Source organism: Fistularia commersonii, chromosome 10, assembly GCF_037954325.1.
Source record: "Fistularia commersonii isolate RoL2024-O1a breed Wild chromosome 10, RoL_Fcom_v1.0, whole genome shotgun sequence".
Classification (NCBI taxonomy): Eukaryota; Metazoa; Chordata; class Actinopteri; order Syngnathiformes; family Fistulariidae; genus Fistularia; species Fistularia commersonii.
In genome coordinates, this window is record NC_141293.1 from 7,535,272 (window position 1) to 7,678,796 (window position 143,525).

The following is a 143,525-nucleotide window of genomic DNA, read 5'->3' on the forward strand; positions in this document are numbered from 1 at the left end:
TTTTCGATAGACAAAAAAACTCTCGACGCTCCGATCCAGAAAGATGTTTATTCTTAATTTATCCTCGTCCTGGGTTTCACAACCGAAGACAAAACCCGACTCGTGATTTTTGCGGATGGGAATCACCTATCAATTAAGACGATGTTAATATAAGTTGTTGTTTCATTTGCACGAACCCTAAATCAGCGCCATGAGCGAGCAATGACAGCGGTGAGGAAACGCTGGCGTTTACCTGAGCAGGAGCCTCGAACAGAACGGAGCCTTCTGCCTCGACCAGAAGGCGAGAGAACGAGGGGTGGGGGGGCCGAGCAGGAGAAAAAGAGTATGATAGAGAAAGACGGGATGTGAGGGTTGTTATCGTCGAGGGCCACGTGACGACGTATTCGTCCGCCCGCCAACTAGTTCCCCCAAGAAATTCATTTTGACGTCGCAATTGGAATCACGTTGCGAGACTTTCCGCTTAAATTTCTGGTGGAAAACATTGTACTTAGCGGTAACAGCTACACGCTTATAGCCAAACATGATACGTCCGTAGCTTCTTCATCCACAGATGAAGGGACGTGAGTGCAGAGCGGCGAGGAGGGAGAGGTGCATCATGGGACATCCAGCAGCAGTCGGGGCTAGCCTAGCGCTGACGCCCCGCCGTTATCTTTTGAATTCAGCTCCCCTTTTTTACCAGGAAGCTGCAGGTTCCTTTCATTTTTATTTTTTATTTTTGTTTTTGCACTCAGCACACACACACACACACACACACACACACACACAGAGTGATCACGGCGGCTGAGTGTGCTGTGTGCTCCCCAGGCCGGAACGTGGGTGAAGGCCCGAACCTACCAGGGGATCTACGCCTCCTGGGCCGTGCTGCTGCTCCTGGTCCTGGTCACACTGGCCCGGGCCTTCTACTGGGCCTGCATGAGGGTCAGCCAGCCCCTCCCGAACTTCACATAGAGAGGCTTCAGACCCGCCGCACCCCCCTCTCCCTCCCCCCGCCCCCGAACCTCTTCCCCCCTCCTTGCCTGGCAGGAGCAAAGGCGGCTTTAAAAAAAAAACAGAAAGAAAAAGAAGAAACACTGTATTTATTTCCCTGCAGCTGCAGAACAAGAAGAGAAGCTCCTCCTGTTCCTCCTTTGTTATTTTCGCTTTTTTTTTGTTTTATTTTTTTTTTTTTAAGTTCCGGGTGTTCCCCCTCTGAGGGGGCGACCGCCCTGGATCCCTGCTGCCCAACATGTGCCGTCTGTCTGTTCTAATCTCGTGGCCGGTGTGGGTTACAGGTAACATTTTTAACCCCCCCATCTGCCATCCGCGCTGCTTTTTTTTTTTTTTTTTTTTTTTTTCCCCTCGGGGTCCGTCTGCTCCCCCCACGCTCCAGAGTGCAGATCCCCATATCTCAATCCCGACACCGGGTTTTGTTTTTTTTTTTTTTTTTTTATAATCCAGGAAGTGCTCGAGCGAGAGGAGCTGCGGGTAGATGATTGACAGCCGGAGCGTCACGCCTCCCCCTTTTTTGTGGATCGGCAGGTGGAGAAACTTCATTCAGCCGCCTGTGAAGGTGGACAGGGATATCTCTGAACTCACCGAACACACACTAGCGCGCACACACACGCACACACACATACACACACACACACTCACACACACACCTCGGGACCGACTTTGATCCAAAGCCTTAAAAGAAGTTGTGGATCCGACACACACACACACACACACACACACACACACACACACACACACACACATACACCGAAGCAGCCATATTAATGCCTAGCAGCTCGCCGTAAAGAGCGGGGAGTCATCTGACCCCAAAACATCACTCATTCATCGGCAGGTTGTTTTGGTGTGTGTATGTGTGTATGTGTGTGTGCACGTTCACACTCGCGAGGAGAGGAAACATGTTAGGTAACCCCCGGCGATGTCAGGTGACTGCAGGCTACACCCACTTGTTTCGCCGAGGTAAAAACCCTCCAGGCCTTAAGGAGTGACACACACACACACACACACACACACATACAACATGGAGGCTGCAGGAAGACAACACACACACACACACATACTCGGCTTGGCGTTCCGCTCTGACTTGATTCCTGAATCTTCTGGTGTCGCTTTTATGAATGACTTTTGTTCATTTTTTGTAAATATATTTGTTGTTTGTGTTTAAAAAAAAAAAAAACAGACAAAAAAAAAACAAAAACGGATGTGACCAAGCCAATCACGTCGTAGAGCATTTAGTCCGCGTTTCCTCAAGAAGGTTATTTTTTTGCGACCCCCTCCCCCATCCTTAATGTGTGTGTGTGTGTGTGTGTGTGTGTGTTTGTATACATATATATATAGAGAGAGATATCTCTATATATCTCTCTCTATATATAAAATGGTTTGGAGTAGTACCCCCACGGCAGCACGCGCACACTCACACACACAAACACTCCCCAGGTAGAGACACACGCTGCACACACCAGGCAGGACGAGAAGCTGATGGAAGTGTTGTTTTAATATTTATTCAACGTGAAAACAAGACAAAAGGCCCCTTTTAACAAATCAGCGTCGTCCTTAAATGTGCTTATTCCCCCCCCTCCCCAGGATTTCCAGGACTCGATTCAAGGGCATTTTTCTTTTTCCTTTTTTTTTTTTCCATCGAGTCAAGACGTGAGAAAGGGGCCAGTGTGCATCCAAACACATAGGAAACCAGTGCAACTGGAGCTTTTATGACAGAATTGAATGATTTGTTGAAGAGGGACCCCCCGCCCCGCTTCCCCCAAACCCTCTGACCAGTGCGATGTTTTATCTTTGCAAAGAAAAACTCTAATCATGTTAACGCCAATAATGACGGTTCGGCTGACTTTCTCTCTCTCCCTCTCTTTTTTTCTTTCTCTCTGGAGTTTGTTTACACACACAAATAAAGACATGATGAATTAAAAACATATAGTCGGACTGTTTTTCCCGTGTCTACAGGATCAGAGCCACTTGTTTTTTTTTCTCGTTCATAGATTGATTCAGTTTCTACAGCTTACTCTAGTTCACCCTCATTCACACGTCACCTGGAGACATACAACCGTTCACATGACAGAGTCAACCATTCGCCCGCTTATTTGCACATTCACGTCAGACTTGCATTAATTCATTCACTCCTTAACATGTAATAAGCAATGCAAAGCCACTCACTTTTTCATTCACATGTATTGAGACGTACAACAGTTCACCCATTCACATGTCCGAGACAACGTTCACCCTCTCATTCACATGCCACATAGAGACATACAGCCATTCCGTCATTCACACATGATACAGAGACATACAACCATTCACTTGTTCATTTTTCACATGTAGACATGATTCACCCTTTTATTCACTAGGTGAGATGTACAACCATTCACTCTCTCATTCCCATGTTCTCATAGAGGCACAACTATTCAATCTCCCTGTCACATCAGATGGAGACATACAATCTCATTCATATTTGGACAATGTAGCGTCTCCAGTGAACGTCCTGTGTGAAGAACCCTGAGGAACCCTCGTTTCCTTGTCGGCCGTGTCTGGAATAAAACAATCCACCAAGATCTAGCGCCTTGGACTGGCCACCGAAGAAAATCAAGCAAGCGCCGTCTCTTAACAACATACATTAGACATAAAGCACGGCGTGACCTTTGACCTTTTCAAACCAAAACATCAGACATAATTGGTCCCCCGAAGTCCATTTCCTCTTTCTGGGAAAAAAAACACAAACGTAAAGCCAGAAACCCGAGAGTGATATTTGACAGTGACCTTTCATTTGATGAACAAATTACGACTGTTCAGTCATGCTGTCACCAATTAATGCAGACACTGAAAGGTCAGGCGTCTCTTCCCCTGGCCTGACTCTGAAAAGTCACCCGTGACTGGATTTTCTGGTTCCAGATGTGTTTTTCATCTACAAAAAGTTCATTCATTCATTCAGTCATTCACAGTTGCAGTGGTAGGGTGGGTCCAGGTTGTCCTCAGGCTGACCTTTGAACCCTCCTGAGACCTTTGCTGCTGATTCACAATGCCAAAGAGGATTGTACCATCTGCTCGCGGAGGAGGGGGGGGCTTTCATGCCAGAACTTTAACACCGAGCACTGCAGTCAAGCTATGGTAGCACCAGCATGTAATTTGACGGGGCCGGGCTCCGTCTATGACCTGAATAAAGCCTCTTTTAATTGCATGTGTAGAGAAAACCAGGGAAGTGAAATGCCACATGATTGGTCCAAACAAACTCGAGTCGCCTGAACACAGCACGAGATCAACCATGTCTACGAGTGCCACAGTTTAGAGCACGGGTGTCAAACATACGGCCCGCGGGCCGGAACCGGCCCGCAAGGGCATTCAACCAGGCCCGCAGGATAATTTGAAAGTGAAAAAATGCTTAAAAGACAAGGATTTATTTTTTCGAATTAAGTGCAATTTGAAAATTTTCCGTTAGGAGGCGCACTCTTTTGGTCAGAGTAGACGACAATCTGCATCACTGAGACGGACCAATCAGCAGACGTTATCAATGCACCACCTGTTGCTTGTTATAACGTTGTTTCTACCCTGTTCTCTACCTTCCCGCTACACCCTCATTAGCCGAAATGTCGTCATCAAAATAGAGAAAAGTAGTTAAAGAGTGTAGAGTTTTCAAAGAAAAATTGTCTACGTCCTATTTATTTATGGAGACGCACAGGAAACCTTTGTGCTTAGCGTGTTTGCAACAAGTTTCGGTATTTAAGGAATATAATATACAGCGCCGCTACGAGACTCATCAGAGCGAAAAATGTGACGGCTTGTAAAGACAACTGAGAAGAGATAAGATCAACGAATTGCTGGCCGGTCTGAGGAAACAGCGTCCACTTTCACCCATAGCCGAGAAATCAGTGAAGCAGTGGTAAAAGCCAGCTAGCTAATTGCTAGCGAATATGTGCAATTTAAAGTTAAGTCACCAGCTTCACTACAAACTAGTATGATGGAATTCTACTGTTCATGCAACCCCATACGTTTTCAGTATGTATTGTATGAGTATGCATGTTTCATGGATGAAGTTTACACATTTACAGGACAGGTGAATACTCCAATCCTTACACATTTAATAGCACCCTTTTTAGTTTGTAGGGTGTAGGCAGGGATTCAATTTAGATTTTATATGCACATGTGTAAATGGTTTAAAAATCCCTTTCTTTGTAAGTGTCATTTAATCTTAAAGTGCATTACTATATTTTTCAATACCAATTACTTGTTAAAGTTTTGTGCCTTTGTGCGATCAGTGGGATCTCATGATCACATGATTGCAATGCAAACATGTGAATGATAGAAGTAAATTGCACTCATGTCTAAGGAAATATGAGGTGTTTCATGAAATGTTTTGTAAAGGGATTGGTCATTAAATTCCAAGATTTTCTAATGTCCTTCGGGACATTCGGGACTGCAATTTCCTTCGGGATTAATAAAGTTGTTCTTATTCTTATTCTTATTCTTATTCTTGTACTTCTTTACACCAAAAAAGAGGAAAGACATGATATTTTGGTTATTTATTGTTGAATATGCTATTATTTTAATGGTCCGGCCCACTTGACATCTACCTAGGCCGTATGTGGCCCGCGATGAGAAATGAGTTTGACACCCCTGGTTTAGAGTCTAAACTGTGGCTATCATAGACATGGTTCGTAAACAAACATGGACTACAAACATGGCTGTCATTGTTAGTGTAGCTATCTGGTCTGTCCTCCATTACTGTAGTCCGGTTTGACTTCGCCGCTTGCCATCTTTGTTCGTATATTTCTGCTACTTTTCCAACTAGCCACATTCACTGCACAACCACCCATACCAACTGTTTTCAACTAGCTGTCCCACTGTCTCTAACAAACCGTGACCACTTCCTGAACTTGCCACACCCAGTGCCTCAAACTAGCCATTCCCACTGTCCACAACTAGCCATGATGACTGTCCCCTACTAGCCATGCCCACTTATTGTCCTCTAGTAGTCAAGCCAGTACTCCCAACTACCACCCCAAATATTCCCAACTAGCCAAACCCCTGTCCCCAACTGGTCACGCCCCCTTGCCCCAACTAGTCACAACCACTGTCCCTAACTTGCCATGTCCACTGTTCCAACTAGCAATGCCAACTGTGCCCATCCAGCAATGCGCTTTGTCATCCAACTAGCCACACCCAATGCCTCAACTAACAATCCCCAACTGGCCACGCCCACTGTCAACAACTAGCCGCGCCCACTGCCTTAAACTAGCCACACCCACTACTCCAACTAACAATGCACAGCCCCTAACTAGCCACCCTCACCATGATCAACTACCCATGCCCACTGCCTGCACGCACGCATGCACACCGGGCAGGGCTTTGTTTACGGAGACAATGTTGTCGTGTTTTCTCTTTACGTTTGCGGAAAATGTCTGAATGAAGGAGGTTTTCTCATGAGAAAGCCGGAATGCTCCGAGGCGCCGGTACTTAATTGCACTTTTCCTTTTTTTACCGCGAGGAAATATTTTCTTCAAAGATGCATTAAGCGCCGTGTTGATGTTCGGGGACGAGCCGGCGTCAGAGCTGGGGACGTTTTTTGTTCCGGACTCAATGCACTGCAGTCATTAGAGCCTGAGCCGGGATTGATTTGTTTGGTAAAACCAGTCGCTTGTTTTTATCTGGTCTTCTATATTTTAATTTGAGGATAATCTGGAAGGCGAAGTAGAGCCTGGGGTTTGATCGCGTTAGTGTACGAAACCCACGGCGTCCGCTAACGCCTTTAAGTCACGGCAAAAATCTTCAAATGTATTTATTGTTATTGTATCGCTTATCCTGCACTCATGGTCGCAAGGAGGCGGAGCCTATCTTAGCTGTCATTGGGCGAGAGGCAGAACTTCACCTGGATTGATAGCAGGGCCACATATAGACAAAAAAACATTCACTCATTCATTCAGAAGTGATATAAAAACATACATTCACACTCTCTTTCCGAAGTCTGGACAATGTAGTGTTTCCAATCATGTGTTTGGACTGTGGGAGGAGCCTGGAGAACCTGGAGGCTCCACACGTTAGCGCTCCTAGCTCCTAGCTTTAGCCGAGTTTTCCCCCCTTAGTTTTTTTTCAAAAATCTTATTTCCCATTTAATTAGTTGGTTCACGTTTCCTGAATTTTCAGCTCTCCGGCTTCGTCCCTTCGACTCAACATCCCATTGGTTGCTAGGCCATGCATCCACCAGAGTTCATTTCCGAGTTCGGGTTCAGACCATAACAAAGATGGCGACTCGTGGATAATTTTACCTTCTAAGAAAGAGGCGGCGCCGTGGACGGAGGATTCTTCTCCCGGGTTCCATGGCGTCTTCTTCTTCTCTGCTCTTTTTGTATGTTTGCACTTGAGCATACTACGCAACACTGCCCCCCATGGCCCACGGCAGTACTGCACCATTTGTTTGTTTTTTCGCATCTGAGAATGTCGCGCTCACGTCTCCATGGAGACGAGATGAAAACAAGGCTGATCTTCCTGTCTTTTGCTTGGTTTTGGAGGAGACCACTTGGCGGTGGAGTTTTTGGTGAGGGTGGAACAGAGCCCTCACCGGCCAGCAGAGGGCGCTGCAGGCTGTGCATCATTCAGTGTGTGTGTGTGTGTGTGTTTGTGTGTATGAATCTCCAGACAAGGAGGAGCACCACAGGAGGCAAACAAACTCTTCACACACACACACACACACACACACACACACACACGCAAAAGTGAAAATTAGATTCTCGAATTTTCTTTTAGCATCTCAAAAGCAGTGAGGGTGTGAAGAAGCCGCTTTTGAAAGACTTGCACATCACTTATTGGTGAGAATGCAACAGTAAGGCAGCCTCGATTGGACGAGAGGCAGATCACTCTGGACCAATCACAGGCCTACATATAGAGACATATATCCATTCACCCCCTCATTTACAAGTCATATAAAGACATACAACTAATCACTCTCTCATTCACACCTCATTCCAGCATACAATCATTCACCCTGTCATTCACATCATTCAGAGACATGCAATAAGTCACGCACTCATTCAGAATTTACAGAAAAAGATACCATTTGTCAGTCACTCATTGACGTGTCGTTATGAAAATACACAACAATTCACATTCTCACTCACAATTCATAAAGATATTCAACCAATAACTCACTTATTCAAACATAATACCGGCATACGTCATATAGAGGAAAACAACAATTCACTCTGTCATTCACGTTCACTCTCATTCACATCATCTGAAAATTTTCAACTATTCACCCACTCATTCGTGTTAAATAAAGACATACAAGCGTTCACCTTGTCATGTCACAGGCGTCCCCTCACTCATTCACTCCCCCTCAGAGTGAACCTCGGGCTGCACTTTCCGTCTGAAGAAGACCATTTCAACCCCTGCCGTGGACGACTTTGTTTATGTTAGCTTTTTAAACCCCGTATTCCCCATTTCGATCCCGGGGCGTCTCTGTGCTGCCGTTAATCACTTGAAAATGCTCTTGAACCGGGGCCCCCGGCCCCCGGCCCCCGGCCCCCGGCCCCCGGCCCCCGGCCCCCGGCCCCCGGCCCCCGGCCCCTGGCCCCCCTGGCTGCCAGAAGATGGCGGCCGTCATCAAAACTGTAATTTGCAGCCTACAATTTGAGTCTCCATCCCCGCTCTTAATTCCCATAATTTGATTTATTTCTTCCAGAAATGAAAGGCTTCGCAGTTTTAGAAACCGGCAATTTAGAGCTTTGCTGAAGAAATCAACAACGTTTTTAAATAATGATTAAAAAAAAGGAATAAAAAGCTTATTTATTTTCCTGTAGAGCTTGGAAGGGGCTCATCTTTTTTTTTCGTACGCCGGTTAGCCCCCAGTTTGGCGGGGCGGTGGGGGGGATTATGAGAAACGGGGGAACCTTGAGACCCCGAAGCTCCCTGGAGAGCCTGCGGAACCAGAGGTTCCTCATCCTGGAGGTTCTCGGGGAGCCAGCAGAGGGAGCAGTACCACCTCCTGTCCTGTAGGGGGCAGTGTTGCGTGCCCAATCAAAAAAGAGCACAGAAGAAGAAGAAGACTTTTACGTCTGCGCAAACTTCAGTCGCCTTCCCCTTGCAGGTTTTTTTTTTTTTTTAATCTTTTATTTAATTATTTTCATTTACTTTCTTTTTCGTCTAGCATTAAACATTTCTCACAAACCTTTAATAATGTTAACTTCTGATTACATACAAAACGAATGTCCTCGTGTCCTTTGCTTCCTCATCCTCAGTTGTTTCATTGACATTTGATTCTACTTTGCCATGTTTATTTGTACATATGTATATTTATTTATGCTATTTGTGTTCAATAAAAAAAAAAGAAAAAAAAAACTGTCGCCACCATTTTGTTTGAACCCTGCACTGCCCTCTGGTGGATGTGGGTGTTGCCATGGCAACGTAAGGCACTGGCGGCGACGCCTGACGATTTAGACGGACGTAGCGTTAGCTGAACAACAAGGTCGTTGCCATGACCTTCTGGTGTTAGCAAGGGGGCGTGGCAGCGTAGCATTGTAGCAACTGCCAAACACCTGCTTAGCCATAATCCGGACGGATTTAAAGTCATTTTATCGTTCACATTAATCATCTATCTATCCTGCGGAATTGTAGTTGACCAAATCTTGCACACACACCTCACCCTCCTTGATTAACCTTTAAACTTCTAAATTAGCCTTTAAACTTCTAATACTAAATTCTTTGTATCCAATTCAAATTGCTAAATGCTAATGCTAATGGGCTTTTCCATCCAACTTCCTGTTTTCTCTGGGCGCCTGGGCCATTTCCTGCATGGCGCTCCCGTAATTGGTTCATTTACAGCCCCGCTACACACACACCTGAGGAGGAGGTGGTGTTTGAAGACCGGCCCCCTCCTCCCACACCGTGCACGAGGCGGGTATGTTTTGTTTGAGGTTCGGAGGGACGGGTGGTCAGAGCAGCGCCTAACCGCGGTGACCGACGGAGGTCGCAAAGGAGAGGGGATGACTCTCCGCTGCCGCCGCCGGCACCGTTTCCCGTGAGGGGGGAAAAAACACCACGGAAAAACAAGAGCGGCGCTCTTATCTCCTCGCCAGCTTGACTTGACATTTTCCTCTCCTCTTCTGCGACTGAGCCGTCGCCCCGTTCGGTCGGCGTTGTTGTGAAATGAAGATGTTATAAGCCGCTCGTCTCTGATGTCTGCACACACACACACACACACACACACAAACACACACACATGCATGGCGGCGGCGGCGGCGGCGAGGAGGGTGGGGGGGCTCAGTAGTTTTACTAAAACCCTGATCCCTCTTACTTCTAACAGGATTTGACCCTTAAGACCCGGAGCATGACCCTCATCTGCTGCAATACCATCATCCTGTTTAACATACACTCCCGCCATTGTCCTCCTGTCTTACACACACACACACACACACACACACTCACACACACACACAGCGCTGCAATCCAGCACCAAAGTAGAACACACACACACACACACATGCGCCTCTTCCCCGTCCTCCCACGCACGCGCGCCCACTTTATGATGCAACGGCGCCTCGGCCGGAGGCAAAAACACACACACACACACACACAACCTGATGTTGTCGGTTTGACGGACGGGGAAGGGGGGTTGCGGCGGGAGGGGGGGGTTTAACCTGCTGTGAGGCGATGATACGATTGAGCGAGAGGGGAAGGAGTGGATGAAGGGGGGGGGCGAGGAGGGCGGCTAAGCGCCAGATTAAACCGCGCCGTCGTCAGCTGTAAAACAAACAGTCCTTTTAGCCGGGGATCAAATCCCAACTTAACCCCCCCAACCCGCTCCTCATCCTCCAGCTGCACACAAACACACAGTTTGTCACAGAGGAGATAATGCCGCTGCGAGGAAGAGGAGGAGGAGGAGGAGGAGGAGGGGGGGGGGGGGGGGGGACAATCACGAGAAAGCAAATTCTCAGGCCTCCGTGTGTGCGTGCGTGTGTGTGTGTGCGTGTGTGTGTCGCCTAAATCGTCCCCGGGGGGGACGTGCAGTCCCGTAACACCCCGGCAGAATTCCTTCATTATATTTGTTTTCTGTCCCTGTCAGCCGGCACCGTGACAGACTGGGCTAATATCCGCCGCCGATTGGGTTTCCTTCTTACTCCTCCTGTCTTTATATTACTTCTCGCCCCCCTCCGGCAGCGCCGTCCCCGTCCCCCCCTCCACCCCAATATTCACCCAATTTGCTTCCCCCACCCCTCCGTCTTCCCCCCTTCCATCAATTCCAGAGCTCCAATTACCAGCCCGTCGTGTTTTATACTCTTTACTGTTTTGTTTTCCCGCGTAAATCCCGGTGTTTTGGGTTTTTTAATTAAGCTCGCTCAGCCGCCGCTCGCCTCCCCGGGGAGAGGAAGGCGGGAGAAGGCGGGGGGAGGAGGAGGAGAACCCCCGGGGGGTTCTCACGGCCGGAAGGTCCGAGGCTGGATTCCACCAGGTGTGTCTGCGTTGGGTTCCTCAGGGTTCTCCGGGTTCCTCACACAGTCCAAACACATGCAGGAGCTTCAATAGCGACACCACATTGTAAAGATGTGCAGATATGAGAGCCGATGTCTCTGTATGACCAGTAAATGAAAGGGTGAATGCTTGTTTGTCTCTATATGACATATGAATGACTGAATGAATGGTTGCATGTGTCTATGATGTTACTTATCGAAATGAATGAAAGGATGAATAGTGTCTCTATATGATATGTGAATGAAAGGGTGAATGTTATTTATCTATATGACTTATGAATGGGAATTGCTTGACATCTTTATCTGACAAGTGAATGAGTGCGTGAACGATTGGTAGATGATGCATGAATGAGAGGGTGAGCGGTTGTTATCGATCTGTATGACGAGTGAATGAAAGGGTGAATAGTGCGGGAATGAGTGAGTGAATGGTCACGTGTCTCAATATGATATATGAATGGATGCTTTTTGTCTCTTTATGATCTATGAATGAATGAATGAGTGGTTTTATTTCTGTAGATGATGCATGAATGAGAGGGTTAACGGTTGTTAGCTATCTATATGACTCGTGAATGAAAGGGTGAATCGTGTAGGAATGAAAGGATGAACGTTGTTTGTCTCTATATGATCTATGAATAAGTGAGTGAATGGTTGTATGTCTCTAGATCAGGGGGGTCAAACTCAAATGCACAATAGGCTAAAATTCAAAACTGTGACAAAGTCGCGGGCCAACATTGATATCTATTGAAAAAAATCTCGCTCCAGATATAACAATGAACCTTTTCATATGAACCCAAACAATTTACGCTTAAAAACTAAAAATGGAACAAGCATAGCTTAACACAATTCAATATGTAACTTAATATTCCACACATGCAAAGTAGCAGGGTGCAAGTATTAGCATATAGTTGCTATGACTACTGTACACAGAGGAGAGGGCGTTTATGGGTCCTGTTGTGATTTTCGTGCCAAAACACCTGCAGAAAATTCTGAGATTTGTAGAATTAGCGATACATGCACTGTAGACTATCCCAGCAGGTCAGCGCTAATAGTCATTTGGTATGAGTCTGCGGGCCAAATATAATTACAGTGCGGGCAAAATTTGGCCCGCGGGCCAGAGTTTGACACCTATGACCTACATGATGCATTAATGGGAGGGTGAATAGTTGTATGTCTCTATATTTGTCCCTGTGATTGACAGGTCCAGGGTGAACGCCGCCTCTCGGCCAATGACAGGTCCAGGATGGATTCTGCAGGATGGGTGGTGTAGATGATGAATGCGTGAATGAATGAATGAAGGGAGGGAGGAGGGACGTGGAGGCCTTTTTGCGATCATCTCCCTCCATAGGCTCCGTAATGCAGATGTTTCAATGCCGGCGAGGAACCCCAGAGACGACCCGTCTCAGAATGTCCAAATGGAGCTGGTCTCCAGGCGCCGAACTTCTAGAAACTCTCAATTCATCCCTTTTCCAAAGACGCGTTCATTTTCTCTTTAATCCCCCCCGTCCGCCGGACGCCTTCACCGTCCGATCTTGTCCTTGAATCAAGCGAATGAGAAGCACGTTGAAAGTAATATCAGCGTTGAGGAGCTCGACGTCTGCCAGATTGAAATTAGTTTAATTAAAAGAAGCTCGCCAGCTTCCTCCGCTGCTCATTACCGAGCTGGCTGTCCGGCCAGCGGAGGGAAGCGTTTTTTTTTTTTTTTTTCGAGCGACCCAATTTTAAAGGATGGCCGTCTCCTCTCCATTTTAATAACGGCCGGCCGAGCACTGTTCCGGCTGTTATTCCCTCCGTTCTTGGAGAGCGGCAGCCGCCGCCGCCGCCGCCGCCGCCGCCGCCGCCGCCGCTATCGGGGGCATCAGGGAAATCCTGCCGTCACGCGCTTAATCCGGTTTGCCTCAATATCAAATAACTACAGGACCCGTGTGAAATTAATAAAAAGCGTGTGTATGTAAAAAAGTAGGGTTGACTAATCACTTTTATTGCAACATTGGGGTTCCTCAAGGTTCCATTTCGGGACATGAGTGTTTTAATTTTTTTTTTTTTTTTTTTTTGTCGCCTATATATGGATCCGTGGGGATTCTGCATGTCGACATCGGCATCTCATAGACGACGCACTGGCCGAGACGTTTATCTTCGAATGATAATATCTTTGATCGAACGATTTTCGCAGTTGTAGTCTGAAAGCTGGAGCTCAAAACGTCATATTGGAGTCGCAGCGCACGCCTGCCGTGAAGTAGAAGGTCTGAGACCAGGTTAGGAAAATGTAAACTGTAAAAATTAGTCTTTAGATGTGAGCAGGTGTGAGATGATCCAAATCTTGTCCCTTTTCACACTGTTGGAACGCCTTTTTGCTGTTCCAAGGACCTTTTCAGGAAGTCAAATGCATTGGGACCTTCTGCTCCGAGAACACATGCTAGCTCCTAGCGTGTTTTTACCGTTCCATAGAAACTCATAGCTGCTTGACGATTGGTGGAACTCATAAGTCGCGCCCATTACCAGGTCTTTCAGACTGCGAAGCGGCGTTTTTAAAAACTATCCTGGTCACGGGCCAGATGTTTTCTTGGTCCAAAATGGACAGAAGCAGCAAGAGGCGGGTCCAAGCTCTTCTTGGCTGCTACATCTCGGAGAATTTCCAGGTCTCACAGAGGAACGTCAGCATTTTGGACCAAAATGAGTCCAGCGTTAGCTAATGGCTAACGGGATTCAGTTATTATTCCATAAAGTTCGAACCGGACGCTTCCCAGAACTTCGGTCGGAACGAAACTGTGGATCTCAGCTAAAACATTTACATGTGTTAGCGCTCCGCCTCTTGGTCGCCGTCGTGCACGGCAGCCACGATAGCGACGCGACCAATTTGTATCACAAGCCCTGAAAGCGGCAGTTTGAAGAGACACACAAACAAGTAATCTCATGGCAACAATCCCATCTTATTAAAAAAATACAACTCGCCGGGCTTTGAAAAAAAAAAAAAAAAAACCCAAAAAAACAAAACAACAAAACCGTTTAATGACCGGCGTTTGTTTATTTCACGAGAAACCGAGCGGTTTCGCTCCCCTGCCTCTTTAACAATTCATCCCGGCGGCTCGTGGGGAAATAGGACAAACAAGATCTGCGACGACGGGGGGTCCGATGAGTAAAACAACAAAATACCGAAACCTCGTGCCTTCAGATATCGTGGAGTGTGTGCTTTTCACTCACTTTGTAGTGTAATGTTAAAAGACGGTGGACAGACGGACAGCTGTGTTGTTATTACAGCGTTACATCTCATTTATTAACACGGCAGTCTGCCTTGGGCGAACTTCCTGCGCCTCGCTGGGTTTTAATCATCATTTTAGCACGTGTTTGTATTTCTGTGACGTCAAATCCCGATCCAGTCGAGACATTCAACGTCGAGCAGGTCTGGACCGCCACGCTTTTAGATGATCGAGAGCAGGAGTGTCAAAATCATGACATATTAAGTACTATTAATGTACCCATTGTTCAATTTACCCCTGAATCTGGTATCTTTTAGCTTTGCGAGCTAAAAGATAAGACACTTTATTGATCCCCAGTGGGGTAATTCATCATCTCAGCAGCGCAACAATAACCATATCAATAAATATGAAACTAAATATAAAATAGAAGAGACATATAAATGGAAGAATTACGTGACGACAGCAACGGAGAGGATAAAAATCTAGTCGACGGCAGCCTCACGGTTCATCCATGATGGGTTAATTGCAGACAACGGATTAATAAAGGATGAATTATTATTATTATTATCTCGAGGAACCCAATGTTCCTCCATGAGCAAGCAGGAACGTCGGATAGATCTCAGCTGGACGCCGGAGGCCTTCTGCCTCGACCGGTTTGGGGTAGAAAGAGCGAGATGCAAGTGGTCAACGGATGTTGTACCCGTATAAATTAGAGGAATCTTATTTTCGCAAATCCGTCCATCAGGATTTGGAAACCGTCGAGGCCTCTGAGAGACAGTCGAATCCCAGTGCGCCGCTGGGAAACAAACTAGGCTGCAGAGCGGTAAATGAGACCGAAGCATTAATTAGATGATGGAGACAGTGGCAGGGGCGGAAGGGAACCGCAAGGAAAAAGCCAGGATTTCAAGTTTAACGTGAAGGTAACGCGACCTCTGTCTGAAAGATGCTAAAAGTTCGATCTGAATTTGTCGCCCCCTCGGGAGAAGCGAGGAACAGGTAAATGTCCTTGGGTCCGAGATCCTTGCAGAGAATCGTAAAGAGTCGGCCTGCGGGTTACAACCGCATTCGCCGTGAATCCATGTTTCCATTTTTACATCTTTCCCAGACAGGAAGTTTGTAACGACACTCGGAGCGGACCGAGTGTTGGTCCTGTTCCGTTCAAGGGCAATCCAGACAAAAAAAGAGAACGGCAATGTTCCTTACAGGAGAGCTGAAAACGAAACAAGCCACATAAAGTGGCTCCATGATTGCTTCATTTGTTGTGGAGGTGTGTGTTGAAGGACTACACACACCTGGAGTTCAGAGGTCCCGTCTGGATTTGTTGTTAAATATATTAGCGCGTTGTCGGCATAGCGGTAAATAATTACGCAGCGTTCCCTTCTTTTTTTTTTTTTTTGTTGTTTCATATTCCCAGCGGAGCGCGCGTCTGGTGAACCGTATCGTTCCAATTACAGGACCTTTTAAAATGCGGGTTTAACCATCGCGACCTGATTATTGCTTCGTTTTGTTCCATTAGCGGTTTCTAAAAGGACCGTACCATTAACAATCAGTCACGGGGAGGTCGGGACAATCCAGCAATCCGCTGATTAATTGGCGAATTACCTAATCACGGCGCGCATTGCCTTGAGACGTCGGTGCGAGTCAGACCGCGATTGCCAATCAAGAGGTCATTGTGAAAACAGCGGTTGAAGGAGTGGGCGGAGCTACATCTGACTGGGAAGTACGTCGCGGCGGTTGGAAAGAGGAGCTAGCGCGCACGTGTTTGGGCGCGGGTGTGTTTGGTTTTTGAATGTGACCCCCCCCGGGGGGGTCCACGGGGCTGCTAAAAGCACAACATTCAACTCAATTAGCGCCATGCATAATTGATAGCTGTCTGGGAGGGTATTTGTATTTACACTGGAATTAAAAGCCTCCGGCGTCGACTCACGGGATGACGTGCGCGTAGAGTGCTCAGGAGCGTGCGCGTGTCAGGGAAGGGGGAAAGGCGATGCATGCAAACGCATGTATATCATATCGTCTACAGGGAGATTCTTCTGTCTCCTTTAACACCTTGGAAAAATGTAAATCACAGCCTATCCTGCTACAGCGGCGGTGGCGACGGCGGCGGCAGCACGCCGCTTCTTTTGATTTAGGCACTTACCAAGTCTCGCTCCTCGAAGACACCACTTCATAAAACATAATTCGACACCATTTTGCAATTTTTTTCTCATCCATACCGGTTCTGTTTCGATTACTGCTGCTTTAAATGTGCCGGCTAGTGATTCGATTAGCGCGCTAGCTCATGGATCATGCCCCGTTTAAGAGTGAGTGGCACGTCGTAAGCCGAGTCTTTCGGGCGAAAACAGTGACGATAAGCAAACGCACAAGGAAGAAAATAACATTTCATGTAGATTTCTGCACTTTGGGTATGATTTTGCTGTTAGCTTAGCAAAGCATAGCGTGATAGAAAACCAATACTTTACATTTTCACACTTGGCTGACATATGTTTGATAATACAAGTGTGGAAGCACTATCTGAATTTTCTTCATGCTACGCTAAGCTGTGCTAACCGGCTACACGGTAGCCTTATTGGCTAGGACAGGTGTCGGCAACCCGCGGCCCCGGAGCCGCTTGCGGCTCTTCCATCTTTACACTGCGGTTCCGAGTGGCTTGGGAAAATAAATTATAAATATTTGATTGAAGTGTATTCCATTTGTGTTAATTCCTTTTTTAACTTTTCGTTCTAAGTTGGAAGATTATTGTGATCTTGAAATATAAATAAAAGTATGTTCATTATTTTTCGCCGCTCAAAATAACGTCACACTCGCGGAAGCCGGTATACCCGCCAGCCGGTAAAGTCCCGATTTGCAGATGCTGTGCGCAGAAGTTCAGGAGCAGAAGTCCCATAAACCAGGTAAAATAGATATTTATGAAGATGTTTTGCAAATATTTATTTTTTATTGTTTACTGACATAGTGATTTTTTTCCCGATTTATTTTTAAAATTCAGGTCAAGGCTCCGCTACACGCTCTGAAAGCCCAAAGCTCAAAATGAGTTCATTACATGAGTAAAATTTATTTTCTCTGTAATACTTTGTGAATTTCAGAAGCAACACACTACACACTTATTTATACAAAGTGTAAAGGTAATAAAAAGTAACATATACAGTGGTACCTTTTTTTTAAATTTTAGACGTCAAAAAGTAATTGCGGCTCCCAGTGTTTTCTTTTCCGAGGAAACCGGGTCCAAATGGCTCTTTGGGTGTTACGGGTTGCCGACCCCCGGGCTAGGAGAACTATCAGGCTTGTCGACTCACTTTTGTTCAGCTGCAAAACACGAGAAAGTTTTATTTATCAATACCTACGCCGCAATCGTAAGAGTCCCATGACCCTCTCTGGGGGCGATGCAATTGGCCGGGCGTGGCTCGGGTTAAACGGCCATGGCGGGCGTGTTGTCGCGCCCCGTCGCCGTGACGTCCCACCGCAGAATCGAGTATTAAGCGGCCGGCCGACCTTCGTCAAGGTCACCGCCGTCAAGTGGAAAGCAGCCAGCTGGAGTAAAGCGGGTCGCCGGTATTGAGTTCATCGCCTGCTGCATTCAGCCAAGACAACTCTCCTCCTCCTCCTCCTCTTCCTCCCGAGTCACCTTCACTCCTCCATCCCCCTCCAGCTCCCGCTAATACGCTCCAATCCTGACGTGGAGGGAAAGTGCTCTCGTCTATTTCTTCCTATCAAATTACTTTTTTTTTTTTTTTGCCTCCCGTGTTTCCGACCGGCGCCACTTCACCGGTCTGAGCTTCTGTGATGCGCGCCGGACGACACCACTTCATTCTGAGAGTGGAGAAGGAAAAGGACGGGAGCCGGAGGCTACGGAGGCTCCGGAGGGCCGAGGTTCCTTGGCGTTTAACTGTCAATGCTCTCCTGGCCGGGGCTCTTATTCCCAGCTCACACACAGTTTAATAAAAGAACGTCCATGAAGGAGGTCTATTAACGGCTTTGTGTGTTTTTTTTAGATGTTTTTGTCATTCATATTGAAAAGATGGACGGAAATCAGATATATTTATTTATTCTGAAGAAAAACTCACAGCGTGGTAGGGCTTATTATCATTATTATTATCGTTATTATTATTATTGTTATTGTTGTTGGTTTCACTATTTCTATCATTATTGTTGTTGTTATAATATAATAATTAATGAATGATTAATCAGGTGACCAAATTATCATGACAAACACTTGTTTTGTGTCTTTTGTGTTTTATATGTTTTGAACTGTGTGTTAAATATGCGTAATTTACTTTGTCTTTCTGTATCACACTGTGTTTTATGTGTATCCATCTGAGTTTTCCATATGTTGCACTGTGCTAATATGTATTATACTTTTTTAATTTGTATAATACTTTGATTTTGTGTATAATACTGTGTTTTATGCATACCCTACTTTTTAAAATTTGTATTATTTTTTGTTTTTGTATTGTTTTTTTTTTAACACTGTGGTTATGTGCGCTATACTGCAGAGGTCCCAATCCCCCGGTTCCGGCCCGTGGATCATTTGGTACAGGTCCGCAAAGAAAATCCTTCTTGGTACAAATAATAGTTTTTTCATTAGACCTTCCGGATCTTATTTTGAAAAATGACTCTTTCCACCTTCACCTTACTGCTGCAATTATCATTGTAATTGCCTAATATGAAGTATAATCATTTTATTCTGATTAAATGCTGCAAACTGATGAATGTTTTCATAATTTAAACCCCCACGCTTCCTCACCGGTGTGTGGAAACATTTTCATGCATAAAACTGGTCTCTGGTACAAAAAAAGGTTGGGGATCCCTGCTATACTGTGGTTTTTGAGGATTATACTGTGTCTTATGTGCTTTACATTGTGCTTTTGCAGATCTTTTTTTTCTTTTTTGCATATAATACTACGTTTTTGTTCTTTTTACTGTTTTTTTCTGAAGACACCATGGCGCTGAAGTGGTGTGTGGAGTTTTTTTTCGCAGAACGCCATTAATTGTGTTAGCTGTGTAAATGCAGTGTGTTTTTTGCATATTATACTGTGTTTTTACATGTTATACTATGTTTTATCTTCATAAAACCCATGATGCTGAAGTGATGCATGGAGTTTTTTTGCAGAACAACATTAATTGTGGCAGTTGTGTAAATGCACCCCTCCCGACACGGCTCCAAACAAGCAGCATTAGCTGTACTAATACTCTTCCTCACTCTGGGAGAGGGGTGTGTGAAGGCGAGGGGAGGAGGGGGGTCAGGGGAGTCGAGAGGAGACAGAGGGTTTAAGATTCGGTCCATCCATCCTTCAGTTCAGCCGGACCTCAAGTGTGTGGGCTTATCGTTGTTATTCATCTGAGGGATCCCCCCGCCGCCGCCGCCGTCGCCTCCCCCTCCTCCGGTCAAGGTAACGGGACCAAAGATGATTATTGCACCTTTACGAGCTTCTGTAATTACCATCCAGATGTTTGTGAATTCCTCCGGTCACTCCATTTCTGAAAAACCCCACTTCCCCTGCTGGCGCGCTGGGGTTCATTTTTTTTTCACCGCTATTTTCCAACCGCGTGTTGCCCCAAGGCTCTTACCTGATTTCTTATTTATTCAGATGATTTATTTATTCCCCCGGCCGCCGGGGACGGGACGAGCCGGGGAAAAACAACCGTCAGAAATGAGGAAATTACAAATGGCGGCGGCGGAGGGGTGGGTGGCGTTTAAAGCGATTTTTTTCTTCTTTTTCCGGTGTTCCCGCGGTTTGCTTTTGCGGGCCACGTTGCCCCCGTGTCCCCGTGACCCCGCCAGGCAGCGGGGCAGCGCTCGGAAAGGGCGAGGGGTAAAATTAAAGGTAACAGGAGACATCTTTTTTTTTTGTTGTTGTTGTTGCTCTGAGATAAGAGGATATAACAGCTTGTGGAAGAAGAGGGCTTATAGGAAAGGGGACATCATTCAGTGTGTGTGGGTGTGTGTGCGTGTGTGTGTGTGTGTCTGAGTGTGCGGTTATGTGATGTACTTCTCCAAGAGATGAGTTTTCAGCCTTCCGGGAGGAGACGCTGGTCGTCTCCGCTGCTTCAAATTGCCCGGGAAGGTCATTTTGACTCCGTCTGTGTGTCTGCGTGTCTGCGTGTGCATGTGTGTGTGCGTGTGTGTGTGTGTGTGAATTTATCGGATAAAATCACAGGCGAAAACGGAAAATAAAAACGACACCTGCAGGAAAAACAAAACAAACAAAAAAAAAAACCACAAAACAAAATGCGGAAGGAACCCAATTGGAGTTTGAGTTTATTGGCAATTATATTGATGGAATAACCAAGCTGGAGTGTGTGTTTGTGTGTATGTGTGTGTGTGTGTGTGTGTATGTGTGTGTGTGCGCGTGTGTGTGTGTGTGTGTGTGTGTGTGTGTGTGTGTGTGTGTGTTCATCAGTTTCGTCTGGGCTCTGCAGCGATGGCTAACATAGCACCAATCTTGCTAATTGATAAATGGCTTAAGTGGCTCTCCGAGACCTCAGTTGTGATGAAGATGTCTTCTCTGTCCCCCTGACACACACAAACACACACACACACACACACACACAGATGCAGTGCAGCTGCGGCCCTTCGGTCGGACGCCTCCCGTTGCCGTACTGGAGCCGAGGTAAGTGTGTAATAATCCGTTGTTTCAAATCGCGACACGTGGACGCGGGAAGGGGAAAAAACAAAAATGGCCGCCAACCAGCATTCCCGGTTGTAACCTGTGTTTTATAATGAATTTATTTAGTTGTTTGTTTGTTTTTTAGCACGGCCAGCCGCTTTAACACACAGAGCACCTGTCGGAATGCATTTCTCTCCCGTTCTCCGAGTTTAGCGGGAAACACATCCCCGGCTCGCTGGAGCGGTGCGGAGCTAATTACCGTGGCAGAGTACATCGCCTCGCTACCAGCTCCTTCAAATTAGCGCCTGTTAAGGAAGGTAATACAGGCGGTGCCGTTGCGCATGCCGAAAACAAAGAGAGCTGGGCGGGTGTGAGCTGAAAAACCTTAGATGACACAGGCGGAGGCACCTCGGTACGTCTAGGTTCAGGGTAGCAATTTCCTGGCGAGTTTGGTGTCCTGCCCCAGACCAGTAGCTTCACTGGTGTGAAGGTGACGTCTCCAAACCTGGCCACGTTAGCTTAGCTGGATAGCTTGCTACCGTCAAAAGTAGCCGCGAACATTAGCTGCCAAGGAGCCAAATGACGTCCATGTACTGTCGCCATCTCGGTTTATGTAACAAACTAGCTCTCGGTTAGTGTTTGAAATATGTTGGCTCATGTTAGTTACAGAAGTCAAAGGTTGCGTTTGAATGTTCTGGGAGAAATGGAAATGACAGAAGTCACCTTTCCCCAAGCCCCCTTTAGCTACTGATGTGAAGTCCAAGCTATCAGGATTAGCATGATGCTCTCACTGCCTGCCACAGAAATAATAGATTGTGTATTGTTGAACAGTTAGAAAAAAATAACACAGCATTAGATTAGCTGGCTAGCTTTCTACTGTCATGGAGCCAAAAGACAGCCCGGGCTAGGTAGCGAACACCTGCTAACAACAGTTTCACATCACTTTACGGTTAAAGTCCTCGCTTTCCTCTGAGCTAACAAAGCTGAGCTTCTGGGTCTTCTAAGGTTTCAACACGTGAGAGGATAAGTGAGCTTGCGTTGCCCCCGTCAATACTGCTACCCTTGCTACTGTCACAAATAGCCACTAATGTTAGCAGCCACGGAGCACAAACAACAGCTAACACCTGCTAAAAGCAGCAACACATTAAATTGTGGTTAAAGTTCTAGCTTTTCTTGGAGCGGACAAGGCTGGGCTTCTGGATCTTCTAAGTGTCCAGCAGGAGTGAGGACCGCGAACTGTCACCAGCTCCACTTGCGTGACAAACTACATAGCTGTATCCTTTGAAATATGTCAGCTAATGTTAAGAAAAGGTTTCTAAGTGGTGTCAGAGGTCAAAGGTTGTTTTCGAAGGTTCTGGAACAAGTGAAATGATGGACTTCACCTTTCGCTAAGCCTCAACCCCCCCCCCCCCCCCTTAGCTACTGTTGTGAAGTCTGAGCTGTCAGGGTTAGCATGGCATTCTCACTGTCTGTCACGGAAATTGTAGAAATATTCCTCAATGTTTTGAATTCTTGTCGAAATCTTCTTGACATGGCAACTGGACTTGAATTTCTTCACTTGAAGATGTTTCACCCCTCATCCGAGAGGCTTCTTCAGTTCTGAACTGAAGAAAAGTTCTGAACTGAAGAACAGATCTGAACATAAATGTCTTCAAGTTAAGAAATTCAACACCAGTTGCCAAGACGAGAACATTTCGACAAGAATTCACCATGACCCGGATGACTTGGAACCTCCACAGACATCTTAATATTTTGAAAAAATCAACAGTGTTGATTACCCTGGCCACGTTAGCTTAGCTGACTTGCTTGCTATCACCACAAATAGCTGCTATCATTAGCAGCCACGGAGCCAAACAACAGCTAACATGTGCTAAAAGCAGCGTCACATTACCTCATGGTTAAAGTCCTGGCTTCTCTCGGAGCAGACAAAGCTCAGCGTCTGGATCTTCTGGGATTCCAGCAAGTGTGAGGACGTTCCCGTCGAGCTGGCTCGCGTTCATCGTCGAAAGGCATGGCCTTGTCGCCCCCGGTAACCACCTCTTCACCTCTCCCCCTGCAGCCGTGCTGTTCCCGGACTGGGCCTACAAGCCGGCCTGGTCTCCGGGCTCCAGGCAGGTCCAGCTCTGGCACTTCCTGCTGGAGCTGCTGGGCCGTGGAGAGGGCGGCGCCATCGGCTGGGGCGGCGAGTGGGGCGAGTTCGTGATCCGGGATCCCGAGAGGCTGGCCAGGCTGTGGGGGGAGAGGAAGGGCAAACCCCACATGAACTACGACAAGCTCAGCCGGGCGCTCAGGTGGGTGAACGGGTCTTTCGGTTACTTGGATTTAAAGGGAGATAATTCCAAGATGGAACTTTCGCCATTATGGATTCATTAATTTCCTTTTCTCACTTTTATTACGGGATGTCCATTTCCTGTCAAATTAAAAGGGTGTATTTTTTTACTTCCTTTTTGGGCGTTTTGTTTTCGCCGATTATCAGGTCTTTTGCCAGCAAAATGACACATTGGTATATTATTACAACCTGAAAGGATTATTTTTTTCTGTCACTTTCAAAGAACCTTTAGTTTCTTACTTTCTTTCTATTAAAAAAAAAAAAAATCAACATCTTTCCCAATTTTTATAGTGTTTTTTTCTGGCGGCTATTATTCCTGCAAACATATGCCAAATGAGATAATAAAATAAAATAAAATAAAATAAAATAAAATAAAATAAAATAAAATAAAATAAAATTAAATTAAATTAAATTAAATTAAATTAAATTACTCCACCATCTATCTTCCACCACTTATCCTGAGTCGGGTCAGCAGCCAGAGCAGTGAGGCCCAGACCTTCCTCTCCCCAGCCACATGGTCCAGGTCTTCTTGGGGAACCCCAATTAAATTAAATTAAATTAAATTAAATTAAATTAAATTAAATTAAATTAAATTAAAAACATGATGCGGAAAAGCATCAATGTGTGATTGAGAGGCAATCAGTCTGGATTAACCCCGCCTCTCATCCATTCTCAGAGGGATTGACCCCAGCACCTTGTAACCCTGAGTGCAGGATTAACAGAGTAGATAAAAGATGCATAGATTAATAAAATAAAATAAAATAAAATAAAATAAAATAAAATTGAGTGAAGTAAAATAAAATAAAATGAAAAGACATTTAAATAAAATAAAGCAAAATAAAATTCGAAAAATGAAACATAGAAGCACGCATGTGTGATTGACAGGCTATCAGTCCAGGCTAGATCTTGCCTCTCACACATTTTCAGCTGGGATTGACCCTCCCCACTGTGTAGAATAAGCGATACAGACAGATAATTAAAATTATATCTAAACATGAAGAAATTGCACCCTGATACCCCCAGAATCCCTGTGTCAAGTGATTTGGATTTAACGTTCCTCTGGAAAATGAAGAAATCTCCACCCGCCGAAGCTCAGCCTTAACAAGCCGGCTCTGCGAGCATTGCGGGTGCTTTGAAGCGGATCCTGGTCCATTATTGATTGGCGGGGGTTCACTGTGGAAAACCCCAAGCCACGCCACGAGACGCCGCGTTTAACCCAAGAAGAGAAACGCCATTTTCACATTCCTTCTGTTCTTGGATTCGGAGTGAGTGAGAAGGAGTGGGAGGAATCTTTTTACAATTCAGCAAGTGATGATTATTTACACACTCACACACACACACACGCACACACACACACACACAATGCAAGAATAATAATTTTGCGTAGCTAAGCAACGGGTGAGATTCAAGCTTTACTTAATAATGAGTTTGTTCAAGTCACTAGCTAGACCTCCTGCTCAGAGCGAGCAAAGGCAGGAGATCAATCATTCAGCTGGGCGGTCGATCACTTAGTCAGACATTCAGTTCGTCAGTCAATCAATCAAACAAACCGATTGGTAATAATTCAGTCAATCAGTTTGTAGTTCAGTCCAACAAAGTGCAAGTTAGTTAGTCAGTCAATCAATCAATTAATAAATCATTCAATCAATGATTCAGTTTGTCAGTTGATCAATCTGTCAGTCCGTCTGTTGGTCAATCAGTTGATCAGTCAGTCAATCATTCAACCAATTGAGAAATCAATCAAATAATTCATCTGTCAACAGTTTAGTCAACCAATCGATATATCACTAGTCAATCATCTGACCGATTAAAAAAATCAATCAATTGCCACTCAATCAGTCAATCAATCAATTTGAGACAAATCAATAAATTTGATGAATAATTGGAAAGGTGAGTCAAAGAAAGCAGTTCAGTGGCCAATGGCCGACCCAGGTGAGCAATCCCGTCCCTGCCGCTCAAAAACAGAAAACGCTAGTGAACGCACACGCAGCCGGGCCGTGGCAACCGGCCGGACGATGGCGCCGGCGTGCTGCTCTGACTTGGCCGCCCCTCTCCTTGCAGATATTACTACAACAAACACATCCTGCACAAGACCAAAGGGAAACGCTTCACCTACAAGTTCAACTTTAGCAAGCTCATCCTGGTCAACTACCCAGGATACCTGCCGCCGCCGCCGCCGCCGCCGCCTCCATCCAGCCATCAGGTCATTACATCCCCTCCGCATCCCCCTCACCTCAGCCTGGAAGACGACAAGGAGGGCAAACTGGCTCCGTGTTCATTTTCAATGCCAGTTTCCGCGCCGGCTGGTCTCGCAGGCTGTTTTGTTGTTTTGGAGCATAAATAATAACCCGGATTGTGTAATTTAATACCTCAAAACAGCTAAGAGGGATGTAATTATGATTCTGATTTATTTATTTTTCTTTTCCTTCTTTTCATGGCTGAATGAGGCCCAGTATTATCGCGTCATGCAGCCTTTGGACAGTCGCCTAATGAGGCTAATTACATTAATGATTTGGATATTTGACGTCGGGAATTAGACTCAGTATCGCTGCGCGCAAAATACCGGGACGCACCTGCCGGCGGGGGCGCGGGAGGCGTGATGCGTGTCATTTTCTTTGCCATTTCATGCCGCCCCACGCTTGCCGTTGTTCTCGTGTCTCAGGAACATTGGGAAGCAGGTGTTTCCATTTCACTCATCCTCCGCCTCGTCTTTCCATCTGTCCTCCAGCTTGTCCAGGGCTGCCCGCTCACCTTCCCGCTCCTCCCAACCGAGAGCGGCTCCCCTCTGCGCGGCCGGTCGGGGTCGGTGATGGAGAGAGGTGAGAAAAAACAGCCGCCGGTGGTTGTCGGTCGGAGGAGCTTGTTGGACGTTCTACTCTGCTCGCCAATGCCACACGTTTCCGTTGAGTGTGTGTGTTCGTGTGTGTTTGTGTGTATACGTCCGAGAATGCCAGCATTGCCTCATCCGCTCATGAGCCCTCTCATCGACGTGCTTGCATCCCATAATCTCAACATCCCTCAGGGTTTCCCCTGGAGCCCTCTTCATTTCCCAGATTTGATCTCACTGTATTCCAGGTGAGACGCTGCTGTATTATATGAATACAGAGAGACAGAGGAGGCACCTAACACCTTTATTACATTATTATTACTGCTGTTACTGGCATTAACAGAGAGGGAATGTCTCCGTATGACATGTGACGGCAAGGGTGAATGATTTTATGTCTTCCTATGAAATGTAAATGAAAGGGTGAACGGTTGCACATCTCTATCTGACGTTTTAATGCGAGGTCGAATGGCTGTATGTCTATATCGTGTTTTAATGAAAGTGAATGGTTGAATGTCTCTTTCTGAATGTCTCCGGAAGATATACGAATGAAAGGATGAATGGTTGCATGTCTCCATATGCAATGTAAATGACAGGGTGAATGGTCAGTTGTCCTTATATGACACGGAAATGAGTGAGTGAATGGTTGAATGGCTACAAGAAATTTGAATGTGAATGAAAGGCTGTGTGTCCCTGTATGATATGTGAATGAGAGGGTGATTGGTTAAATATCTCTCTATGAAATGTAAATGAAAGGATGAATGGTTGAATGTCTCTGTCCAATGTTCTGATGAGAGGATAAATGGTTGTTTGACCTAAAAATCATATGTCTCCATATGATGTTTAGGTGGTTTAGAGCGGTGAGGAATGGGGGTTGGTGTTCCCGTTGAAGACCACCGGGTATACAGATGTTCCCTTTTTGATGGATTTATTGCTGCGGTCTGACATAGCGGTACAACTGAACCGTCGGTATAATCCAATACACTCTACACAAAGAGAGGATAATAAAGGACGGTATTTTACTAAACAATGACATTATATGAATCATATGACAAACAAATCCTTCACAAGGGGCTCATAGACAGCATGCGGTCTGCTGGTTAGCTTAACACAACAGTGTAACTAGTATCAGCCCATGCACGGATACGAGTTAACATAATGTTGGCTTTCAACTTAGACATTAAGCATAATTAAACTCACCTTCTGTCATTCACATGGAAATAAACTAAAGAAACCAGGTGAGCATGAAGAAAGGTGAAAAACCCAATTAGCCTCTGCTGCACTAAAAGGGAAAAAATAGCTTGGAATGACCGCTGTGCATTCAGGAGTGTAGTATCTATGAGAACCCGCCGACGAACACGGACTGAAGGGTATCATTTCAACGACAGTTAAATACACAGAAACAAATTGGGCTTTCTAACAGAATGGTTGATTGCCTCCTTAAGACGTGTGATTAACTGAGTGAAGGGTGGCATGTCTCTAAATGGCATGTGAATGAGAGGGTGAATGGTCATCAATACAGGGTGAACCCCGTTTCTCGCCCAATGACAGCTCCAGCTCCCCACAAAAGCACAACATAATCATCATATTTAATGAATGAATGAATGAATGAATGAATCCGTGTATATGTTCTTTTGCGAAGGTGCAACCCTCTAGAGTTTGACACATTTCGCAGCATTTCACAAGGCTTTGGGGTATTTCTTGCTATCGCTCCATAAAACCAACAAAATCAATCTATTTTCTCTGAGTTCCTGGAAAATAAAATTTCCCATAAATCAGGTTATAGCAGATGTACGGGCAGAAGTCTGGTGTGGAAAAAAGCCCCCGCGAGGAATGAGAGAAAATGATTTCTACCTCGTAGAACATTAAAGAGATACCTGACCACTGGATGAATCGATAGTTTCAGTTTTAAAACCGAAAAACGGCTGATTCTTCATCCATTCCGTTACTTTTTCGGAGTTCAAGGAGTTCTTTTTGTGTCCTGACGGCGCCAAACAATCGGAGCGGGTTTTGGCGCGAACAAATTGTCCCGCGAGTGGAGCGCGTCGTTGTGTTGCGCCCGATCTCACGCAGATGTGATGTTTTTAAGCATCGAACAGAGTGACAGCTGGGAGGCGGCGGCTTTTGTACCCCCCCCCCACTCACTCCGCTCAGAAAATTTATTATGATTAATCGTGCCGTGATGATGCAAAATCAACTCCATATTAATGAAAAAAATGTATAATATGGCTCTCTTCCTCTGCCTCCGCAGTGATCCAGCCTCTGCCTCACCCTCTCCTGCTCCCGTGCTGCCTCCCAAAGCCGATCCAGGCGCCTCGCGTTCTCCAGGGTGCCGCGCCGCTCATCCCCGCCGCCCCCACATTTCCAGGGACCGGCCTTGCCGAGCAGCACCGCGGCCTCCAGACCCTCGCTTCTGCGCGACCTCACAAGGGTCACGGCGAGTGGGACCAGAACCAGATCGGTCGGAGTCTGTTTGGCGGACTGAAGCAGGCGGAAATTCGGGGAGGGGAGCGGAGGGAGGGGACTAATGGACAGATGGAGAAGAGACAGTAGAGAGGAAACGCAACATAACAGATGGGCTGCTTATCCCTTCCGAATCTTTTTTAGATCTTTGTACAGTAGTTTATTATTCACATGCGATACAAACAGACTTTGTATTTATTGAGTTGGACCATGTTGGGTTTTTTTTATTTTTGAATAAAAATATTGAGGCGGCCAATTTTTCTCCTGTCACAGCAGCGAGGGAATTGCAATTGTAAACAAATAACAACATGGCACTTGTATTTGAGTAAATAAAGCACTGCATTCTAGTTGCATTAACCGGCTGTTTATCTTGCGTCGCTCGACACACACGCAAACACAGCCCTTTGCTTTCATGGAAACAATAAAAGCCGCATAAATGATGCATCCAAGCAGCCGCTGTGAAATTTGCATGAAAGGAGCCTTCATGTCTGTGCAGCATCAGGACCAGCCGACGGCCCGTGCAGTTACTCCTCCTGTCCAGCAGGGGGCGCTGTGAAAAACTCGCAGCGCAGCTTCTCCCGGGAGAAGTTCCGAGCTGATACAGTCAAGACGGCTCACTCTGTTAGATTTATCTGGAACCGCTATCCCACGCTTGAATAAACGTGCGATTTACCTTCAGTTTTACTTCACTTTGCTTTATTTGTATTTTACCCTAACCCAGAATCAAAAATGTTCCTTTTAATCCAGCTATCTTATTTGAAACAGGATTAAGGGACACATTTGTACCAAGGAAACTGATTCCCATCTTGTCGAGCAGTGGGGCCTCTGTCTTCTCGACGATCTTCGAAAGCGATGTCATTTTTCGCGCCGAATATTCCAAGTGTTTTGTCAGCCTTCGGCGCGGGAGTCAGTGCAATTTTCGTTTGAGTGGTCGGACTTTTATTGTCGCGAAAGAAGTTTGAAACCTTTCACATTTAATTGCCAAGTGACAAAAGGGACGGCAACATGCAGCGTAGCATTGCGTAAGTATAGAAAGGTTGGCGAGGTTTGGGTCGGACGCTAGCTTGTTGCGGGGAATAGCATTAGCTTGGCGATGCTCATATCTAACTTTCACGCTGGTAAACAAACACTATAAATGGTCTTCTAACTTTATTTCGGGGTTCTCATAGGCGCTTCCTGGGTTATTTCACTCCTTGTGGTGCATTTCACATTTCTACATATATTTTCAACCTCGTACGAGGAATTTGTTCACTTTGCCCAATCGACTAAAGGCAGAGTAAAAGTTTACGTAGTACTAATGTTCCTTGCTAACATGTGAGACGTTTACGGACCCTTAACGTCAGTCGGACGTTTCAAATGTGCTTTGAGCAAAAGTCCGCAACGTTCAACCATGCCACATTAGTCTTAGCTTCCTGTCTCACCTTTAAATTCTGACCTCCATGTTTCTTCTCGTCCTGGACTTCAAATCTGCAGAACGACAGCTAAGCTAATTAGCTTTGCGGTCCTTAGTCTGACCCATCTCAGGGTGCTGCAAGGCCTACGGACAATATCTGCACATGCATTAAGAGTTAGAAGCTAAATAACCAGGTTAATCTCCGTGTTATCTGGAAAAACAAAATATAATCTTGATGTTCTCATAACAGAGGCATGTGGATGTAAGGGCATTGTCTTATTTTTAAACACTTTAATTGTCAAATTTGACAATTATTGAATATTGGCAGCAACAATATGCTTATTATTTCTTGCTACCTACCTGGTTTCACTGTGGGCAGCAAAATGAGAATTTCATTGCACAGTGAAACATGTTTCCAGACTGCACATATAACAGTAATCTCTTTGAATTTCTAACATTCATTGATGACGTAAAAAAATAACATGAGAAAAATATGGTACGCGTTATTTCTTCCTCATTGTATGTTTAGTTGCACTGGAATCAGAATCAGAATCAAAATTCTCTATTGATCCCCCAGGGAGAATTTGCTTTTTGATGAAGCAGCTCCTGCTACAGTCATGTGGGGAGAATCAAAGGATAATTAAAATAGAACTCTGTATAAAAATTATAAAAATAAAAATAAAATAGTGAATAATAAAAAATATATAAGAAGAACAGTAAAGATTGAAAGAAATAGAATGAACTTTAAAGTTATGTTATAACATATAAAAATATATATAACATATATGCTTGTGTATTTACAAGTATATGTTTATGATAACATGTAGTATAGTAGGGGTTGTTGCACAGTAAAACATTTATCAGACAGAAGACAATGGAAGTATCGCACATACACAGAATTATTGCATAGTAATTATGGAATATAGAATGGCAAATGTAATCATGGCTCGGTGATCCCAGCACCCCAGCTGAGAGCAGCAAACCTGGATTTTATGATTCTAAGATGATTTAAATGCACCTGGTTAGCAGGTATCTTCTGTTAATAGTGACCGCTTTCCTCCTCTCCCCTCAGATCCTTCTTTCAGCCAAAGACCAAGGAGAAGGACACCCCGAAGAAAGCCAGCGAGGAGCCGGTGAAGAAGTAAGAGCTTCATTTCACACGCCGGGTTTTTTGCTGGCGGGCTGGGGCTATGTTTCAGTGTAATTCTACGACTGCTATAATTACCCCTGTGCACCGACATAACCTTAATCACCGCACAAAGCCTTTTGCGGTGAGTCTTGACGGAGCGAGCGGGTGAACGCTGTCCCTGCCGGCGCATCAAAGTCGAAACATTTTGATTGAAGCGGGTGGTATTTCCCGTCTTAAGCGCACTTGTTTGAAGCTTTAAGGGATCTAGGGATGATATCACTTTACCACCATTAAAACACTCTGAGAGATTTTTTTTTAAACACACCTCTTAATGGACAGAGGTTGGGGGGGGACTGAAAATCTGAATTTAAGCATTGTCAAGAGTATTTTTGCAGCGCCGGCCACAAGCTGAGTGCAAATGAGATGACAGTCTTAAGTGTTTGTTTAGTAAAATGTGTTTTAGTCGCATTGAAAGGAAAAGTCATCGATGCGCCTGTGGAGTTCTCTCAAAACCGTTGTTTGAGAGAGGACTTTCTTTGACAATGCAGTAATACCTTGGCTTATTAGTGGAACTGGTTCCCTGAGCGAGCTTGTAACTCAATTTGCTCGTATATCAGATTACATTTTCCTATCAAAATGAGTTAAAACGGCATTTGTCCGTTCTGTTGTGTTTTAAAAGAAGAAAAGTCCAAGTTATAAATAACAAATACTGTATGAAAAATGTTTTTTTAAGTGAATTAAGGTCGTACGAAGATCCGGCTGCTGTAGAGGAGATGGGCGGAGGAGGTTGGGAGTGGTTTTTGTTTGGTGCACTATCCTTACTGTCTACACACATAATGCTACAATGCATTGCTAAATGTAAGGTGCTAGACTTTGTTTAAACTTGTCAGTGTCAAACCTCATCCCGCTTGCTCCCAAACCCAGATCTGGGCTTCTATTACTAAGCAAAAAATCCAAGTTTTCACAGGAAATTTGGGAAATCGAATGGTAGTCACGTGAGTATTGGCTCCTGGATAAATATCAGGTGTGTTAGCTTGTGTTTAGCTCCAGTAAAGAACATTTCCATGTTTGTCTGACACTGGCAAGCCTACACGCGGATTATATTGATAAATCCATGGCCTCAATCTGATTGATTGCCATTTCCCCTCCCTGTCTTAGGTTTCTTCAGTTCATAAATTTCCTTTTTTTTCCTTCTCTGTACTTTGTGGTGTCCTCTCGGCCCGATTGCAATTGTCTGAAAGCCTTATTGGCTGCAACAGCCCGGATAAAAGCCTCGGATGTACGAGGAACGCCAACGGATCTTCTGGCTCGTTTTTTTTTTTTTTTAAATTTAATATTCGTTCTCGTCCCTTGCCGGGAGCACGCTGTCAGTAAATGGATATTAATATTTAAAAAGTGGCAACCATTTTCCCCGCTGATACTCAACCTTTTTTTTTTTCTTTTGCAATTAAGAAAATCTTTGGAGTTGATTTATTATTTTTAATTCTTTTACTGACACTTCTAGCTGGCGTGATGAATGAGCGACCGCTCGCTCTGATAACAGAGGATGAAGGTTAGTCAATGACAGCGATGGGGGGACGACCAAGCACGCCATCAATGAACTGTTTGATAGTTAATGGAGAAATGAACTCTCACTCTCAACTTTATACATACATATTTAAATATATTTTCCAAAATATGATTTGGGTTCTGACATGATTTTGCAGATGCAAAATAAACTCCTTGACGTTTTAAAAAGTGCAGGACGGAGCTGAGTCATCGTCTTCCTTGCATCACTTCCTCCTCTTGTCACTCTGACAAAATAGTTTGTGTCTGCAGTGTGTCTTAAAGTTGGCCGCTGTGTTTGTGTGTGTGTGTGTGTGTTCTAAAAGAAACACACTCTAAATAATGAAAATTAATTTATTTAGTCATTCATTAAGCTCATATAAACGTCTTTGTGGTATGCTCCGAGGAAGCAGCACTTTTCATTTGACTTAAAAGCTTGCAGTGAGCTTGCCAAGCTGCCTGCGCTTTCTGAAGCAACCCCCCCCTCCCGTCTGTGCAGCTCTTAATGCGTTTTGTCATCAATTATTTTCCTTAATATTTGTGCCACGCTGACGGCGACCTTTCACGCTCTCCTACCTGGAACACACCGGTCACCTCAGGTGTGTGTGTGTGTGTGTGTGTGTGTGTGTGTGTGTGTGTGTGTGTGTGTGTGTGTGTGTGTGTGTGTGTGTGTGTGTGTGTGTGTGTGTGTGTGTGTGTGTGAGATGCTGATAAGCTCCCCCCCCCTTGTGTCGCTCAAAAGTCCCGGCGTGCTCGCCGTGAAACGTTTAAACACTTTGCGACCTGTCAATCAGTGGCCCTTTCTGAGACAAACTGTAATGTAATATAGAACCGGAGAACCGGGCCGGTCCAGATGAAATGACTCAGCTGCTTGTCGGTCGGGGGGGGGGGGGAGTATTTTACAGATGGGTTTAACCGGCACCATGTTTTTAACTTTAAGATGTTCTCTTTTTATATTTATATAACTGTCTATCATTGCCATTTGCGTGCCAAAGTCCTGCAAGCAATGCAGTTTGAAGTGTGTGTGTGTGTGTGTGTGTGTGTGTGTGTGTGTGTGTGTGTGTGTGTGTGTGTGTGTGTGTGTGTGTGTGTGTGTGTGTGTGTGTGTGTGTGTGTGTGTGTGTGTGTGTGTGTGTGTGTGTGACTATTCCTAACAACATTAAATGCTAGATATTAGCAGAGTTCAGCAAAGTCTAGTCAGATATGGTCTTCAGCACCTCAGGGTTTTTCTGCTACTGTTGTCTTTAGCTGCTTTGGAACAGAAAGCTGGAATTTTGTTTCAGGAATATTCTCCAGGAGAACTTGTTAGCCTTGCATTCCCACAGGCAGCGAGGGACCACGGTCAAAAACAAATAACAGAAGAAGAAGACATCACGGTCAACATGGAGGTGGAACCTGCTTCAATGTTCAGGGAATGATAACCATGGACAATCAGATGGGCTGGAGTGTTTTATCTTCTCTCTGTACTGCTTCGCCGTGTGAAGAACCCTGTTAGCCATTAGCTAGCTGCAGACTCCTCTGGCCAAAATGTTGATGTTCCTCTGCAAGCCCTGGAAACCTCTTTGAAGCATGGCAGCCCGGAAGAGCTTGGACCTCTTTGTTGCTCCATTTCTCACTGCTTCTGTCCAGTTTGTCCCAAGAAAACACCTGACCAGTGACTGGGATAGGTTTTAAAAATGGGGTTCCACAATTGGCAAGACGTATCCGCTAATGGGGGAGCCTTATGAGTTCTTCCAAACATAATGAGTTCCTATGGAACTGTAAAAAGACCTTGCAATGGGGAAGGAGCTAAAACTTGGAGCTGAAGGTCCACGGTCCCTGGTTCCTCTGCTTTCCCAATGCACTAAGGAGTGATAAGGAGTGGTCTAGTTCTTGGAAACGAAAGAAGCGACCACGGCGTGCTCAAAGTGACCTCACTCCCTGGTTTGATCACATGCCTCCATGCTTTGGAGGCTGCTGTGTGATTGGCTGATTAGCCATTTCTGGATACCTACTGGTTTATCTACTACAGTGGCCACACACATGCGATAGTGATGGTCAGGATGGAAAGTTCTCATTGCTTTCAATCGGCTTCCCTGATGTCCTGACATTAAGAAGAAGAAGAAGAAAAGAAGTCACAGGAGCGGAGCTATAAATCAAATGACCTAAAAGAAGAATGACTTGAGAGGAAGTTTATTAAATTAATTTTATCCCGCAGTGGAATTCAGTTTCAGGGATTCAGAACCTCATCAGCGGTGCATGATGGTAGCCTCATCTTCTCCAGAGTCCCTGGGCTCTCATTGTCAGCTATGAACATGAAACTGTTAGCGCTGCTATACTTATTATTAGCAAGGTCATTGGTGCCTGTCCTCCCACTCTGTCTTCTCTTGCTCTCTCTGTCTCCTTCTGCCCCATCTGGTCGAGGCAGAAGGCCGCCCAAGTTGTTTTCCTCCTGGGGAGGAATGTTGGGTTTCTGTTCTTCTCCTTTCGGCTTTTCCCTTCATGGGTCGCCACAGCGAATCAACCTTCTCCGTCTAACCCTATTCTCTGAATCATTCTCTCTCATTATGTCCATAAATCTTCTCTTTGGTCTTCCTCAAGACCTCCTGCTTGGCAGCTCCAATTCCAGCATCCGTCTACCAATATATTCACTATTCCTCCTCTGTACATGACCGATCCACCTCAGTCTGGCTTCTGTGACCTTCTCTCCAAAACATCTAACATGTGATGTTCCTCTGATAGACTCATGCCTGATCCTATCCATCCTGGTCACTCCCAAAGAGAACCTTAGCAACAGTTTCTAGACCATATAGCATCGCTGGTCTCACCACTGTCTTGTACACCTTTCCTTTCATTCTGGCTGATCGCACTTCTATCAGAGTAGCCTTGACACTTTTCTCCACCCATTCCAACCTGCTTGAACCTGTCTTTTCCCCTTGTTTCCACACTCTCTGTTGCAATGGACTGTTGACCCCAAGTACCTGAAATCCTCCAACGTCTTGATCTCCACTCCCTGTAGCCTCACTGTTCCACCTAAGTTCTTCTCATTCACACACATATAGTCTGTCTTGCTGCGACTAGCATTCATTCCTCTCCTTTCCAGGTCATACCTCCACCTCTCAAGATTTTCCTCAACCTGTTCCCTGCTCTCACTACAGATCACAATGTCATTTGCAAACATCATGGTTCATGGAGATCCCTGTCTAACTTCATCTGTCAGCCTGTCCATCACCACTGCAAACAAGAACGGGGTCAGAGCTGATCCCTGATGGAGTCCCGCCTCCACCTTGAACCTCTCTGTTACCCCCACAGCACACCACACCACTGTCTCACAGCTAGCATACATGTCCTGCACCAGTCTAACATACTTCTCTGCCACTCCAGAGTTCCTCATACAATAGCAGAATTCCTCTCTTGGCACCCTGTGATATGCTTTTTCTAGGTCTACAAAAAAACAATGCAGCTCCCTTTGGCCTTCTGTACTTCTCTGTAAGCATTCTCAAAGCAAATACTGCATCTGTAGTATTTTTTTTTAAGCATGAAGCCATACTGCTGTTCACAAATGCTGACTTCTGCTCTCAGTCTAGTTTCTACTACTCTTTCCCATAACTTCATTGTATGGCTCATCAATTTTATCCCTCTATGGTTGCCGCAATTCTGCACATTCCCCTTATTCTTAAAAATGGGCACCATCACACTTGCCTCCATTCTTCAGGCATCTTCTCACTCTCTAAGATCCTGTTGAATAATTGAGTCACAAACTCTACTGCTGCCTCTCCTAGACACCTCCACAAGTATATCATCAGGACCAACTGCCTTTCCACTCTTCATCCTCTTCAATGCCTTCCTCACTTCACTCTTACTAATCTCTGCTACTTTGTGGTCTACAATACTCCTCTACCCTTGCCTCTCTTTCATTTTCCACATTCATCAGCTCTTCAAAGCACTCTTTCCATCTTCCCATCCCTCCTCTAGCATCTGTCAATACATTTCCCTCTCTATCCTTAATCACCCAGGCCTGTTGCACAGGTACATCCTTTCCGTCTCAATCTCTGTTTCACCAGCCTGTATAGATCATTCTCTTGCTCCTTACTGACCAGCCGAGCATACGAGTCATCATAAGCCCTTTGTTTTGCCCTTGCTTCCTCTATCTTTACATTACGCTGTATCTCCCTGTACTCCTGTCTGTTCTGTTCAGTCCTCTCAGTATCCCACTTCTTCTTTGCTAACCGCTTTCTCTGTGTATTCTCCTGCACTTCCTCATTCCACCACCAAGTCTCCTTATCTACTTTTCTTCCAGGTGACACACCAAGTACTCTCCTACCTGTCTCCCCGATAACACTAGCTGTAGTTGCCCAATCATCTGGAAGCTCTCCCAGACCACCCAGACCCTTTCTCAAGTCCTCCCTGGGTTTCTGTATATCATCTTAGAATGTCGGCCCAGAATTGTTCTGCATGGAAAGGGTCATCTCTTATACTGTGTCTCACTGCTCCCACCTTTCTGTTTTAATTTTTTAACCCACCTTTGTCTTCAGCCCTTTATTAAAGACCAAGTCTTCTTGTTTGTGTGTCTTCAGACCTCTGAAGAGCCCCCTGAAGGTGCAGAACGGCGTGCAGGAGGCAGAATCGCCCATCAAGAAGGTTACCAAGCGCAGCCGGCAGATCCTGGACAGTGACGACGATGACCCGCCTGCTTCCAAAGTCCAAGGAAGCAAAAGTGTGTCGGTGAAATCAGGAAAGGTAAAACAAAAGAAGAGAAGAACGCCGGTAATGGAGATGTTCTGCAGAGAAACATGGCCACACTGCAGCGTTTGTGAGTCAAACTAGAGAAGATAAATTGCTGTGAGCTGCAGTGTTAGGTTTTTATTTATTTTATTTTTGTGCTGATTTGCATCCCCTGAAAACCTTCCAGTATCCACATCACCTACTTGAATTGGATCTCACGAATGTTGACGCTAAGGAGAACTGCTGGAGCCCCCGCGGGCGGATCAGTGTTGATTCGGTGTTTTCTGCGACACAAAAAGCCACGGCCGTGTCCCTAATGAACGGGTTCGTCACAAAAGGCCCTATAATCCGATGATCAAGTCCTCCCTGGTTCGAGTGACTTTGCTCCTCGCTGCCGGCCAGGTTGTTCGGTCCCTCGATCAATGGTGCCGAATTCATTACGACAAAAGCTGCGGTAGAGAGCAGGAACGCGCCGTGGATAGATGTTTACGGAGAAATGTGCTTTGTTTTCCTCCACCCGCCTGTGTTTGGAGTCGAGGCTGCGCTGGCAGCTCTTCAGAGTAATGAGCGATATCTGCTAAAACATCCTGGCGAGGAGTGCTAACACCCTCCGCTAGCACCGGACGGTTATGGTAAACAAGGCGTCTTTGCATATTGGAGCGCCCCGGAGATGCATGAGAGTCAGCCAGTACCTCGCCACCGTTGTGTAAAAATGGAGAAAAAAAAAAACAAAAAAACGGGCATCTGGCGGAGGCAGCGGGTTGAGGGATTATTCAAGTCGCACACGAATTCCTCTCGCAAATCATAAAACCGGACGGAAATTTGACGAATAGCGACTCTTTAAGAGCACCCCGCATCGCTGATGGGGGGAGGGGAGGGGTGGCTAATCTACCGCTGTAATTTTGTGCTCTTTCAAAACCCACGAACAGCAGCCATTAAGCCTCCGCAGCCGAGCGACAATCAGCACAAAGTGGGGAGGATATAGCGGGAGAAGGGAGAAGAAGTTTTTTTTGTTGTTGTTGTTGTTTTCCTAAGGTGGCAGGAGGTCGCAGCACGTGACGGAGAAAAATCACCCCTGATGATGCAGCAGGATAATACAAAGCCTAATGCCTGACTCATGGCCGCGGCGCTGTGGAGCGCCTCCATTAATGCTCACCCGCTCCTTTCAGCACAGACCTCTTTAAAGCCCCTGTCTTCATCTTTAAATTACCCTTTCATTTCACCATTGTGTACTTTGTTACTTATTCTAGATGCTCGTGGAATATTTTTTGTGGTTTCTAGTGGTTATTTCTTGAAGTACAGCGTAAACCTTGACTTACGGGGTGCATCAACTTCAGAGTTTTCTGAGTTAAGACTCAGTGGTTAGGAGCTAGCTGGATGAGCTTTTGTCAGCAACACAGCCGCGGCTGTCTGTGAAGTGGCGTCTAATGACAGTCAGACACACCGCCCATTGCTAGGAAGCCCAGAGAGAATCATGGAAAAACACTAGAAGATTCTTCCAAGAGATGGAAATGGATAAGTTGTTGTCGGTCAGACATGGAGAGCATCATCTGCGAGAATGCAGGAGACATTTATGGCGATTCGGTACGGTGGACGGCAGAGCGTCAATGGATGAGGCATCAGAGGATCGTTCAAGTGTGCATGTTACAGTTAGCAACACAGTGAGGCCAGGAAGTTGAAATATGATAAAAGTCTGATCTTGAAGGTAAATATACTTAATAAAATAAAAAAGAAAATGATTCTCCTTTATAATCTATTTTTCATACAGTATTTGTGATTCATAAAGTAAAATTTTCTTCTTTTCAATAAGTAGTTTTAGTTTTTTTCAGTTCGTTTTAATGGGGAAATGAATTTTGATATATGAGCAAATTGAGTTATGAGGTTGGTCACGGAATTGATTTGACTTGCAAGTCAAGGTATTCCTGCACCAGGGAGGAGCGATGGTGGTTATCGTGGTTACTGTTACTGGTTACTGGGACTTCTTGACCACCATTGGGATTTCATTGTAACCCTCAGTTCGTCATCATTTTTTTCCTTCCATCTATTTCAGCAGGATGATGTGTTCAAGGCCGTGCCCACACCCCTGTCTTCTCCACCAGCGTCCACTGTGCCGGCTTCCTCCGCCTCTCCAGAGACACCCAGTGCCCCGACCTCGGTTTCTCCCACCGAGATTGTGAAACGCAAAACCGGTCAGTGTCACACCAGCTGTCTCTTTTTCTTTATTTTTTTTCTTGCATCAACTCAACGATATGTAGAATTACTGTTGCAAGTGGTAATGCACAACAGCGGCGGCCGACGGGTATTTCAGCCACCGAGGGCCCACGCGACCTGCACCGTGCAGGAGTACAGCAGACGGTGCTGTGTTTGTGTCAGTTGTTGTTTTTCCTTAAGTGAGTAGAAAAGACGGTTGTACAAGCAGCGAAGAAAGGAGCATTGATTGCCTGTTTGAAGAGTACTTTCGTTGCATTAGAGGCGATGCGAGTACAAGCGGCACAAGGACATCGGCCGTTTTGTTCCATATGGATCACAGACTCGATAAACATGCGGCGAGGCGGCTGATAGTGTCTGTCTGAGGCAGGTGGAGGGAGTGTTTAAAAGGAAAAAAAGAAAGAAAAAACAACCCACGATGCCGCATCGCGGACCTGACCAGCATTCTTCACTCTGTCGATTCAGCAGCGTTCGCGCGCTTGGGCAGGAAGAGGAGGGCAAGCGAGGGTCGGGAAAACCGCAACACCTTAGTCGCTTCCTCAAATCGTCGTTAGTAAAATTAAAACGCCCTGCCTGATTATTTGTTATGCCTTCTTTACAAATGCTTATCTCAGGAAATGATGTGAAAAAAGCCAGCGATATTGAATAATTTAATAATTGATTCTAATTTTTACTGTGTTTGTATGTACATGGACTCATTGTACAACCCCATCCATCTTGTCGCTTGTTTATTTATTTATTTATTCCTAACTCCGACACCAGCTGAGGAGAGACGGTTCGTTCCGCCCGGAGCCATTCCACCATGATTACTTGTTAGCAGGAGCCCTAATGGCCATAAAGGTTCATTATTCCGCCACGTGGCGTTTATCAAAGAAAAAAATACATAAATAACAGGGATCTGGCCGGGCGGGAACAGCAGAGAGCCCGATTTTCCCTCCATTAGTTTCTCCACTCTCGTCCCACTGCCGCTGTCGGCCGCCGCAGGAGGCTGCGCTGTGATTGTTTAAATCAGCAACCGATTCACAAGCGCCACACACCTGCGGGGTCCGCCACGTCTCACGGCGACGCTACCATTGCAGGTTCTGCTGACTTGGTATTGATAGAAACGGCTCAGTGGGCCGCCTTATTATTGCGGATGATTGTCAGTGTTTATATGGTCCCCCCCTTTTTTTTTTAATTTTAATTTTTTATTTTAAAGGGGTTGCAGGACTGGAGCAAACATGATGTGACGATGTGAAATAGTGTTAGCATAGCATCCAGACGCGAATTAAGCCACTGCCTTTGAAGCTTTGCTAGGATAATGTGTCTGCATGTTTGTGTGTGTGGTATTTCATCTGCTTTTAAAATAAAAGGTTAAAGTGATTGTAAGTGGAGTTTTGCACTTTGCTTTTTTTTTTTTTTTTCCCTTAAACGCGTCGCCTGAAATGAAGGGTTTTAATAGATAATGCGTACCGCCGAGAGCGAACGTGTTCTCTCCGTTGCATCGCAGCTTTGTTCTCGTTTGGGAAGCACCTCCTATTCCCGCAAGCTTTCATCCCGCTTTTTTGCAGCGGGAAAGCGGCCGCTTCCCTCTTTTCATCATCACGTTCCCTTTTTGTGCGTGTGTGAGGCGGTTGCGTGCGCCCGCAATGCGAGGCCCTGCCAATATCAACTCCGGAGGAAAACAGTGGCATTAAAAACCAACGCTCTAATTTGACCGGAAATTGCATTCCTAATGTTCCGAGTTAATGCTCTCATTAAAACATCCAAAGGAGGAGCGGTGACTGCGTTCCCGGCTACCTGTGCTGGGCCAAAACAGGGGGGGAAACAAAAAAAAAAATTACCCTCAAGCGCCACTGCAGCATTAAATTACAGAGGAAAATTACGCTGGAACCCCGAGCTGCTGCATAATATATTTCAGGCTGGAATTAGTGTTTTCATTAGCTTCCACCAATCTGCCATCCTCTCTCTCTTTTTGTTGCCCTACATCTGCAGCGAGTCTTGTTTTCAGCGCCGCATTTCTTTCTGTTTGATCGTGGCATAATTTCCAACCCCCCATCCCGCTTTTCCCGCTTTAACAGAATGACTCTCCCGACTTTTGCAGCGCGAAAGATGTTCCCCAAGAGGAAGCTGGATGAGAGCAAGGGCACCGGCGAGAGCCAAGAAGGGGATACTACCGCCGCCGCCCCAGAGGTACAGGGTCAGCAAAACAAACGGCCTCGTGTGGAGAGCAACGCCAGCGGTGCAGGTGAGGCTCCCTTTCAGCTGCCAGCCTTAAGAGAGTTCGGCGCCAGCCCAGGAGGGGGAAAAAAAAACCTCAGCCAGGGTGAAATCTAACTGGAGTGGTTCCAGTATTTGCAAAGCTGTTAAGCTGCACAAACACCTACTCAATCCCAGGCTTGGAGGAGAAGGAAAGCATGGCGAGGCAGCAGACAGTCGCTAATAAGGATCATTAGAACACAATTACGGGGAAAATGCACCTTAAACACTGTTGATTTATTTATTTATTCATTTATTTTTCAAAATCAGACTATTTTGAAATAAACACTTGTGGTTGTCCTCAAAACCCAGTGGGATTGGAGAGGGATTTTTTGCCCCTTCATGAGCTGCTCCTGTTCCAGGAAGTAGCCTCTTCCAGGGGGGACTGTTTTTATTTTTTGCATTCCCACCGGCAGTGACCACAGGAGGTGCTTTGTCCGCGGCATGCATCTTCAGCTCCACATTCAAAATCAAAAACTCAGAAGAAGAACAAGAGGAAGACGACACAGACAGCACTGAGGTGGAAGCTTCCACGGCGTTCATGGAATAATAACCACGGACTGCCAGATGGGTCGGAGTGCTTCTACCTTCTCCCTGCACTGCACGAACCCCGTTAGCCATTAGCTAACTCTGCACGTATTGCGGTCCAAAACGTTGATGTTCCTCTTCGTGCCCTGAAAACCCCTCTGTGGCATAGCAGGCCAGAAGATCTCTTTGTCACTCCATTTTTTGCCGCTTCTGTTTATTTTGTCTCAGGAAACATCTGACCAGTGACCGGGATAGATTTTAAAAATGGCACTAACCTCTTTGTAGCAGGTATCTGCTAATGGCTTTGGCTTATAAGTTCCAGCTCAGATGGTTCCAGGAGCTGAGGTCTTAGGTCTCTGGTTCCTCTGTTGTCCCAACGCAAGCAAGTTGTTCCCCTTGTGTAAAAGGGGGTGTAGATACACATAAAGTACGCCAACAATGTCAAAAAATGAAATATTAAACCGCTTCTACATGATAACAGGAGGAAAACGCCAAAGTGGCCGCATGTCAGCACGACTGTGTCTGCCAACGTACGTCTTTGCGAGAGATGTGACTGAGAAGAGGTCGATGGGTGGAAACAGATGCTCTACCGACGGTCGTAGTAGACAGGCGCTTTTCTATTACTATCCAATTACAAAATCCGCCACTGACTGATGAATCCAGCCATAATTGATTTGCCCCTCTGGGAATCGCCTGTCGCAGCCCCAGCGTGAACCTGCCGTGGTCCGGGAACAGCAGCTGGTGGCGGTAGCTTGCTAACTCAGGCGGAGTTGAAACGCGTAGCTCGAGGTTCAGATTGCAGGCGGCGCAGGAGCCAGTAGCCTGGAAGGAAAAAGCAGAATTTTAGATCACAATATTCGGTTGTTTGGAGTTTTTGTTTTCCTGGTGGGGAAAAAAAAAAGAGCTGTACTGGGGTGAAGGTTCTCTGCTTAGATCAGGGAGCATCTGCGAGCAGACAACAGAGGACAAGGTGGGGAAGAAGGAGGTGAGACACTGAGGAGAAGCCTGGAGGTTCCTCTTTGGGAGCGAGGAGGATGGAGAGGATCAGGAATTCCAAATGTTCTGGAGACAGTCACACTGAGATGGTTCGAACATGGACAGGATGCTAGGGTTGTAGGTTTGGACGAAGATTGGACAGGAGGTTTATGGATGGTCAAAAAGAGAACAGGAAGTTAGATGGTGTGAGAGGAGGGTGTTAGATGGACGGAGATGATTGGCTGTGGCAACCCTGAAGGCAGGGGGAGGAGAGGATGATGATGAAACAGTTTCTGTCTTTACTCAAGAAAAAAAGTGCCCATATTTTTGTCGATGCAAGCTAACCCTCCTCACACCACCTGGAAGACCAGCTCGCAGATTTACAGATGGCGTGAACTTGGTGTGAGACAGGTGGATGCAGAGGAGAAGGTTAGACGGAGGCAGATGATTGGCTGTTGCGACTGCACTGCGTGTGCCAATAATGCATGTGCTGTTTAGCTAGTTGCCGGTTTAAAGTCCAGGGCTATCTTCTCAAAGGTTCGGCCGGGAGGAGCGATGATCCCGGCTTCCGCGGCGCCCGCTTTGAATCGTAATCACCTACTCAGTGGAGAAAGAGGAGGTTTTTATTTACCTGGGCAGCCGCCCAGCGGACTGGGGAAAGCCTCCTGAAATTAAACACTAATAGCTGTTTTTTTGCTTTATTTTTCCCCAAAGCCCAAGTCATCACTCACTCGTGAGTGGGGCAAAAAAAAAATTCACATGCATCTTGGTGGCTGATAAGAAGTTTGCCGGCGGTAATTTTCTTTCCTCGCTGACTCTCGGTTGAAAGGAAGAACCTGGCAGTTTTATCCAGAATTGAAAGCCACCTTCAAACACACACACAGGAAGAAGAGCCGCCTCTTTCTCTGTTTCTGCAGGGACGGCCGACGAGCCCGCCGAGGTAGGAAGCGATGATGATGACGAGAAGAAAGAGGCGGGACGGGATGGTGGAGAGGAAGCTGAGAAGAAGACAGAGACGGATGATGGGAAAGAGGCTGAGGACAGGAGCGTGAAGAGTCAAACGGCGAAAGTGCAGAAAGAACCAGCTAAAAAAAACCCCATCAGCAGTTTCTTTGGTGCGGATGCCATAATTGTATTGTGCTTTTTTTATGCCGCCGCAGCTGCTTTCCTCTGTGTTCACTCTTTTCCCCCATGGTAGCTCCCAGGAAGGCGGTGGTCAAGGTGGGGAAACCAGAGAAGGTCGATGGCGAGGCAAAGGAGAGTACAGAGAGGACGCCGACAGAGCAGCGCGGCGACACCAAAGGGTGAGAACGCCATCGGAAGTGGCGGCGGTGAGCCCGACAGGCCCCCTGTCCAGGCGTCACACTGCCTTCATAATTCTTCATATTTCCTCCGCCGTCCTTGGTGGCTTTTGTTTTTGCCTCCTCTGACGGACCGAACCAAAATCTTTTTTTGGGGAGGGGCTTTAAAAAAAGAAAAGATTAACTGCCGCGACCGAAGAGGGCTGGTTGCAAATCCTCGGCTCGACACGCGCTAGGAAAAACATTTCGGGGCCCTGAACAAATAATAGCTTGTCACGTTTTTTTTTTTTTTTTTTTTATGTTTTTGAGCCGGAGTTGACGTATAGGTGTTATCCGGGTGGAGGCGCCGCCACCAGGATAGCTGTTCCACCTGAAGGCACCAGCGGCGAGTGTTTCCACATATAAACAAGGGGTTATGAATCCAGCCGAGCCTGTAGATTGGCGGCAAGGCGTCCTGTCTCTGGGACGCTGGCTGTAAACGTCTGCATGTTTGATTTATGGGGGGAATTCACGCCGGTAAGAAATGGCGGGTTTGTTTTTTCGCAACAGCCAATCACCTCTCCTCGTGTCATCTTTCCCTGCATCCAATGTATTCCCGCTCTGATTGGCCAGTGAATGACGTCCGAACAAGAATCAAACACGCCTGCAGGAGCGCTACGTGTTGGTATGGCGGCTGCTGCTGATCCACCTCAATGCCTAAAGCCCCACACCCTCTCATTCATTCAAACATCATATCAAGACATACAACCATTCTCCCTCTCATTCACATGTCATATTGACAATGAACCATTAATCCTTTCCTGCTAAAGCCATTTGAGACATAACCATTCACTCATGTCATCAAGACATACAACCATTCACCCTGTCGATCACGTGTCACATAGAGACATAGAACCTGTCACCCTGTCATTCACATAGAGGATTCACCCTCTCATTCATATATCATAGAGACATAGAACTATTCAGACAACTTTATAGAGATATGCAATCATTCACCCTTTATTCTCACACCCAATTGAGTCCCAGCCATTCATTCATGTCATAAAAAGACATACAGCCATTCACCCTTTCATTCACATGTCATATAGAGACATTTAACCTGTCATTCAAATGTCAAATAGTGACATATAACCATTCACCCTTTCATTTTCACATCATATTGAGACACAATCATTCGCTCATGTCATATTGAGACATACAACCATTTACCCTCTCATTCAGACATCATGTGGAGCCATACAACCATTCACTATCTCATTCGAAGGTCTTATAGATGTACAGCCGTTCACCCTTTCATTCATACATCTGTGCAGTTTAGGGTCTCCTATAACTCTTGTATGTTAAGCCCCCTTGTCATGTGGGTATTGAACCTGCGACCGTCTTGCCGCCAGGCCGAAGTCCAACCGTGGCATGTGAATGTGACGGGGTGTAAAGCACTCTATAGGAGGAGACCGTTCACCTGAAGGTTCCTTCAACCGTCTCGAGCTGCACGTTCTGCTCGGAACATTTATGGATTAAACAGCAATAATATTAATCTGTTTTTACAGTTGAAGCCTTCAGGTCTGTGTGCTTCTCCTGAGTTAGCGGCTAATGGCCCAAGTACAGTTGAATTAAGTAGAAAACTCTTTCGCTTATTTTTACTTGTCTTTTTACTTGATGAACTCGGCTGGAGTTCATCTCCTTCCAATATCACGCTGCCGCTGCAAACTTTTCCAGATATTCCCCCTGAAAGTCATTATATTTCATTCTGGGTAACTTAAAAAAAAAAAAAAAAAAAATTATTATTGATTTACATAGATTTTTGACTACAAATAAAATCTCAAGTCGCCATCAGCACCCGCGAGATCTGCCGCTGTCACTTATTCATTGTTTTTTTTTTTTTCTTCTCTCTCTCTTTCACTGTCTCCCTCTCTAACCCCTCCACCCCAAAGGGAGTGTACCTCAGGCCAGACAGACTACAACCCGTCTCGACCCAACTACCACCCCGTGGAGGACGCCTGCTGGCAGCAGGGCCAGAAGTGAGTCCGCCCACGCTACGCGTGGCCATAGAACATCCTTACTCCGGGGTCGACTTCCTTAGCACGAAAATAAACTGCGGCGTGATTGGTCAAAGGGTTTTCACTCCCGCCTTTGGATATATGGAGGCAGATCCTGACGATGTGTTTTTTTTTGTTTTTTTTTAAGGCTCATTACAGTGCTAGGTTTTAACACCACGGGGCCTGCAAATAAAATATTTATTACTTTAATCTTCTGCCAGGTTGCTTTAAGCTAATCTTCTACGATAATAGTTTATTATTTAAAAAAAGGAGATATTAGCTTGTGATTTCTGCAGCTTGTTCTGTTCTTTTTTTCCTCCATAAATATCTTTTAAAAACAAAAAATCTTTGTTCCCGTGAGGCAATCCGCAACAGATAATCATTAAGAAAAATAAAAAAATCAAGAGGATTCAAATCTCCTGACCGGAGACATCTTCTGACGGGAAAACAAACATTTTTTTTTTACTCAAGGACGCTGTGCGATTGCAGCGCCGTGCTCTAGATTGTCCAATTTTGTGTCTGAGTGCTTCATCAGGAGGGGAAAAAAAAAAATCTCCTAGGTGATTTTTATTTGGCGATTAAATCCACATTTTGCTGCTGCGCTTTTCTTTTCGCTATCGTGAGCGAAAACATCTGAAAATTAAAGATAGACCCAAATCCTGCGCTCAAAGCGGAATTATACCACTTATTTATCCAAGGTTTTTTTTTTTTTTTCCCTCCCTCCTGGTTCTATTTATCTTTATCTTTTTTTAAAAATGCCACAAACTCAGGTTGCCCCTCCCGGGCCCGTCCAACTCGGGTTTACCAATGTGACATTGTTAGCGAGCTAGTCGTTAGCAAGGCAACGAGGCAGGTGTTAGTAATCGTATCTGCAGCATTGGCTTGTTGATTGTAACGTCAAACTTAGTTGTGTTGTTGCACGGTCAATCCACTAGAGGGCAGTGCGGAGCATTTAGTTGCATTTCAGACAATAACAAACTTGGTGATGTTGCGCCGCCAACATGCTGCTTTTAATATATTGCATAAATTAGGAAACGTGCAGTGAATACCGGATCGCGTAACACACACTGTATTTGCAGAGCATGAGTGTTAAACGAAAGTGCACTATGTGTCCACGGTCAGCTAACTGCCTGCTCCTTGCTCTCCAGAGTGCCATATCTGGCGGTGGCCCGCACTTTTGAGAAGATCGAGGAGGACTCTGGGAGGTGAGCGCAAAAGCACCTTCTACACCCAAGTTTTCAAATCGACAGCCCGCGCCCTCTTGCGGTCAGTCGAGGACTGCAACCTCCTAAAGGGGAGTTTTCAGAAGTAGTATTACATTTTTACTTCTTTTCTGTGGAATTTTCTTTGAATTTGCGAGCAAGAAAAAAAACATTTATTGGTAAAAGAAACCCTGTATCCTGGGGAGGAAGTTCTCGCTTCAGCTCTGAGTGACTCAAGTGGGAGTGGGGAGACGTCGGCATAAAAGGTGTCTTGAGTTTCTGTCATTTGTGTTTATTTTGTTTTTCAGATTCAATGTCCAAAGACCTGATCAGAACCCAGATGAGGAATAAATTTTAGAATGTCTCAATGATTTTATCTAACATTTGCAGGGGTGGTGTTCTTTTTTTATCCATCCCCCTTCTTTTTTCTGAAAGTTTGAGCTTCAGCTGTGAATAGATAAATCCCTCTCGCTGCCAAAACATAAAAATCCCTGTCCCGCAACATTGATTTAAAAAAAAAAAATACAATTAAAGAAATCAGGGCTGGTGAATGCTAGCTGCAAGTGTGTCACGTGATAACGATGACATAGCATGAATTAGCATTTTATTTTTGCGCGAGGTAAGTTGGCGATTTGGATTTTGTTTTTTGAACGTGACAGATGTTGGAGGTCTGGAAGATCATAGCTGGAAGTAAAGGGGACAGGAAGCAGCTTTTTGTCCTGGGTTTAACTTTCCTCCCTCGTCTCAACCCCGCCTTGTTATCGTTCGGCAGGCTGAGGAACATCGAGACGCTGTCGAACCTGTTCCGCTCCGTGCTGCTCCTCTCTCCAGGTGATCGCCGCTTTATCTCCTCCCCGTGATGCATGCCGATGTTGCCGCGCCGGCATCTGGCTGCCAGACTCTCTATCAAGGAGATGATGATAAACCCGGGGTTTTACATTAAACGGTCTGGGGGGGGGGGACTCAATCCATTGAAGTGTGTGTGTGTGTGCTTGTGCGTGTGTGTGTGTAAGACCGGGGCGCTACCTGTGGGATCCTGTTGATACATTTTGTATCTGAGGCTGCTTTTTTTCATTTATAATGTCAGGTGTTGTCTGTGATTGTACGTGAGCGGGTTTGAGGTGTGTGTGTACATGTGCCTCTGTCCTTGCCGCTGTTGAAAATGTGATGTTATTTACTTCCCAGATGACCTGCTGTGCTGTGTGTACCTGTGTCTGAACCAGCTGGGCCCCGCCTACCTGGGGATGGAGCTCGGTGTGGGAGAGACGGTGCTGATGAAAGCGGTTGCTCAAGCAACTGGTAACGCACGCGCACTCACTCACACGCTCACACACACACACATGTGCGGACACAAACACACACCACTTTGTTAAACCAAAAACAACTCAGTTGCGTGTTTTCCCGGCTTTCTGCCAATGCCGTCCTCGCCTGTCACCCACCACGATTTACCGCACTTGTCTTCCGTTTCCAGGGCGACAATTGGACAAAATCAAGGCGGAAGCGCAGGAGAAAGGGGATCTGGGCCTCGTGGCCGAGAGCTCCCGTAGCAACCAGCGAATGATGGTGAAGCCGGCCAGCCTGACGGCAGGGGGCGTGTTCAGGAAATTGAAGGAAATTGCAAGCATGAGTGGGAACTCGGTGAGCCGCCGAAAAACATTTTCATTATATTCTGGAAATACTATTTTTAGGCCTTCTGGGCGGACGGAGTAAGGAAATATTTATGTATCAGAAGAGAGACCTGTCTGTTATTTACTGGATAGGGAATGGAGGGATGTCGTGGGCTCCTGTCTGGAATCTTTCAAGCAATTAGTTCCTTCCCCGTCACTTTGCTGCCGGGTTTTTTTTATGCTCCGGTTGGAACGTCTGAGTTTAGGGACACTGGTGACCCGACACACTCTCTCTCTCTCTCCCTCTCCTTTTTTTTTTTTGCATTCTGTCTGTCCTTGCTCGTCGTCTGTGAATCTCAATTTCCCCGCCGCCTGCCTCAGGCCATGAATAAGAAAATCGACATCATCAAAGGCCTCTTTGTGGCGTGCCGCTTCTCCGAGGCCCGCTATATAGTCAGGTAAAAAAAAAAAAAAACACACTTACACAGCACACACACGTCTGGCCATGTGTGAAACCGCAGCTGTGCGCACACACATGATCTCGACAGTAAACCGTCAGTAAATGGACACATGCTGCCACGCCTTTGTAGCTAGCTGTGCGTGTGTGTTTGCACTCAGAAGTGGTTGCACATCAGAATGACAGCAGCCAGCGTTGTGACTCTCATTTCTAGGTCTCTCGCAGGGAAGCTGAGGATCGGTCTGGCCGAGCAGAGCGTCCTGTCAGCGCTGAGCCAAGCCGTGTGTCTGACGCCACCCAATCAAGGTGTGTGTGTATGTGCGTGCGTGCGTGCGTGCATGCTTGTATGCATTCCTCTTGACAGCCTGGCAACTGAGATATCGTAGAATCGAAACATTATTTTCCGTCATAAATAATCTGAGAGGCGTCAAACAAGACGCTCAGCTAGCAGACGCTAATCTCTCAAACCAGATGCGCGCTGCTTTGAGCCTTGTCGCTAATGGTTTGATCAATTTTCTCCCAATAATTTATTTGTTTTGGGCTTTTCATTAAGCACAGGAAACCCCAATGTAGGTGAATAGTTAGCCGCGATTATTGGCGGTATTTAAAAGGCAGAACCTATATATACACATTTTCGTCTTTTTCCGGTTTCCAGTTTGCCTACGCTGAGCATGGCACTAACCCACGTCCGGTCCCGCCGCACCGCGCAGCTAATCCACTCGGGATTTCAGCCAAGATTAGAGAAGTCAGCCGCTTGGCCATGTTCACAGGTGCCTTGTCGGGTGTGAGAGAATTTATCTTTTTTTTTTTTTGGGAGGACACAGTTTCACGTAGAATATCAAACCACTGACTAAATTAGCAAAGCTTTCATCAATTTTTTAGATGAAGAATGGAGGATGCTAGTGAGGGGAACCTGAATGTTACAGCAGCTAAAAATAACATCACATTTCTTCAGCCTTCATCCGGATACATTTTTTTTTTTTTTTTTAATTCAGAAGCTTCTCCACATGTAGTGGAACATTTGAACTATCCTCTCGGGATATTTAAATCCGCAGCCCGGGAAGTCACGCACCAAGGAGAAAAAGGTGTTGTGTTAGAGTGACTTAAGGTGCAGTAACACGTTTTATTTATGGCTCCATGATTAAAGGGGTGTTAAAATCTTCTAATTAATAAACCAAGCGCACGGGAGAAAATGTCAAACTTTGCACCCGTCGGCCAAGCTCAGCTCTGAGGTGCGTCCGGGTGAAAATCAAATCGCGCCAATGCGCCACACTAAAAATCATCTCAATCGGTTCGTATGGCTGGGTTCGCTCGCAACAATGGGTGCACTTTCATATGAGTCAATTAGAATTCGCATTAAAGATTCATTTACTTGTCTGTTTATTTTACTGGAACGTGTTTGTTTATATTATTTATCTCACCGTGGTGCTGTGTGAAGAACTCTGGAGATGCATGGCAGCTATGAGGTGTGATTTAGGAACTCCAGGTGGAGGTGGGAGAGCATCAGGGATCTGCTCTGGGCCCCTCATTGTTTGCTCTGGTGATGGACAGATGAGGTTAGAGAGGAGAGAGGAGGAATGAGAGGATCAGGAAGGAAACCAGCAGGGAGGGACAGCACATGGTAGTTGATATGGAGATATGTCACACTGAGATGGTTTGGGTCTGGACGGAGGAGGGATGTTGAAGATTTGGGTGCTGATGTTGGAGGTCTGGAGGAAGACCTGGGAGGATGTTCATGATGATTGGTTGTGGCCCAACCTCGAAGGAGAAGATATTTTAACCCATAATTGAATCACATGAAATCATTCCTTCATTCACACATTCAAATGGATTTTGCTGTTCTGCGACCAAAATCACATCATCTCCCCCTGAGTCACGGACTGATCCTGTTATGACCCGCGTTCCTTGCAGGTTCCCCCCCTGCTGTGACGGACGCCGGGAAGGGGATGAGCGCCGACAGCAGGCGGGCGTGGATTGAGGAGAAGACGCTCCTCCTCAAGCAGACCTACTGGTAACCGAAATCCTCGGGAAGACTGCGGGAGCTCCTCGCGCTCCTTCTCCCTCCTTTCATTTCGACCGATATCGATTTTTCTCTTTTTCTTCCTCCTGCCGTTCAGCGAGATGCCCAATTACGACGTCATTGTCCCCGTACTGCTGAAAGAAGGCATAGATCAGCTGCCCAATCACTGCAAGCTCACTCCAGGTAAACAACCAATCAGGTGGCGGCGATTCAAAACGCCGTTTATCGATTTTTTTTTTTTTTTTTTTTCTTAATTTTGCTTTTTTTTGTGCTCAGCGGCGGCAAGGCGCTTATTTTTAGTCGAGTCATTTATCACACCAGGATAAAGATAGCACTAAGCTAAAGGATTAGCTCCCGGTTACTTTGTTGCTGAGCTATTTGCGATAAGAAAATGCCAGTAATTAATTCCAACAGCCTTTTGAACACTGCAATATTGGCTGTCATTTGTTAATTTTTTTATAAATTATTATTTTGGCGGGTGAACAATTGGGCTGTTCCTTTTGCTGAAGCGTGAGTTAAAGGCACGATTTTTTTTTTTTTTTTTTTTTTTTTTTTTTCTCTTCTCTCCGCTCTCTTTTTTGGATGGGTATAAGCCAGCCTGGACAAAATGTTCATCCTGTCATATCTGGCTCGGCGCTCTGGAGGCTGTAATTAAAAGAATTTGTTTGGTGCATCCCTACAATATCGCTCCTCCTGCCGCGTTTGAAGCTAAGCAGCGCGGCCCCCGGGGTGGGGGACGTGAGTCAGAGAACTTTCAAATTAGGGCCAAATTAGAATACAAACAAACCCGTTTCCGTCGTGGAGATGGCGGCGGGTGTGATGCCGCGTGTCATGTTATTAAAGCTTATTTCACAGCTTCTGGGTTTCCCCAGCGAAATGCATCGGAGGTCTCCTAACCTGCGGGCCCCTCGGAGCAGCCATGCCCCTCGTTGCTCCCCCCCCAAGAAAATCCCAAACTTTTTCTCCAGTGAACTCATAATTAGTCCCGCATCTATTTATAATTCATAAAAATAAATAATGAATTAGCGGTAGCTGCCATGTTGCTTGCGCCCCGCTGACGGGCTCTCTCTCACTCTCTTAGGTATCCCGCTGAGGCCCATGCTGGCCCACCCCACCAAGGGGGTCGGCGAGGTGCTGAAGAAGTTCGACGAGGCCGAGTTTACCTGCGAGTACAAATACGACGGCGAGCGAGCGCAGGTGTGTGTGCGCAGGTGTGAAAGTGCAAAAATGTCTTTTTTTTTTTTTTCTTTTCGCACTGAGCTCTGCAGGCAGAAGAAGCCTGGCAGGGGGCGGGTGGGTTTGTTGAGAGGGAGACCAACATGAAGATGCTGCGGCGGTGGTGGTGAGGGAGTGAGACTTGAAGAAGCCTTGGCAAGAGGGAGATTGTAATGTAAACCCCTCCAGCTGAATTGTTAATTTTGGACAGTCACGCCAATGAAGTTCCTTTGAACTGAGCGGCGTGGAGGAGAAGACACGGCGGAGACAGAACAAATGACGTCCTCCTCCTCCTCCCCACGCCGTTGCCACTGCAGTGGACGCTACCCCTGGTGGCCAGCAGAGGGACTCGTGACACATCCCCTTGCAGACCTGTGTGTTTCTGTGTGTGTGTTTCTCTGTTAATGAGGCCTTTTGACGAAGTGCGATACCTGCGTGGGAACAGGTAACTGCGGTCCGCTCCCATATTTATCCTGTACTGCTATTTCCTTACGAAGTGTAATTGTCGGGGCCTGGGATGGGAGTGTTACTTAGCTGTCGCTCGTATTCTCACATCCTGGACAAATGATCCTGGACAAAAAAAAAAGCAGCGTCGTTAAACGTCTTGGACCTGTCGTCGTCATGATAGGACCCTGAATAAATCCGAGCTGGACGCTGACGTAACTCCTCGCACCTGCTCCCAGTGGCATGTGGGCATAGTATTAATGAAAACACTTTTAAATGCAGCTGCGATAAATCCCAGCGGTCCCGCTAACTCTAGAAATATGTTTCACACCCCATAGCAACACCCCCGCCTTAGTAACACCGACATGCAGCTCAGCTGACGTTCTCGGACGTTTCTTGGAATGAGGGTCCCTGTGGATGGGGTCCCTTGTTGTGGCATAGAACTTTCAGTGTGTTTTTAATGAGCGTTGTGCCTGCAAGAGGACCTAAAAACCAACACACACAGACACACATTCTAAACACTGCTTCAATCCAGAGATCAGCTGGCGTCTCGGGGAGGGGGTTGGCTTTTCATTTGCGGCGTGTTTGTGACTTTTTCTTTCAATGCGAAGCCTCTCAGGGAACATTGGGGATCTCAAACCGAAGAGTGTCTTTAATTTTGGCTTCATAAAAATCCAAAGCATAGTTTTGCAGCGAGCCTTTACGCATGAAGGTCGTCTTATAGCGCGCTTTCACACTTGGCACTGTGCAGGCGTTAACCGGGCTACTGCTAGCAACTTGGGGTTCAGTGTTTTGCAAGACAAGAATCAGACTGCCAGTCGTCCAATTGGAGGGAGGCATGTTTTGTGTGTGTTTTCTATAAGACATATGGTCTCAACTTCTAGAACACTTTGTAGAAAAGCACTTTACACTTCTTAGCATTCACACCAATAGTGGGGCTATGCTAGGTCCTAACCGGGATGTTGCATACCATCTTGGGGCTCAGTGTCTTGCCCGGGGACACGAGAAGCCCCAGGAATCGAACCGACAACTCTTCCAAACCCGGTGGCTGGAGAGAGTGTTTGGTAGAAAATAGCTGACTGATCTGGATGAATTGGCTAACACTGAGTTATCATGTTTTTTTTGTTTTTTTTTCTTTTGGAAACTTCCGAGTATGTGGCAGCTGCGCTGTGAAAGAAGTTACCCGGAAATGGAAGACTTGCAATTGAAGGAGAGAGAAAGAGAAAGAGTAATGGTCCAACGCACGAAGGAACCCTTTCTTTTTTACCCTCCATCCGCTGTAGTGTGTTAATATGGAAGAGGGGTTGTTATTTTTTTTTCTTTCTTTTTGATAAATTGTTCTGTAATGTTGGGTGATCTAAGGTGTGCACGCGCGCGCACACACACACACACACACACACACACATGCACTCGCTGAAAAAGAAATCACTGGAAGTGTTTGTTTTATTGTATTTTTATTCTTTTTTTTTTCACGTCCGCCTGCTGGCATTTCAAAGCTAACTGTATAAATTTGTCACGGCTCTTGGTGCGGCGTCACCTTCTGCCCATATATATATATAATATAAATAGAAAAATCCCTTTCTTCTATTGACTCACAGATAAGAGAAAAAAAAGTCAGACGGGCAATTACAGCTGGAAAAATGTACAGCGTCGGACACCAACCGTCACTTGTCCCAGTTGGCGATCATTGACATTCATGATAAGCTGGTTCTAATTGGGGGACGGAACTTTCACTTTCATCGATGACTCGAACAGATCGAACGTGTAAGGCTTCCCCTGACAGATGACGCAGGACACACACACACACACACACACACACACACACACACACACACACACGTTTGCACGCAAAATATTAGCATTGTGTTGTTATCCTCGCTGGTGTTGTGGACAGCAGCTTTTCTGTTTTTTTTCTTTTTCTAATGGCAGCATTTTAATTAGTGCGGTCGTGTCGGGGGAAACACACACCTTCACATACTCCGTAATTAAAGATACCGGGTGCTCTTTTTCGCCAGTCAGGAATTGAGTTTTTTTTTTTTTCTTTTTGTCTTGCAATAATAGATTGAAATAAAACCTTTGGGTAATTTCCTGCCAGCAGTTAACGCAGGGGTTGCGGCCTGGAATTATGGTTGACCTCAAACACACCTGTGACCATCCTTTAATATTAAATAGCGAAAACTTCAGTGCTTTTTCTCACATACGTTTATTTTTGATGTTTGACGCTGCGCCTTCCGACTGTGACAGTCAGCTGGATGCGGCGTGTCCTCGGAGTGAACCTGAAGATGGTGATGTCCCACTGTCGTAGCTAGCTCAACCTGACAGCCATAGAATCGTGCGTGTGACAATCTGTTACAGGCATCGGTACTGAGAAGCCAAACATCAGCGTTCCTTGTTGGCTCCAGAAATCTGGCTACTGCTCCCTCTGTGTGGTTTTGTTCCTGTTAGACATGTGATCACAGTATTCTTTGGGTAATTACACACACACAATGAGGAAATTCATTCATTCATTATTTAGACTTCTTATCCTGCAGGGTTTCAGGGGGTGACTGGGCGAAAGACAGGGTTCATCCTGGACCGGTCACAGGGCTCGCACTGACTTTCACCCTTTCATTCAAGCATCATAAAGGGACATACAACCAATCATCCTCTCATTCAAGTATTATATAGGGACATGCAACAGTTTACACTCGCACATCATATAGACCTGCATCCATTCCCCCTCTCATTTACATATATAGACATGCAGCCCTTCACCTTCTTATTCGAGCCTCATAATGTGCAGACATTCACCCGCTCATTCAAGCATCATTTATAGATATACAACCATTCACCCTCTCATTCATACGTCAGACATACAACCATTCATTCATATTTAAAAAAAAAAAAACTTTGTTTCCCCAATTGCCCCTCAGCGACAATAAAGATTTTTTTTTTATTCCATTTCATTTAGACATACAAACATTCACCCTCTCAATCAAGCATTATAACGAGACATGCAACTGGTCACCCTCTCATTCATACATCAGAGATGTGCAACCATTCACTCTTTTGCATATTATAGAGTGATAAAACACCATTCACCCTCTTATTCACACATCTCTACAATGCAGGGTCTTCACTGAACCTTCCACTTGTTTGGACTATGGGAGGAACCTGAGGAACCCTGAGGAAATGGGGAGAACATGGAGACTCCACACAGAGAGGCCCACTGCGGGAATCCAGCCATGGACCTTCCTGCCGGTGTTTTCTCTGTGTGGAGTTTTCGCGGTTCCTTCCTGGGTTCTCCTCATGTTCTCCGTCTTCCCACTCCAAAGTAGTCGCCATGTTAATTGAAGAAACTTACTTCTCCTTGGCGTGAATGAGAAGGTTGAACGTCTCTATAGGTGGCCCTGTGATTGACAGGTGAGCAGCCCAGGTTAAGCCCTGCCCCTCACCCCCATGTCAGCTGGGATTGGCTCGCGGTTGCAGACAATGAATAACCTGTTGCAACTCAGAGCAGACGTTGTGTTTGCTGAACACGTGTAGATTCCAGCCTCTCCTCTGCATCACCTCCATACAGACCATAATGCTGGAGGTCACCGCAGAAGGAGAATGGAAAATCACAGGCTCTTGATGTCGTACCGCCGGCGCCCGAGGCGAAGCCGGCGCCTCGGGCTGTAAGACATGGGTCAAAGAGGCATCGCCATTACACTTAAGTTTGTTTTTTTTTTTTTTTTCTTACAGCCTGGAGCACCCAGTGTTATTTTAGAATTAATCATCGATCCTTCTCCTTCCACCCACAGATCCACATCTTGGAGAGCGGCGAGGTGAGAGTGTTCAGTCGCAACCAGGAAGACAACACCACCAAGTACCCCGATATCGTCGCTCGCCTCCCCAAGGTAATGGCACCAGCTGAGAGAATGAGGTTCACCAAGTTCCTGTTTAGAGCGTCAGTGATTTGAATCGGTTATTCGATCTCAGTGAGAACTTTTAACGCTTCTTATTTTGTGTGGTTTCCAACGTTTTTTGGAATTTGGTTTTGGGAAGGGAGCAATGACATTGGGACAGCCTCCACGTTCAAACAACTCCTTAACCCCCCCGACCACCAAAATAAGTGTATGTTCCATGTTTTTTTTTCACTTTAAAACATTACTGGCAGAGGCTCCAGGTTCTCTGGGTCTCTGTGCTCCTCCCACTGTCCCCCCAAAAAAGTTCAGCAGGTTGGTATGGTGACTGATTGGCAGGTAAGCGGTCCGGCTAAAACCCCGCCTCCTGCCCCAATGCCATCCCTAGAGCAGCATAAATGGTATAACGAATAAACCTTTGTTTAAATCATTTCAAACTAGCAGTCAAATTACCCCAAATTGAAAAACATGAATTCAATCATTATATCAATCTTCACAAAATAATAACTGGCATTAAATGTGGGGGAAATAATGTAGAGGTCTGGAAAGGAGCAGGAGGGGGCCATTGTTTTTAAAAATGGCTGCTTGGGGCATCATTCCTGCAAGCCACTGGGAAACTTCCATGTGTTTGAGTTGGAGGCTTTCATCACGGAGCTTCTGTCAACACCCTAGCAAGTAACTCCTCTTTTCGCTAGAATGTACCGCCGCCAAAATAACTGGCGCTGTTACACACGCAGCAGGTGGAGGCTGACGGGGAAAAGTTAATTTTTGATTCACACACACACACACACACACACCTGCAGTTGTTCACAAATTTATACCTTTTTAACGCTAAAAGGGTGAACAGAATCTCGGGTGTTCGTAAGGTTGAATCTAATGAAGGAACCCGACCGGAAGTGGCTGGGAAGGCCGAAAGAGCGCCACCTCTGGTGAGAGATGGTACGTCCAGGTTGCTTGGCTTTAACTGGTTTTCCCTCCGAGTCATGTCACCGGCGTGAATGCTAATGCTGGAAAGGCCCACGCCGGTGACCTCTGGAGTCACATGGTTCCATCTCAGGGTTCAAATGCCTCGAAACCCCTCCCCATCCACAGAGGACCTCCAGAAGATAATGGCTTGATTAGATTTCTCAGCAGCAGGTCCCCAAAGGCTGAGCCCCCTCAGATGCGTCCCTCTCTGTTCCCCGGTGTCCTCCTCCTCTGATCATCCGTCCTCTCCCCATTGACACCTGCTCTCCTCCTCTTCATCCTCCTCCTGTCCTGTCACTCATCCCCAGCCTTTTGATCCGCGTTCCTTGTTCTCGCTCGCCTCTCCACCCACCGTCTCTCACCTTTTCCTCTTCCTGGTCGCCTTTTCAATCCTTCTGCCCTCCTCCTCCTCCTCCTTCTTCAGCTCTCTTGCGCCACGTCTCCTCTCACAAATGCTTTTTATCCCGCCCGTCCCACCTCCCTCTCTCCACCACAGTCCCGCAAATGGAATTCTTTTTTCAAAATCAAATATTCACGTCACATGTTTCCTCGTTTAAATTGCATTATTTCTTTTTTTTATCACTTTTTTTTGCGCATTTGTGTTTTGATTGCAATTCGCCAGGCCAATATGAGAAGTTTTTCTGGAGTTGAGGAAATTGATGGGCGGCGTCTCTAAAAGAAATCGCCGTAGCAACGTGTTATCTCAACGAGGAAATGGCAGCAGAGATGATCTGATTAGACCTTCACGGCACCTTGCTGCATTGTTTTACATTTTTGACGAGGGGGAGGGGGCTTACTGCATAATGATCCGAATTAAAACATTTTTGACATTAATATTAACGGGGCCACATGAATTGTTAATGGACACCTCACTTAGCCCCGATAACCTGGCGGAGATAAACGGCTGCGTTTGAGATAACGTTGTCAGACTGTCGCCAAACAGCGATCCGTCTCCTTCCCGCGGTCAGAGTCCCACCCAGTGGCTTCGGCGGCGTCTGATCGGAGGATGACATCGTGGAGAACGGCGTTCTGGCGCTGTGAGTGCCGGCGTCAGAGGGGAAGGAAAGGTTGTCTAAAGACGGCTGACCTCTCTGCTGCCCACAGAACAACGGCTTTGTGTGACTTATTCGTGATTATTCGTCCGTTCATTCATCATCCCCGCCGCCTGTGCTGCAACCTGTCGTTGGTCAAATGCGGGTTTTAGCCAGACCGGCCGACACTCAGCCATTCACCTTCTCATTCACATGTAATGAAAACATAGAAGCTATCATTCATGCATCATTTAAAGACATACAAGCATTCACCCTTTCATTCACCGTCAATGACAGACACATAAGCATGGATTCAAATGTTATAAACAAAACAAATAACCCTTTCACAAACATAGTTAGAGACCTACAACTTTTCACTCTCATTCACGCGTCACTCACACAGAAGACTTCCCCTGTGGGAATCAAAACCTTGGACCTTCTGGCTGTGAGGCTGTAGCGCTAACCGCCACACCACAGGCCGTCTCCATGATGGATGCATTGCGGACAATTCTTCACAAGGCTTCGGTCAGGGCGGGGGCGGGGGGGGACGACTCGTCCTCCAGCCTTCTCCTGTGGAGCATCTCGTCCAGACGTGTTGCACATCATCAGACCGTGACACGCCATTACAGTGTAATTAATAACGCTAATTGAGCCCCTCGCCCGTCTTGGGGTCTGTTAATGTGCTCACTGGAACAGCTGTGACTGAGCAGAGCTGGGGAGGGGGTTGGAAAGGGGGGGGGTTATTAGGTTGATCAATTGCACCTGCGTTCACCCCCTCCCCACACTCCAAAACCCACCCGCTGTGATCCTCGTCTGCTCAAGGAGCCCCTTCTATCTGTGCTAAAATTAGCTGTGGGGATGCAAAATTAGGGCGTGGTGGTCAGCGCTGTCCATGCACAGCAAGAACAAGAAGGTCTCCCGGGGGTAGGGGAGATCCTGAATTGCCTGGGTGAGTGGATGAGAGGGTGAATGATTGTAGGTTTATGAGGTGTGTATGAGAGGGTGAATGGCTGTATCTGATGTATCAATGAGACAGTGAATGTTACTTGACCCTAAATGATGAGAATGAAAGGGTGAATAGTTGTAGGTCTCTACAGCATATGATATAAGTGAGAGGGTGAATGGTTTTGTTTGACATTTCAGTCAATGGTTCTCTGTCTAAATGACTTGGGAATGACAGGGTGAATGATTGTATGTCTGTAAATGACAATGAATGAGAGGGTGAACGGGTTTATGTATTTTACCTGTGAATGAAAAGGTGAATGGTTGTCAGTCTGGATGTATGTGAATGAAAGAGTGACCGTTTTGTTGATATTGAAATGAGTTGATTGTTTAATTTACGATGAATGAAAGGGTGAATTGGTGTATGTCTAAATGACATGGATGAGAGGGTGAATGGTCGACTAAAAGACGATGGATGAGAAGGTGGATGATTGCATGTTTAATTTACGATGAATGAGAGGGTGAATGGCTGTATGTCTCTATGTCACCAGCCTAAATCCCAGCTGGGGTATGTGGCACAGTGAATGAATGAATGAATGAATGGATAGCCCTTTATAAATAATAAAGTGTAGACGACCCTCTGTGTCCCTGTACAGGTGAAGAAGAGCTCTGTGGTGTCCTGCGTCCTGGACTCAGAGGCCGTGGCCTGGGACCGCGAGAAGAAGCAGATCCAGCCCTTCCAGGTCCTCACCACCCGCAAGAGGAAGGTACACATTGGGCGGAGGGAGGGGGGGGTTGGGAGGTGACGGCCAAGAGGCATGGATGATAGAGCTCAACCATGGAGGGACCAAGAGCTGTCAGGAGGTGGCGGGAGATTGACACGTGGAAGAAAAAGGGGGGGCGGGAGGCCGGGCATCGCCAGATCTCACTTTCAGCAGGTTCTGATCAGTGTGACGGCTGCCCTGCCCCGCCCCGTGCTAATCACATCAGCCCTCACCTGCCGCTCTCTCTTCCCCCTTGAATGACAACCCGGGAAATTAAGAGCGCGGGGACGACTCTGCGGTTACCCAGGAAACGGGGGCGGGGTGGAAAATTGGTGGAAAACGACGGGAGGGTGGCAATATGATCCCGCTGTGGGAAAAGTGAAAAAGATGATGGCGTGATTCGCCGCTCCAGAGACACAGCATCCAGTCTTTTTCTTTTTTTTTTTTTGAGTGGAAATGAGATGAGAGACGATAGAAAGGAAATTAATGGCGCTGATGAGGGTCCGGTCAGGTGCGTGATGCACCTGACCCTCATCAGTTGCTCAGAACTTTGGGACATGCTGAAAAGATAGGAGAGCCGTCTCGTTTTTAAAATCTCCAAACCAGATTCATAGTCACCACAGCAATGAGCCATTATTGTCCAAATGGAATTGGCCTGTTCGTTTATGCGGGCAGCAAAGCAAACGTCTCTCCGATGTTGAGTTCTTGCAGCATCAAACGTGCTGGTTCCTGAAGGCCTCTGGAGCATCATCCAGACCTGGGTCATCAGACTATACCATCTGACTTGATGGAATAGGTCCATTACAACACTGAACTGCGAGATTAGTGGTTTGTTTTTTTTACAAGTCAAACTGCAGTTAAGGAGTGTTAATTTGGAGCCTGGCTGTTTTCTTTGCGCGCTGCCGCTTCCAGAGAGGCTTAGGACGTCAGCAACATCTGGCAATCTGGCAAGGAGGAGTTCTTCATGCTTTTCCTCCTTATTATGGTGTTGTTGACAACAGGAGCGTTGATTTTTTTTTTCTTTTTGTTTGTTTTGTGTTTTTTTGTTTTGTTGCAGCTCCTGAATGATTATAATTACAACAACCCCAGCACCAAACTTTGCCAGACATGAATTCTCTCACATGGAGAGAAAAAAAAAAAAAAAAAAAAAAAAACGCCCGGAGTGGGGGGTGGGCACGGCCAAAACAAGACCGCCAGGGAAAAAAAACAAATGTGGCGTGAATAATGCAGCGACTTGTCCGGAGTAAACGAGCAGAATAAACAAGGAGGGGAAGCGAGAGGGGGTGAAGGTGGTTGATGGCGAGGAGGAGGGTGCGAAGATGGCGTGCGCTGTGAAAAGTGCGTGGGTTGGTTAGCACGCAAAGGCGAACCAGGGTGAAATCAAAGAGCCCTTTTTCTTCCGAGTCCCAAGGTTAGATGTAGCAATTTGTGAATAAGATCTGTCTATTTACATATTTTCGTCGAGATTCGGGGGGGCGGAAATATTAAAATGTGTGTGTGTGTGTTTGCGCTTTGATGCTTCCCTGCAGGACGTGGATGCTTCAGAGATCAAAGTCCAAGTGTGTGTGTACGCCTTTGACCTGCTCTACCTCAACGGCGAGGTAAGTTGCGTCGCCGCCGAGGGGGGAAATTGTTGCTCGGGCTCCTCGCATCGTGCTCCCGTTGTCATTTTAAATGGCTGCGTGTCCACACACACACACACACACAAACAAGGCGCAGGCACGCGTATGTGCGAGTTTATTGTTTGGGAGCCTGCCGCCCCTGCCAAGACGCCAACAATGTCCCTGAATGCCAATGATAGTGCTGCTGGGGGCCGTAACTAGATAATGATTGTGACGCTCATTGTAATTCTGGCGCGGCGAGCCGGAGCATCTGAGTCTGTGCACGGACGAGAGGTGGAGGGAGATAGAGAGATAGCAGGAGAGAGAGGGGGAGACCATATGTTGAACCGTGCGTCTGGCAGATTGCACGCAGTGAAGTGCTGTACGTGGACCATCCTTGTAGCCTCCTCCCTAAAATTCGGCACAGTCAAATGCAAATGGCTTTGTTTCCACCAGCGCCGGGCGTCTTTCCCCTGTTGGACCTCGACAAAATTGCATAATTAAGACGCCCACATCTCCTTCCGCACCTGATATGGTGTTTATGTGAAAAATTACAGATATAATTTTCATATATAAAAAGATTTTTCTCAGCAGGCGCATTATGCCATGTCATTTTTACGCTGTCGTTCCAACCGGCTGGACGCCGCATTCCGCCCGGCACCGAGGTCAGCTGTGACACCCTCAGTCGCCCCGGGAGACCACCGTCACCCCAACGAACACCTCTTGTTTTTTATGCAGCTGATTCAAACTGTTCTCGACTGAGTAAAAAAAATACCTCTTGCATCACAGTTCTTCACAGTGACCTAAATTTGTGGGTGTGGGTGTGGGTGTGTGTGTGTGTGGCAGGGGAAACCACGTTGACTGGCGCAGATTTAATCGCAATATTTTTTGCCCACAGAATTTTTATTGGTTTTGGCGACAGCATCGCCGGTAACCGTGGTAACAGCGACATTGAGGTAAATATGGGAAGCGGAGGATGGAGATGTGGAGGTTGTCCTTGGGGAGGGAGGAGGATGGAGAGCAGCAGAGGGACAGCACATGATAGATGATCTGGAGCCAAAGGAGGGATGGTAAGGATCTGGGTTGGAGGTGAGGTTGGAGCTGCCAGCGCAGGAGGTCCAGAGGAAGACCAGAGAAGAGGTTTATGGATTGAGGGGAGGAGGACAGGAAGGTGATTGGCTGTTAGAGAAGAGAGGGTTAGAGGGAGGAATATAATTAGCCGTGGAAACCCCTGAAGGGAGCAGGTCAATAAAGAAGACGACGACAACATGTCTGGAGGTTCTCAGTCATCCAGCCCATGGTGATTCTTGTCAATCCTCTGGTTGTGGCAACTGGAATTTATTCATGTCAACCCTCAACTGAGAGGTTCCTAAAGTTCAGAAGAAGACAAAGAAAGACGAGGATGTTCAGTGGCTGTGTTAGAAACCTCACCGGCGCCTTTGTTTCAGCTGGAGCAGACATCTCTGCAGCCAGAAGGGCGGCGGTTCGATTCTCAGCTCCTGTCTGCATGCCTGAGTGTCCTCGGGCTAACCCCTGAAGGTTCTCCTCTTAGAGTGTGTGTGTGTGCGTGTGTGTGTTAGTGAGACAGGGTGGGGTGGTTGAGTGGGTTCCAAACACACGCGCCCTCAATTGTGCGCGAAACCCGCAAGCGCACACTCCAGACTGTGTGTGTGGGCAGCAAGTGGAGATGGCATTTCATCTTTGTCACTGAAGGGCTGCTAGCCATGGAGAGGAAACGGCTGTAATGATACCATTTTGCCATTTGTAATGATTGTTTTTTTGGTTTGTTTTTTTGTGTGTGTGAGTACAGTCCCTGGTTCGACAGCCGCTGTGTCGGCGTCGGGCTCTGCTGAGGGAGAGCTTCTCCGAGGTGGAGGGGGAGTTCTTGTTCGCCCGATCCATAGACTCCGACAACACAGAAACCATCGCTGACTTCCTGGAGCAGTCTGTCAGAGGTGTGTGTGTGTGCATGCGTGTGTGTGTCGGTACATGTGTGAGAAAGATAGAAAATGAGGAAGAGCTGCAAACGTTTTTTTCTTCCCATTTGAACTTTTTGTTGACATCTGTTAAATGCGTGTTTGCAGCCCTCCATCAGGCCTCATGTGTTTAAAACTTTCCGCCGTGTGTGTTCGTGGGCGTTTCGCAAAGAGGGAAAAAAAAAAGTTGTCTCACCGGCGCCTCTGCCTGCCTCTTTCATGTGTAAACGTTGATTGGAGCGTTACGGAGGAGTTGTTCTCCTCACCTTCCCCACGTCTCTTTTGTCTGGTCTCCACTTTGTAATCCTGTGTCTGGTGTGTGTGTGTTCTGTGTGTCTGCAGTTGTGAACATGTACTGGTTGTGTGTGTGTGTAACAAAAGACAGTTTTTTTTTTATGAAATGTCAATTTCTGTCTGCACAACCAGTACCTTGGTCCTAAGTCTGTATCTGTGTGTGGGTGCGTTCGAAGACTCCTGCGAAGGTCTGATGCTGAAGACTCTGGAGAAGGATGCCACCTATGAAATCGCAAAGCGCTCCCACAACTGGCTCAAGGTGAGACGCGTGCAGCGTGTCGGGATAAACACACCTGCGTAGGAATACGAGACACACACACACACAAACATACTTCAGTAACTACTCCTTCTTTGGGGGCGGCATGCTTGTCAACCTTTTCTCCTGCTGCAATTAAGAACCACACCAGGTTACAAACCACAATCTAATTGCACCCTCCAGCGTTGCACCTATGCCAAGAAAATAGGCCTTTTTTTCTTCCACTGCTGACATTTTCCAACAGTGATGCCTAATGATTGTCATCGCAATCAGGACGAAGTTGTTTCTACATCCCACACAGAGGTCGCGGCTCTACAAAATGGTGTTGTGCCGTCCATCCAAACAACCGTGGAACGATGATCTCTGCTGGCTCGGACTATCATGAAGACCAAAATAATAAAATTCTAAATTTGCAGGAGATGGATAAAATGTTATTTTTTTGGACGTTGGAAATGAATGGGTGAAGTTGGGGGTCCTTTTAGCAGCCTGTTGGAGGGCGGCATTATTCCATCTGAACAACAGCAGCGGCGGTGACCGACATGCCTTTATCTCCATCAGTTTTAGGATATTTGAATACATTATTAGCTCTCTTCACATCAGGTGTGTTGTTGGAAGTACATTCATTCATTTGTCCATTATCCCCGCTGTGCTTGGTAGAGAGGCTGGATTCAGCCTTCACACGTCACATAGAGACCGAAACGTTTATCCTCACACACATCTAGACAGCCTTTCACACTCAAGTGGTATAGACAAAGAAACATTCACCCTGTCATTGATACTACACATCATGTAGAGTATGTGATAGTGTATGATTCATACATCATATACACAGAAATCCAGCCATTCACATGTCCTATAGAGACATAAGGTCATTCACTCACTCATTCAAATGCCAAATGGAGACATGCAACTGTCACTCTGTCATTCACACATCATACAGACATGCAATCATTCACCTTGTCATTCACATGTCATATGTAACGAAATACAACCATTCCTCCTGTTCACATTCCATATAGAGATATAGTCATTCACGTATTCATTCACACATCATATGGATACAGTCATTCACTCACTCACACACTCATTCATTATATACAGTCATTCATTCACACTTCGTATAGACCCCCATCCATTCACTTCCTCATTCACACCATCATTCACCCTGTCATTCACATCTCAGATAGAATGAAATACAACTATTCACTGTCATTCACATGCAATCTAAACATACAATCACTCACTCACACGTCATATAGAAACATACAGTCATTCACACATTATTCGGAGACATACAACTGTTGACCCTGTCATTCACACGTCATGCAGAGCCATAGCTCCAAACCTCCGGCCCCATGTTTTTCCATCAACCCCCAAACAGAACGCAGATCACCTTTCTCGTTCCCCTCGACCCCTGAACACCCCGTTGTTTCTTCTTCTGTCTCCCCAGCTGAAGAAGGACTACCTAGAGGGCGTGGGCGACACGGTGGACCTGTGCGTGATTGGGGCCTACCTTGGCAAGGGCAAGCGGACGGGGATTTACGGGGGCTTCCTGCTGGCCTGTTACGACGACGAGAATGAGGAGTACCAGGCTGTGTGCAAGGTTAGTGCCAGCGTCGCATGGTTGTTGAACATCTGGCCATGGTTCTGTGGAGAAATCCCATTTCTTGGGGATTTTCTTTGTTCAATGCAGTCTTCCCTTAACTGGTGGTTGATCCCGATCCATGTCGTGAGAAAGTACTTTGAGGCTCTTCTCTTGCTTCCTCATTGAACCTCCTCCCATCTGAAGGATTTCTTTTTATGCTAAGTGGAGATATCTCTCTCTCTCTCGCTCCTGTGAGACATTCTCCGATTGGCTCTTCATCTCCCGTAGGACAGCGGAACACCCGTTCATCTGTGTTTTGCGGGCATCAGACCAGATCACCTGGCTGGATTAAGCGTCTTCAAAGATCAGTCGGGTTTACGTCGGCGCCTCGGGTCGTGCGTGCATGCCGTGTCGCCCCTGGCGAACCTCGGAACCGGCGGCCATTATCCGGCGCGTCATGGCTGTTTCCATGTATGCTAACAAATCGGGTAATTGGGAGGGAAGAGTGTTGATCCATTTCATCTCAGCACCACAACACGCTTTATTACACCCCTAATGGTGTGTGTGTGTGTGTGTGTGTGTGTGTGTGTGTGTGTGTGTGTGTGTGTGTGTGTGTGTGTGTGTGTGTGTGTGTGTGTGTGGTCGACTTGTTTGCTCTTTGAACAATATGTAGGTCAGGAGAGCTAAAGGTGTGTGTCTGCTGGCTGTGAGTGCGTGCGTGCGTGCGTGCGTGCGTGCGTGCTTGCGTGCGTGCGTGCATGTGCGTGCCTTCTTTTGAACTGCAGCTTTTCCCTGCGAATCTGAGTTTGAGGAGACCGTGTTTATTTGTATACGCGCGTGTGTTTGTCCTTTTGAACTACCGCTTTTACCTCCAAATCTGGGTTTGAAGGAACTGTGTGTGTGTGTGTGTGTGTGTGTGCGTGCATTTGTGCACGTACGCACACAGTCTTTAACTGTAGGTGTCTGTAGATTTGTTCTAAGGTTCCAAACATGTATCTGTGTGTTTGAGGTAATGAGAGCGCAAACAAATCGGAGTGTGACTTCACTTCAGAGAAAAACTCGTCTGTAACTTTAAGTCCTTTATTCACGGAGGGGAGATTTCAAGGGAGCTCTCTCTCTCACACACACACACACACGTGTTCATGTTCTGCAAACCCACTGGTCCCACTGGTAGAACCACACCTGGATCCAGTTTTTCCCCCTCTTGGATTCCAATGTTCCTCCCTCTCAGCAGAACCTTTTGAAGGAACATTTGCAGTTCTGAGGACTTTCTCAGGAATGAAGGCATTTTCCGGTCCCTAGGAGGAACCAGGGGCTGTGGACCTTGAGTTCCTTGAATCTTCTCACCTCCCACTCCGGGTAGGGGCGGACAAGATGCATCGAGGTGCTTGATTGGACGGTCCGGAACCAACCAGTTCCTTGGAAGCGCCAACAGGACTCCCACGCTATTTGTGAAACTCATGCAAAAATAAAACTACTTGGGTAATGCTTCTAATATGAGGAATCATATTAGTAGATGGCACGCTGAGCTAATATTAGCCTCAGCTGGCAACGAAAAGAAAACTAGACACCCAACCCAACCAAAGATGGGCGAGTCTGTCGGAAAGTTGTCATCAAAGTCCGAGAGAGCTCAGAGGATGACTGTGTGTAGGAGCTTTCAAAGCTGAAGGCTTTATCACGTTGTACGAAATATCAAGAAACGGGTTTCGCCAGTTGAAGACCCTGTATTCATATACATCGTATAATCCAATTCCTTCGTAGACAGGTCGAGCGTAATGGAATCGTGTGGGCGGTGAAGATGCACACCCCTAACTCCGAGGCAGGGTCTTTTTATGGTTCCATAGGTGCTTGGTGATTGGTGGGACTCGAAGCCACGCCCGTTAGCAGATACTCCTTTCGGACTGCGAGGCGCAAAGTTTTAAAAGTACCCTGGTCACCGGTCAGATGTTTTCTTGGGAAGCAGCGAGTTATTTAGCCATGAAGAAGTCTCAGAGCACACTAGCCCAGAAGAGCTTGGACCTCGGGAGAAACCTGGGTTTCCAGGGCCCACAGGATACTTCTACATTTTGGGCGGAATAAGTGCGGAATTAGCTGAGGGCTAACCGGGTTCTTCACACGGCAAAGCAGCGCAGGAAGAAGATGAAAACACTTCAACCATCTAATTGTCCATGGCTGTGGCTGCTTCCACCTTTGTGTCGTCTTGCTCTTTTTCTGAGTGCGGAGCTGAAGGTGCACGTCACAGACGCTTTCTACCTCACCACCTGTGGGAATGCACAGCTAATAGTTTCCTGTGGTGGAGGCTACTGCCTAGAGTGCAATTGGACCTGGATGCTTCTTAGATGTTCCTCCCGAGAACTTCTCTGTCCGCCGATGTTTACTAGTTGTCGTCCCTGGTCTGGAGATAGCCTTGATCTCCCAGCGCTACTTTTTTCTTGGCATGAAGCGCACACCCACACCGGCTCTCCGAAATCTCATTTAAGCCCGTATATTTTCAGAAGCTGCGCCGCCACCAATTACCATCCGGCGCCAAGTATTTACCCGTTGGTCGGCCGCCATATTATCCTCTCGTGCGCATGTCGCGTCGGCATGAAGGTCCAAACGTGGGGCTTGAAACGAACAAACGCCAGGCGGCAAGCGTGAATTAATTCTCCTCAATCATCCCGAGATCTCGGAGGATGTCCCTATAGTTATTACACAACAAAGCGAGCACTCCCAGTCTTGTGTTCTGGCATTTCCCACTGGGGTTGTGTGTAGCGGAGGACACACACATCGCTTTTGTGGACGTCAGTGATTTAAACACACACAAAAAGGAGCCATATGTGCTTTTATTTGTGTCCAAATGCCGTGGCGGAACTGTCCGTCTCTGGCAGTCCATGTTCTCACCGTGCTGTTTGTCTGCTGCTCACCGCTAACGGCTAATTAAATCAGCTTTTTTTAAAATTCTGAATCTGCCAGGATAAACTCAAAAACAATCACACAGGAGGCAATCTTGGATGTGCAGGAGGCTCGATCCGGAGGCCGCCGCGACAGGTTGTTATACGAGTGGCGGCGCCGTGCCAGAACCAGGGTGGGGGGGTGGTTACCTGGGTGACGCTGCGTAGAAACGCAGAGCGGCCGTCCCTCCCTCCGCCTTCAGTTTGAACCAGTTAATCTGCAGAACACCGAGACAAATGTCTTTATGCAAATCCAAAAGGCTTTTATCTTTCCTCTTTTTTTTTTTTTTTTCTAATTTTTTTTTTTAAATAATCTTCCTCCTCTGTTCGTCATCGCTAAGAAGATAGTAAGTTAACTCTTTGCGCTAAAATCTCTAAGCTAGCTTCCGACACATCCAGAGACTGGCTCGTAGCAGGTGTGTGTGTTTCGGTGGATCGATGCAGTCCGAGATCCCGGGATATTCGGCGGGCGTGAGTAATGAGGACAGAAACTACCCTAATCTGTGTTGCAAAGCTCTCCCGCAGCTGAGCCGCAGATAAGGCCTAATGCCACCCGTACATTGAAAGACTTTGACAAGATTTGGAAAAGACTCGTGGAAAATTATCATCTCACATCGAAGAGTTTTCAGTGTCAGACTGAGATTTTACGACGACTGCAGATCTTACCGGGTCACTATTTATAACTATAACTAGAGTCTTTTAAGAAATTTCTTCCCACCATGCAGTGTTTTCCCCGGGTATTTGCATAGCCTCTGCTATTTCACAGCTTCAGCTTTTCCTTCTCCACTCAGTGCTGATACGTTGGAGGGTTGACGTTGTCCAAGGCGGGCTGCTCTGCCCGCAGCTCCACCATCAGCTTCTCGTTCTGGATGGTCTATTTGAGCCGGACATCCTTGGAGTTTACGGTTCCTACGTAATGACAACAAATACCATCTCTGCCACTGATACCGCTCTGGTGATTGCTTGTCTTGTAGGTTTCCTGCCACTGGCTTCATAGGCGCTCAACTATTGGTTGTTGATTTTGTTACATGGCCATGAAGACTGAAACAATTGTGAAAATATCAAACACGTTTGATATTTTGGTAAGCCCAAGACTAGGAAAAGAAAGATCTACGACTGCTCAGGTCATCACCTTTTACTTCAAGACCCAGATGACGAGTTTTTATTTTGGACCGTGAAAATCGTTAGGTCGTGCTCCCAGCATAAGCAGAGTACGGACCAATCTCGGCCTCTTAAAATCTGCCTCTTGTGCGTCTTCGCCTGGCCCCTGTTTGTTCGCACAGCTGATGGGAAGCAGAGAGAAACAGACCCGGTGGGATTGGGAGGGATGGAAATACCGGGGTTGGAAAAGCCAGATTGTTGCTGCGCTTCAAGGTGAATATAAACAAAAATGGAACTGGAGAAGAAACTGTCTGAGTCACTTGCTTTTGACTGTCACTTCCTGGTTTGTGTTGCGTGTTTTCTGTGTGCCTGTGTGTGTGTGTGTGTGGGGGGGGGGGGTGAGTTCCTCAGGAGAAGAAGCGAGGTGGAAAGGAAAAATGCTGTCTAGATGTTTCTCTGTATGGGAAGAAAAAAACAGACGATCCAGAATGTAAATCAACAGCCCTTGAAAATCAGTAGAACTTCTTAGTGCTCCTTGAACTTTTTCGGGAACCAGTCGGTCTCAAGGTAACTATATCAGCATAGTCAGCGACAGACTGTGGTGAGACCAATGATGCTGTACGGTTGCTTCCTGGAACTGAATCGGAGCTTGACACTTCTTAGAACGTGTTTCTGTGTGAAAGCATGGCTATCGACTCCACTGATATTTGGAGAATCCTATCAGTTCCTGCCGTGCTAAATCATGAAGACAAGGTTTTCTTGCCCACCCCCATTTCTTTCACTTCTCTGCTTCAGCTTCAGACGATGCTAACGATGCTTCCGCTGTCCTACAGAGCTTATGGAGAAATCCCAGAAAAGTCATTTTGTTGCCGCTCCGACACCCGCGTGTTGGATCCCGCAGCTTGGGGTAATCCGGCCCGACGTCCGACGTACGTCCTGCCCTGGGGAAAGAGGAGGGGCCACATTCGATGGATAGGATCAGGTTTCTGTCACAGCGGCTGCTCCTTATTTGTGGTCTTAATTTAATTGAATGTTTCTACGACGCAAGAGGTGTCTGCTTCACTTTGTGTCTGCACTGCCCGTGTGTGTGTGTGTGTGTGTGTGTTTGTGCTCGCGTGCGTGTGTCCTCACCTGGACACTCACAGGAACTTAACATACACAACTCCAAAGTCAGTCTCACTCCGACACGCTTCTCTCATCCATCCCCCTTAACACCAGCGTTTCAATGGTGTGTGTGTGTGTGTGTGTGTGTGTGTGTGTGTGTGTGTGTGTGTGTGTGTGTGTGTGTGTGTGTGTGTGTGTGTGTGTGTGTGTGTGTGTGTGTGTGTGTGTGTGTGTGTGTTCTCACATGGACACAGTTGGGACTTAAAACACACACACACAGAGCTCCAAAGTTAGTCTCACTCACATGGGCGCTTCTCTCATCCATCTCCCTAAACACTAGCATTCCATTGTTTTGTGCACACGTGCGCATGTGTGTGTGCGCATGCGTGAACAAACACAACATGGATGGAACACACACCGACACAGGTTTTTTTTTTTTTTTTTTACCTATGTCACCCATCCATATCCCTGTATGCGTGCCCGTTTGCGACACCAAAGTCAGTCTGACACCAACATGAACACATCTTCCATCCATCTCCCATGATTCTAGCGTTCCATTGTTTTGTGTGTGCGTGTGCGTGTGCGTGCATGCGTGCGTGCGTGCGTGTGTGTTATGACTGGAGATGAATTTCTACTGGGGTTTGCGGCTCCCGACTGTCTTCATGATGAGCCCTCCAGGCAGCAGGGTCCACTCCGTCACCTTGACGGGGGTGTTAGCGGAGGGCCTTTGTTGGCGCGGGGCTGATCCCAGAAGACAAACGGGTTCGGACCAAATACGTCTGGGCCAGCAGAAGAACCAAGCCGTTATTTTTCTCCCTGAAGCCGCTGTCATTTATTTTGGTATCACCTGAGCCTCCGTGAGGCCGGCCTCGGTTCTCAACCCCCTCCACTGTAATCCACCTGTCCTCGGATGGTTCCGTCCTCTCAGCAGGAGGGGTTCTGGTGATGTTCTTCCTAGGCGCCAGAAGATAAATCCAGGTAGCTTCCGTCCATTTTCCTACTGGTGGGCTTCTTTTCTGCATAAGGAACATCCAGAATGGTTTTCACTGGAGGAACTTTTTGCAGTTCCGAAGAACTTTTTGGAGATAAGGACAATTTGGACAGCAGAGGAACCTCCCAGGTCCTAAATTCTAGGACCTAGCGCCATCTTAGTTCCTACTCTGAGGCAGGGTCTTGTTGCGGTGACTTTGGAAGTCATGTGAAGTTGGTGATTGGTGGAACTCCAAAGCCACACCCATTTCCAGGTACTTCTTGCAGACTTTGGGGCACAATTTTAACAAAATTAACATGGTCACTGGTCAGATGTTTCCTAAAATGGATAGAGGCAGTGAGAAATGGACCAACAAGAAGGTCCAAGCTCTTCTGGCCTGCTCTGTCTCACAGGAGTTTCCTGGACTCGCAGAGGAACGCCTACATTTACATAAACACTTCAACTCTCTAATAGTCATGGTTATCCTTCCACGAACGCTCTGATAGCTTCCATCTCCATGTTGTCCATGTTCTTCTATTTCTTCGGTGGTTTGTGTTCGATCGTGCCGTCCCTGCGGTTCCTCGCCTGGAATGCTGGCGGGAATGCAAAACTACTGAGGATGCTACTTCCTGGATGCTTCTTCCTGGACTCCTCTTAAGAGTCTGACAGCAGCTAATGTGTGTCCTTCTCGTCTCCTCCAGATCGGGACGGGCTTCAAGGATGAAGATCTGGAGCAGCATCACAAGTTCCTCAAGGTGAGAAGTCGCGAAAATCTATTGCTCGGCTGCGCCTGAACCTCTAGCAGTGAAAGAAAGTCAGATTTTGAACCCGCTTGGTGTCGTTTTCAGGTGAAGAGCTCTCATTATCCTTATTTAATTTTGAAAAGGAATAAAAAAAAAATCCCAGACACCAGTTTCGAACGGAAACACGAACCACATTTTTTTTTTTTATTTAATTTTTTTTCTTATTTTAATCGCATTTCATTTGAAAAGGTGTCGAGGAAAATGCCGGCCGCCAGCTTCAAACTCCGGGTCCGGGAGCCGTTGTTTCAGACGTCCTCTGAAGATAATGAATTCGTTTTTTTTTTTTTTTTTCCCCTCTGTTATTTATTTATTTTTTTTCAATTTCCATTTGAAGAGGTTTGTTCCATAGTAGCGGCAGCGGCATTCTGAAGAAATTGACAACTCGGCGTCTGAAAATGATAGCTGCCGCGGGAGCCGGGATTCATGTGAGGGCTTCGCCAGGTGTATTTAAAACATCTTCCACCACGACTGAGGAACAGAGAGGCATTTCAAACACCAACGTCTCCTTCACAGGAGATGCTAATTGCGCGTCGCAGTTTTTATTTTTTTTGGGGGGGGGTTCTTTTCTTCTTTTTTTTTTCTTTTTTTTTCTCGGAGTGAGGTTGCAGAATCGGTGATACAAATTGCTCCGTGGGGCAGAGTGACAGCAGAGGGGTGATTGAAAAGGCGGGGTACCCTCTCCGCCCCACCCACCCGGTGCAGGTGATACTGTAGTGCTTTGTAATGAAACCCTCCATCTGAGAGTGATGGATGGTGAATTAGGGCCGGCCGGCGGAGGCGCCGCGTAGCTTTGCTTTGCGAGGCGGCGGGCTGATGGGATCCAGGCGCCCAGATGATTGCCTGCGTTCACGCTCTCCCGCTTGGCAATTCGCCGCGCAGTAACGCCCGCCGCACCGGTACCTCCACCCTCCTCGCAACGACGTGTCTGCTTTCTGATTGTGCTGCCTTCGCTGACAATGTGGGTCAGTCAAGATTTTGACAAGCCTCCTATGTAACGTTTTTTTTTTTTTTTTTTTTAAACTTCAGAAACAATCGGTCACCATTCATCCCGAGAGGCGCTGAGATCTTTCTCATCCGTGGCAGATTTGGAATTGTAGTGGGTCCGATTGGCTGGACGCTAGTCGAGATGAAAATTTAGTCCCTTTAAGGCCAGAAGATGTGGATTAACATACTTGAGGGAACCAGGTCTCTGGTAGATTTCCCACAAGAGCCCCTTCCTGTGTGTGTGGAGTCTTCAAGTTGTCATGTGGGGTTCCTCAGGGTTCTCCAGGTTCCTCACATTTCAAAAAATGCTGGAGGTTCATTTGAGACCCCACATTGTCCAGACATGTCAACAGTAGTACTTCTCTATATGATGTGTGAATGTTGCACCATAGTTGTATGTCTATATATGATGGGAATGATAGGAATTGTTGCATGTCTATATTTGACATGTGAATGAGAAGATTGTTGAATGTCTCTACTACGCGTGAATGAGAGGGGGAATGTTGTCTGTATGACATGTGAATGACAGGGTTAACAGTTGTATGGCACTTGAATGAGTGAGTGAATGTTTGTGTGTCCAAACTACATGTGAATGAGAGGGTAAAAAATTTTCAGTTGAGGGGGTGAATAGTTGTCGGTCTATATATGTGAACGAAAGAGTGAATGGTTTTATTTATTGATATATTAAATGAGTGAATCAATGGGGTGGATAGTTGTAGATCTATATGTTCTTCCTTTCATACATGACGTGTGAATGAGAGAGTGAACGGTTGTTTATGGATATGAACTGTGAATGAGCGTCCGTGTGATGAATCCGGGGTGAGCGCCGCCTCTCAGCCAATCCCGACGAGGGATAGACTCAAGTGCCACCACGACCCAGACTGCAGGGTAGGCTGCTTAGATAATGAATGAATAAATGCGTATATGTATATTTAACTGAGCATGGCCCCTTTAGAGAACTAAAAGTATTTGGGGGGGGAACGAGACACCAGATGAATATATGAATGTCCTCCTTCAGGACAGCGCTGAAATATACATGTCTGACATTCTGTCACCACAACCCATGGAACTACTTTTCCCCCCTCGCCAAACTCTTAAACCGCCGTCAGTGGTTTTAGAATTTCTCTACAGTGTCCACGCTGTCGCTGCTAGTGCTGCTAATTTAACATCGGTTGATCCGGACAGGAATCATAGCAGCGTCACCTTACTTTTGGCTGAAGAGGTGATGTCATGGTTTTTGTGTGTGTGTGTGTGTGTGTGTGTGTGTGTTTGTGTGTGTGCGTGTGTCTCTCACCCGAGGCCTTCCGATGAGAGCCCCAGCCAGGTCTCTGGGTCCACCGGGATCCTCCGATGAAACACTCTCCCCTCCGATCACTTGAGGCCGCGACATCAGACTGTGCCGTCTGCTCTGACGGCACGCCATCAAACGCCGTTCAGGCAGGGGGGAGTGAAGGGCTACACACACACACACACACACACACACACACACACACACACACACACACACACACACACACACACACAGATATCTGAGAATGGACTCGGCTGTTCATAACGTGAAGAATCGGGTTTTGAAATGTCGAATTATGAGCTCTTTTTTATCATCAATAAATAATATTTTCAAGGAAAAGAAGACATCCTGGGGAACACACACACACACACACACACACACACACCCTTCACACAGCACTCGATTATTACTGTTACAGATCCGCCGTGTCGTAAATTCCCGCATTACTGTCTTGATAAACTCAGTCCAGGAAGCCGTAAATCCTGTCCAAGGTGCTATTTTTTTATTCTCTCCTTATTTCCCGTGCCTTATCCTTGATAACTTCTAGCTACTAACCCGTTCTGTCAGAGTTAGCACTGCAGTTAGTGCTTCCCACCTCGCAGCAACAAGTTACCGTATGAAAGGTGCTCGGCGGAATCATGTGTTCATCACCGTGAAGCCTCCTGGGGGGAACAGGTGGTGTCTACATATGCAGCAGGTTGATTGGAGGCGGCACGTTCAATGCAGGATAAGGAATGAATGAATGAATGAATGAATCAATGCACATTATTTGAATTGTTTTGATTCGTCTGAGGAAAGTCAATAGCAAGACAGAACATGTAATGTTATGCAACCGTGTGTCATAAATCCGTCCTCCCTCGCCCCTCCTCCTCATTGCTGCTCGCCATGGTTATTTTCAAATCAAACCAAAACACAGTAAAACAAGCCCGAGCCTTACATTCTCCCAGCAGAATCACCTTTATTCAGTTATTTATTGGGGGGGGGTTCCTGATGAGTACTAGTACACAGTGGAAAGTATTCCCTCGCCCTTTACTGCATGTACTTCCTGGATTTTATTGATCCAGTTAGTATTAATGACAAGATACTTAGGTTTCATATCCACAAACCTTTATGGTGGGTCACTGTGGCGCACGCACGCACGCACGCACAGGGGAGCCCCCACCCCCTACCTATCCAAAGTGTTGGTTCAATTCAGTGTGTGTGTGTGTGTGTGTGTGTGTGTGTGTGTGTGAGAGTATATGTGTGTGTTTGATACAGTCTTCCTCCCATTAGTGCAGCACCAGCTGTATGGATAATACAGCTAATTCATTAATTAGCATTCATTTTAAACTCATGTTTTTTCATATTATTTGATTTCTTTTTTTTTTTCTTTTTTTTTCTTTCTTTTTTTTTTTTTTTTTTGAATTTTCAGCTCCCCTCGTGACGACCAGGTTGTTTTAATCCCAGATTATAACCTGTGGGTTTTAAGCTCTTACCCTGCGGGCGGTTTATACGTGCGGCTGATTTCCGTGTGCCATTCTCGCACCAATCCGGCAGGTTCGCCGTGTGGGGAAGACAGCGGGAAGCAGGTGCGAGAAAGTCGATCATCAGGACACTGTGTGTGCGTGTGTGTGCGTGCGTGCGTGCGTGCGTGTCTCAGACTGCGTTTTGAATCTCTGGGTAAGATAAGCATCACTCGACAACTGGGGCCGGAGAAATAATGGCTGATGGAGCTCTGGTCAGCGTGTGTGTGCGTGTGCATGTGCGTGTGTGTCACCCCTGTCAGGTGCAGCCCCATCAAAGGCTCCCTGTATGAAAATCCGTCCTGCACGTGTGCAGAACTGCAGAAGGAAGATGACTGGTGTCATACACACACACACACACACACACACACACACACACCTGTGCAAATGAGCATCATTTGAATCCAAGGTTGGTCCTCTGGGGACGGTGGTGCTTCGGCGTACCGCTCCATCTCTGGGCAGCGTTGGCGACCTACTTTCTCCATGCACCTTTGCAGATCCCGCAGCCGCGTCCATTATTTCTCATCTGAGCTCCGGACACCTTCGGGCTCCGCTATCGTGTAAAATTAATAAAACAGATGATGAGAAATTTCTCTTTTCCTTCCCCACCTCCTCCTCCTCTCCAGGAGCACGTCCTGGCCAAGCCACGGGCCTACTACCGCTTCGAGCAGTCGGCAGAGCCCGACGTGTGGCTGGACGCCGTGCAGGTGTGGGAGGTGAAGTGCGCTGACCTGCTGCTGTCACCCGTCTACAAGGCCGCCATGGGATTGGTGCGCGCTCCGACCGTCTTTCATATCAATAAAAAAAAAAGAATCGTGTTGAATTCAAACCTGTTTTCGCTCGCAGGTGGATCCGGAAAAGGGCATCTCCCTCCGTTTCCCCCGTTTCCTACGCATCAGGGACGACAAGAAGCCGGAGGATGCCACCACTGGAGCGGAGGTATGTCTTAGAGCGGCGGGTCGTCACGCCGCCGTGAAGCATCCTGAGCATAAATGCAGTAAAACCCCGGTCACGTTCGAGGCGCTGGTTGTCGCCGCTGCCGGAGACCCGTAAAAACCTCAAGGGTGAGCGGCTCCAGCAAGGACAAAGGTCCTCTTTTAAAAGCAGGTTAAGATCACGGCGCGTCTTTTAACGGGTGTTTTTCACCAACGGTGGATTTACTGTTATGCCACCGGGAAAATACGGCGGGGGCTTTTAACAGCCCCTCTGAAAGGCCGTCTCCCTGCCATCCAGCCAGAAGCGAGAATTAAAAATAAGTGGATGCAAAACGTATCTGCTGATCCACGGTCGGAACAGCAGGAGAACCCGGGAAGGAAAAATAAAAACAAAAACATTTGCAGCGTTATCACATAGTTAGTACTTATAAAAGGGAGCTATTAAAAGTTGATTGGTGTCTTTAAAGTAAAGTCCTATTGATTAACTTTCACGGACAAAGAATGCTGGATGCCAAAACTCCGATATTTGAATTTAGCGGGTCGTCATGGCGATAGATGGGCCCCCTCCCCACGTTGATTTACATTTGGTGAGGTGTTGTTTTGCAGCAAGTCCTTCAGAGCCGCCGATTTTGATTCTTCCAGAGATCATGATCCTGGGGAGGAAAAGAAAATATCAGAACACACAAACACTTTCACCGCGGTTTTAATGGGCGCCGCCTAAACAGGAAGTGTGTTCGCTTTCTAGACGAATGAATTCTCACCCGCTCGAATCCACAGCCATCTGCTTAGCGGGCGTCCCGCTGGGGAGGAACGCGACCATCCCGCTGCTGGCTATTTCCTGCAGGGGTGGGGGGTGGGGGTTAGGTACACACACACACACACACACACACACACACACACACACACACACACAGAGCGGCAGAAATTTAGCTTTCAATGTGAACCACTGTATTTGTTTTGAAACATAGAGGGAAAGATGGCGCCCATAACGCTGACATGGGGGTTGTGGGTGTTTCGCGGGATCCAGCCATGACCCCGAATCCCTCCCTCCCCTTGACCTGAGTTCTCTGCCTCCTTTCTCTCCTCCAACCCCCCCCACACCCTCCCGGCAGATCGCAAATTTGTACAGGAAGCAGCAGCAGATCCAGAACCAAGGGGAGAAAGCCGACGTGGAGGACTATTACTGAACCCCCCCCAAACTTGACCCCTGACCCCCCCAGGGATGGAGATTATCATTATGAAATTGTAAATATTGTTTTGTTGAATTGAATAAAAGGCTCTTTAACATTCTCTTATTTCGATGCCTGTTCACACACACACACACACACACACACACACTCACGCACACGCACAGCGAATCACATGCTGTGTCCATGATGTGTGTGCGCATGAATGAAAGGGATGAATTTAAGCAGAGCCTGAGAGCCAGGCCTTCTCGTCCAACATCAGTGTGTGACCTCACAAATGCGCTTCTGGAAGAATGGTCAGAAATTCCCATAAACACACCCCTGAACCTTGTGGAGAGCCTTCCTACAAGAGTCGAAGCTGTTTTAGCTGCAAAGGGTGGACTGATGTCATCTTGAACTCAATGGATGAGGAAAGGGAAGTCACTTAAATTCATATGCGAGTCAAAGCAGGTGAGCAAATACTTTTGGCGATAGAGCGTATATATACATATATGTAATGTAGTTTTGTGTGTATATTTTGTGAAGGTCCACTGTGTGTATACACTGCTACTATCTAAATATAACTCCATACTGGTATACTGTAATTTCCGGACGATTGAGCGGACCTCATTATGAGCTGCAACGGCTAGCTGATCGCTATCTTGGGCTTCCTCCTGCGCACTAAAGTCGTCTTCTTCGGTGTCGGAGTTGAATGGACTCAGAATTTCCCGGTCATTTCATCAGTCCCATGTGATGAGGATAAATGTTTTAGCAGCGTAAAGCTCGTTGGCCCCCCCCCCCAAAAAAGTCCACATATTAGCCGCATTGTTGTTGAAGTGAAAAAAGTCCCGGCTTATCGTCCGGAAATTACGGTACTATGCACTGCGTTCCAGGTAACCTCAGCCACCTGATGAAGCACTTCCCTCCAGGTATTTGGGTATTCCCTTGAAGTACATAACAAAGTATTTACTTTCTATTTCCCATGACCTTGTGGTTGTTGCTCCATGGGGGGTCCAGGTTTGTCACTGCTGCCCATCACCTTTTATTTGTTTAACAGGCAGAAAGCGAGGCGCAGCAGTGGGCCTGCGAACGCACCACGTGGATGTCGCGCCGCCCGCATTGACCGGACGGCTGCTCGCGGCGCCCCCGCTGGGAGGCCCGGCCCCGGGAAGGATCGATGAGGAGCCGAGTACTGTTTGTTTTTGTTTATCCACATCTCCACGGAAACCCGGAGCCTGCGGCGCAGCGGTTAGCCCCGTCACCTCACAGCTCCAAGCTCCAAGGTTGGATTGTCTTTATGGGTGGATCTCCATGTGCTCCACGTGTCTGCGTGGAGTTCCTCCCACAAACCAAACATATGCAGGACGTTGGAGTTGGAGACGTGTGAATGAAAGGGTGAATGGATGAATCTATATGAGAATGAGAGTAAGTGTTTTCATGTTTATATGACGTGTGAATGGTCGGACGTCATGATATGGAGTGAATGATGGACTGAATAGTTTTATGTCTATATATATATATATATATATAAGATGAATGGTTTATATGTGAATTGAATGAGAGGGTGAATGCTTGCATGTCTATATGACGTGATTGAGAGGGTGAATGGATGTGTGTATACATGAGTGAATGAGAGGGTTAATTGTTTATATATGAAGTGAATGAGAGGGTGAATGGGTGACGTCTCCATGACGTGTGGATGAGAGTGAATGGTTGCATGTATGACATGTGATGACAGGGTGAATAGATGTGTGTCTTTATGCGTGAATGAGAGGATGAATGGTATATGACCTGTGATTGGGTGAATGCTTGTATGTCCATGTAGTGTGAATGAGAGGGTGAATGCTTGTCTGTTGACATGATGTGAATGAGTGAATGCCTGTGTGTTTGGAATGTAAACAATGGGTGAATGCTTGCTTCCTGTATCCTGGTTGAATCCCACCTCTCGTCCAATCCCAGCTGGGATAGCCTCCAGAGATGAATGCATGAATTAATGAAGGTAAAAGTCTGTTTTTGGCACCAGGGTGTTCTAGTTATTGCCAGATGGACTGTTTTATCCCACAGTGCTTTTAAAGACTTTAAATGAAGCTGGTAAATATCCATGTCCTTTAAGCGAGCCGCATCTGCGCCGTCCTCGGTCCGTGTGCACATCGATACTGTCTCTCGGTAGAGTCTCCTCCAGGAGGTCGGAGGGTGTCAAGCGAGGGGAAGGTGCCGGAGAACCATCCAAACATCAGAACAGCTCCTGAGCTCTGGGATCAACTCCCTTCGGGGCTGTCTTTTTTTTTTTATTTTAAAAACAATATTTTTGCAGGAGGTTGTAGGTGCTGAAGATGTTCTCCTGAACGTCTGATCCCAGGAGGTCTGCAGAGACATGAACACAAAGATCATCTTGTCAGCTTGAGTTCATAGGCCGTTTGAGGGCTTCCTCCTTTTATTGCTATGTTGGCGTGCTGCTATGCACGCTTCACCGGGTGTGGCCTGTTGTGTGTGTGTGTGTGTGTGTGTGTGTGCGTGCGTGTGTTTCCGTGTGGGCTGGGTTGTGGCCGGCAGCCGGAGAGGACTCTGAGAAGGAGGCCATTGTGGTGGAATTCTCAAAAATTTTGATATGACCGACCGTTTTATGCACCGCTGTTTGTTTCTCTCCGGTTTATTCACTATTGTCCCCACGGTGTGTGTGTGCGCGTGCGTGCGTGCGTGTGTGTGTGTGTGTTTGCGGTTGGATATATATTGGAGTTTTACTGTGCAGAATGAAGCCTTACCTGCACTTCATATTTATTATAGACAAATACATCCATTCACTCACTCATTCACACATTAAGGAATAAATCCGTTCACTCATTCAAATGTCAGACCTACAAAAATTCACCCTCTCATTCAGACAGACATTTATGCACTCACACATTAAGAGACCTAAAACCATTCACTCACTTGCATGTCAGATCTACATCAATTCACCCTCTCATTCACACGTCATCTAAAGACAACAACCATTCGCTCACTCATTCATACATATAGAGAAATGCACACATTCACCCTCTCATTCACTCATGGAAGCTACCATTCACACGTCCGGACTATTCATGGTCTCCAGTGAAGCTCTTGGGCTGGATCCGAAGATCTTCTCCAAGTCAGACGGCGCTGGTGGATAACGATCGGTGCTGGCAGCAGAGCCGCCGCCGCCGCCGCCGCCACGTCTGCATGTTTTCAGATTCACTCAATACTTAATGGTGCTTTTTCCTATCCGGATTTGAACGCATCCCCGCCGGCACACGTCTGCCATTCATCTGGAATATCATCCCCGCGTCTCCCTTTGACCGGAGACCAGGGACCTGCTCGAATCTGAATTCCAAATCTTCCTCAGGCGGCTGCTGCTCGGAAATCGGCGGGGTGGGGGGGAGGACGGGCGGCGGCCATGATGGAAATCAAACAGGCAGCGGAGCATGAAATATTGAAAATGCAAATATGTAATGAATTCAATTCCATATTGTTGCCAGCGCCATGTGATCTGGGGGGGCCTCTGGAGTGTGGGTGTGTGTGTGTGTGTGTGTGTGTGTGTGTGTGTGTGTGTGTGTGGCGGGGGAACCCCTATGGTGGTGGAGTCATGCAGGTGCGCCATTTGTTTTGTCTTTTCTGCAAATCTGTTTTTTTTTTCTCTTAAATATTTCTTTGAATCTGTCCATCGAAGCGCTGGTGGAAACACGTGTGTGTGTGTGTGTGTTTGTGTGTGTGTCATGATGATCGACAAAGCAGCCCCATATCACATACTCCTCAGGGTGGGGTGGGGTTCAAACAGCTGCACCATTACCTCACACGGGGTCACACGCTGGTTGCCGGGGACGACGGTGCCCTTTGAAAAGCAAGATGGCGGACATGGCGGAAAAAAAAAAAAAAAAAAAAAAAGTTCTCCGTGTCGGGAGGCGTCACCTGGCGCCGGGGTCGCCGGAGGGGGGGGAGCGGGGTGATCTGGAAAGATTTCACCTTCCTGCATCCTCCTCTTCCTCCCCCCGGCCTCTGCCATTCTCCCACATAAGCTATCTATCCGCTTCACAATAACCCCCTTTCTCCGCCCTGAGGACAATGCGTTTGTTCTCCTGATCCCTCCATCCCTTCTTCTTCTTCTTCTTCTTCTCCTCCTCCCTCCATCCATTTGTGTGGTGTTCTCTGTGACATCTCTGCCATTCCAGGCCACGAGGGAGAGCGGGCGGGGACAGGCGCCGCCATTGTTTGCCGCCGGGCCCACAGAATATCAATAGTGTTTTTCCTGTGGTGGGAGCGCCAAGCGTTGGCCAGTAACCTTTCGGATTTGATGATGTCAGGGCCCCCTCTTTTTCGGGGGCCTTATTTATTTGTGATCTCTCTCGTCCTGCCTCTCTCTCTCCACCCCGCTGCTCCGGGAAGGAGGGGGGGGGGGGATGGACAGCGGCGGGATTGTGGGCAGCGGCGTGAGTCATTGCGGCGCTTCATCAGCTCCGTTTTTAGCCCGGCGTTAAAGCCGCGGTCTCAGAGGGCCACAACGCGCCAGCGAGTGTAATACAAGTACGCCGGGGATGAAGTAGAATAAAGTTTAAAAAATATATATATATATGTGCATGAATATCCAAACTCAGATGATGACATGGGGCGGGGGGCAAAGGCTGGAGGCAACTCAAGGTCACCCTCAGGCCTAGCTTGGATTATATAATTCTGAGGGATGGGATGGTACCCGGTACCTCTTTGGTATCTGGTACCGGGCAGCTTTTTGGTAACTGGTCCTGGTACTTCTTGATTACCTGGAACCAAATACCTTTTTGGTCCCTGATATCTCTTTTGTAGCTGGAACCCAAGATGTTTTTGTACCTAGTACCCAGCACCTCTTTAGTACCCGTCACCAGGTAACTCTAGCTACTGGTGCTGTAACCTCTTGAATACTTGGAACCCAAGTCCTCTTCAGTAACTGGTGCCTGTAACCTCTTTAAAATCTGGTATGTGGCACGTCATTTGTTCCTGTTATCTGGTACTTCTTCCAGATACATCTTGGGTACTAGGTTCTTCTTTGGTACTTCTTTGGTACAGGGTACCCAAAACTTTTTTGGAAAGTGGTACCCAGTACTTCTTTTGTAGCCAATACTGAAAACTTGATGTCAGTATCTTTCCGGACATTGATCGACCGCAGGATGTCATCTATGAGACCATCAATATTTTTTAAAGAACCTAAGAAGCACTACATGTTTGTATGGCCTCTAACTGTTTCGTGTCATGTAGAAAACCTCATCTATGCGAATGAGAGGGTGAACGGTTACATTGCACTTTATGGATCCTGAGCTGCAGTCCAGTCTGGGCCGTCCTTCACAGGGTGGAACCGTAAACCAGAGCCACAGTCCCTGCATGTACCAACACACTTGGCCATTAAAGAGTCTAAAAACACCTGCAACTTTCCTTGTCAGACGTTTTGGCTATTAGAAGCACCTATATCACAAGCAGTAGAGAATTTGGGGCATAAATCTGATTCTTAGTGTTTTATGTCGATACTCCTTGGTCTTCTCGTCCGCAGCTTTGAGCTATTTCCTGTCCCACGGATGAAGAATGGGTTCCTCAGCTGGCTCAAACATGAGCGACCTTGAAAACGAAAGCGCGCCCCTCGGCTAAAGCTGGGGAAAGGCTACGCAGCTGTCACCCGTGGTTACGGATTATTGAAAAGACCCAGAAGTCCAACGATATGCAGAGGTTACAGGCCGACCGTCTGGTCGCGGCAGGTGTCCTTCCTGTCAGTAACACATGGAGTGTCAGTACTGAAAGACTACACGCTACACGACTGGTCCAAACCAACCGAAGGCACTTGAAGGCGTCACAAGAGCAACGATACCGGGTTAACGATAGCCACAGAGTAAACACACAAGGCAGCTACCTGCTCTGTCCTCCGTTATTGTGCCCGCCATCTTTGTTTGGACATTCCCACTGCCTATTTTTATCCTCTGACAGTAGTAACAGTTGTCTCCTTACCCTCCCACTCTTACCTTCTTTTGCTAGCGTTTTAGGCTAGCAAGGTACATGATCCAGCCTCCTTTAGACCTTAGACTCTTATCAAGAAATGAAAGATTAACCCAGGATGAATCTTTACACAGGAAATGGTGGATTGGTTGTTCCGTATGTGGTCGATGTCCAGGACACTCAACGGGATTACTGCGTGTAGTACTTTTAAGATATGAATATTGCACATGCGTATATTTATGAATGTATGAGGCGAGCTGCAAATATGGGATTGGATCACGACACGGCCGGTCGGAGGGCAAAGTAGAACCAGGATTCAAACCCCGTGGGCTTAAAGGTCAAAGGTTGCCTGTTTTAAAGTGTCCAAAGAGCATTTAGCGTTAACCCGAAGAAGACATCAGGTACGAGGACTTCAGGATTGGTCCTCTCTGGTTGACTGCACCGCCAAGCTTTCTTGTTTGGTGGAGAGTCAGCACCTCACTCTGGCCTGCTGACGAAGGAGCCGAGATGGGAAGCGAAGCTCTCGCTGTACCTTCCATAGGGAGGGGGCTTAACCTTTGAGGTAGAACAAGGACATTTGCTCGGGTGGCGTCCGCTAAGAAAGGCGCCTCCCGAAAAAGGAGTTCCAGGCTCGTCCACCGGGGGGCCTTGCAGTCGCCCCACAACATGGAGGTATTACATTGACTCCATCCTTTTCAGCCGCCCCCTCTGCGCTATCCACGATCGCGCCGGATTTAAATTTAAACCTGCCTCCCGGCGTTGACTCCTGACAGCTTCCTGGCCGAACGCTCGCCGCGGCTCATTTGCCCGTATTTTGGGCGCGGAAATGTTTCGGCTGATTATCCGGCCCCGGCGGTGACGCCGAGCCAAGCCGCTCATTTTACGATGCTGGGTTATGATGGCGCCGCTTGTTTGTCACTCGTTGGCACTTCGGCTTTGGCGAGACGCCTGCCCACCCGCCCCTCGCAGGGTGCGGGAGATCGCAGAGCACTCCATTAGATCACCACCGGGGGCCATAAGTTGTATGACCCTCATATGAACTTGGCGTTCCTCTCCTCTGCCCTCGCTTGCCAGCAACAAGCCCTCCGGCGTTCCTTTTGCAGGAAGCCGCCCCTCCCCGCGACTTTTTAGCCGCCGGCCTCGTTCACATTTCCAACAAAACATACGACCCCCCCCCCCCCCCACCCCACCCGTGACCCCTCAGCGCAAAACAACAACCGCAGATGTGGGAAATGGATGACGGCAGCTCGAGCCCGGGATGCCTTTCCAGATTCTGATTATCTTTGAGCATTGGAAAGTGTTGTTGTGTATGCGTGTGTGTGTGTGTGTGTGTAAGATGCCTTTGGAACTAATTTGCCGTCTCAGACAATTACAGCACTGGTGGATAGATGCCCCCCCCCCCCCCCCAAAATACGACGCAACCTATCCACGTCCAGCTGTGGCTGTGTGCGGGGAGGGGACTGACGGCCGTCGTGTCTAATGATGGCGGCGGAGCCTCGCGGCGCAGGAACGACACACCGTGTTGACATTCTGGTTGTCATTTAGCACCAGGCAGCTCCTCCGGTTCTCCGCCGCAACTTGATTAGCCGGCTTCAGAATCGTGATTAACGTGATGACGCTACCTGGCCTGATTTTTTTTTTTTTTCAATTGGGTTCTCGCCACGTTCCCCACCCGCCAGGCTTGTGAATGATCACACTTGTTGGTCCTCTAGAGCCACGCGCCATCTCGGAGGTTGTCGGGGCGTCCGAGGCGCCGGCGGCTAACAGTCCGGCGTGGTCCTGGGAGGGGTCGGGGGTCAAGACGGGACTCGCTCCCTGCATGTGACACAGGATGCGAGGATTTGATCCTCCGCGCGATGGCGAGCGAATGAAGAAGTGGTCGGTGGTGTCGGTGGGGGTTCCGACCTGCTGACGCCGCAGAAGCGCAGATCATTAACTCGCCACGGCGACAACACCGCCGACGCCCCCGGCGAAATGATTGCATATTTATGGCAGGTGACAAAGTGATGGAGCGGAGCCTCGGGGAAACTGAGGCCTCCACACGTTCTCCACACGTTCTCCTCCTGTCCTCACATCAACCCAGCTATATATAGCGACCCTCTCTCTCCCTTTTTCCCTTTCTTTCTCTCTCGCTCTCCACTCCCACTGTCTGCGTTACTAGAATAGCGAGGAACGGGCCGGACGGGGTGAACGCCGGGCTTTGTCCGGCCCGGAGGAGGAGGTGATGGAGGGATGAGGTCGAGGAGAAGATGGAGAGGAAGAAAGCGCCTTTGACGGCCCGGCCCGGGAACGCCAGTCACGCCCTCCCTCCATTGTCTCGGGCCGAGCGAGACGTAAGAAAACGGCAGGAATCCGAAGCGGGGGGAGGAGGAGGGAAGAGTCGGGGCTTTGTTTGGGGGGGCCTTCGACCTGATGAAGGTGGAGGAGGAGGGGGGTCGAGGCCCGGGCTGACCCTGGAGGATCCCCTCGTAGACTGGCACTCCAGAGAGTGTGTGTGTGTGTGTGTGTGTGTGTTGATTGGCGTCTTGTGTTGCCTGAGTGACGCCACCGCCGAGGGTGCGAGGATGCAGATCCGCCGGTCGCGCTTCTTTGGCGGCTGGCATCCTTTCCCGTGCAGGAGGCGGGGCTAGCTGTGAGGAGGCGGAGCTTCTGCGAGAAGGAGGCGGGGCTTGGGTATAAACAGGCGGACAACAACAAAAACTCTTGTCCTGTGTTTCCAGCCCGCAGTCCTGCTCCACGGCGCCGGTGCTTTTTTTTTTCTCCTCCCCCCTTCCTCGCCTCGCAGAGCCGGGACTCTTCCTCCACTCGCTCCTCGTCCTCCGGACCTCCGAGCCCGAGGAACCATGCTGACGTTTCTGGCGGCGGCGGCGGCGGTCGTCCTCCTGGGAGCAGGTAAAGACGGAGAGCGCGAGATCCGAGTGACGGCCCCCTCCTCACTCTCCGGATCGGAGACGGGCTCCTCGTTGGAGGACGGCTCGTGCAGATGTTCTCCAACCCTCTCCTCCCGGAGGGGGTTTAACGCCATTATTTGTCGAGTCGTATTTTTCTAATTAAAAAAGCCCGACTTCCTCGGTGTCCTCGGTGCGGGCCGGGTGAAGCTCGGCACGGGTGGAGGTGGGCGCAACTCAACCCCCCCCCCCCAACCAAGGTGTCGCACAAGGAGCTAAAAGGGTTGGAAAGTGCAACCGTCTGGAACTGAAGCGGGCCTAGATTGCATTTTGGCTAATTCCAAAAGGGGGTGCACGGCCCCAGTGGGGCGTCTAAGTATTTCGAGACACGGGGGGGAAAGAGGGGGGTTCGTTCAGGCGTCTAGGTGGGCGGTGACGATGATCCAGATGTTTGCGGAGCTCACGACCCCAGGTGCCCTTTGACCCCTGAGCCACTGGACGCAGGAGGTTTGAATGTTTGCGTCACCGGCCCACCGGCCGCCATCATGGGGCGAGCTTTGGTGGGTCACGGTGCATTCAAGGAAAAATGGACGTTTGGTTGTCCTCACCGCAGGGGTCAAAGGTCATTAAATAGATGAAGAGATAACATTTTAAAAATCCAATAATTATTGATTGACAGTGTGTGTGCGTGCGTGCGTGCGTGCGTGTGTGTGTGTGTATGTGTATGTGTATGTGTATGTGTGTGTGTGTGTGTGTGTGTGTGAGTGAGACAAGCTCTTCGAGGTGGTTGGCAATGGTGCATTTGAGGTAAAATTGAAAATGCAGACATCATCATTTGATAGGTCAAAGGTAGATAGATGGATAGATAGATAGTATAAAACCCAATAGAAATCAATAGACTGTGCGTGTGTGTGCGTGTGTGCGTGTGTGTGTGTGTGTGTGCACTTCACACATCACGTGTTGCCTGCACTGACCAGGACTGTGACTTTGGGCAAAAGATAGTAGCTCTGGTTGTATAATTTGGTTGCCTGCGGTGCATTCGAGGAAAAATGGAAATACGGCAATTGTCACCAGATGGGTCAAAGGTCAAAAGATACATGAAGAGATTATATTTTAAAAATCCAATAACAATTAATTGACTGTGTGTGTGTGAGTGTGACCAGTTCTATTCGACCACGGTGCATTTGAGGGATAATTGAAATTTAGCCACCGGTACTTGAAGGCCTATTGTTGAAATAAAAAACAAAAAAAACAATAGAAATCAATTGAGCGTGTGTGTGTGTGCGTGCAGTTCACACTCCTGCGTTGCCTTCACTGACCAGGTCTCCGACATTTCGCTAGACACTCAAGCACTGCTTATATAATTTGGTCAAACGCGATAGGTAGATATTATACTATATTATATCGTTAATCATTTAATTGCGTGTGTCGTGTTTGCGTGTCAGTGCCGGAGCCGTCCCAGGCCATTGTCATCTACACCGGCTGGGAGCGCCACGCCCTGGTCGGCGCCGACGTGCGGCTCTCCTGCTCCTTCTTCTCCTGGCACTGGACCTCCGAGGACGTCACCTTCTCCTGGACGTACCGGCCCGATGGCTCCCGGGACAGCATCTCTGTGAGTCCCAGACGATAACGCGGTTGATTATTTCCCCCTCCCGGTTTAATCTAAAGAACGGAGTGAGTGAGCGGATGAGTAAATAGAGCGAGGAACGATGCCTTGATGTGAGCGTGAGTCTTCATCTTCTCCCCCCTTTCATTCGCCCGCCCTCGTCATCCCGCTATCTCTCTCATCTCCATCTCGCCGTCTCCTCCCTCCGTCCACCTCCCTTAATCTCCCCTCTCCAGCCTTCTCTCCTTCATCCCCCCTTCATTATCTCCTCCTCTGTCCGTCTCCGGCGGCGCCCCTCACTTTGAAACTTGACTTCTCTGCTCCCCTTATCTCCCGTCGCTCATCTCCACACCTGGATCTGCTCTCCTCGCGCTCCCTCCCCCCCCCCCCCCCCCCCCCTTTTCATTCACACGCACACACACATACACACGACCTCCAAAAAGTGTGTTCGTGTGTGTGGTCGTGTCACGTGCGCAAAGAAAACACTCAATTAAGGGAATTCATTCACAAGGTGACCCCTCCCCCCAGCCCCAACACCCACCCCTTGATACTAAAGTGAATAAAAGTGAATAAAAGACCCTGAATTCAAATGTTATTAAAAACCGAAAACCCTTAAAGCCCCTTTAAAACTACTTGAAAACCTTATGTTCGTGATTTAGAGTAAAAAAAAACAAAAAAAACAAAAAGAAACAACCCTGTATTTGATGCAAGAGCTGAAAAAAGACAGACTTCAAATGTTATTAAGAACTGAAAACCCTTAAAGTCAAAATTAAACACATTTCCCTTAATTAAATCTAATTAAACTACTTGAACCCTCGTGGTCAAAAATAAAAGTAAAACAAAAAAAAAAAATCCAATTTAATAGCTGAAAAAAAAATTAAATCAATATCAAAATGAATAAACTTAGTTCACCAGTTATATAAGAACTTAAAACTCTTAAAGTCCCTTAAAACTACTTGAAAAGCTTATGGTCATGAATTAGAGTAAAAAAAAAAAATCCCTGAATTGAATGCATGAGCTGACACCCCATAAAGTCAATATTAGTGTAAACACATTTCCCTTCAATTAAATATAATTAAACCACTTGAACCCTCGTGCTCAAAAATAAAAGTAAAAAAAAAAATCCCATTTAATAGCTGAGAAAAAAATATATCAATATTAAAATGACTAAAAGAGCCTTAGTTCCTTAGTTATATTAGAACTGAAAACCCTTAAAGTCCCTTGAAACTACTAGAAAACCTTATGGTCAAAAATTTAAGGAAAAAAAACATTTAATTTCAATTTCATGCTGAAAACCCTTGAAGTCAATATTAAAATGAAAGAATGAACCTTTATTCAACTTCAACTGATTCAACTGATATAAAAACTGATTCATAAAGTAGTCATAGTCTAAGACGATACATTTTCCTTGAATTCAATCAAATTAAACTGTTTGAAAACTTTATGGTCAAATATTAAAATAAAAAAACGTATTTCTCATTTAATACAAGCACTGAAAACCCTTAAAGTCAATATTAAATGAGTTTTTTTTAAAATATAATTAAAGAACTGGAAATCCCTGAAGGTCAGAGTTAAAGTCACTATATTTTCCCATGATTCAGTTTTAATCAAATACCTGAAAGACATTTGTTTCTAATTTTCCCCTCAAGTCAAATATGACTTGAGAACATAAAGAACATAAAGCTGATAGTATTTAAGTTCTACATTTTCCTTCATTTTAATTCATGAAACAACAAGTTCATCCAGGACGGGTTCATTGCAGAGAACGAATTTCCCCACGGGGATTAATAAAGGATAAATTATTTATTATTATGTAGCACAAAAGGAACTCAAACAAATTTTTAAGGTTAAAAAATGCCCTTAAATCTGACGCAAAAATCAATAAACTGAAAGCCCTGAAGGAATAATATTCAAGTCAATGAATTTCCATTCATCCAAATTCCAGATTGAAACTAGAAAACCTTGAAGTCAATGATTAAATATTAAAAAACCCTTCATCCAAATGTAATTGAAGAAATGTAAAAACGCTTAATGTAAATTTAAAGTGAACTTTTTCCCCCTTAATCAAAGTAATTAAACGTAATGAAACAATATGACCGTCATGGGTCAAGTAAAAAAAAAAAAAAAAAATTTTAAATGTTTAAAACAAACAAATTTAACACAAGAACTGAACTTATTGAATTTATCGTAGATATCAAATGAATACATTTGGCTAAATTCCCATGTGCTTTAAGAATTGAAAATAATTAAGAAATTAACCACTTGAAACCATTTGATGGTTTGAAACCATTTGATAAGGCTCCTGTGTTCAAGTCAGAGTCTACAAATTCATTACTATTATTACTCTTATTACTGCTATTACTTTCTCAATATTATTATTCTAATTACTCTCATTACTATTATTACTGTCATTACTGCAATTCCTCCAATTATTATTACTTTTTTACTATCATTACTCTTATTACTGTTATTACTCTCATCACTATTATTACTATTATTACTGTTATTACTGCTATTCCTCCTATTATTCTTATTACTTTTTTACTATTATTACTTTTATTACTGTTATTACTGCTATTCCTCCTATTATTCTTATTATTCTTATTACTTTTTTACTATTATTACTCTTATTACTGTTATTACTCTCATTACTATTATTACTATTATTACTATTATCACTATCATTTCTCTTATCACTATTATAACTGTTATGACAGATATTACATTTAATTCTCTTATTACTGTTATTACTGATATTTCTGTTTGTGCTTTTTGTACTGTAATTTCTGCTTTGTTTCTCTTATTACTGCTCGATCGCTGGTATTACTGTTGTTTCTCTTTTATTGCCGTTATTACTACTTGTTATTACCGACCTTAACCGCTTAATTACTGTTATTAGTGCTTTATAACTGCTATTTCGCCTTTATTATTTATTCTTGAGTGGAACGGATGTGAATTAACACCAGATTGTAAATTTTATAAAAATGTATATTACTATTGAAACGGGTCACATTTGTGTCAGATCTTCCACTACACGGGCGGCGTGCCGTACCTGGACAACAAGGGCCCGTTCAGGGACCGCCTGGAGTTCGTGGGCGACCCGACGCGGCGCGACGGCTCCATCCTGATCCGGAACCTGGACTTCAGCGACAACGGCACCTTCACCTGCGACGCCAAGAACCCTCCCGACATCGTGGGCCGGCCCTCCAGCGTGCGGCTGCTGGTGTTTGAGAAAGGTGAGCCTGCTCGCTTCTCGAACCCCGAGGTCGCCGCCGCCGCCGCCGTCCCTGACGCGACCTCTCCCCGCCCCGCAGTTCCGATCCAGGCCGGCGTGATCACGGGCTCCATCGTCGGCGCCGTCCTGGGCTTGCTGGTGCTCATCGTGGTCATCTACTACCTGATGAGGTTCTTGGTGGCGCGACGCGTCTTCAGCCTGAGCGTCAGGTCAGTGTCCGGCCCGCTGCGGTGGCGACGGCGGCGGCCGGAGCCCATCCCTGGCACGGACACCTGCCTAGCCTAGCCTAGCCTAGCCTAGCCTAGCATAGTGGTTCACATTAAAACTGAATCCTGATGGCGGTGGTGAGGAGAGGTTTAGGGTGGAGATGACGGGGCCGCCAACTTGCTTGAGGGAAGCGGAGGAGAAGAAGGAGGAGGAGGAGGAGGAGGAGGAGGAGGGTAGGAGCGTCTGCCGGCGGGCGGCGAGGAAGACTCGACATCCTGACGCTGTCTTTCTTTTGTCCCCTCCAGCAAACATGGCAAGAAAAAGAAAGAGGGCTCACAGCAGAGACAGGCAAGTCACCCTCCTTCCTCCCCCTTCTTCCTCCTTCTCATCCCTCCATCACCCTTTTTCCCTTAAGCCTCGTGCACGCCATCACATGTCGTGTTCTCACCGGTGGGGGGGGGGGGGGGGGGGGGGGGGGGGGGGGGGGGGTTCATTCATTCATGTGTTTTTTTTTTTTTTTTTTTTTTTGGACTTTAAATTTTTATTAAAAAAAATGTACATGCCCCCCCCCCCCGGATTTGGAGTGGTGCATCAACACGCCATTCATACTGCTTAGAAAAAAAAAAGAAAACAAGCGTAGTGGCGCCATTGGTGGAGGAGGGGCAGACACACACACACACACACACACACACACACACACAGAGTAAACAGGATCGAAATCAAACTGTGAGTCGCTGGCGGTGGCGAGTGGGGGGGGCTCTCACTGGGAGTCAAATTAAAATCACTGGGTCTATTATCGGGGGGGTACATAGCTACAAAACACACACACACACACACACTCACACACACGCACACGATAGCCTGAAGTGGTGGATTAATCAGACCTTCTGACAGCTGGTGATCTTTGGAGAATACAAAGAAGGAGAAGGGGGGGGCTTCGGTTTTGATTACTTGGGTGTGTGTGTGTGTGTGTGTGTGTGTGTGTGTGTGTGGCGGCGAGGAGGGCCGATAAACGTGCGATACACGGCGCCGTCACCCCCCTTCTTACGTCACATGATCGTCGGGTTATTCTTGCTGTCGCTCTCAGGGTTGTGAATAAGTAAATAAGTCGCGATGAATTTTTGACTACGCTATCACAGCTAAGGGGTGATACATCAAGTCGAGGGGGTTCAAACCCCACCAAAAAATCCAACTCGTGCAAAAACTCCGCTGACTGGAACCCACCTGTCAATCACCCGGCAGGCGGTTTATTACACACCCGTTCGCCACTAAATTAGCATTAATTAACGGCGACGGCTTTGTTATTAGCGGGCTTTCCGCCCTGGGGTGTTGTGTTTTTCCATCCTGGGTGCGTTTTGCTATCCATAACGCGGCGTAGCTGCAAAAAATATCACATTATTGAATAAAGTATGAACCCATCATTCGTTACGTCCGAGCCGCTCCTTATCGCCACGTTAGTTACCTGTGTAATTACTGTGTAATAACCTTGTGTTGCAGAACTTTATTTTGAAGTGACCCCCCCCCCCTCACACACACACACACACACACACACGCCACTCACGCTCATTCTTCTAATGGTGTTTGTTCACACCCGACCAAAACGATGAATCGCGTCGCTCATTAGCACGGTAATAACGCGTTAATTAACGCTTATTACGGCGTGCACTGGTGTTAATTGCCGTGGCGAGGGTGGAAGTCCCTCCGTCGACCACAACACACACACGCGCTGTACCGAAATGATAATTGAGTGCTCTCTGTATTGATCCGAGCCCACACACACACACACACACACACTGTCACACACAAACTCATTCACAACCCCACTCCTCCTCCTCTTCCTCCTCCATCGCTTCTCCCTCTTCTTCCTCCTCCTCCCTTGCTTCTTCTTCTTCCTCCTCCTCCTCCTCTGGTTGCTGCCCGTGAGAAGCATCTATCTTCCTCCCTCCCGACTCTCCTCAGGTCTTCTGGGTTCTGATCGTCTCTGGTTCCGGACAGAAAATCACTACCTCTCACTCTTCATCTACCTCTCAATCCTCCTCCTCCTCCTCCTCCTCCTCCTCCTCCTCCTCCTCCTCCTCGGTCCAGCAGCCTGTTTAGTATGCAACAGCAGCAGCAACATCAGCAGCAGACGTCCCCCCCCCCCCACTTCCCCTTCACCCCCCCTCTGGTTAAAGGAGGCTGTGGCGGTAAACAGTGCTGGCGTACGAGCCCATGTAAGTATGATCCAGGGCGACGGAGCCAGATGCCCCCCTGCCCCTCCCAACCCTAAATGGTGGGGTTACCCCTAAACCCCCCTCTGCCCCCCCCCCCAAAAAAAAAAAAAAAAAAAGGTGACCAATGATAGTTGGTGGTGGGGGGTGGATGGAGGTGCTCCTGGTTGTTTTGTTCAAAAGAAGTTCCAATTATGACATAAGATAAAATAAAAAGAAACAACAACAAATAAAACAAGTCAAATTAAATAGATAGAAATAAGTAATAAAAATTACATCCAACATAATAATAATAAAAAAAAACAATATTTTAGTAAAGTGAGATTAAATGAAAAACAAAAACTTAGAATAAACTATAATATAAAAAATATAATATAAATCCTGCCAATCCTGCCAATATAAATATTGGCAGGATAGAAAAGCGATGTGAAATAAAATACAATAACCTAGTGCAGGGGTGGGCAAACTACGGCCCGCGGGCCACAATCGGCCCGTTGGTCTTTTTAATCCGGCCCGCCAAAGATTGGTACAGAATTCATACTTGATGTGAATGATTGAATGATTGGATCAATGAATGTGGGAGATCAAACGGGAGATTTTTTCATTTTTTGTCGCTACCTGAGAGCACTTGAGAAGTTTCCTTAGCTGAATGACACAGATTGACGTTTTGGTTTAGCCTTTACTGTGGACATACTGACACACATGAATGAGCTGGACGTGAAGCTACAAGGGAAAACTGATTTGTGCATGAAATGCAAGCAAACGTCAGAACCTTCAAGACCGAGACGGTTTTATTTTCAAAGCAAATGTCAGACGAGTATGATATGTACTGTTAACAAATGCGTTTTATTTTATATATATCGTATCTTGTGGTGACCCGGCCCGTCTGTCAGTTTTTAATAGTCAACGCGGTCCCTGAATCAAAAGGTTTGCCTACCCCTGTTCTAGAATGAAATAAAACCAGATAAAATATTGGATAAACTAAAATACAATCACAGAGCATAAAATAAAAAATAAAGAAATTAAAATACATTAAAGTAGGACAAAATAGAATGAAACAAAACCAAAACACGATGAAATAAAATACACAAAGATAAACTAGAATAGAAGACAAAATCCAATAAAATGAAATCAGATCAAATATCGTGATAAGATAAAGAAAGATAAAATGACACAAGATGAAAAAAATAAGATGAAATTCAAGGCAAGAAGAAATATATATAATTAATATATATATAATTTATATATATATGAATAAATTAAAATAAAATATGACAAAGAAAGAGTCAAATTGAATCAGATTGAATGGCATCATAAGATGAGTTAAATAAAATAAAATAAATGAAATAATACGGTGGAATTGGAGAAAATAAAACTTTATAAAATAAAATGAGGCAAAAAAAAATCAAAATAAGACAAATTAAAATAAAAGACTCATATAAGTTTAATCAAAATTAAAATTAAAACCGTACCAGAAGACAGGAGGCAGAATCCAAAGAGGATTTTTGCCATGGGCGCTTCTACATAAAAAAAAACAAAAAAACAAACAGTTTAAGGACAAGTATGATGTGACTTTAATGTGTGTGGACTGTCAGTGCACACACACACACACACACACACACACACACACACACACACACACAGACATACCACATGCATGATAGTAGTACTCGTCCTTCAGTCGTGAATCAATGGTCTTTCATTCTGCTTCAAATCTTTGTCGGAAGAAGAAAAAAAGCACTTTTGTCATTACACAGTTATTAACTGTTTATTAGACAACGCCGCATTTCCCGCCGTCTGCTTTCATCCAAAGAAATACCCAGGAGCAACTTTTTTATTCATTTCTATCAACAATAAATATGATACGTCTGCAGCAACACAGAACCCGAGGTGACAGCGGTGTAGGTGATGTGTGTGTGTGTGTGTGTGTGTGTACATTGAATTGAATGACTTTTATTGACAATATTATTGTATAGTGTGTGTGTGTATGTGTGTGTGTGTGCGTGTGTGTGTGTGTGTGTCACTGTGTCCTAACGCACGGTTACCTGTTTTGTCACCCCCTTACAGCTCTGGACTCCGCCCCCCCTCACTTGTTATCCCCTTCCCTAAAAGTACCCCCCCGTCCCACACAAACACACACACACACACACACACACATGCACACACACACACACACACACACACACACACATGCACCCACACACCCCACCTCTTTTATCATCTCTCCTTTCTTTAATGGTGACTTTCTCCCCCCTTCACACAGCTCCACCTGTCAATCACACCTCTAACCCCGCCCCCTTTATCAACCCGGCCCCGCCCCCTCCCCCCCCACACTGAAGTGACTCTCCTCCCCTGTTCTCCCCCCCCCACACACCCCTCCCGCCCCCCCGCCCCTCCTCCACACAGGGCCCCGCGCCTCCCGCCGACCCCGCCAAGGTGAAGGCGGCCGCCGCCGAGAAGAAGAAGCAGGAGTCCCGCAAGGATAGGAAATAGGATACGGGGCGGGGCTGGGGGCGGCTCGCCGGCCGGCTGGCGGCGGCGACGAGACCCCGGCCCAAACAGGAGCGTCAGCGGCGAACCGTAGTCGGCGAGGGCGAGGGGGCGGCGGGCCGCGTGCTGATGACCATCGAGCTGGAGCTGACCGGCAGCGACGGCGGGGAGGGGGCGGGGCCCGGCGCCGGGCGAGGGGAGGGGGCGGGGCCTCGGGGCCTCCTCTCCCGCCTCGCCGACCGGCTCGCCTTCCCGTAACGAGAGCCACGGGGGGGGGGGGGGGACTCCGCCCCCCCTCGCTCCTGTCCGTGCGCTTCCTCTTTCCTTCCAGGGTCAACGGCTCCACTTCCTCTTCCCTCCTTCTGGCTTGTTACCATAGCGATGCAGAACCTGTGTGCTAACTCTTTCCTCTTTCTCCTCCTTCCCTCTCTTTCTCGCCCCTAGATAAAGGTCTGACTCCTCTTCTTCTCCCGTCCGGCCCGACGCAACCCCCCTCTCCACCCCACCCCCCACACACACTTGTTAGCTTAGCTTTCACAAGACGGCGGAGAATTCTTTACCCGGCGCCTCGTCGGCGACCCTCCGCCCGTCCGTTTTGGAAAAAAAAAAAACTAAAAAGCGTCCCGACCCAAAAATAAAAACCGGCCCCATCTCGAGCCCCCCCTCACACTGGTGCTAACTGGCTAGCGGTGGCTATTCTTGCTGCTTCTTGATGGAGAGGAGGCCGAGGGGGTCGGATGGAGGGTGGTGGAGATAATTACACTTTCCTTCGGCCGTCAGAGAGACCGTCTTCTCCTTCTCGTCTCCTCCCTCCTTCCTTTATCTCCTCCCCTTCCTGGCGTCTCCTCAGCGAATTCGACCCCCTCAAAGAAAAGACCTCCTTAATCCAGCTCCTTATCTGACTCCCAGGCTTCTTTTCTTCTCCATCCATCCAATCCCCTTCTTCTTCTTCTTCTTCTTCTTCTCGTCCTTGAAAATTTTCCTCCGACTCCGCCCCTCCTTCCACGCACGTAAACAAAAACAAACGCTCTCCTGCGCCCCCTGCTGTTGAAGGAAGGAACCTGCACTGAAAAAAAAAAAAAACAGAGAACTTACGCTAATGCTAGCTCGACCTGGACACGTACATGTGTGTGTGTGCGAGTGTGTGTGTGAGTGTGTGTGTGGAGTGCAAGGATGTGATTCTATCCCCCACCAGAAGGCGCCACCCTAAGTCAAGTTTGGCCACGTGCGAGCGGGAGGGGGAATTTTTTTCCGAGGAAGAGGCGGGCGGAGGTTGACCGAGGTCGACCCCGTCCCCCCCCAGGAGCGCTTGATATGCAGGGTGGACGGCATGGACTTGAACAACTCCTGAGCGGAGGGATGGAGGTGCTCACACATCCACCTCTATCCACCCCAACCTGGTTCACTAGTCGCTGTTTAACTAACCAGTCAGACGGGTTAGTTTAGTGGGAATGTTTTCACTTGACGTAACACCAGCAGCATTAAAAAAATGCCTTTTATAAAAAGTTTTATATGGTGGACCGTGGTATAAGCGTGTAATAACACCCCTTTGTTTAAAATGTTTAATCTCACATTATTATTATTATTATTATTATTATTATTTTTATTTTTGATATTTCTTTTTTCTTTTTTTAACGCTTACCGGACGACACCGGCGCTCTAACGTCACACACTCTCTGTGTCTGTGTCATGTGTTGTAAAGACATCGTAAATAAAAAAGTAAAAACAAAAACGATTGAGTGAAGCGTCATGGCGATGGTTGTCACGGTGACATTCACCCTCTCATCCACACGTCTAGACAATAAAGGGTCTGGTCTAGAAAGATCTCCGGTGGGAATCCAACCGAGAACCTCCTCGCTGTAAGGGGGCGGAGCTAAACGTGCTTCAGCTAGCTGGCGTTCAATCGGAAACCGAAAATAGACGGTTCCCCCAACCCCATCCCGCCCCCATCACCATGACAACCAGATAATCTAGCAGGTCATCTGTTAGCTAGAACAATGGCGTTACGTGTGATCGGCGAAATCCGACTTACGCGAGCTGTTTCTGATTAAAAAAAAAAAAAAAAAAAAAAAAAAGAGTTCTGGGAAGAAAAACTTGAGCGGGAACGCCAACTGCTCAATTATCTGAGAGGGCTAAGAAGGACAGGATGAGGAGCTGAGATGAGTGTGTGTGTGTGTGTGTGTGTGTGTGTGTGTGTGTGTGTTTGGAGCATGGCGTTCAGCCCCCGTGGAATCACCTGCCGTGGACATGAGTGGAGCAATTCTGCCAGTAATGAGAATGTTCACACTCGCCGTGTCACTTCTACGCCACAATTCCTGACGGGAGCACTGAAGTGGCAGCTGCTTCTTGCCGAATATAAATATATAGTTATAGATATATTTTTATAGTGCTTGGTGAGGAAATGATGGCGGCGCCTTGGATGACTTCAAATCTTTATAATATCCCCGACTTAAACCACGCCTCCATGAGGTGAGAGGCCCTTAGTGTCCAACACAATATATATATTATTACAGTTATAAAGTAATACCCTGATTTAAGTAATAGTCTACTTCCAGGACAAATAGATTTCTGGACAGAATTTCTGAACATGATGCCTCGGTCAAATGCTAACTTTTAACAGCTGACGAACGCTAACTGCTAACAGCTAACTGCTAACTGCTATCTGAGTGCTGGGGAAACAGACGGCGGGACATTGTCGAATACAAAGCGGTCCTTGGCGTGCGGGAGACGTTTCTCGGCCATCCCGATAATTTTTTTCGGATCATTTCTTTGCCGTCTGCTGTGCCGAGCAGCTGCCTCGACAGAATTCCGAAAAACAAAACAACTTCCTGTTTCGAATACAAATGCTGAACAGCTTTCTGTTGTGACGACTGACGTTCCACACGGCGGAGTCGCGGGAGCTGATTATAGCACCCGCAACCTGACTGGCCGGCAAGAAGAACGGCTAGCGAGTCGCACTGAAGCTCGGGGTTTCTTCTTCCTGTGCCGGCGAATACTAAAAATCGTTGTATCGCCCCCCTGCTAGCAAGTGGCTAAGCACACCACAGCGCCCCAAGACTTGAACTACGGGGCTGAATGATTTAGCATAAACAAATAAAGTGACGATGCAATCTTGTTGGCGGCGGGGAAGAGCAGGAAACGCCAGTTTGCAGAGTTAAAAAAGAAAATAAACAGATGGTGACTCGACAGCGGGGAGTCAAAGCTAACGCCGGACTAATTGGCGACGGCATAAAGATACGTGGCGCGGGATCACGCGCTGTCTGGTGCGTGGGCATGGCGGCAGCACCGGCGGCCTGATGCTCCCAATATGCTGGACTTAAAGCTAATTACAGCACGATTCCCGCCATGGGATTGAATTCAAGACAAAAATCAGAGTTTTTTTTTTTTTTTGGGATGGTGATCTCCCCGCCGTCAGACGCCCACGTTATCACTCATGCTGCTGTTTCATCTTCTTCTTCGACAGCTGTGATGGATAGGATGGGGTCTGGAGATGGAAGTGGGGGGGGCAGAACAGGAGCCCCTCTGTGAGCTCCAGGGAGGGGGGGTGCAGGTCAGGTTACCCCAATGACCCCACCCCCTCTGGGCGGTGGGAGGAAATGCTCGGCCACCAATGAGCCTCCAGAGTGGTGTTGGGGGGGGCAGTTGGGGTGGGTTGGGAGGGGGACAGTGCAGCCCTTCACACTTGGACCTTCCACTGCTGTAACATCAACATGGGTCGTGGGGTAAGTCCCTCTCCTTTTATAGAGAAAAAAAATGTATTTCTTGATTGATTGATTGATCGATTCATTCATCGATTGATTGATTGACTGATTGATTCCCCCCCGCACTTGACAGTCTTCATTCTCCGGCCTGTTTGGGTCACGTTTAGCTTCCGCGGCTAGTCACCTCCGACCTGCGCCAGCGCAGCGTGGAGGAAACACAGACGCCAGTCACATTTTCTGCCCTCCAACACACACACACACACACACACACACACACACACACGTGCGACAACTTCAACAAGACTGACAGCAGCAGATGATTCCCGCGACGCCTCAAATCCCCCCGGGACACACGCATGCTCGCAAATGGCGGCGTGTGGAGGGAAAGTAACCCCAACCCTCCCACCAAGGCTGAACAACATTAAGGGGGGACGACTTTCTTCCTTCTGCATGAATTGTTACGCCTGTCGTCTTGTTGTCCTGCTCCTCTCGCCAGCTCGGCGTGGACGATGGTGGGAAGAAGAAGAGGAAGAAGGACAGGGACTTGGAGGTCCTCAAACAGGAAGTTGCTCTGGTAAGCGAACCTCCTCCCCTTTCGGTGACCTCGGGCCCCTCGGATGTTTTCTTTTGAAAATATCCTTTTCTTTTTTTAATCTCCGGCTAATTTCTTGATCCCCCCAACCCCCCCCCCCCCCCCCCCCCCCCCCCCCCCCCCCTCCCTCCAAAACAAAACAATAATAAATTGTTTTGGGGTTTCTTGTTGAATTAATTTAGATAAATAAATTGAATTTGCAGAAGAAATTAAAATCTCTGCCAGTCGGCTTTGGTCCGTTAAAATGAGTAATCCGGTAGTTTGATGGCGCGGCGGGTTATAGCCGCCCCTTCACGGCGAGAAGGTTGGATTCACCTCCTGTGTGGAGTCTCCATTTTCCGCATTAAGGTTGTCTTTATATGAGGCCCTGTGATTGGTCCAGGGGGGATATAGAAGATGAATGAATGAATGTGAAAAATGAATGATTGAATAAAAACATCAGCAACATCTTTCTTTCCCACCCTTGTAATAACTGCCTTACAAACAAATCCACTGATTTAAGGCGCTATGGACATCTTGTATTTTTCGGAGCGTCTGATTGCTAATGACACACACACACACTCACACACACACACATTCACACAGGCTGACTTAACAAGGCTGCGGCAGAGGCCTGTAAACAAGGAGGCGATCTAACCTCGCCAGCGTGTCGGGGGCTGCAGACGAGCTCCTCGGCCGCCTCCTATCTCCACCCACCACCTCCCCAGCTCGCCGCCGCCGCCGCCGCCGCTCCTCTTTGTGCTCCGGAAGGCGCTGAATAATTTGTGGGCCACCAGCCGTGTCGTGGTGCACTGCTCCTTTTTTTCTTTTCTTTTTTTTTTTTTTTTTTTTTTTACCCCCCTTTCTTTTTCACCCGAGTCGCTGTCAGAACGCAGCCATGTGACGCCTGAGAAAAAAAAAAAAACATGAAAAAAAAAAACAAAAAAAAAAACTGGGGGCTCGTACGATAAAGCCCCCCCCCCCTTCCTCCCCCTGCCCAGCCTCCCCCTGTCAAATATCAAGTCAGTGTGTGACTGATTAAAGGGGGAAGCTGTCAGCGCATCCAGAGGACTTTTTCTTCTTCTTGTGGCTAAGCGTTGCATTTGACAGCGACCCCCCCACCCCACCCCATCCCCACTGCGATCCCTCTGATTCCCGCCCCCCCAGACAGATGGGGAGGCTGTTAACGGCGAGCTCGGGCCTCGCCTGTTTGCCAAAATGAGGGCGCAATCACAAAGGAAAGCGCTGATTCTGCGTCGTACTATCATCCACCCCATCATTAGCTGGTCCGGCCGCTGCCGCCACCGCCCCTGCAACCCCCCCCCCCCCCCCGTCCATCGGGTGCCTGATCCTTTCACGTCCTGCTTCCCCGTCCTCCGGGAAGAGATCCGCCTGTTTGCCGACGACGCTGTGATCTCTGTCGGCACTCAGGTTCCTGTGAAAAACAAGGCCACTCGGCTATGGAGCTTTTGTTGTGTTGTGTCGCAGCTCCTGAACACGAATTGCGAAGTTTAGAATAAATGGCTCGGGTTCCCTCTGGGACATAATCGCCAAAAGTTTTGGCACGGTGTAACAGTGGAAACCCGAACACTGTATTTCCTTCAAACCTGGTGATAGCGACAGGAGCTGCTGATGAGCCCGGGCTCAGATCTGATCTGACGTAAAAACCGGGGATCCCACTTCGGTTCCGTTGAACCCCATGATGAGTGGGCGTGGCTAGTTGGCAAGCAGCTGAGTTGGCTAGTTATGGGCAGTGGACTTGGCCAGACATATTGGGTGTCGCTAGTTGGGGACATTGCGTGTAGTCAGTTTGGGTCAGTTGGCGTGATTGGTTGGGGACAATGGAGTTGGCCAGCTGGGGACAGATGCCATAGCTAGTTGTAGGCAGTTCAATTTACTAGCTGTGGACAATGAAATTGGCAAGTGTAGTACATTGGGTGTCGCTAGTTGGGGATATTGGAGATGGAAAGCTAGTTGGAGACAGTGAGTGTGACTAGTTGGGGACAGCAGAGTAAGTAAGTTGGGCACGGTGGGCTTGGCTAGTCTTCGGCAGTTGAGTTGGCTACTTGTGGGCAGGAGATTTGGCTAGTTGGGACATTGAGTGTCGCCACTTGGAGACATTGGAGATGCAAAGCTAGTTATAGCTAGTGGGTGTGACTAGTAGGGGACAGTGGAATGGGGTAGTTGGGGACATTGGGTGTGGCTGATCTTATGCAGCTGAGTTGGCTCGTTGGGAATATTGGGTGTGGCCATTAGGAGCAGTGGGTTTTGCTGGTTGGGACATTTGAGACGGATAGCTAGTTGGAGATGTTCGGTATGACTAGTTGGGGACAGTGCAGTTGGTTGGTCATAGGCAGTTTAGTTAGCTACTTCTGGGCAGGAGAATCAGCTAGTTGGGATATTGGATGTTGCTGGTTGGAGACAGTGTATGTGGCTAGTTGGGGCAGGGAGGAGGGAGAGGGCCTACAGAGGACAGAGCAGATAGCTGCACTAACAACAGCGAAAGCCATGTTTGTAGTTCTTGTTTATTTCTCCTCTAAACTCTTGTAGCTCTCACGATGCATTCAGGTGTCTGCGGGTGGTGTCAACCAGTCATGTAGTGTGCGGTTAAAACTATTTTGACCACCCATCTTCAAAGAAACCTGCTGAAACTAGCTTGTTAGTGTGAACCCCAAATCTATTGGACATCCCTAACCATGGCCACAGGCCCGGGGCTTGCTCCTAGCTTTAGCATCTGCGTGCCCAGGTGAGTAGATTACCCACGGCTTCGCTTCTTGTGAAAAAGCAAGAATCCTATTTACATCATGTGTTCAAGGACCCCCCACCCCCCACCCCATTGTTGTTTCCGTCTCACTGAATAACAAATGGCCACTTTGTCTCCGAAGGACGAGCACAAGATCTCCATAGATGACCTGGGGAAACGCCTGGAAGTGGACCCAGCCAAGGTAAGAGGCACACACACGCACACACACACACACACACACACAGGTTTATGCATATGCACTTTAAACACACAACATGCAGTCGTGGGTTTTTTCGCTCCGCAGATCTAATCGGTGCCTGACAGCAACATCCAAAGGGAGACCAAACATTAGTTGGGTCAAGTAACCCCCCAAAACCTCCCTCCAGCTTTCTTTTTCTCTAATCCTTCAATCTCTTATAAACACACACACACACACACACACACACACACACACACACACACACAAACACACACACACACACACGCACAGCTTCCCTCCGACGAATCAAAGTTTCTCCTGGGAGCGCAGCGTTTGCTGCCGCAGAAGAAACAGATTGTATCTTCACGGAGATCGATGCGATGGAGAGCGATTTCCTTGGATGGTCCGGCAAAAAATTCAATTAAAATAAAGAAATAAAACATAATAAAAATAAAAATTAATGTATGTATATATATATATATATATATATATATATATATATATATATATATATATATATATATATATATATATATGACTGAAAAATAGGTGAATAAATTGATGGATAGCTAGAAATAAATAAGTGAATTGATGATTGGATAAGTGAATATAAATAGGTAAGTAATTATAGAAATATAAATATAAATAGATATAGATAGAACAAGTAAGTGATCGAATAAATAAATAAAAACAAGTAAATAAATAAAATAAACAAATGAATAAATAGAGAAATAGATATAAACAAGTAAATGAATAAATAGAAATAAACAAATATGTGGATCAATACAGGTAATAAATAGATTGAAAAAGAATACCTTTGTAAATACATAGATAAATAAAGAACAATAAATATAAACTGAATTACTCAATTTATAGACAAATTAATACAACTTAACAAGTGTATAAATTAACATGAGGAAGGGTGTATATAAATACATAACTATAAATAAATAACTAATTAAATACATTTAAAGATAAACAAGTGGATAAACACATATAAATAAGTAAGTACATGAATACATAAATATTTATAAATGTATAATTAATTAGATTAAAAAATAGAAATAGAAATAATTAAGCGAATAAATAGATACATGAACACAAATAGAAGAGTGAATAACAAGATTAATCAATAAAAATGATTATGGTAAGATATAGATCAATAAATGAATAAATGTATTAAGAAACTATAAAGTGAATGAAGGAAGTTTGTGTCTTCCAGGGCCTGACCAATGTCCGAGCGGCAGAGGTCCTGGCCAGGGACGGCCCGAACGCCCTGACTCCGCCCCCGACCACGCCAGAGTGGGTCAAGTTCTGCCGCCAGCTCTTCGGCGGCTTCTCCATCCTGCTGTGGATCGGAGCCGTCCTCTGCTTCCTGGCCTTCAGCATCCAGGTGGCCACCGAGGACGAGCCGCCCAATGACAACGTGAGGGAGCGCACGCACACACGCAAAATACACACCGGGGTTATCCAGATGTGTTAATGAGAGGGCGGATGTTTGTATGACTCATTATGACATGAATGAGAGGGTGAATGGTCGTCTCAATATGATGTGTTAATGAATGACCGAATGGTCTCTGTCTAAGTCGTGTGTCTATATGAAATGTGAATGAATGAATGAGTGAGTGGATGTATGTCTCTATATGATTTCTGAATGAGAGGGTGAATGGGTGAATGGCTGGATTCGAGGTGCAAATGAAAGAGCCAATGGTTGTACGTCTCTAGATGACGAGTGAATGTGCGTATGTCATGTGAATGTTTTATGTCCATATATGATGTGGGATGAGTGAATGAATGGCTGTGTTTCTATGTCGTGTGGATGGAGGAATGCATGTATCTGACATGTGAATGAGAGGGTGAAAGGTTAAAGGTCAAAATATGCCACATGAATGCATAAGTGAATGGATGTCTCTATATGATGTGTGAATGAGAGGGTGAATGTCGTATGCCTATCATTTGTGTGCATGAGAGGGTAAACACAACACCTCACTGCGATAAACACACACACACACACACACACTAAGCACTTCCACAAGAATGTACACCTCCACCTTCATCCCTGCTCAGGTGATGAATAAATGAATGGATGAAGCCCTGGCCTCAATCCAGCGATAATCTGTGAGTAATCCTCCTGAAGAGGTGGTGTGTTAAAGCCTCCCGGGGGATTCAGCTCACGCAAAGCTTTTCACATCACATTATTGATTTAGAATACGACTTTTAATTTGTTCATTGAAAACACACACACACACACACACACACACACACACACACACTTCCAATCATGTACATTCTTCTGTACTAAATATTTAACATATATTTTATTTTATTTTATGCTATATAATTTCACCTTTTTTGGCCTCCAGACAGTCTTTTGGGAATAGTGCTTATTATGCTTGTGATACTCATGCAATCGCAATACATCTAAAGTAAAAGTATACATTTCACCAACTGTATTGCAGTCCAGCTTGTTTTTAGTTTATATTATCCTGCTACAAATACAGGTAGGAATGTGTTTTTAATGATATAACTGATGAGGACAGAGCCTATTTTGAAGTACTTTTTGTGTATTAATATTGATAATGTATTAATTAATATTAATTCATTATTTTGTGTATAATGCGACCAGAAGTTGCATCAATATTTTATTTATTATTAGTCAACCCCAGCATAGCAACGTAATTAAAAGGAATAAATTAAGAGACTTATTGTACTTTGATATTGTTGGTCTTGCTTGAAAATTCCCACGCTTGCTTTTATTCAGTATTAATAAAAATGATATGGCTCACACACATATATATTTCAAAATATTTGGCTTTCATGGATTTCTCAGCCAAAAAGGTTTCCCACCCCCGGCGACAAACTTTGCGCGCTTTATTTCTTATTTAAAAATGACAAAAGAAAAACAATGAGGAGTTTTAAACAGAAGGGCAATCTGGATTTATTAAGAAATAGCAGCAGTGTTCTAAAAGAAGTTCACTCAAAGTACACAGTATGCAGTGCAGCTTGTTATTTTATTCCTAACAAATACAGTTAAGAATACTTTTATTTTTTTATGACATAGCTGATGAGGGCGGAGGCAATTTTGAGGTTCTGAGGTTCATCCGAGACTTTTCGTGGGGTGTGAATGAAAGTGTGAAGGTCCAATCTTTTGATTGACAGGTCAGTGAAGTTTAAGCCCCGCCTCTCAGCCCCGGTGTGTGCAGGGATTGACTCTTAGCATGCAGGAGAAGTGACAGAGATCATGAATTAATGAATAAATGGATGAAAAAAGACATTCAAAATGCTGTGTTAGCATTCAGGATGCTAAACGCGATGATGTCATCACCCTGACTTTTGATCACCCGACCTCATAACCTGTACACAACTGGTGCCCCTGGAAAACACTGGTGCTGTCATTTATTCATTCATTTATTCATCATTATCCATACTACTCATCCTTCATCGAGGGTTGCAGGGGAAGAGTTGTGAGAGTGAATATTGTATGTCTCTATGTGATGCGTATGAGAGGGTGAACGGTTGCTCACCTGTATATGTATGCGTGAATGAAATGGTGAAATTTGTCGCTTTTTAACATGTGAATGAGAGGGTGAATGTTGCATGTTTCTATATGAATCAAATGAAGGGGTGAATGATGTATGTCTATATGTGAAGTAAATGACAGGGTGAATAGTGAACCCCGCCTCTCGCCCAATGTAGTTTAAGCCGTGCGGAAAATCAACAGATGAATAAATCTGGATCGTATCGCAATTCCGATGAGAACGTTAGCGTGTGCCCCGTTAGCGCCCTCGTCCCTGCCGCGAGCCGGGTGGAGACGGATGACCTTTTGGCGGTGACAGGACAGGATTAAGGGCCCAGGATTATTTGTTTTTCATCTCCCGCACCCACTGACCCTCGGCCAGGGATGAACGAGTGAAGGGGTGGGTTGAGGTTCTCCTCTGATGGATTTTCTGTCCGAAGAGGGGAGATTTTCCTCTCGGCGTGACCTTTACTGTACCGAGACGACCCGGTGGAGGAGATTAAGATCTCCAGGGAGAAGGAGATGGAGGAAATATCTCCTGGTATGGAGGTCTGTTTACACCCGACAGGAAGTGATCCTCTGAGCCGGCGTGAGCTCCGCCAACGCCATCCTTTGCAACTGGGAGTCATTATGCAATCATTATTCAGCAGTTTGCGAACCCCAGTCAGCGTTAAAAGCCTTGCATAATATACAGTAACATAAGAAGTATACACACACACACACACACACACACACACTGGATACACGTGATAGCCGTAATCTCCATCTAGTGATTTAATCTCGGCGTTCACTTCAATCTGCAGCCGGATGCTCTGCTGAGCCTCTTCAAAGCCCCCAGCAGCCTGCAGCGCCATGCACACACACACACACACACACACACACATACATACACACACACACACAAGTCAGCGTGTGACTGATATCACAGTTTCGACGAAACCGTGGGATTTTTATTTTCTCCTCCTTTTCCTTGTGTTTTATCGCGCTGTTAAATAATCCCTAAATGAGGCCCCTCTAATCCCCCTCCGGTGGCCATTTTGGGTTTGGGCGTGCAACCTCCCCCCCCTCCCCCGCCGTATCTGTGCGCGGACCCTGTGATTGACAGGCGAGGCCAGGCTAAGCCCCGCCTCTTTTTGCAGTGTCAGTAGAGATTGGCTTCCAGCATGTGAGCTATGCGGATAATGAAAGAATAAATGAACGAATGAATGAATGAATATCGGTCCAGGATGCTACGTTAGCAAACACAACTATGTCATGACGCCAACTTTTGGTCACCTGACCTCAAAACCTGAACCCCATTGGTGTGCCTTGAAGAATGCATGCGATTGATGGCATAACACATGATTAATTAATTCGTTCATTCATTAATTCATTTTCTACACACCAAGACTTGCAACCATTCACCCTCTCATTTTACCCTTAGCTGGTTTGACTGTGGAAGGTCAATCAACATTTGCGCTGATGCTTGAGGTGCCCCAGATCAGGTTAGGCACCAAGTTAGGCTATGCAGTGTGTGTGTGTGTGTGTGTGAGTCTACATTTGTGTACGTCTTTGTCCAAAAAAAGAAAAAAAAACCCAGCTTACTGTTCTGTATATTTCCTGTGCATCTTGTATTTGCAAGTGTTCTTTGCAGTGCTATTGTAAGTCGCTTTGGATAAAAGCGTCTGCCAGATGTAATGTAATGTAATGTAATTTGCATGTTTTGGGCGCAGCCTCCTCCACGGTGCAGCCAGCTAGCGAAGGGATGGGCGGAAGGGTTGGGAAGGCGGTGGAGCGCAATAAAAGGGGGAAAAAGGAAGTGAGATTCAAACATTGCGAGGGAACAGAAAGTGGAGGAGTCGAGACCGACAAGTGGTTTTTCTGAGGATACAAATGTTTTTCCCGTCTCAAACAAGTTGGTGCAGGAACAGCTACGGTAAAGGTGGAGGAAGAGGAGGATGAAGAGGGAAGTCGTTGATGTGTGAAAGAGCGGCGCTTTCCATCTCCGCTGCTGAGGAAGAGCAGATCCGTCCAAACGGAAAACTTTATTTCCTGTGTTTCGCTGCTTTATAGTTTCTTAGCAGGAGCCTTCGCAGATGCTTGGCTGACATTATTTTTGCTAACAACATCATTGCACATACACACACACACACACACACACACATACACACATTCAAACACACACACGCATATTAGAAAATATTTACCTCGAGAAAACTGGAAACAACAGCAGAATAAATGCAGCCTCATTTCACGCTGCTGTGAGCTTGTCAGCCTCTCCGCGACCTCGCCGATCACACACACACACACAGACACACACACACACACACAGACACACACGCACGCACACGTGCACACACGCAACTCCTATCACGTGTCCCTCTGTTACTCATATATCGGAAGTAAAAGTACACATTTCGCCGAATGTAATAAAGTCCAGTTTGTTTTTACTTCATTTTATCCTGTCATTATTCAGGTAGGAATGTGTTTTTAATAATGGAACTGATGAGGGCGGAGCGTATTTTGAATAGTTTCTCTTTAAGAGCAGAGTATCCGGATACACAGCTTCCTCCACCCGACCCTTCTCTCCTTATCTTCTCTCACACCAACTACCTTCATATCCTCTCTCACTCCATCCATAAATCTTCTCTTTGATCTTCCTCAAGACCTCCTGCCTGGCAGCTCCAATCCCAGCATCCTTCTGCTAATATATTCACCATCCCTCCTCTGTACATGACTGAACCATCTCAGTCTGCCTTGTCTGACCTTCTCACTGAAACATCTAACATGTGCTGTCCCTCTGATGGACTCATTCCTGATCCTATCCATCCTCGTCACTCCCAAATAGGAGCCTCAGCATCTTCATCTCTTCTACTTCCAGCTCTGCTCCCAATCTTCTCCTCAATGCCACTGTCTCCAAACCACACAGCATCACTGGTACTTAAAACCCTCCACTCCCTGTAGCCTCACTATTCCCCTTGGGTACCTCTCATTCACACACATATATTCTGTCTTGTCGTGGCTAACCTTCATTCCTCTCCTCTCCAGAGCATACCTCTAGCTGCTGCCTGCTCTGACTACAGATCACAGTGTCATCTGCAAACATCGTGGTCCATGGAGATTCCTGTCTAACCTCACCTGTCAGCCCGTCCATCACCACTGCAAACAAGAGGAGGCTAAGAACTGATCCCTGATGTAGTGAAACCTCCACCTTGAACTTCCCCTTCACACCTACAGCGCACCTCAACACAGTTCCACAGCAGCATACATGTCCTGCACCAGTCCTGCATACTTCCCTGCCACTCCAGACTTCCTCATACAAAACCATAGTTCATCTCTTGGAACCCTGTTGTATGCTTTTTCTGGGTAAACAAAGGCACAATGCATCCCCCTCTTATCTTCTCTGACATTCTCTGTACTTTTCTATTAGCACCCTGGAAGCAAATACAGCTTCTGTCGTACTCTTTTGAGGTATGAAACCATACTGGTGCTCACAAATTCTGACTTCTGCTCTCAGTCTAGTTTCCAATACTCTTTCCCATAACTTCCTTGTATGGCTCCTCAACTTCATTCCCTCCATTCCCATTCCTCTGCACATCTTCATAATTCTTAAAAATGGGCACCATCATATCTCATCTCCATTCCTCAGGCATCATCTCACTCTGAGATTCTGTTGATTAATCTAACCAGAAACTCTTCTGCTGCCTCTCCTAGACACTTTTATACCTCCACAGTTATATCATCATTATTCCACGCGTCATCCTCTTTAATGCCCTCCTCACTTCACCTTTACTAATGTCTTCTACTTCGTGGTCCATTATAGTCATCTCTTCCACCCTTCGCTCTCTTTCTTCTTCTTCCCCTTTTGGCTTTTCCCTTCAGGGGTCGCCACAATGAATCAACCCTCTCCATCAAACCCTATTCTCTGTATCCTTCTTCCTCACACCAACTTCCTTCATATCCTCTCTCACTACATCCATAAATCTTCTCTATGGTCTTTCTCTAGACCTCCTGTCTGGCAGCTCCAATTCCACCATCTGTCGACCACTATATTCACCATCCCTCCTCTGTACATGGCTGAACCATCTCAGTCTGGCTTCTCTGACCTTCTCTCCAAAACATCTAACATGTGCTGTTCCTCTGATAGACTCATTCCTGATCCTATCCATCCTGGCCACTCCCAAAGAGAACCTTAGCATCTGTACGACCTCCAGCTCACCACTGTCTTGTACACCTTTCCTTTCATTCTGGCTGATAGTCTTCTATCGCATAGTACCCCTGACACATTTCTCCACCCTTTCCAACCTGCTTGAGCCCGTCTCTTCACCTCTTTTCGACACTCTACGCTGCTCTGGACTGTTGACCCCAAGTACCTGAAATCCTCCACTCCCTGGAGCCTCACCGTTCCACCCGGGCTCCTCATATCCACACACATATTCTCCAGTGACGTGGGATGAAGTTCATGGCTGGTGAGGCACTGGCGTCATCACGGTCAGATTTACAAACATATGAGCCCTACAAAGTAGCTTATTCACCATTTTATTGGCAGCAGTTAACTGTTTTGTTTAAAATATCATATCAGCATTCTTTATACAAACTGTAGCATAGAAAAAAGCACATGTAAAAATAACATTATTATCTCTTACCTTTACTTATAAATGAAGTCCATGCGCCGCTCCTTCTGAAGCATCGATAACTTGCTTGTAGAAGTCTTCAGTTTCTTTCTTCAGTTTTCAAAGTCTCTCTGTCTCAATGGAAATGACTGCCAGTGAAGACAGTCGTCCTTGATCGGTCCTGTTCCGACTGTATGTTTTGAGTCTTTTCGGTGCAGAGAATGTCTGCTCCACCGATGCTGTCATAGCTGGAATGGTGACCACCGGCCGTAGCAACTTTGTCGCCTCAGGAACGGTTTGAATGAGATCTTTCTGGACCAAAAAAGTTGTAAAACTGCCCAGGAGATTAACATTCATCCCCCATCGTTTGTGAGCTATACACCCCGATGAGATCGTCAAAAAAATAGCTGGATGGCTGCACTTGACTTGCTAACTGTTTACTGTAGCTTGCTATTGCTAATTCTATTATTCTCTCAGTCTACTTTCGACTACTCTTTCCCACAACTTCATTGTATGGCTCATCAACGTTATCCCTCTATAGTCTCCAAAATTCTGCACATCCCCCTTATTCTTAAAAATGGGAACCATCCCACTTTGTCTCCATTCTTCAGGCATCTTCTCACTCTCTGAGACCCTGTTGAATAATCTAGCCTGAAACTCTACCGCTGCCTCTCCTCGACACTTCCACACCTCAACAGGTATATCATCAGGACCAACTGCCTTTCCACTCTTCATCCTCTTCAATGCTTTCCTCAGATCCCCTTAACTAATCTCTGCTACTTTGTGGTCTACAATAGACACCTCTTCTACCCTTGCGTCTCTTTTATTTTTCACTTTCATCAGCTCTTCAAAGTACTATTTCCATCTTCCCATCACTCTTCTTGCATCTGCCAACACATTTCCCTCTCTATCCTTAATCACCCAGACCTGTTGTACATCTTTTACATCTTTATCTCTCTGTTTTGCCTACCAGTATAGATCATTCTAACCCTCCTTACTGTCCAACTGAGCATAAAAGTCATAGTACGCCCTTTGTTTTGCCTTTGCTACTTTGATCTTTACCTTACACCGTATCTCCATGTACTCCTGTCAGTTCTCATCCGTCCTCTCACTGTCCCACTTCTTTGATAACTGCTTTCTCCCTATACACTCCTGCACTTCCTCCTTCCACCTCCAAGTCTCCTTATCTACTTTCCTTCCAGATGATACACCAACTACTCTCCTACCTGTCTCCCTGATAACATTAGCTGTGGTTGTCCAATCATCTGGAAGCTCTCCCTGACCACCCAGAGCCTTTCTCACCTCCTCCCTGAAAACCATGCAACACTCTTCCTTTTTCAGCTTCCACCACTTTGTCCTCTGCTCTGCCTTTGTCCTCTTGATCTTCCTTGTCACCAGTCATCCTACAAACCACCATCCTATGCTGTCTGGCTACTCTCTCACCTACAACTACTTCGCAGTCACTGATCTCTTTCAGGTTACCTCGTTTACACAGGATGTAGTTACCTGTGTCCTCTTCCTCCGCTCTTTTAGTTACTTTATGTTTCTGTCTTTTCTGACACCTGTTCACTTCTTCATCACCTCTATTTCCAGCACCAACATGTCCACTGAAGTCTGCACCAATTACCGCTCTCTCACCCCGGGGATATTCTGCATCACTTCATCTAACTCATTCCAGAGATTCTCCTCCTCCTCTAGCTCACATCCCACCTGTGGGGCAACATGTGGCACTGTGCCTTCAATTTCCCGCTTCAGACTCATCAGTCTATCTGACACTCTTTGCACCTCCAGAGCATTCCTAACAAACTCCTCCTTCAAGATAACCACATTTCTCTTCCTTTCAGTACCATTAAAGTACAACTTCAAACCTGCTCCTAAGTTGTCGGCCTTGCTACCATTTCACCTGGTTTCCTGGACACGCAGTGTATCACTTGTAACTTCTGTGTCATAACACATGGACTGTTGCTGTTTTTAACCCGGGGTGTGAATTGAAGTTCATCGAGTCCCCTGTCGCTCCCCTTTACAGCTGTACCTGGGTGTCGTCCTGGCAACCGTGGTCATCATCACTGGCTGCTTCTCCTACTTCCAGGAGGCCAAGAGCTCACGCATCATGGACTCCTTCAAGAAGATGGTGCCGCAGGTGAGTGGGCGGAGGTGGGTCCAGACGGGGGGGGGGTCTTGAAGATTTGTGAGGTGTAGAGGTGGAGATTAAGGAGCTACATACTTATCCGGAGGACCCTAAGAAGCCCAGGTGGGGGGACAAATATCTGGATCTTTAGGTTTTCCATCAGCTTCCTTCCATCATCTCCTCTTCTTCTTCTTCTTCTTCTTTTGCTTCTTCTCCTCCGCCGTGGCAGCAAGCAATGGTGATACGTGAGGGGGAGAAGATGCAGATCGATGCTGAGCTGGTTGTGCAGGGGGACCTGGTGGAGATCAAGGGGGGCGACCGCATTCCTGCTGACCTGCGGGTCATCTCCTCCAGCGGGTGCAAGGCGAGCCTCCTCATTGGACCGAGCAGACAAATCAATCCATGTGATTGATCTGACCCATTGAAGCTCCCTCCCATTTCTGTCCTTCTCTGCCTTCTTTTTCTTTTTCTCCGCTCTAAAGGTGGACAACTCCTCCCTGACGGGGGAGTCCGAGCCCCAGACCCGTTCGCCAGAGTTCACTCACGAAAACCCCCTGGAGACCCGCAACATCTGCTTCTTCTCGACCAACTGCGTGGAAGGTCAGTGGGACACAGGCTGAACGCCAAGAGCACCTTTGGGATTTGAAGAAACCGAATTTAGTGCAAGGAATGAGCGGATGCATGAATGGATGCGCGCATGGCTGAATGAGACGCCCCAGGAAAAGATCCAGAACTGACCGTAAGCAGGAGGTTTCATTTGTTCCCAAATCCCATGGGCTAGAATCCAGTTACGAGAAGTTCTGAATGTTTTCGTCTCCATTGGAGAACGCTGGAGATGCGAGAAGGTGTCTCCACCAGGCTCCTGGAGAACCACGGCGGCCGATGTCCACGTGAGCCACTGCCGAAGTGGTTGACCAAAGGGGTTAATATTCCATCATAGAGATTTGAGGTAACGGCGAGGTGAAGGGGGTGATGAAGAAGCTCCGCCTCCTCATCGCCACCCAAGGCCGGCCTTCCCGCCGTCTTGTACGCCAGTTGCCGGGCAACAAACACGGGGCCGAAAACCAGGATCTAAAAAAAAAAAATGCTCCCCCTTTGCTCCACCCCTTGTTGACAATAACAGAACAAAGACTTATCTAGGACAGGAACACACACCTGCCATTAACACTGTGCACGCCCGCACACACACAACACACACACACACACACACACACACACACACACACACACATGGTGGAGGGTTGCAAGCAACGGTAAACCCTTGATCAAAACACCTGTGACACCTGTAAACCAGAGGCAACACACACACACACACACACACACTGCGCCATCTGGAACCTCGGGTCTGACCCTTCCGTCCCTTCGACACACACACCGACACACACTCACATACTGCTACATAGATTCCCAGGGCAGGAAGGCCTGCCCCCTTAAGAGTGACATAATTAACTATACTGTGTCTTTGTGTTTGTGTGTATGTACACGTGTGTGAAAGTACATGTGTGTGTTGCTAATGTGCAAGTGGGCAGATGTACAAGCACTGGGATTCACGCTGTGGGATCTGTGCATGTGTTTATATGTGTGCATGTGTATATCTGTGGAGTGCGTGTGTGTTTATATGTGTAATGTCCAAGTGTGTATATCGAGACATCTAGCAGACTTGATGTTACATGGCATTTGTGTGTGTGTGTGAGAGAGTGCATTTGTGCATGTGGGTAAATATCCAAGTGTGAAGATGTGGGAGCGTTGGGATTGATGTGATAAGATGTGTGTGTGTATGTGTGTGTGTGTGTGTGTGTGTGTGTGAGAGAGAGAGGTGTGTGTGTGCGTGTTTGTAGTGCATGTGTGTGGATGTGCAAATGCACAGATGTAGGAGGGCTGGGATTCATGCTGTATAATTTTTCTATGTGTGTGTGTGTGAATGTCTTTAAATGTGCAAGTGTGCAGATGCACACGCGTTGGGATTCAGACTGTATATGTGATGTGTTTGTGTGTGTGTGTTTGTGTGTGTATGTAAATGTCCAGTTGCGTAGATGTGGGAGCATTGGGATTGATGGTGTATGGTTTGAGTGTGAGTGTGGGTGTGTGTGTGTGTGTGTGTGTGTGGTGGGTAAGCAAGTGTTTACATGCATGTCTGTGTGTGTATGTGTGTGTGTGTGTGTGTGTGCACGTGGGGTGCATGTGTGTAAATGTCCAAGTTCGTAAATGTGGGAGGGCTCGAATTTACGTCGCAGGGCGAGCATATGTGTGTGTGTGTGTGTGTGTGTGTGTGTGTGTGTGTGTGTGTGTGTGTGTGTGTGTGTGTGTGTGTGTGTGTGTGCGTGTTTGTGTGTGAATGGAATGAATGTGTGTAAATGTGCAAGTGTGCAGATGAAGGAGTGTTGGGATTCACGCTGCATGATATGTGAGTATGTGTGTGTGTGTGTGCACGTGTATGTATTTATGGGTGTGTGTGTGTGTGTGTCTGTATTTCTATGTGAGTAAGTGTGTGTATGTATGTAAGTACATGCACGGGTGTGTGTGTGTGTATGTGTGTGTGTGTGTGTGTGTGTGTGCATGTGTGTGTGTTTGTATCTATGTAGAGGCATGGCTGAGTTTGTGTGTGTGTGTGTGTATGTATGAATGTATGTACATGGTGAGTGTGTGTGTATGAGTGTGTATGTGTGTTTGTATGTATGTACAAGCATGAATGGGTTTGTATGTGTGTGTTTGCATGTATATATTCACACATGAGTGGGTTATGTGTGTGTGTGTGTGTGTGTGTGTGTGTTTACCTCCTCACCTCCCAATTATTCATCTGAGCCCCCCCCCGCCCCCCAGGCACGGCCCGTGGCATCGTCATCGCCACGGGCGACCGGACTGTAATGGGTCGCATCGCCATCCTGGCGTCGGAGCTGGAGGTTCGCCGCACGCCCATCAACATCGAGATCGAGCACTTCATCCACATCATCACGGGCGTGGCCGTGTTCCTGGGCGTCAGCTTCTTCATCCTGTCCTTCATCCTGGGCTACACCTGGCTGGAGGCCGTCATCTTCCTCATCGGCATCATCGTCGCCAACGTCCCCGAGGGGCTCCTCGCCACCGTCACCGTGAGTGACATCACGACCTTTTCGCCCGCAGAGAAGGTCCCCGGTTCCCCCGTCTGCGGAAGACGAGCGACAGTTTCATGCGATTGACAGGTGGCGGGGAAGGGTCAAGCCCTGCCTCTTGTCTCAATGTCAGCTGGGATCGACTGCAGCCTTTTGGGGGGAATCTGTCTAAGCTGCTGTTGTGCAGCAAATAACAACAATAATAATACTAATGGTAGTCATAAAATAAGAGTTTTATTTGCAGTGTAACAATAAGTGTAATAACACTGTTATAACAGGGATTTGCAGCATAGTATGTGTAATGATTTTATTGTTACTGTTTTAATAAGTGTTCTATTTCAGTGTAGTAAGCGTAATAACAGTTTTATTACAGTTTTAATAACATTATAACAGCTAATTTAGTGTAGTCAGTGTAATAATAGTGTTATAACTGTTTTAATAAGCGTTATAACTGGTATCTAGAGTGCAGTAACTGTAATAACAGTGTTTTTATAAGTGTAATTAGCGTAATAATACTGTTATTACAGTTTGACGATTCCAATAACAGTGTTATTACAGTTTAAAGAAGCATTATAATATTATATTTACAGTGTAACAATAGTGTTGTTACAGTAGTTATTACACTGTTACAACGGTATTAATACCATTTTAATAAGCATTATAACCCCGTGTTAACAGTTTGGTAAGTGTAATAGTAGTGTAATGTAACTATTTATGTTCCTCGTATATTTAGTCTAAATGGTGATATTTCGGCTCCCGGGTCGTTTGACAGCATCTTTTGTGTGAATCTTAAATCTTCGCCGTCCTCCAAAGACGCCACTGCAGCCATCGACGGCCACCGAGCGTCCGAGCGGCGCTGAAATAACAAATTAGCTCCATGTGCGGGGAAACTTAATGACGCGGGAGGTTTTCATTATTCGCAAGTGCTGACGAGATAATTCTGGGGGAGCGGTAAAATCACTGGATGCACACACACACACACACACACACACACACACACACACACACTCTCGAAGGCCATTTTCAAAGTGGTTTCAAGCTCTGCCCCTCGTGGGGTTTTCACAGGTCACGTTCACGCCGTCAATGTTCTCTTCTCCATCCAGGGTTCTCTCCATGTTCAGTCGCACACACACACACACACACACACACACACACAAACATAACCCCTATACCAATGTAAGACATGTAAGACAACCCCCCTCCCCCCAGGTGTGTCTGACCCTCACCGCCAAGCGGATGGCAAAGAAAAACTGCTTGGTGAAGAACCTGGAGGCGGTGGAGACCCTGGGCTCCACCTCCACCATCTGCTCCGACAAGACGGGCACGCTGACCCAGAACCGCATGACGGTGGCCCACATGTGGTTTGACAACCAGATCCACGAGGCCGACACCACCGAGGACCAATCCGGTGAGGGGACTATGTCTGTGTGTGTGTGTGTGTGTGTGTGTGTGTGTGTGTGTGTGTGTGTGTGTGTGTGTGTGTGTGTGTGTGTGTGTGTGTGTGTGTGTGTGTGTGTGTGAGACCACCTGCTGCTGGAATTCATCTGTTCACTCCGCCGGCCAATATTTCACTTTCCGCAACGCTGCACGCTCGGATTGAGTGGCGCAGAGGCTGCCGGCTACTGCTAATGCTAAGGATAATGTTGAAAGAGTGCAGCGTTTACTTTTTCATCAGCATCTTTATGCGTTATTTTTTGCTTCATTTTATTTTGTTTGAAATTGGCTTTTTACATTATTTATTTTGTCTTACTCTTTTTTATTTAATTTAATTATTGATTTATTTTATTGTTTTGCCATTAGATTTGACTTTTACTGTATTTTATTTTTCCATTATTTGAAATTATTTTATTTTATGTAATTCGTTGTTTAGTGTTGCTCATTTTATTTGGTTCAATTTTATTTAATTTGGCTTTTACTTTAATTTAATTTAATTTAATTTAATTTAATTTAATTTAATTTAATTTAATTTTTCTGAAGCTTCATGTTATCTTGTTTAATTTAATTTGATTTGGCTTTGACTTTATTTTATTTTGTTCTGTTATTTTGTGCATTATCTTGTTGGATTTTTTTTATTTTATTTTTTGTTTAGTGTTGATTCATTATTTTGTCATTCCTTGCATTGTTTTATTTTATATTTATTTATTTTATATCATATTCTTTATTTTTGCATAGTGATGTTTCATTTTATTTTGTCCAATTCTATTCAATTTTGCACTAGCTTTATTTTTGTAATTTTTTTTCTTTATGTCACTATATATTTGTTTTTGTTTTTGACTAGGGTTGCTGTATTTTAATTTTTTTTAATTTAATTTGGCTTTTATTTATTAATTTTTATTCTTCCTCTTATTTTATTTCATTATTTTTTTCCTTCATGTTTAATTTAGTTAAATTTAATTTTAGCCTCAGACACCTCGCTGTCGACCCCCCACTGCGTCGCCGACTAAAAACTCAAACCGAACACGCGTGCTAATCCGGCGTGTCATTTTCAGCCACTGTAAATATTTCACAACGTGTCGCCTGTGTGTCCTCAAATAGAAGCCACCTCTATCGTTCGCTATAATTCTGTTTTCACAACAACAACAACGGTCACGTCCCCGGAGAAACGGGGGTCGGCATTAAAAATGGACCCCGGAGCCAAAGGTCACCCCGGGGACGTGGAGGCGCCTTCGGATGGCATGCTTTTTATTTTATTTTTATTTTTTATTACACCATGTTTCCAGACACGGGGCATTGATTAAAAATCGAGGGGGTTCAACTTAACCGACCCCGATTCTGTTATTTAGCCGCCGCTTCCAGAGAACTGCAGGATTTAAATACTGCATGAGCCCCACTTTAAGGAGGAGGGAAGAAAAAGAGCAGAAAAGAAAGGAAAGGAGTTTGTTTGGTTTTATTTTTTTAAACGTGCTCCTTGCAACTTTTCTTTCAGGTTCTGGGTTCGACAAGAGCTCGGCGACCTGGGCCGCTTTGTCCCGCGTTGCTGGACTTTGCAACCGAGCCGATTTCAAAGCCGGACAGGAGGAGCATCCCATCCTCAAGGTTCATTCATTCATTCATTCATTCGTTCGTTCGTTCGTTCGTTCATCAGCGATGTTGGTTCGGGCCAAAAATGCAGAAGCAAGGAAGAGATTCCTTGAAAATGTTTTATTACCAACTTGGTGTCAAAGCCAAGCAGGGAGATGTCCGGAAAAATACATGAATTTTATTTTTTTTTTAATCATTTTGGGAAAATAGATCTTAAAAGATCATCTCAAACTGTCAAACAGAGAACAACTATGCAGCGATGGTATACACATCGGACGTGGGCGTGTGAACTGAGACGATGCTAGCCAGATGACCCCTCCAAATGTCAGCTCACAGCAAAAAAAGAGGTTGAATGCTGAACGCCGCGTCTTCAACAAGACAAGGAGCGCTAAATATTTATTTACAGAAGCCAAAGGTGTATAAGGCTTGCAATTTGAATTGTGATCAAATGCGGAGGAGGATACAAAGACTGGTCTGATGACGGTAGTCAGATATTATGCTAGCATAACCGCAAAACTTACAAGTATGTTGTTATAAAGCTTTGCACACCAAGGCAACTTACGTCGTATCCCACAAAATCGCCAGAAAACAGTTACCAAGTGTTTGTTGAACTCTGCAGCAGTAGTATGCTATCATATAACACTGATAAAAAGCACTTTTGCTTTGTTTTTGGGAGGGTCAACTCATTGGACCTTCTGAGAAGACTGATGTAATGATTGTTTTGTTATTCTGATAACCAGTAGCAGCTAATTAGGAAATGTCCTTTGCTGGCTTTTACAATGGTAAATGGTTAATATTGAACAGAAATAAGTTTAAGCAATCCAACACCGTTTAGTTTTCCCATAGGGCCCCTTCTAAAAATGAATTGTCCACCCTCCGACAAAACTGTCATACATACAGGAGGCGACCAGCACCAGAAATTTATTTGATAATTTTTTTTTTAATTTAGTATTTTTTGTTTTTTTCAATATATATTTCTATATGTATATAGCTATTTCCGAAGTTTTAGATTCTTTTCATTTTATATTATTTTAAATTTATTTTTTTTTTTCAAAATCTACTTTTTGATTTGACATTTTCTTAATTCTTTGATGATAATCAACAAACAACGTCATAAGGTCATTTCTTAAGGCAGTGGTGCTCAACCTCCGGGCTGCGGACCGATACCGGTCCGTGGATAAATTGGTTTCGGGCCGCACGAGAAATAATATGTTGTTTCCGTTGGATTTATTATCTGAGTCTGAACAATCTTTAATTTGAAAAATGACTGGAATTGCTCGATTACATCTCGGTCACTTGAGCGCCAAAAATGTAACACACAAGCTAGCAAAATGAGTAAAAAACAGATGTCAGATGAAAAGTTTCTTTTCGAAGGGGAAAAGGTCAGGGGGAGAGACAGAGGAAGAGCCTTAAACTTCCAAGAAAAAAAAGATTTTAACAGACAATACCAGGAGTTCTACTTGAAATATGGATTTATCGTAACATGTGATTCCCACCAAGCCGTTCTGCATAATATGCACCGGTGAGGCAATGAAGCAATGTTGCTGCCGCAATGTTATGAGGAAGCTGCAAATAAATTTGCATACGAGTACACAGTGGATTCACGTTTATTATTATAGTCGCAATATAAACAATCTATGTGTACCCCGCCCCCCCGGTCCGCGGTAAAATTGTCAAGCATTGACCAGTCCGCGGTGATAAAAATGTTGGGGACCACTGTCATAAGGGACATGTGTGGTCTGTTTGTGACCGTCACGATGCGCATGCTAACAGCTACATGCTAATAGCTGATCTGATGCAATATGTCATAAAAGGTATCACAGTGGCTTAGCTAACGCTAACTATTTGCGTTCTTAGGAGGGAAAGATCCGTGAAAGCGTAACGGTGACCTCCGGCCCCCCGTTCAGGGATTATCATCCCAGCAGCCTCTTTCTTTTTTTTTTTTCTTTTCACGCTCAATGTAGACGGTGGAGATTTAAGGAAGCGAATCAAAATCAAGGGTAATTTGCACACTGAATATCGGACGGTGTTTTTTAGGCTATAAATCCATTTTAATCTCATTATACGCTTTGCACAAAATGCTGAATATACACATGAAGTCATTGGTCTCCTTTCACGGTCCGTTTATAAACATACTTTTCTCTCTTTTTTTTCTATCCCTTTCTTTTCTTAAATATCCTTGCGGCCACTTCCTATTTGGGAACTGACTTTGTCCTCCCCTAATATTTTGACGATTTGCTTTATTGTAATGGATTTATTTTTGTCATGTTTTTTTTCAATTTGATTTTATTTATCGCCAGTCACCATGATCACCTGTATATATATATATATATATATATATATATATATATATATGTAAATATATTTATTTTTCTTTTTTTTTTTACTCTATTGTGTTGAGCTATTTTAATATATATATATATATATATATATATATATATATATATATATATATATATATAAATAAAATATATTTATATCCTTTCTCACATTTAATTTCTTTCTATTTATGTGAGAATTTTTTATTTTTTTTCAAATATATTTTGCTTTTTGGAGAATTTTTTGGTTAGATATTTTTGGAATATATTCAATGATATTGGATTATTGTGTCGATTTTGTTTCAATAATTTTCAATTTTTATTTATCTATGAATTACTCTTTTTCAACCTCAGCTCTTTTTGACATATATCAACTTATTTGACATTTATCTTTCAATTTTGCTTCATTTTTCAATGAAACGCTTTTGACATGTTTTTGATTTTATTTATTTATTTTGATTTTTTTTTTCTTCAACCTTAATTTTTTTCCAAAATCTACTTTTTCTTTCACATTTCTTGGTTATTTTTTGAATGTATTTAATTCTTTTAATTTGTACCTATTTATCTTTTCTTCTTTCTTCTACTTCAGAGGAAGAAATAGATGTATTTGAGTTCAGACAAGAAGATCTGCATTGAAATTTGTGATTTTATTTTATTCTAATCTGTTATTTATTTCTGTTTTAACATTTATAAAAGGCGTTGGACTGCTGATAAAGAATCATCCAAGGACGTCGCCGTCCCTTTAAAATGTATGCACATTCGGGATCCGTGCACGTTTGGGGACGAGCGCTTCATGACCTTGCAGATATCCGTCCCGTCCAGGCACTTCCTGGGAACCATCAAATCCACCGCTGCTCGCAAACCAGCCTGGTTTTCATTGGTGCACAGAAAGCTAATCCAATGGGCTCTAGGGACACACACACACACACACACAAAACGCTGGGCGGGTGAGTCAATAATATCCTGCTGTCCTTCAACCAGCGATACACTGACCCAGAGACATTTTCCATGTGGTGATGCAGCGACGGTGCAGACCAAGGCCCGCTGGAGAAGGGGTGCATGGGGGCATCGGGGGGGTATTGCCCCTCATCTGTTTATTCATTCATGAAAAAGCGCTAAACAAGGACAAATCCTGCCGAGCCGGTCGGTGTCCTTGTTTAGTGGCTGTTCATGAATGAACAAACAGAAACAAAGAGGAATCTCTTGTCTTAAATTCACCCCTCCCTCCACATACCGCCGGTGAGGATTCCCGAGATTTTCGGGATTAGCGGGACTGGCTGCTAAAGCAGCGGGTGAAACTGAAAAGACGTAATTATTCAAATGCAGGTGCGGCTTGATTTGGAAGGAGGTTACTTCCCGGTCGGTTCGCAAGTGGAATGTTTGTACGGAAAAAAAAACAACTTGCGAACATGCTCACTGCTAACACTGCTGTTACTTGATGTTTTGATTGAAATGCTATGAGTGGCTACGTCGATGTGGGTTCCACCAATAAGGGGACGGTCATGAGAGATGGAGGAAAACATAAACATTCTGCTTCTGGAAGAGCGGGCGGTATCATCAGCATAGGGGAATTTTCAAGGCCGTCCAGGGCACAGGAAGCTTTATTTTTGCACCAGTTGTGCGACGGAAAGGCAGCTTGCTAGCGCTAATGCTAAAGCTGATGCTCACCTTGAAATATTTACTTTTTCGTAGCATCTTTATTCATTTTTCTATTTTTGACCTTATTTGCAATAAATAAATGATATTAATAAATAAATGTACAATAATAAATTAGAATATATTATTTAAAGTTTTATGTTAATTGTGAATCACTATGATTTTTATATATTAATATTATTTCAATAATAATGATGATAATAATAATGAGTTACATTAACCACAATATTAGATTTTTATATTACATAGTACATAGGATACATACCAATATAAAAATTTTATAATCTTATAATTGATCTAACTGCTTTATAATTATGCTAATTAATAAAAAGAAAATAATAATGAATACAGAGTAAATAGAATATTTTAGAATGTAAAATATCAAAAGTAATATCGCTGATGTCTAGATTCAAAATTACATTCAATTTTTGTGGATTTTATTGTGAAACAATTTGTAACCCTAGTCGTCAGGTGTAACTCACGATTCACGTGTTCACCACTTTCAGGAATTAGACAGCTGTCATTATTATTATAAGAAAGATTTTTTTTTCTACAATTTCTATTAATACGGACACTGGAGTAAACAAAATTAACTGAAAATTACTGATAGTTATGCTGTAATATCCCGTCATGAATTGTTCTTTGAGAGTGTTGTGTCGAATAAACAAATAAAATGAAATAACGCAGCAGGGGATGGTGTCCATCATCTGAATGCCTCACGCTGAATTCTGGAGGAAACATTTTTTAACCGTTCATCCGGAGGAGCATTTGTATGACTGTAAAAACTACAAAAATGGCCGACAGCGGCTGGAGCTGAGAGGCATGGGTTGCTAAGCCAGGCTCACAGCTTCTGCTCCGATCGGGTAACCGGCACACAAATTTAATTCAGCACACACACACACACACACACACACACACACACACACACACAGGCAAAACATGAGTACAGCCACTATAATGGGCATAGGGAAAATATAAGCTATGTCTGTGTGTGTGTGTGTGTGTGTGTGTGTGTGTGTGTGTGTGTGTGTGTGTGTGTGTCTCCAGAGAGAGACAGCAGGTGACGCATCGGAATCGGCCCTGCTGAAGTGCATAGAGCTCTGCTGCGGGAGCGTCCGTAACCTCAGGGCCCAGAACCCCAAGGTCGCGGAGATCCCATTCAACTCCACCAACAAGTACCAGGTAAGGGGGCGTGGTCTGTGGAGGGGGCGTGGCTAGTGAAAGGGGGCGTGGTCTGTGATCAGCAGATCAACCTACACTCAGGTCGTCCACGTTTTGCAAAAACGTGTGATGGCGTTTAAAACGCCGCCGGTGAATGCCTTTCAGGTGTTTCCTATGGGAAACAAAAGTCCCCTTTCCACAATTGACATTCGGGTCAGGCCAAGCTGCTCGCAGGGGTGCTTGCAGTGGTTGCTAAGAAGCAGCTGTTACTATTCGTCATGCGATTAGTGTGTGTGTGTGTGTGTGTGTTTGCGTGTGTGTGTGTGTGTGTGTGTGTGTTTGTGTACTGTTTAACAGTGGGTGGATAATTTACATCCTGGTTATTTATAGTTGGCTGTTCACGCCAGGCAGAAGAGGCTCAGGGAGGGTTTGCCAGTTCTCTGGATCCGGAACCATCCAGATTATAATCCCTCCTCTGGTGGAGCAGATTATAAATCCCAGCCCATGTCGTCGGACAGGATTCCAAACTTCTTGGTTTTGGGCGACCTGTGAAAAGTCGTGGATTTCGTGGATGGGACAGTTCCCCCCGCAGATTACCGCCGGCCAGCCGCGCAGGAATAATCCCCTCATATTGAGTTATTCACGGCGCTGCCTTAATTCTGAAATGAATTCTGATTTAAAATCCGTCCAGGGGCTGAATTCAGATTTTGACGCCGACGGGAGGGGGCAGTTGGGTTGTCAGACGTGATGCAGCTAAACCGGGATTAGCTGCTAACCGGGAAACGTGAAACTATTTCCTAGTGAAACTATTGCTAGTACATGCTAATAAATATACAAAAAAGTGCAGCCGTGCATGAATGCAACCCCCCCTTTAAACGGTGCCTTGCTCAAGGGCAGTGCTTTTAGCGCTAGTCAGATTGCTAGCAAAGATGCATTTACAAAATAATATTCCCACGAGTATTTATACATGCTAATTACACAATTAGTGAACTCCTGCAAGGTGGAATTGCCCCTGCCCATTAGAGGGCGGGGTAAAAATAAAACAGAAGCCCCCCTGTTAGAAATATGCTGACACCCCCCCCCCAGATTGTTTCATGAGCCTTCAAGTGGGATTACAAGTATTGTGTAATACATGTGTAATACATGTGTAATAACAACATCCTTGCCATTTATTTATTTTTGTGCGTGCACCTGTTCCCCTGAATTAAAGAAAGGGATGGGAGGGAGGCGGCGGTGGAAGCAAGATTTGCTGCAGGTGGCTGAGATTAGATATGCTGCAACTCAGATTCAAATTATCTGGTTGGGAAGGAGCACGTGTGGCCGTGTGTGTGTGTGGTGTGTGTGTGTGTGTGTGTGTGTGTGCGCGCGCGCACTAGGCATATAGTGTAAATGCCTCCAACGCTGGGCACTTTTTTTTCTTGCTCCCTCCATCCAATCAGCTTTCATCGCAGATCAATGAATGATGACATCATCTCTCAAAGGCTCAGCGCATGGAGAAATTCAAAGATTCTCCAGTAGAAGAGATTGAATTTTCATTTGTTTCTCCTTCTTTTCTCTTCCCTCCTCTGTCCAGCTCTCCATCCACGAGGCGGAGGACAATCCCTCCGGTCACATCCTGGTGATGAAGGGAGCTCCGGAGAGGATCCTGGACAGGTGGGTGGAGGCGTTACACACTTTTTCACCTTGTGAGCTACTTTTCAAATGACCATGAGAAAATGATCTACCTCCACTAAAAATGCTGAATGTATATTTATTTGTATATCTACTGAGTATACTTAACACAATAAATTTTTGTGGATCTTGCATAACTGCAAGAACCCTTATGGCGCACTACAACAGAGTACTTTTTTGGTAAATACCTTATTCTGATGACTTAAATGGAGTTGGCAGCATAGTTGAAGTTAGCTGTGAGAAAAATCACTGCTGTCCTGACAGCCGGGATTGTAGTTCCATCACCTTTCTCCTTTTCAAGTCACTTTTCGGAGAGTGCTGTAGTTTTTATGAACGGTCTGAAAATGCCGCTCCCCATTTCCCTCTTTCGGTATAGCAACGCCAGACCGACAGATGAGGTAAACGCACTTTGAAAATGACATAGTAAAAAAAAAAAAGTCCACTTCCCATTCCGTATTTAAGTGATACATTTTAGTCTTTTTACTCGGTCCGGCTCCCCCACTCATTTTTATACCCATAAGTTTAGAAGACATAAATCGGAGGCTAACTCGCTAGCTCGCTAGAACGTGCCGTTACGTGCATACGTGCAGTGACGCCTCTGTCAGAAAAGGTCAGATCGGACAGACCGACTGTCAGTCAAGTGACAAATTTCATAGTGAGGAAGATAGGCTGACGTCTACGTTTTAATGCCATGCGTTCTACCCGCACTACCTTTGCGATTGACCGGTAGATCGCGATCGATGTATTGAGCACACCTGCTTTTGACCCTTACCCTCGCGGCGAGAAGGTCCCATGTTGTCTCCTACGCCGGTTCCTCTGGGTTCTCCAGGTTCCTCACACAGTCCAAACACATGCAGGAGGTTCAGTGGAGACTCTGCACAGTCCAGATGTGCAGATGAGAGCGTGAATGGTTGGACGTCTGTATGAATGAGTGAATGAATGGTTGTTTGCCTCTTTATGAGGTGTGAATAAATGCTTATGAATGAATGAGGGACCGATTGTGTATCTTTGTATGAAGTGTGAATGTATGAGGTTGCATATTTCTCCTTGAGATATGAATGAGTGAATTAATGTTGTATGTCTATATTGTAAATGAGAGGGTGAATGGTTCGATGCCTATATGAATAAATGAATGATTGAATGATTATATGTCTCTCCATGATATATGAATGAGTGAATGAATTATCACATGTCTCTACATAAGGTGTGAGTTAACAGTTTTATATCTGTATTATGTGTGAATGAATGAGTGAATGGTTGCATGTTTCTCCTTGCGATATGAATGAGTAAATTAATGTTGTATGTTTGTATATTAAATGAGAGGGTGAATGGTTCGATGTCTATATGAATGAATGAATGAATTATCACATGTCTACATGAGGTGTGAGTTAACAGTTTTATATCTGTATTATGTGTGAATGAATAGTTGTATGTCTCTGTGAATGAATGAGTGACTGATTATTCCTGACATATGAATGAGTGAGTCAATGATTGTATGTCTGCATGAATGAATGAATGAATGATTGTACTTCTTTACATGACAGAAGAATTAAAGAATGAATGGTCACGGGTCTCTATGAGGTGTGAACGAATGAGTGACCGATTGTGTCCCACCGTGACATATGAATGGATGAATGAACGATGTAGGTCTCTATTGGAGCTTTAAATGAGAGGGTGAATTTTTTTAATGTCTTTATAACGTGTGAATGAGAGGGTGAATGGCTGTATGTCTGCTTGAGCGAGGGGGCGGGACATAATGCTATGTAATTCAAACAGGATGTGATGTCATAGCAGCACAAAAACAAAAAATTACCTTTTTTTTTTTGTCCATGCTTTTCTGTTGTGGTGGTGTCTTCAGGTGCAGCACCATCATGCTCCACGGCCAGGAGGAGCCCCTGGACCAGACCTTGAAGGAGGCCTTCCAGAGCGCCTACATGGATCTGGGCGGCCTCGGGGAGCGCGTGCTCGGTAGGTGCGCCTCTTAGCATTAGCATTAGCAATAATTACAAATTGCTACATCTATTAATACACTGGGTTCTTCAAGCCTCTGGATGCTGTAGGGCCGTCCTGGCTGACACGGCTCTGCCGTTTTGAGTGGATATCGGGGACAGTCCTGCTGGACTGGCAGACCGGGGTGGTGATCACTTTTTAAAAAAGGGGATCGAATTATGCGCTCCAACTTCATGGGGATCACACTCCTCAGCCTCTCTGGTAAGGTGCATTCAGCGGTGCTGGAGAAGAGGGTCTGTCGGGTCGTTGAACCTCAGATCCAGGAGAAGCAGTGTGGTTTTCGTCCCGCCCGTGGAACAGTGGACCAGCTCTATACCCTTGGAAGGGTCCTCGAAGGGGCATGGGAGTTTGCCCAACCAGTCCGCATGTGTTTTGTGGACCTGGGGAAGGCATTGGACCGTGTCCTGCGGAAAATCCTGTAGGGGGTCCTCCAGGAGTATGGGGTACCGAACCCCGTCTTACGGGCTGTTTGGTATCGGTGTCAGAGCTTAGTCCACATTGCCGGTTGTAAGTCTGACCTGTTCCCGGTGAGAGCTGGACTCCGCCTCTGTTCATAACTTTTATGGACAGGGTGAGAAGCTCGGGTCATCCAGGAGGAGGTCAGAGTAGACTCGCTGCTCCTCCACATGGAGAAGAGCCCAATGAGGTGGCTCGGGATCTGGTCAGGATGCCTCCTGGACGCCTCCCTGGGGAGGCATGTCGGGCATGTCCATCTGGGAGGAGACCAGGAGAGACTATGTCTCCAGGTTGGCCTGGGAACGCCTTTGCGCCCCCAGAGGAGCTGGACCTTGTGGACAGGGAGAGGGAGGTCTGGGCCTCGCTGCTCCGGCTGCTGCCCCCACAGCCAGACTCCAGATAAGGGGGGAAGATGGATGGATGGATGGATGGATGGATATTACGTCTGTTAACCATTATTACAGTTATTACAATTCGATTGTACAAAATTACACGTTATTACACTTTTATTACACCTGTTAACCATTATTACACAGTTATTACACTTTATTACATATCATTTCACAGCTATTACACCTGTTTTGTCAGACTCATTTTCTTTTATCCAAACACTCTCTCTCTCTCTCTCTCTCTCACACACACACACACACACACACACACACTCACACTCACACACACACACTTAATCAAATATGAGCCACCATCTTGGCCGTGGTGTGGAGATAACTTGCCGGAGGAGCTGGCCTCCTGGCCTCCTGGCCTCCTGGCCTCCTGGCTTCCTGCCGGTGGAGCTCCTCGCCAAATGCCACCGACGTGTCTCAGGTGGAAACGGCGTCCCTTTTTTTAATTAATTTATTAATTTATGTATTTCTTTGAAAATGTCACCTTTTTTCCGAAAACAAAGAACCAATATAATTTAAGAAAAAGGGCGTGTTTGTCAAAAAAACACCAACGGTGATTATTATGGGGTATCAGCGCGTCTCCGAGGAGCTCGGTGGAAACGCAACACGTCGAAGAAGATTTGTCCCCTCAAACAGAATCTCAGGAAATGAAGATGAGGAGGATGAAGATGATGAAGACGATGAGGAAGGTGATGGAGATGATGAAGATGATGATGATGAGCAGATGATGATGGTGAACATTATGAAGATACTGATAATGGAGATGATGTTGATGGAGATGATGATGGCAATGATGATGAGGAAGATAATCTGAATGATGAAGATGATATTGATGATGATCAGGATGAAGATGATGATGATGATGCTAGTGAGGATGAAGATGAAGATGATGTCAATGATGATGATGAAAATGAAAATGATGAGGAGCGGGGTGTCTCCAAGGTGCTGCAGGGGTTTGCAGATGGTAAATTAATGAAACAGTCGAATTAAATAATTCAAGTTTTTATTTCAGTCCGAAAACCTCCTGGATTAGCTTTGGTGTGTGTGTGTGTGTGTGTGTGTGTGTGTGTGTAAAGTCTGCATGTTCTCCATATTTCTGCCTTGGTCCTCAATCTCTGGAATCATCTTTTGTGGAATATTCTGGTCCTTTGAGTCTCCAGGTTCTCCATCTCCACCTGGTTCCTCCCTGGGTTCTCCATCTCCATCACCTCCATGTTCTCCTGGTTCCTCCCTGGGTTCTCTCCCTCTCTCTGGAGCTCTCATGTTCTCCATAATAGATATTTGCAGTATTAGAAGAGACTCCAAGTACTTTTTAAAGCACTGATGTACTGCAGGGGAGTACTTATAGTATGTACCTTGTGCCCTCGCGCCCTCTTCCAGGTTTCTGCCACCTGGCCCTGCCCCCGGCCCAGTACCCGCGGGGCTTCACCTTCGACTGCGACGACGTGAACTTCCCCATCGAGAGGCTCTGCTTCCTGGGCCTCATCTCCATGATCGACCCGCCGCGCGCTGCCGTGCCGGACGCCGTGGGCAAATGCCGCTCGGCCGGCATCAAGGTAACCGCTTAGATCATCGGATCCGGTCGTATAAATAACAGTATAATAACAGCTAATAACAGGTTTATAACAATTGGTCTTCTTATTCTTTACTTACCTTGAGTCCGAATCACCGGTGTTTGTCATGTGTTCACAAGGAAGTACAAGTTCTGCCCCTTTTGGCACCAATGGTCACATATATGGATGACCCATAAACCCCCTGAATACCCATCCCCCGGAGACCCCTTATATTTTGAAAGACATGCCATAACTCAACTCAGAGAGAAAACCCCAGACGCGCAGGAATACATAAGCTTGAGTCGCCTCGAGTTCTATGTTCTGATCTTCTCGTTGATGTTCCACTCGGAAAGGAAGCACCCGACCGCTTCACGCCATTCACCGCGGTTCTGCTTACCCACAGGTGATCATGGTGACCGGCGATCACCCGATCACTGCCAAGGCCATTGCCAAAGGAGTGGGCATCATCTCTGAGGGCAACGAGACGGTGGAGGACATTGCCGTGAGGCTGAACATCCCGCTGAGCCAAGTCAACCCCAGGTGTGTGTGCGAGCGTGTGTGTTTGCGAAACACAAACAAAATGGCTCCAGGGGTAACTTGTCGCAAACCCCGCAGGGATGCCAAGGCCTGCGTCGTCCATGGCTCCGACCTGAAGCACATGAGCGCTGAGTTCCTGGACGACCTGCTGAGGAACCACACCGAGATCGTGTTTGCCCGGACGTCACCGCAGCAGAAGCTCATCATAGTGGAGGGCTGCCAGAGGCAGGTCGGTAGCGCCGACGTGCTAACGATTAGCTTTGAAATTAGCATACAAGTACAGACACCAGAACCTACAGTGGCCTGCATTCCTTTCGGGCGTTAGCTTACAAATCATGGCTTCCGATCGCTTCAAAACACTCGTGAAGGCGCCGTTCAGCTGGAGATGACGGTGCCAATTTCTGCCCGTGTCGCATGACACGGCGAGTACACCGGCCGACGTCGACGGCCATAATCGCCCGCCGCCCCTTGTCTTCCGCATCCACCTGGGTACTTCGAGTGCCTTCGGCTGCAGCCCGTGGCGCCGCCGCTCTATAACGCAGAACATTACGCTCATCCGAACCCCCCGCTCGCCCCCCGTGGCCTCATTCGTCACGATCCGGTGTTTTCCATGAAAATAGGAATCTTCTCCTCGCCTCTTTTGTTCTCCCTCTGCATGCTAATCCGGGCATCCAGGGCGACAAGTGCGGAGGAGCAATTTAGAAGCTGATCCACCTGAAGGCCTTTTCAGCACCAAGCGAGTAATTTAGCATCGATTTAGCAGCTCCGTGGAGCGACGAGGCGCCAACGGGAAGCTCCGATTGGCCACTTCGAGAAAAACGAAGACTCATCCCTGCTTCGCGTGGGATTCAGATGGAGCTGTTCATCTGGCACACATCGGTACGTCTCCTGGGACAGGGACCAAACGGAGCGCTACCACTCCATCGGAGGAAAGCGGAAATCGAATTGGAAACCGCAAGAAAGTTGTTGCACTATAAGGTGCGCTTAAAATCCTTAAATTTTCTGAAAAATCATCCGTGCCCCTTAGAATATGGTGTGCCGTTCCCACCTGACACGGGGACGGTGTGTTAAAGTCGGTCATTGGTTGAATCTGGGTCTGCAACGTCACACAACGTTAAACTAATTATGTAGTGCTGGAAAACAACGTTGTTCAAACCTAAGACTAACTTGAGATGTCCAGTATTGCTGGCAACGATAAAGCAATGAGATTATGTAATATGCTTACCTCCGCCACTTTTTACCAGTACGTACTATGCTTCAACAGAATATTACTATACATCTGTGTGTATGAGGACCCCAAAAATGGCGCTTATTAAGAGACATGCTTACGAAGCAGAATTCAAACTCAAGGCAATCAGTCATGCAGTAGATCATGGGAACAGAGCAGCCGCGAAAGAATTCAACATTAATAAATCAATTGTAGGTAAGTGGAGGATAAACTGCACCAAGTAAAGATGACTTAACAGAGTTTCCAAGGGAACGGAGCCAGACGAATGAGATGAAGAAACTTCGACTAAACCGACTGAACTGCTTTATATACCGTATGTTTTATTGTGCGCCTTATGGATAAAAATGTGCACCTTATGGTCTGCGAATTATGGTAAAAATGGCAGCTGATATCATCAGTGTTTGTGAGTCAGGGATCCCGGGGAGGAAGTTTTCCGCGAAAAACGAGGTGGTTCTTCATCAGAGTCCATAGCAAGGTGGCGAATCAGTGAGTGGAGTCCTCCACACCCCCGTGTCGTGAGGCGTTCAATGCCCTCGCTAATCATCCACGCCGCTCACCTTTATAGCAGGAGCCGCCGAACAGCCGCCGACGCCATGTCTCTTTCAGTCAGACGTCCTTGACCCTTCTTCCTGCCTGCAAAAACACATGACTCAGTACAGAGGTCCTGCCGGGCGCTTGTTGGAAGTATGTCGAGCTGACGCTGTTTCGAAAAATGACTCCACTTCACGATGTTATAGCCCTTGCTGAAGAGCACATGGGGGGAAGACGGCGGCGAACGCGGGTTGGATCGGACAAGTTGCGCCCTCCATCTTTGTCTCGGGAGGCGTTCGATGACCTCTCTGACCATCATCATCTGTGATGCTGCCTTGTTAGCAGGGGCTACCGAATAGCCTCCGCTACCGTGTTTGTTATGATCTGAAGATTATGACCCTTCTTCTTCTTACTCATGGAAACGTTTTACTCCAATCGGTGCCCCCGACATACAACGGCAGAGCATAATGAATATGAATTGAATTTGCCGCCGTCCTAAAAACGGCGAGTCGTAAAGGTTAATATCTAAATTGGCATCATGGCTAGCGAACAACGCCCCTGGAGATGTCTCCCGGCGACAGCGTCCGCTAAATGGAATTATTCAAGTTCAACTGCAAGGTTGTGAGTTATCTTTCGGGCGCTGACGGCAGTGATGAGGCGGCCGGAGGGTCCGTAAGCGCGTGGCGTCAATTAGCGGCATCGCGCGGAAGGAAGAAAAAAAAAAAAGAGATATAAATATATATAAAACAAAACTAAAATGTCAGTGTGTGTGTTCCGCCCGCGGGGGGGGAGAGCATCCGAATACCAATACGGCGGAATATGCACACGTGATTTTGTGCATATGTGCATGTGTGTATGTGTGTGTGTGCACCCACAATATAGCTGTATTGAAATACCAGTTTGTGTCAGTTAAGTCCTGGGCCGAACAAATGTCATCTCCAATGTGCAAATCCACGTTTCCTGTATGTCCTTTTGTATATTTCTATTTTACAAATTAATTACAGGAGGACCTGGAATTAATCTAATTTAATTAATTGAATTTTTTGTGAATCCCATTGATCCTAAAAAAAAAAAACAGCACTCTTTAGAAACTTTTTCATGGGTTTATTTGTGGCAAAAATACAAAAAAATTAATGAAAGCTAACCCTTAATTATTGCTGTTTCTGCTGTTCTTTCTGTTCTCGCCAGCATTTGTACTCAGCGTTTCCTTCCCTGAATCAGCAAGTAAAGCCTTCTTGTCTATGAGACCCTCGCTAACCCTTACACAAATTTACGCTAACACTAATACTATCTCCAGCCTGCAGTCTTTCATAAATACAAGCGAACAATTTTTTTTTTTTACTTCGTCTGAGTCTTGAGACCTTTCCTTCCTTAGCGTAGTGACCCTTTAACCCCATCAGCGCATCTTTGTCCTTCAGGATTGTAAGGATGGTTGACTTAGCCCGGTCATAGTGCTTGGGGAGATCTGTAACACCAACACTCACGTTTAGCTAATATTTCCTTCTTCAGATCCACAGGAATTCTTATCTTGACACCACTAGCACCTGCACTTTAAACTGTTTTGGGAGCCATAATGAGGGCTAGCTTATTGAAAAAAAAAGCACAAAAAGTGTTATAACAGTAGAACACAGTGACCATGTTGTCCTGCTGCTACGGTACAATGATGGAAAGTTTGTTTGTGTGTGTGTTCATACACTGAGGCTTGTTTGCAAGTCAAATTTTGATGGAAAACTTTGCTCGTAGGCTGATTTTTTTTCGTTAATATCGACATACTTAAGCCCAGGTTCTGCTGTCCTCTGTCATTCATTCTGCAGTCAAGGGGCGGAGCCTATCCCAGCTATTCCAACCTCACTCACACACCAGTAAATGACAAACAACAGTTCACCCTCTCATTCACGTCATAAAGACATGCAAGCATTCACTCATTCAGACGTTCATACATGGCCATGCAACAATTCATTCATTCACAACTCTGCCCCTGCCACCCTTACTGCAGAATGAATGGATGGGTGAATCGATTATACCATCAGTGTGTTATATGTCCTTTCAGGGACACCAATTATGGTCAGGTTGTTAGGTCAGGTGACCCATTCACCCTCTCATTCACATGTCATAGAGACATGTGGCATTCCCTCATTTATACGTCCATATGCACATGCAACCATTTACTCATTCAGATGTACAACCATTCACCCTCTCATTCACACGTCCATATATGGACATGCAACAATTCATTAACTCACTCATTCATGTCAATAAGAGACAAATGACCATTCACCCTCTCATTCACACATCATGTCGGGACATTGAGGCATTCACTCTCTAACGATCGCCCCGTCGAGTCTTCCTGCAGGATAATTGGTACAGGTAATGATGAATGAATGAATGAATGAATGAATGAATGAATGAAGGAAGGAATTATTCGATGACTGCAGAGGGAGCGATGCTTTAAATCACACAACTTATTGCTTTTCTTCTTGACTCTTCCTCCCCCCTTCAATCCTGGCAGGGGGCGATCGTCGCGGTGACGGGCGACGGCGTCAACGACTCCCCTGCGCTGAAGAAGGCCGACATTGGCGTCGCCATGGGGATCGCCGGCTCCGATGTGTCCAAGCAGGCTGCCGACATGATCCTGCTGGACGACAACTTCGCCTCCATCGTCACCGGCGTGGAGGAGGGTGAGCGGAAGCACATCGGACGCCTCTTGCACAACGACAGGTTCAGCAAGGCTAGCATGCTAATCGTTTAGCCACCATTTCAGAGAATTGGTTCCAGGAAGTAGCCTCCTCTAGGGCTGCTCAGCTGCTCACAAAAACAAACCACAGAAGAAGAAGAAGCAGAAGAGGAAGATGACATGAACAACACGGAGGTGAAAGCTGCTACAGCCTTCATGGAATAATGATCATGGACTAACGGAATAACCCCGTTGGCGGTTTGCTAACTCTCCACTTATTTTGGTCCAAAATGTAGAAGTTCCTCTACGAGCCCTGGAAACCCCTCTGAGGTTTAGAAGGCCAGAAGACTTTGGACCTCATTCTCACTACATTTCTCAGCTGCTTCTGTCCAACATATGACTCTGGGTTTTAAAAAAAGGTGCTCTGCTAATGGGCGTGGCTTATGAGCTCCACCAATCACCAGAGACCTAAGAGTTCCCATGGAAATGTAACATTTGTAGAAGCTTAGTAGGTTCCAGGAGCTGAAGGTCCATGGTTCCTGCTTCCTCTTCTTCCTGATTGCATCTGAATCGGTTCTCGGAATTTCAAAAAATTCCTCCATTGGTAAAGGGGCTGTAGTCTTGCGGCATAGATTGGAGTGTGGTGGGTTTGAGTTGTGGAAAAAAAAAAAAAAAACGTGAAAAAGCGACACTTCAAACAAACATCTGTTCTCCCCACAGGGAGGCTGATCTTTGACAACTTGAAGAAATCCATCGCGTATACGCTGACCAGCAACATCCCGGAGATCTCGCCCTTCCTCCTCTTCATCATCGCCAGCGTTCCTCTTCCCCTGGGGACCGTCACCATCCTCTGCATCGACCTCGGCACCGACATGGTGAGCGCCGGCGTTTTCTGTTTTTTCGGCGGCGGATTTTAAGTGTCGTTCTGGATTTTTGGGGAACTGCGTTGCTACGGGAACGCGTTGCCTCTTGCGTGAGTTCTCACAGAGCCTGATGAAAACTCAACATCCTATTAGCATCTTGCGCCACTAGGACCTACTTTTAAGGCGGAGCATCGACGTCCATTCGTCCAATCAGGGAGGATATTGACTCCCAGACTGTTTTTTTTTCTCCGAATGCATTACGGAACACCAAAAGAGGCTCTTTCGGTCGGAGGCAGAAGGTCGTAATCGCCCACGTTGTTTCACTAGAGGCGACGTCAGAGACGAACTCCGGCGTTTGAACGCAGCGGGACGGATTCGTTCGTGTCGCGTAGATGTTTACCCGACCGTCCGAGGATCAAAGAAATCTGATTCTTCATTGGCTGGATTTCTCTCGAAAGACGTCATGATTGAAGTCCTTAAAAAAAAAAAAAAAAAAAAAGCGTCTAATTTGTGCACCTGTTTTGCATATAAAAAAAAATAACCCTTCCCTTCAAAGTCAGGTCTATTTAATAACCTCTGGTGGAGCGAGCAGCTGGACGTCTGCTTTGAAGAAAGTGCCTTGAAAATCAAATACGAATGTACTCAAAGTACCTGATAATCCTGCGCGGCGTACACGAGTAGGAGTGCCGCTTGGCCCAGAGCCTGCCGGTTGCTGCGTTAACAGCTTGTTAGCGGCTTGTTTCAACCCTAGGCTAAAGGCTCCGGGGTGCCACGGAACGCAAGTCCTGACAGGAGTCAGACAGCACGCGCCCCAGATTATTCTTAGTTACAGTTGCCATGCAGAAAAGTACCGGCCGCCAAAGCGGTCTTGTCGCGTGGACCCTTTCGGTTTTCTGTTTTCTCAGAGGTGTTGCTTCCAACACCGATAGACCGATTGACCCGCCGCCCGAACAAACTCCCTCATGAGTCCCTTCTGCCCCGTCCTCAGGTTCCCGCCATCTCGCTGGCCTACGAGACGGCCGAGAGCGACATCATGAAACGGCAGCCCAGGAATCCCAAAACAGACAAGCTGGTCAACGAGCGCCTCATCAGCATGGCCTATGGACAGATAGGTTCGCCCGTCGTGCAGACACACCGCCTTCTTTCTTGAAATGTTGCAAAAAAATAAGGAGTGAGACTGGATATAGAGAAAGAGGCTGTAGGTGCTCTGGTAGGACTTCGGTTCAGCATGCAAGGAGTGAGAGGCGTTGTCCCTGATACTGAGCAGCTTCTTCAGCATCCTCCCCTCAGACACCTCCACTTACGAGTCCAATTCAACTCCCAGGATGGAGCCAGCCTTCCTGATGAGCTTATTTAGTCTGTTAGCGTCGGCTGCCGTCAGCCTACCGCCCCAGCACACTACAGCGAAGAAGATGAAGGTGGACACCACCATGTGAAACATCTGCAGCATGGCTCTGCAGACGCTGACAGGCCTGAGTCTCCTGAGAAAGAAAAGGCATTCAGTCCGGTCTAGTTTATTGTCTGAATCGACGCCTAGGTACTTGTACTCGTCCACAATGTCCACATCTGTCCCATTGATGGAAATGGGGTTTGGAAAGGTAGTCCGTGTCCGAAAGTCCACCACCAACTCCTTCACCTTGGGAAAGGCAGAAGTGCTATCGTTCCCGCTTTGGGCGTACAGTGATGGATAGTTTTGACGGTATGAAACATACCCAGGCGTTGTCACTTTTTTCGTAGGACCTATGATACAGATCGTCTGGATTTCAGGGAGGAGGAAGTAGCAGAAGGAGGTCTGCAACTTAGCGCTGGGGAGTCAGGAGCTGGAGGGACAATGATGACGTAGTACCAGGGGATCCGGGACTGGTAGGACATCGGCAGTTCGGGATCCTCGGGGATCTCTCTGCAAATGGAGTACACAGCTCCAGGTGGCCAGGGACTGGGAGGACTTAACAGCGTAGCACAAGGATCTTCTAGAATCCTCAAGGATCTTTTTGCATAAGCCAGATCAAGTGTCAATAATGTTGCATTGGTAGTCATGTGAGGGAATAACCTCATCCTATCCATCTGGATAGGATGACAGATGAGGTTAGACAGGAATCCCCATGGACCATGATGTTTGCAGATGACATTGTGATCTGTAGTGAGAGCAGAGAACAGGTAGAGGAAAATTTAGAGAGGTGGAGGTATGCTCTGGAAAGGAGAGGAATGAAAGTTAGTCGCAGCAAGACAGAATATATGTGTGTGAATGAGAGGAACTCGGGTGGAACGGTGAGGCTACAGGGAGTGGAGATCAAGAAGGTGGAGGATTTCAGGTATTTGGGGTCAACAGTCCAGAGCAACGGAGAGTGAGGAAAAGAGGTGAAGAGACGGGTTCAAGCAGGTTGGAATGGGTGGAGAAAAGTGTCAGGGGTACTATGTGATAGAAGACTATCGGCCAGAATAAAAGGAAAGGTGTACAAGACAGTGGTGAGACCAGCGATGATGTATGGACTAGAAACTGTTACAATGACCAAAAGACAGCAGGCAGAACTAGAGGTTGCAGAGATGAAGATGTTGAGGTTCTCTTTGGGAGTGACCAGGATGGATAGGATCAGGAATGAGTCTATCAGAGGGACGGCACATGTTAGATGTTTTGGAGAGAAGGTCAGAGAAGCCAGACTGAGATGGTTCGGTCATGTACAGAGGAGGGATAGTGAATATATTGGTAGACGGATGCTGGAATTGGAGCTGCCAGGCAGGAGGTCTCGAGGAAGACCAAAGAGAAGATTTATGGATATAGTGAGAGAGGATATGAAGGTAGTTGGTGTGAGAGAGGAGGATGCAGAGAATAGGGTTAGATGGAGAAAGTTGACTCGCTGTGGCGACCCCTGACGGGAAAAGCTGAAAGAAGAAGAAGAAGAAGGTAGTCATGTGAGGGAATGGTTGGAGGCTGCTAGGATCTTCCTGTATAGGAATTCAGGAGACACACAGGGTATGTTCTGGCCATAATCTGGACTGAGCACTGGGGAGCCGGGAAGTTAGACTCGCCAGGCTTGATGAATCCATGTAGCTGTTAATTGCCCCCCGGTGGCAAATAAAGTGTTTCTGAGTCTGAATCAGAGATAGGAAACAGGCGCGTGGGAGCATCGGCGCTTCTCTGAAAGAGGCGGCCCAAGATTTTGCACAGAAGAGAGCGTCTGTCACGAAAGATGGTGACACCTCAGCAAAGGCCGAACAGCGTGCAGAGATGAAGAAGAGCAGCGGGAGGAAGTCGGCTGGACGCTCACATTAAATGCCATGAAAGGACCGCCAACCGTCTCGCCTTCTGTCACTACGCCGTTGTGCATTGTTGGCGTTTCGGCTTCTCGATGGAGAACATTGTTGATCTGGGGGAAATGTAGAAACATCAAGAATATCAGGACAAAAGACTGACGCTCGTTGTTTCTGAGAGGCGATGCTGCATGCAGGAGCCAACCCAATAATTCCCCTCCAATTGTCGCGACATTTTCAGCCAGTCGAGAGCTGAGAAAGCAACCGCTCGCCACTTAATCTCGGTCACATTTCCCTCCTGGTTGGAAGCTTCGACACGAATGCAGGCTTTTATTTTTTTTTTCCATCACCGGTTTGGGAATGGTGGAAAATCAAAGGCTGGCCTGATTTTGCCTGCGGCTAACTGGGTCAAAAATACGACAGGGTCCCGTTGGATGACATACATTCAGATACGAACGCAGAACCAGCAGCGCCGGCCACTCGTGTTTTTTGGCAAATTTACGAACCCAGCAAACGACAGACCAGTGGCCGCTTCTTATGAAACTTGGATCCTGTAGAGGCAGAAGTTGTATCACCGTGTTTCTACACAATAACCCCAACGGGGATCGGCTCTGTTACCAGCGTCAACATCCGGGTCAGGTTCTCAGTCCTCCAGGTCGTGGTGAACGCTGGTGAACGCTATTCGAAATCTTCTTGTCGTGGCAACTGGACTTGAGTTTCTTCCGTTTCAACCCCCACCCTAATGACCTGTGGGGAGTTTCCAAATATAATCACCAGGCACAGGAACATAGAACAGGAGGAAGAGAACAACAAATGAAAGAACATCATCATACCTTGGTGTTTTGGAGAAACCCTTGGAGAAAGGGTGTTCAACAAATAACATATAACGGTGCATTTCAAACCCTACAACACCCTTAGACAAAAACTGGTGTACCCCAAGGACAAGTCAAAGTCAACTTCATTTTCAATACTGCCATAGATTCACACATTCAGAGTACTGAAACAGCATTACTCAAAGGCCCATGGTGCAAAACTATAAGAAAGATTATAGATAATGGGCGGGAGGTCACAGGGGGATGTTGTCTTCTG

The 143,525-nt window shown here is 46.3% G+C and overlaps 5 protein-coding genes and 1 pseudogene across 9 annotated transcripts in view; 5 read left to right on the top strand and 1 right to left on the bottom strand.

The window, feature by feature from the left end:
- Window positions 1–2,913, top strand: part of pip4p1a (phosphatidylinositol-4,5-bisphosphate 4-phosphatase 1a) — a 15,387-nt gene extending 12,474 nt beyond the window's left edge. Inside the window, exon 7 of the mRNA XM_086153492.1 lies at window positions 805–2,913. Within this exon, the coding sequence (XP_086009618.1) occupies window positions 805–948 (144 nt within the window). The 3' untranslated portion in view covers window positions 949–2,913. The remainder of the gene's footprint in view (window positions 1–804) is intronic.
- Window positions 2,914–20,334: 17,421 nt separating this feature from the next.
- Window positions 20,335–28,961, top strand: LOC147230228 (uncharacterized). Its single transcript, XM_086154408.1, has 6 exons — window positions 20,335–20,472; window positions 21,201–21,258; window positions 23,315–23,546; window positions 25,646–25,787; window positions 26,313–26,403; window positions 28,660–28,961. Exons 2-6 carry the CDS (start codon window positions 21,201–21,203, stop codon window positions 28,959–28,961), a joined length of 825 nt encoding a protein of 274 aa, XP_086010534.1. The 5' UTR covers window positions 20,335–20,472.
- Window positions 28,962–29,770: 809 nt separating this feature from the next.
- Window positions 29,771–80,069, top strand: lig1 (ligase I, DNA, ATP-dependent). 3 transcript variants are annotated; one of them, XM_086153494.1, is made up of 27 exons: window positions 29,771–29,893; window positions 31,337–31,405; window positions 37,495–37,657; window positions 39,693–39,831; window positions 41,934–42,077; window positions 44,509–44,706; window positions 44,790–44,895; window positions 46,824–46,910; window positions 48,077–48,133; window positions 48,903–48,961; window positions 49,316–49,429; window positions 49,602–49,768; window positions 50,119–50,195; window positions 50,409–50,500; window positions 52,106–52,205; window positions 52,312–52,397; window positions 53,296–53,411; window positions 57,656–57,751; window positions 61,353–61,463; window positions 62,990–63,061; window positions 64,872–65,016; window positions 65,508–65,590; window positions 67,038–67,190; window positions 73,982–74,035; window positions 78,487–78,630; window positions 78,707–78,799; window positions 79,908–80,069. In XM_086153494.1, the coding sequence occupies exons 1-27, from the start codon at window positions 29,877–29,879 to the stop codon at window positions 79,980–79,982; spliced, it is 2,817 nt and encodes a 938-aa protein (XP_086009620.1). In that variant the 5' UTR covers window positions 29,771–29,876; the 3' UTR covers window positions 79,983–80,069. The 3 variants fall into 3 exon arrangements, with proteins under 3 accessions (XP_086009620.1, XP_086009621.1, XP_086009622.1); XM_086153495.1 differs by having other exon boundaries at window positions 39,696–39,831; XM_086153496.1 differs by lacking the exon at window positions 79,908–80,069 and adding an exon at window positions 79,573–79,692.
- Window positions 80,070–88,290: 8,221 nt separating this feature from the next.
- mpz (myelin protein zero) lies at window positions 88,291–100,299 on the top strand. 3 transcript variants are annotated; one of them, XM_086153497.1, is made up of 6 exons: window positions 88,291–88,823; window positions 90,265–90,431; window positions 93,448–93,661; window positions 93,740–93,869; window positions 94,173–94,215; window positions 98,484–100,299. In XM_086153497.1, exons 1-6 carry the CDS (start codon window positions 88,775–88,777, stop codon window positions 98,568–98,570), a joined length of 690 nt encoding a protein of 229 aa, XP_086009623.1. In that variant the 5' UTR covers window positions 88,291–88,774; the 3' UTR covers window positions 98,571–100,299. The 3 variants fall into 3 exon arrangements, with proteins under 3 accessions (XP_086009623.1, XP_086009625.1, XP_086009624.1); XM_086153499.1 differs by having other exon boundaries at window positions 88,292–88,823; window positions 99,012–100,299; XM_086153498.1 differs by having other exon boundaries at window positions 88,292–88,823; window positions 98,145–99,075.
- A 1,908-nt stretch (window positions 100,300–102,207) lies between these two features.
- Window positions 102,208–143,525, top strand: part of atp1a2a (ATPase Na+/K+ transporting subunit alpha 2a) — a 48,354-nt gene continuing 7,036 nt past the window's right edge. Inside the window, exons 1-19 of the mRNA XM_086153500.1 lie at window positions 102,208–102,289; window positions 102,765–102,842; window positions 105,725–105,784; window positions 107,004–107,207; window positions 115,917–116,030; window positions 116,248–116,382; window positions 116,501–116,618; window positions 118,839–119,107; window positions 120,317–120,515; window positions 122,034–122,143; window positions 127,150–127,284; window positions 128,837–128,916; window positions 130,793–130,902; window positions 133,182–133,357; window positions 133,758–133,894; window positions 133,970–134,120; window positions 138,160–138,328; window positions 139,045–139,199; window positions 140,176–140,299. Of these exons, the coding sequence (XP_086009626.1) occupies window positions 102,278–102,289; window positions 102,765–102,842; window positions 105,725–105,784; window positions 107,004–107,207; window positions 115,917–116,030; window positions 116,248–116,382; window positions 116,501–116,618; window positions 118,839–119,107; window positions 120,317–120,515; window positions 122,034–122,143; window positions 127,150–127,284; window positions 128,837–128,916; window positions 130,793–130,902; window positions 133,182–133,357; window positions 133,758–133,894; window positions 133,970–134,120; window positions 138,160–138,328; window positions 139,045–139,199; window positions 140,176–140,299 (2,536 nt within the window). The 5' untranslated portion in view covers window positions 102,208–102,277. The remainder of the gene's footprint in view (window positions 102,290–102,764; window positions 102,843–105,724; window positions 105,785–107,003; window positions 107,208–115,916; window positions 116,031–116,247; window positions 116,383–116,500; window positions 116,619–118,838; window positions 119,108–120,316; window positions 120,516–122,033; window positions 122,144–127,149; window positions 127,285–128,836; window positions 128,917–130,792; window positions 130,903–133,181; window positions 133,358–133,757; window positions 133,895–133,969; window positions 134,121–138,159; window positions 138,329–139,044; window positions 139,200–140,175; window positions 140,300–143,525) is intronic.
- Window positions 113,738–115,307, bottom strand: LOC147230232 (uncharacterized; annotated as a pseudogene).

Coding starts and splice junctions, on each gene's coding strand:
- mpz (XM_086153497.1), top strand. CDS start 88,775: ATGCTGACGTTTCTGGCGGCGGCGGCGGCGGTCGTCCTCCTGGGAGCA. Junction 90,432..93,447: donor GCTCCCGGGACAGCATCTCT/GTGAGTCCCAGA, acceptor CATTTGTGTCAG/ATCTTCCACTACACGGGCGG. Junction 93,662..93,739: donor GCTGCTGGTGTTTGAGAAAG/GTGAGCCTGCTC, acceptor CCCGCCCCGCAG/TTCCGATCCAGGCCGGCGTG.
- lig1 (XM_086153494.1), top strand. Junction 39,832..41,933: donor GATTGTGAAACGCAAAACCG/GTCAGTGTCACA, acceptor CGACTTTTGCAG/CGCGAAAGATGTTCCCCAAG. Junction 44,707..44,789: donor CCCCATCAGCAGTTTCTTTG/GTGCGGATGCCA, acceptor CCCCCATGGTAG/CTCCCAGGAAGGCGGTGGTC.
- LOC147230228 (XM_086154408.1), top strand. CDS start 21,201: ATGCAGTGCAGCTGCGGCCCTTCGGTCGGACGCCTCCCGTTGCCGTAC. Junction 21,259..23,314: donor GTTGCCGTACTGGAGCCGAG/GTAAGTGTGTAA, acceptor CTCCCCCTGCAG/CCGTGCTGTTCCCGGACTGG. Junction 26,404..28,659: donor GGGGTCGGTGATGGAGAGAG/GTGAGAAAAAAC, acceptor CTGCCTCCGCAG/TGATCCAGCCTCTGCCTCAC.